At 36.0% G+C, this 144,179-nt stretch overlaps 1 protein-coding gene across 9 annotated transcripts; it reads right to left on the bottom strand.

Annotated features, from left to right (window-relative positions):
• Nucleotides 1-34,428: 34,428 nt before the first annotated feature.
• On the bottom strand, nucleotides 34,429-139,726 carry MANEA (mannosidase endo-alpha). Of its 9 annotated transcripts, XM_081251448.1 has the most exons (6): nucleotides 139,582-139,726; nucleotides 127,997-128,578; nucleotides 109,776-109,885; nucleotides 81,181-81,257; nucleotides 35,486-35,611; nucleotides 34,429-34,694 (listed from the first exon to the last, which is right to left on the bottom strand). In XM_081251448.1, the coding sequence occupies exons 2-5, from the start codon at nucleotides 128,538-128,540 to the stop codon at nucleotides 35,515-35,517; spliced, it is 828 nt and encodes a 275-aa protein (XP_081107574.1). In that variant the 5' UTR covers nucleotides 128,541-128,578; nucleotides 139,582-139,726; the 3' UTR covers nucleotides 34,429-34,694; nucleotides 35,486-35,514. The 9 variants fall into 9 exon arrangements, with proteins under 9 accessions (XP_081107574.1, XP_081107573.1, XP_081107578.1 ...); XM_081251447.1 differs by lacking the exon at nucleotides 34,429-34,694 and having other exon boundaries at nucleotides 35,441-35,611; XM_081251446.1 differs by lacking the exons at nucleotides 34,429-34,694; nucleotides 35,486-35,611 and adding an exon at nucleotides 75,132-80,328.
• Between the last annotated feature and the right edge of the window lie 4,453 nt (nucleotides 139,727-144,179).

Below are 144,179 nucleotides of genomic sequence, written 5' to 3'. Positions count from 1 at the left end.
TCTAATCTCATACTTTTACATGTCCCTATCCAGTTTTCCCAGCACCTTGCTTAGCTTTTATATGTCAGTACTCATCAAACCCTGAGAAGAACTAATAGTTACAAAGGCAAGTCAGATTTAGAGGATGAGATCTGTTCTAGGTCATTTCCAGTATGTCACCTCAGATGAACTTTTCCATACTCTAGGTAAGTTCAAGGAGAGGGGTTTGGGAGATGCTTGCAGAAGAAAAAAGAACACATGGAAACACAGAAGATTTTTACTAAGACTTTAAAAAATATTAAAGTTGTTGGATATGATGGAAAGGGTAGTGGACTCAGAGTCAAGATTCCTAGAAACTAAGAGAACAGGTCTTTGTGTCCTCTTCAGAAAGTCATTTAATCTCCCAGATTTGATTCCTTCATGAGTAAAAATAAAAGGTCTAGATTAAATGATAACAGTATTATATAGTTTTCAAAAGGAGTTTCCGTATATATGTTATGATTCCATACCCACATAATTTTAGTGTATTGTTTGCAGTATGTTTGTTGGATTCTAATCTCCATCAAGTGAAAGATTGCAGAGAAGGAAAAAATATCCATATTAGGACAAAAAAAACTGAGATGACAAGCAATTATACAACTGAAGCAATTAATTACACTAAAAATTAAAAGCCTGTGCTCTGCATATTTTAGGCCCTTAGACTGAAAACAATCTGTCATCTATCTTCATTTGTCCTATCATTTTGATATTGCAGTATCCTTAGTGTTTATCATAAATTCTGATACCCAAATTTCAATGGAAAAAAATAAGAAATAACCTTTACCTTTCATCAAGCAGAAGGAGACAATACCAGACTGTCTGTAGTGTCTGGCGTACTCATATTAGGGAATGTGAACAGCCATTTAGGGCTCATTCCTCTCCAGAAGTTTCATGCTTTAAACTTGACCCTAGAGGGGGAAAAAAAAAACAGTGAAGGATTTGGGATTGTAAAGAAGCTTTAGGATAAAAAAGGAATGGAGGTGGAAGAGATGTGCCTTAGAAATGAGATCTGCTAGACAACATTTGGGACAAAGAGGCTTCAAAAGAGTGGAAAGGGGCTTTGGTCAAGCCATGAGCATTAGTGACTATGGTTTAATGAGAGCAAAGCAAAGGTTCCAGTTTCTATGCCTAAATTTTTATGCTTTTGCACTTTTGTTCTCAACTCTAATAGCAAAGAAAAAACAGATGCATTTCCCTAAACCCAGATTTACAGAGTCAGAAATTACAGTCTTAATGCCCTAATAAAATTTCTTTAAAAAATTGAACTTGTTATAAAAGATATGGAGAAATCAGAGTTCATAGTGCTACAAGCTGCTACCCCAACCAGAAATCTGAGAAATGTTAGGCATGAATTGAAAGGGAAAAACAAAAACAAAACAAAACCTCCTGAGAGAGGGAGATCTGGAGGAGCTGTGATTCCTACCTGAGTTTTTTTCTTTATAATCTTTGCTTATACTTTTAAGACCCTTAAAGAGAAGAGTCTCATATAGGAAACAAGTGAAAATGCAGCTTTGTGATAAATATATTCAAGCAAGAAGAGAGCAGAAGTTATTCAAGCAAGCTGAGCCAAGATATTAAAAAGTTCAGGAATGTGAAAGAGGTTTGGTATAGACGAATTCTTTGGGAGATAGTTAGGATTCTGCCAGGAAATATTGAAAGATGGAACATGGTGGTAAAATTGAGTAAGGCCATTTAGTAAAGGGATGTTATCACATGAAGATGTGTACACTTAATTTGAGAGTGATAAGGAGAAAGGTCAATATTTTAAAAACATAATCAAATTTTTTTTTGAAAGATAACTGGTATCAGCAAAGATGGTGGTTAGAGTGAGGTAGGGCCAGAAGGGGAGGGTTAGAAAACGACTGCAATGGAGGAAGGAAGAACTTAAGGCAGGTGGTGATAGTAAAGGAGGTTAGGGGAGAAACTGGAGAGATATTTGATAGGTAAACTTAATCAGACTTGGTAAAAGATTGAGTGTAGAGTTATAAAATTGCTAGGGACAGCTCTAAACATAGGAGCTTGGAGAACTCAGTGAATGACAATTTTATTAACTGGGCTAGGAAATGCAAGAGCTAAATTATTTGCAACTTTAGCCAGGCTGGGTCATCCTGCAGAATATCTAGGTGGAAACACTCTTCTAATAAGTTTGGAGCCCAGGAAAGGGTGACAAAAAATGTGAGGTTAACCATAGATCATCTATAGCTATCTCATACTACAAATGTTCTACCATTGTACACCCATGTCTCCTTCCTCCCTCTAATTTCTTCACCACCCAACGTTAATCAAGACCATTTGAGATCAGGTTTTTTATCTGTGAAACTGTACAGGAAAACGGCCTGCAGACAGAAAGTCTGTCAAAGTACCACCTCAAACCTATGAAGACACGTTGTATATTAGAAAAAGAAAGGAAACATACAATCTCTCCAAAATTTTAAGTTTTAGTAATCGAATTAAATTTAGTATTAATGTTAATTTAGTATTTAGTATTGTTAATGTATTTAGTATTTAGTAATGTTAATTTAGTATTAATGTTATCTGAGGTCCCACTAACTAAATATTTATGGGAAATACTTTCACTTTCAATTTTTCAAAATCCTTATTTAAAAAGTTTTCTGTCAAATACATCCACTTTAAAATATGTTAGACATCTTTTATTCAAACAATTGACACAATTTAAGGGCCATGATGGATCCTCTCATACCTTAATATAAAAAAGAAAGAAACTCAGCATGATAATTTGATCTTCTATTCAGTTGCTATAAGTGGTATCTTATTTGTATTTAACTTTGTGTGTTGTTCACCAAAATAACATGTTCAAGACCCTCTTCTGAATAATACTTTGTGAAGATAATAGGTAATGATCTTAAATGAACAGATTTCTAGGCAGTTTTGTAAAATCATAAATTTTAGACAAATTGGTAAATAATTTAAATGAGGCTAATAGTGCTCATAGGTACCTTAAGTCATTTCTTAAAATAAATACAAAGAATTAAATATAAAGGTCTACTGACTTGGTTAATGAAATTAAGGAAGTAAAATTTAAGTCTCATTTAATCGTCTTTTTGGTCTGACTAAGAATTCTCAGAAGAAACCACCAAAGTCCTTTGATGAAATGGAGAATAAGGTTTACCTAAATAAAGATAATTGTTTTATTTGATTCTTCTGTTTTCCTTACCTGATCCCCTCCAATATTCATCAGCAAAATCAACAAAAACATATTCTAAATCCATCCTCTTTTTTTTTTTCCCCCTAATCTCCAAATGCACCCTAGTCAAAGTAACAGTCATTTCTTACCTGGGGCCTTGAATCGTTTATCTTTTCTTCCACTCTTGCCCACCCCTTAAATAGATCCTCCCTTCAGAGTAATCTTTTAAAACAGAATGTCATTTATCTATTTAAAACCTTCCAAAGGCCCCCATTACACATGAAACAAAAGCTAAACACATTTACACTAAGTCCTTGGTAATCATGTGCTTGTCTGTCTCCAACCAAAATTTACCCTCTCTCCTCTAGCCTTTGTGCTCCAGCCACTCTGGGCTGATTCTGATTCCTCAAACATGCCAAGTCTGTTCCCATCTTAGGGTCCTGGCACCAGCTCTTCTATTTCAAATACTGTTTCCTTCATATTAGCATAGCTGGCTCCTTTTTTGTTCCAGCTCTCCCAGCTTAAATACAAAAGCCTTCTTACCAGCTAACCTAAAGTAATAATTCATTACTCTACCTAGACAGAATATTTTAATTCTCTTCACAGCACTTGTATTTGATCTCTCACAGAGAGTTCTCTTGCTTGTTTATTGTTCATCTTCCTCTATGTAATACTAAAGCCCAGGACTGTTCTATGCATGGGAGAGATGATTATAGTGATGGAGAACACAGTTATTGGCATCAAATGGCTGAGGTTTGAAGCTTTGATTGTAACTGCTATCCTCTGGAAAGTTATTAACGCTTGCTTTGCCTCAGTTTCTCACATGTAAGATAGGAGTAACATTAATATATATCTCATAAAGCTCTTGTGAATATCAAATGAGTTAAACAGGGATCGGTGATTTTAAGGATCTGAGAAATGCCATCCACTGTTTACCTCTGGACTTCAACACCTGGAACAGTACTCAGTACAAGTGGAAACTTAATAAATATTTTTAAGAAAGAAGCAGAAGAAAGAAGCACGTTATACCTCTATTTATATTGAAGTGATTTGTTCTCTTTTAGAAAAGATTTGTTATTTCCTTTATTTCAGTTCTAAGGTATAGGCATTTACCAAGTGGGAATTTATTTTTTAATTTATTTTTTAACTCATTATAGATGTAAATATTAGGTTGCTTGGGAGCTTCAGTGTTATTTCTTATAAAATGGAACTAACATTCCCTGACCTTTAGCACTCCATAGAAATGTAAGGCAAAAGAGAACTGAAAAACAACAATAATGTACCAGTTGTCTGCTAATTTAGCTGCCATCTCTCTGTAACCCCACAGCTGCAATATGAGGCAGTTTCAATTGTAAACTGGGAAGAATATAAATTATGGCTAATTGAAAGTGCCAGGGAGACCTGAAAGAGGACAGAATGCAGTTACCCAAATTGGATGTGGGCCAGGCCAGGACTGGTATGTCTGCTCTTAGAAATAATGTGGAGTTTTGTGTGGCTAGAACAGTTTGTTAAAATATGGCTGTTGGAAACAGCTTGTGCCTCAGTTTCCCCCAGGCTCCTCACAGCCCTGTGTTTCTAGGACTAAGTGCCCCTGGGAAAGGGGTTTGTGGTGTTTCCTTCTCACAAATGACCACATATTTGCATAGATCTAACTTTATATTACCTAAAGCCTAAGAGTGCCCCTGGTTTCCTGGTTTGGGATATCTGGTGCCCTTTGGGGATAATTTATCTCAGAAACCACAGGCTGTTAATTTGGGTTTAGGTTGGAAACTTTGCTGCTTTCTCAGTCTTGGGGATAGAATAAAACACAATCTAGTCCTCCCCTTAGGCAAGAAGATGGAATTTAACATAATATTTTTCTTTTATATATCTGGGGCTTTAATTCCATGGCATATAAAGAATACTGGTAAGATTTCTTTTTTATACTTTTACTAGGTTTGCTTTTACTCTGAGAAGTATATATATGAGTTCATTAATATATTTCAAGGGTGGAAGAAAAGTAGATTTCTTCCTAATACCTGCCTGCCTTGTGGTACTTTCATTATTCCCACTTAACACAGGGGGATACCTAGTGTTAAATTATATCATCTAATCTACATCTTTACATACGCAAATATATTTTTAAGCTAATCCTTTGCGTATAATAGTCTTTGTGGAATAACCATTATCATCTAATGTTATGTAAATATTCACATAAAAATCAGAGAGGTTACATATCAGATGTTTTTTTTTAATTTTTATTTTATATTGGATCATAGTTGATTTACAATGTGTTAGTTTCAGGTGTACAGCAAAGTGATTTAATTATACATATATATATATATATATATATATATATTCGTTTTCAGATTCTTTACCCCTAGGTTATTACAGAGTAGTGAGTAGAGTTCCCTGTGCTTTACTGAAGGTCCTTGTTGGTTATCTATTTCATATATAGTAGAATGTACATGTTAATCCAACCTCATAATTTATTCTCCCCCACCTTTCCTCTTTGGTAACCATAAGTTTATTTTCAAAGTCTGTGAGTCTATTTCTCTTTTGTAAATAAGTTCATTTGTATCATTTTTTTAGGTTCCACATAAAAGTGATATCATATGATATTTGTCTTTCTCTGTCTGACTTCACTTAATACAATGATCTCTACATCCATCCATGTTGCTGCAAATGGCATTGTTTCGTTCTTTTTTATGGCTGAGTAATAGTCCATTGTATATATGTACCACATCTTCTTTATCCATTCCTCTGTTGATGGACATTTAGGTTGCTTACATGTCTTGGTTATTGTAAATAGTGCTGCAATTAACATTGGGGTGCATGTATATTTTCGAATTATGGTTTCCTCTGGATATATGCCCCGGAGTGGGATTGCTGGATCATATGATAACTCTATTTTTATTTTTTAAGGAAACCTCCATATTGTTTTCCACAGTGGTTGTACCAAATTACATTCCCACCAACAGTGTAGGAGGGTTCCCTTTTCTCCACACCCTCTCCAGCATTTACTGTTTATAGACTTTTTGGTGTGAGATGATAGCTCACTGTAGTTTTGATTTGCATTTCACTAATATTTAGCAATGTTGAATATCTTTTCATATGCTTTTTGGTCACCTGTATGTCTTCTGTGGAGAAATGTCTATTTAGATCTTCTGCCCTTTTTTTTTTTTTTTTTGCGGTACGTGGGCCTCTCACTGCTGTGGCCTCTCCCATTGCAGAGCACAGGTTCCAGAGGGGCAGGCTCAGCGGCCATGGTTCACGGGCCTAGCCGCTCCGAAGCATGTGGGATCTTCCTGGACTGGGACACAAACCTGTGTCCCCTGAATTGGCAGGCGGACTCTCAACCACTGCGCCACCAGGGAAGCCAATCTTCTGCCCATTTTTTGATTGAGTTTTTTTTTTTTAATATTGAGTTGCATGAGCTGTTTGTATATTTTGGAGATTAATCCCTTGTCAGTTACATCATTTGCAAATATTTTCTCCCATTCTGTGGGTTGTCTTCATTTTTTTATAGTTTCCTTTGCTGTGTAAAAGCTTTTAAGTTTAATTAGGTCCCATTTGTTTATTTTTGTTTTTATTTTTGTTACTCTAGGAGATAGATCCAAAAACATATTGCTGTGATTTATGTCAAAGAGTGTTCTACCTATGTTTTTCTCTAAGAGTTTTGTAGTATCCAGTCTTACATTTAGGTCTTTAATCCATTTTGAGTTTACTTTCGTATATGGTGTTAAAGAATGTTTTAATTTCACTCTTTTACATGTAGCTGACCAGTTATCCCAGCACCACTTATTGAAGAGGCTGTCTTTACTTCATTGTATATTCTTGCCTCCTTTATCAAAGATAAGGTGACCATATGTGTGTGGGTTTATCTCTGGGCTTTCCATCCTGTTCCATTTATCTATAGTTCTGTTTTTGTGCCAGTACCATACTGTCTTGATTAATGTAGCTTTATAGTATAGTCTGAAGTCAGAGAGCGATTCCTCCAGCTTCATTTTTCTCAAGATTCTTTGAAAATTCAGGGTCTTTTGTGTCTCCATACAAATTTTGAGATTTTTTGTTCTAGATCTGCAAAAACTGCCACTGCTAATTTGATAGGGATTGAATTGAATCTTTAGATTACCTTGGGGAGTATAGTCATTTTGACAATATTGATTCTTCCAATCCACGAACATTGTATATCTCTTCATCTGTTTGTGTCATCTTCGATGTCTTTCATCAGTTTTCAAAGTATAGGTTTTTTCCTAGTATTTTATCAAATGTTAATAGTGTTTTTTTTTCACTATAAATACATTTTCAATGTTTTATTTAGAGAAAGGTATTCTGTTTTGGAAATGTGAAAATTTAAAAATACAGTGCTTTCATGTGAATAAACATTTTTATTATTGATACTACTAGCTAAATATATTCTATCATGTGGTGTCTCATAATTTTGACTAGACTCCTATTAATGGACATTTTGATTTGTTCCAATTTCACTATTATTTTAAACAATATTTTTTGTAAAAACACATATACATAAAGCTTAATGTCCATCTCAGCTCATATTCTTAGGATAAATTCCTAAAATTTTATTGCTAGGGTAAATGCTTTGCAGGGTCTTATGGATTTCTGCACATATTATGAAATTTCCTTCTAGAAAAAATTTTACAAATTTATACTCTCTTTATACAAGAGTGTGTGAGAAAGTACATTTTACAGGCTTCCTCCCATCCTAGATATTAGATCTTTTGCCAGCTTTTGCCAATAACTTTTCATTGGTTATTTGTAATTTTTCTGTTGTGAGTTTCCCATTTATCCTAATCTAATTTTTCGTTTAAAATTTGGTATTCATGTTTTCTGATTAATCTACCAGAATAAGTTAGATACTAAGAACACAGCATTTACTCTAAAAATATTTTGCAAAGTGTCTCCTGGTTGGTTATTTACTTTGTAGTCTTGCTAATTCTTTTTCATGTTTATGTAATAAAATCAGTAAAATACTTTCTTAATATTTTCATCTGATTAGGTCTAGATTACAAAGTACACTTCATTTTAATATTTAATGACTATTCATCTATTCTCTTGTGTTTTCTTAATTGTTATAATGTAGATTTAAATCTATAGTCCTAGAATTTATTTTGAGGAATTATATAAGGATTTTCTTTTTTTTAGGTTTCATTTTGATTATACTGCCTACATAAAAATGAGCTCCACCTTTTGTGTATTCTGGAAGAGTATAGGATTAGCTTTGTGTGGGTATGGGGTTTCACAATTTTTTTTTCATTTCTTCCATCACTGTTGGTCTCTTTGAGTTTCTCTACATTTGTTTGAATCTGTCTTCATATTTTATATTTTCCTAGAAAAGTATTTCTTAGAAAAATTTATATATTTACAAAATATTGAGCATTTTTCTCAATTTTTAAACCTTCTTTGTCATCTCTGATTATCTTGTTTTCATATTCAATGCATTGTATTTTTCACTTGTCTATTTTCTCAGTGGTTTCTCAACATCATCTTTTTCAAGAAATCAGATTTTTGATTTGTTAATTATAATATTTTATTTTTCCTATCTTATTTATTCCTGATTATATCGTACTAAGTCTTCATTTCCAATTTTTTAGGTTAAGTTACTGTTCTCTTTCTTGAATGAAATTCTCAGCATATTTTTGTCATTTAGTAATAAAATAATAAAAGATAAAATTTCCCAAACTTATTTTGTATGAATTATGTTTTTTCCCCCCTCTCTGTCCTGTGTTTTGTCCTGTTTATTCAAGGAGTTTAGTAAATTCTTATTACCAGTTCCTCTCTCTAATCTTTGTCCCTACCACTAAGGATATGATTGAAATTCTTAACTCAGATATTATTATATTATTTTACCATTGGACAGCTTCTCCTATGGAAATGTTTTAAATGTTAAATTTTGTTTTGTAACGATTTAAAACAAAGTAAATTTTACCTCTTTTTTTTTAAATTGGTTTTAGGAGTTTTTACCAGGCTTTCAAAGCTGTGATTTTTTTATTCGTAATGAGACACAACTTCTTTCACATGGAAAAGAAGGTGACACACGGAGAGAGGCAGAGAGAAATGAGAGCCCTGTTTGGTTCTATTCCTGGGTTCCATTTGTTTCTTAGCCCCCCTGTTGTGCTCTTTCTAAAACTGGGTTGATCAACAGAATTCTGAGAACCAATGAATGTCATTCTTTCTAGTTCATGTAGTGTTTTTGACATTTGCAATAAAAAAGCTTGTGAAGTGTCATTAATATTTTAGCAACTTTCTGTAGACTCACTTATCAACAGCAGCATACCCATGAATAATATTATGTCACCACCTAATTTCCTCAAAATCCCAATGGATTACGCTTTTCTTGCACATGGTCTTGTGGAAGAGAGGTTAATACCAATTCTGATTTTATTCTTTTAGGTAAGCTATCTGTTTTTCTGCTTGGATGTATGTAAAATTCTTCTATCTATGCATTTAAAAAATTCTCCTCAGGTCTCTAATAGCAAGTGTTTCCATTAATTGATTTTATCTAGAAAGTTTGAATCTTTCAAACTTGCATTGCCAGTTCTTTCTTGAGGAAGTGTTTTATTATATACTTGTCTATTTTTCCTATTGAAATTACTCCAGATCTTACTTCCAAAATGATGTTTATTTTTGTATCAGCTTTAACATGTTTTTTTTAAAAATGCCCCCACCCTCAGTAACTTATAAAATAAGCATCAACAGGCATCTATATCTAGCTTATATTATATGTCACTTTTGTTACTCTTTACCAATTTTTTTATTCTATGATCAAAGCTGACAGAGCAGCTCCATTTAGGAGTTTGTCAGTCTTGTGGCAGAGGGAAAAGCACAGGAGATCATAGAAACAAGCAATGCTTCCTAAAAATTCTTCTTGGAATTGAAATGTTACTACCTCCATCACGTTTTCTTGGCCTAAGCAATCCATGACCAGATCTAAAAGTAGGGAAGCATACTCTCCCTGCAGGGAGGCACTGCAAGCCATGTTGAATTGGATAGAAATGTACCATCTTCTTACAGGGCAGGAAGCATATGGTTGTAAACAATAAGAAAATTGACTACAATATCTATCTCACTGTCTTCTGTCCTCCAATTATATCAGCTTCTCTTATCACACTCATTATTTTGCTCTTTTTCTCTACATACATGAAAAACTGGTCAACTGAATTGATCCAGAGTTGTATGGGATTAATTTTACTCTTGCTATTCTTAACAGGGATCTTGTTGCACTTAATTTCCTTGTACACACTCTTCTTATCTATTTTCATCTATTTAATTTTTTCTTCATCTATTCAGTTCCTCTTTTATAGAGGCTGTATATTCTTAAAATCTGCTTTAGATAAAAGCAGTCACTTATTACCCATGTCCCCAGTCGCCCTCACACCCACATCCCCATCCCCCCAATCCAGTCCCCATCCCCTCACACCCACATCCGAATAAACCAGTCTTTGACAACAGCAGGGGATTCCAATGGAAAACAGTGCATTTCTCAGGCACTGTTTGAGGGGAACTCTCTCTCCTCTGTCTCCCTTCTAAACACTAAATTGAATTGTTTAGTTATACTTTTAACAAATCACCTTGTGTGAGCCATAAAAGGAACATAATTTCATGTGCAAATCCACTATAAACAGCATCATTTCATCTACTCATTAACAATAAGGAAACTTTGTTTCCATAACCATAAACCTCTTGTCCTGGATTGTCAGGAGGTCTTCCCTTTTACCAGGAATGAATGTATAGCACAGCTGGTCCCACCTCTGCGGACTTACTCCCAGGCATTTACTCTGCTCAGCCAGTGCCAACACAGGACTGGCCCTCAATGTTCCCCAGCCCCAGGGACTACACCATCCCTCATGGGTTTCCTAAACCCTACCCACACTTGAATACATAGTCCCTTTATTAAGCCCTCTTTCATTTACCTTAATTTTAATTTTCCATTGTTCCCTGTGGGGATTCTGCTACACCTGAAAATGTAGAGAAGGATCAGGTGTGTAACATAGACCTCTTTCCATTCCCTTTGGCAAAATAAATGCCACGTAGTTGCTCGAAAAAGCTTGTGGTGTTCTGTACCTTAACCTGGATGATATAAATGTGTGAAATTTCATTGAGCCATCTCACCTCTTCTGGGGAGAAGACTGGCAGGCAGAAGGGATACCAAGGCACAGAAGAGCAGGAGAATTCTGATTTGCCGCACTCTTGGCAAGATCCTGCCAAGATGCTGTTTATAACGTTATTTTTATTTTTGCACTTTTCTTAACCAAATTGCTGTCTGAAATACTTTTACCATTTTCCTGTAGCCACCATAAAAAGCCCTCTTGGGGAATTGATACAGGGTCAAGCATGCAGGGATAATTTAACATTTAGTTTTGTCTAAGAAATTGTGGTCCTGTGCTCTTGGGGGAAAAAAAAGCAATCACTTCTTATTTTTTGCTCTTTCCTTTGTATTTACTCATTGTTAAATGGGGTGAGATTTGTTTATACTCAATAATTGTCACCAGACAGAGTAAGTAGTCTTTCTTCTGCTTCTTTTCTCCTCTGGGTTGGTTGCAGAATCTTCCTCATAGATCAGTTGGAGACGAGGTTGATGTAAATATTCGAATCCTAAATTTCAGTGATGCATTCACCTGTTTTGTAATTATTTTTGCTTTCTATTCTTTATGGTCATCTGCTTTCCTGGCTCCTAAGATTCAGGGTTCTCATGATTTATCCCCTCCTCCTCCACGTATAACATCCTGCTTTGAGGGATGACAGCTCTACGGTTGCACTGTGCCATCAAAAGTTCTCATTGATTGTTATCAATTATTTTATCTGCTAATGTGAAGTATCTTTTTTGGTTTTAAGAAGGTAGTGTGAAAGAGTAGAAAGGAGATTAATGATATTTATAGGGCAAAGGAAACAGTATTCCTTCTCACAGAGTAGTTCCTAATGGGTAGGACCTTGGAGGAGGTTGCAGAACCTCAAGGATTGCCAGTGAGGAGCTTTGTCAGGACATGAAATTCAACTCTGTCCACCAACCAAGCCATATGCCCTCATCAGCCTAGAGGAAGTGGTGTCTTTTGACTGTTTGTACAGAAGTGTTGTAGGTGCTAACAGCAGCCCAGTTTTGTCTGTTTATGTACTTTATGTAAGTAGAATCCTAAGTATATATTCTTTGGCATCTGGCTTCTTTTTCTAAACGTTATTTTTGTGACTTCATCCATATTGTTGTATGTAGTTGTAATTCATTCTCAGTGCTATATAGTGTTTATACTATTTATTTATCTATTCTATTGTGGTACAATTGAGTAGTTTTCAATTTGGGGCATATATATATTTTTTGCTATGGGGGATATATTTACTTATTTCTGTTGGATATATTCTAAAGGTACAAATGGTAAATTATAGCACATATATATTTAGTTTTAGTAGTATGACCAAATTAGTTTCCAAAGTTTTTTTTACAAATTTACTCTCCCACCGTTCATGTCTTGGGTTTCTGGTTATTCCATATTTTTGACATTACTTACTACTTTTGTCTTCTTCATTTTAGCCATTCTGATGGGTACGTAATGGTTTTCCATTGTGGTCTAATTAGAATTTGCTTGATAATTAACAAAGCTGGGTACCATTCGACATATATATTAACCATTTGAATATCCTCTTTCATTAAGTGTATTAATGTCTTTTGCCAATTTTTCTATTGGATTGTCTGCCTTTTTCTTATTGATTAATAGGGCTTCTTTATACAGTCTTTTGTTGAATATATGTTTTGGGAAAATGTTCCTTTACTTGTAGATTGTTTTATCACGCTCTTAAATGTGTTTTTTGATAACTGAAATTCTTAATATAATACAGGTTATCAAGATTTTCTGCCTTGGGGTCCAATTTAACAAATCTCTGTGTACTCTAAGTTCATGAAGATGTCTTTTTTTAAAACTTTATTATTTAACCTTTAACTTTTATATTTTTTAAATTGAAGTAGAGTTGATTTAAATTTTGTATTAGTTTCAGCTATACAGTGTAGTGATTCAGTATTTTTATAGATTCTACTCCATGTAAATGTTATAAAATATTGGCTGTATTCTCTGTGTGTACAGTATATACTTATAGCTTATTTATTTTATATGTAGTAGTTTGTATCTCTTAATCCCAATGCCTGTCATGCCCTTCCCCCTTCCCTCTCTCCACTGGTAACCACTAGTTTATTTGCTATAGTGAGTCTGCTTCTGTTTGGTTATATTCATTTGTTTGTTTAATTGTTTAGATTCCACATAGATAATGTACAGTATATTGTCTTTGTGTGACTCATTTCACTAAGCATGATACCCTCCAGGTCCATCCATGTTGTTGCACATGGTAAAATTTCATTATTTTTTATGGCTGAGTAATATCCTATTGTGTGTGTGGGATATTACACACACACACACCAGAGCTTCTTTATTTATTTTATTTTATTTTTTTATATTTTTCTTAATTGGAGTCATATTCCATTGTGTACATGGACCACCTCTTCCCCGTGCATTCCCCTGTTGATGGACATTTTCGTAGCCCCCAAGTGTTGGCTATGGTAAATATTGCTGGAGTGCAGGATTGCCAGCCTGTGTCTTTTTTTTTCTTTTTTGCGGTACGTGGGCCTCTCACTGCCGTGGACCCTCCCATTGCAGAGCACATGCTCTGGACGCGCAGGTCCAGCAGCCATAGCTCACGGGACCAGCCGCTCCACGGCACGTGGGATCCTCCCGAACTGGGGCATGAACCCGCGTCCCCTGCACTGGCAGGCGGACTCCCAACCACTGCGCCACCAGTGAAGCCCCAGAGCTTCTTTATTCATTCGTCTGTTGATGATCACTTAAGTTGCTTCCATGTCTTAGCTATTATAAATAATTCTGCTGTGAACATTGGAGTGCATGTATCTTTTCAAATTAATGTTTTCATATTCTTTGGCTCTGTATCCAGCAGTGGAATTACTAGATAATATAGTGGTTCCATTTTTAGTTTTTTGAGGACTCACCATACTGTTTTCCATAGTGACTGCACCAATTTACATTCCCACCAACAGTGTACTAGGGTTTCCTTTTCTCCATATTCTCACCATCATGTCTTATTTGTGGTCTTTTTAGTGATAGCCATTCTGACAAGTGTGAGGTAATATCTTACTGTGGTTTTGATTTGCACTTTTCTGATGATTAGCGATGTTGAGCATTTTTTCATGTGCCTGTAGGCCATCTCTCTTCTTTGGAAAAATGTATATTCATGTCTTCTGCCCATTTTATGATAGGATATTTTTATAGTGAGTTGTATGAGCTATTTAATATATATTTTGGATAACAACCCCTTATTGAATATATTGTTTGTAAGTATTTTCTCCCATTCAGTAGGCTTTTTTTTTCATTTTTTCAATGGTTTCTTTTGCTGTACAAAAGCTTTTAAGTTTAATTAGATCCCATTTGTTTATTTTTGTTTTTGTATCCTTTGCTTTAGAAGACAGATCCAAATTGCTACAATTTATGTCAAAGAGTGTTTTACCTATATTTTCTTCTAGGAGTTTTATGGTTTTGGGGCTTACATTTGGTCTTTTTTTTTTTTAGAGTTTATTTTTGTATATCATGTGATAAAATATTATAATTTAATTATTTTACATGTAGCTGTTTAGTTTTTCCAGCACCATTTATTGAAGAGACTCTCTTTTCTTCATTGTATTTTCTTACCTCCTTTGTTGAAGATAAATTGACCATAAGAGTGTGGTTTTATTTCTGGGCTCTCTATTCTGTTCTGATGATCTATGTGTCTCTTTTTGTGCCAGTACCATTCTGTTTTGATTAATGTAGCTTTGTAGTGTTGTCTGAAAGCAGGGAGCATGATACCTCCAGCTTCATTTTGTTTTGTAAAGTTGCTTTGGCTATTCAGGGTCTTCTGTGGATCCACATAAATTTTAGCATTACTTGTAGTTCTGTGAAAAATGTCATGGATATTTTAATAGGAATTGCAATAAATCTATAGATTGCTTTGGGTAATATGTATATTTTAAGAATATTAATTCTTCCAATCCATGTTAACAGGATATCTTTCTAGTTCTTTGTCATCTTCAGTGTCCCTCATTAACGTTTTATAGTTTTCAGAGTGTATGTCTTTCACCTCCTTGGTTAATTTAATTTATTTATTTGGCTGTGTTGGGTCTTCGTTGCTGCACCTAGGCTTTCTCTAGTTGTGGCAAGTGGGGGCTACTCTTCATTGCAGTGCTCAGGCTTCTCATTGCAGTGGCTTCTCTTGTTGCGGAACACAGGCTCTAGGCACGCAGGCTTCAATAGCTGTGGTGCATGGGCGCAGTAGTTGTGGCTCACGGGCTCTAGAGTGCAGGCTCAGTAGTTGTGGCACATGGGCTTAGTTGCTCTGCGGCATGTAGGATCTTCCTGGAATGGGGATTGAAACTGTGTCCCCTGCATTGGCAGGCAGATTCTTAACCACTGCACCACCAGGGAAGTCCCTGGTTAATTTTATCCCTAGGTACTTTATTCTTGTTGATGTCATTTTTAAATGGGATTGTTATCTTTGTCTTTCCAATACTTCATTATTAATGTATAGAAAAACAACAGATTTCTGCATATTAATCTTGTATCCAGCAAATTTACTGAATTCATATATTAATTTCAATAGTGTTTTGGTGGAAACTTTAGGATTTTCTATATATAGTAACATGTCTTCTGCAAATAGTGACAGTTTTATTCTTCCCTTCTAATTTGGATGCCTTTTATTTTTCTTGCCTAATCACTAGGCTAGGACTACCAATATTGTATTAAATAGAAGTGGTGAGACTGGACATCCTTGTCTTTTCCCTGATTTTAGAGGAAAACCATTCAGCTTTTCATCATTGAGAATGATGTTAGTTGTGGGTTTGTCATAAATGGTCTTTATTACATTGCAATGTGTTCTCTCTATACCAACTTTGAGAGTTTTTTTAATCACGAATGGATGTTGAATTTTGTCAGATGCTTTTTCCATATCTATTGAAATGATCATGGAATTTGTTATCCTTCCTTTCATTTATGTAGTGATTGATTTGTGAATATTGAACTATGCTTGCATCCCTGGAATACATCCCACTCAATCATGGTTTATGATGCTTTTTATATATTGTTGAACTCAGTTTGCTATTATTTTGTTGCATTTATATTCATCAGAGATATTGGCCTGTGATTTTCTTTTTTTGTAGTGTTTTTGTCTGGTTTTGGTGTCAGGGTAATGGTAGCTTCATAAGATGAATGTGTGAGTGTTCTGTTCTCTTCAGTTTTTTGGAATAGTTTGAGAAGTATAGCTATTAGCTCTTGTATATGCTTGATGGAATACTCCTGTTAAGCTCCTGGAATGTTGTTTGCTGGGAATTTTTTGATTACTGATTCAACTGATTTGTCTGTTCAGATGGTCTGTTTCTTCCTGATTCAATCTTGGAAGATTGTATGTTTCTAAAAATTTGTCCATTTCTTCTAGGTTGTCCAAACTATTGACATATAACTCTTTGAAGTATTCTCCTATGATATTTTTTAATCTCTGTGATATTGGTGCTTATTTCTCCTCTTTAATTTCTTATTTTGTTTATTTGGGTCCTCTCTTTTTTTCTTAATGAGTCTGGCTAAAGTCTTACCAATTTTGTTTATCTTTTCAAAAAGAATCTCTTGGTTTCATTGATCTGTTCTATAATTTTTTGATATGTATTTTATTTAGTTTCTCTCTGATCTTTATTATTTCCTTCTTTCTGCTGATTTTGGGCTTTGTTCATTCTTCTTTTCCTTCCTAATTCCTTTAGATGAAGGGTTAGGTTGTTTGTTTGAGATTTCTTCTTTTTTCTTGAGGTAGGCCTGTATCACTATAAACTTCCCTCTTAGAACTGCTTTTGCTATCACACAGATATTAGAAGTTGTGTTTTCATTTTCATTTGTCTTGAGGTATTTGCTAATTTCTTCTTTGATTTATCCATTGACAATTTTTAAAAAAAATAACATGTTGTTTAATCTCCATGTGTTTGCATTTTTCCCATTTTTCATCTTGTAATTGGTTTCTAGTTTCAGCTTTTGTGGTTGTAAAAATGCTTGTTAGAATTTCTATCCTCTTAAATTTATTGAAACTTGTTTTGTGGCCTAGCATGTGATCTCTCCTGGAGAATGATACATGTGCACTTGAAAAGAATGTGTATTCTGCTGTTTTAGGGTGAAATGTCCTATATTTATCAGTGAAGTCCAACTGGTCTAATATGTTATTTAAGACTACTGTTTCCTTATTGAATTTTTTGTCTAGATCTGTCCATTGATGTAAATGTGTGTTAAAGTCTCCTATTATTGTATTGTAATTTATTTTCAATTTCTCCCTCTATGTCTGATAATATTTGCTTTATATATTTAAGTGCTCCTATATTAGGTGCATATGTGTTAATGAATTTTATATCCTCTTTTTGTATTGGTCTCTTTATCATTATAGAATGCCCTTCTTTGTCTTTCTTTATAGACTTTGTTTTAGAGTCTGTTTTGTCTGATATGAGCATTGCTACCACAGCTTTCTGGTCATTTCTATTTGCATGAAACATCTTTTTCCATCCCCTCACTTTCATTCTGGTGTGTTTTAGCTCTGACATGAGTCTTTTGTAAGCAGAAAAATAGATGGGTCTTGCTTTTTTTTAATCCAGTCAGCCACCTGAAGTCTTTTGATTGGGGCATTTAGTACATTGACATTTAAAGAAATTATTGGTAGGTACAGACTTTCCGCCATTTTGTTACTTGTTTTCAGAATGTTTTTGTAGTTCTCTGTACTTTTCTTCTTCTTTTAGATTCTTTCCTTGTCGTTTGATGCTTTTCTTTAGTGGTAAGCTTGTGCTCCTTTTCTCTTGTCTTTGTGTATCTGTTGTAGATTTTTGATATGTGGTTACAATGTGATTCATATATGTTGCCTTATGACTATATCTACTTGTTTTTAAAAGGTAGTCATTTAATTTCAAACACATTCTAAAAGGTCTACAGTTTTTACTTCACTGCCCCACATTTGTGTTTTTGATGTCGCATTTTACACCTTCATCTTATCCCTTAACTGTTTATTGTAATTATTATTGATTTACAGTGTTTTGTCTTTTAATCTTCATTCTTGCTTATTTAAGTGGTTGATCCACAGCCTTCACTACATATTTGCCTTTATTAGTGGGATTTTTCTGTTCCCATAGATTCTTACTTCTTATTGTATTCTTTTCTTTTCCACTTAGACAAAACCCTTTAACATTTTAGGGGCTGTTTAGTATTGATGAACTCTTAAGTTTTTGTTTGAGAAGTTATTTATCTTTCCTTCAATTCTGAATGATAATCTTACTGGGTAAAATATCCTATTTTATAGGTTTTTCCCTTTTAGCACTTTAAATATATCATGCCACTCCCTTCTGGCCTGCAGATTTCTGAAGGTTATGTGGTTCTTTGTTTTTCTGTTGCTGCCTTTAGAATTCTCTCTTTAACTTTTGCCATTTTAATTACAACATGTCTTGATATAGATCTATTTGGGTTCATCTTGTATGGGGCTCTCTGTGCCTCCTGTACCTGGATATCTGTTTCCTTCTTCAGGTTCAGGAAATTTTCAGCCATAATTTTATTAAATACATTTTTTATCACTTTATCTCTCTCTTCTTTTTCTGGGGTCCCTATAATGCAAATGTTAGTATACTTGATGTTACTCCAGAGGTCCCTTAAACTGTTCTCATTTTTAATTTGTTTTTCTTTTTGCTGTTCTGATTGGCTGATTTCTATTATTTCATCTTCTGGATTACTTATGTGCTCTTCTGTATCACCTCGTTGCTTGTTAATTGCTTCTAGTTTGTTTTTTATTTCAGTTATTGTTTTCTTCAGTTCTGACTGGTTCTCTTTTATATTTTCTAGTTTCTTAAAATACTCACTGTGTTCATCTATTCTTTTCCCTGTTCAGTTAGCATTCTTACTATTAATGCTTTGAACTCCTTATCTGGTAAATTATTTATCTCAGTTTTTTAGTTTTTTTCTGTTTTTCTTTTGTTTCTTGTTCTTTCACTTGAAACATATTTTTCTGTTTTCTCATTTGCTTAACTTTCTCTGTCTCTTTGAAATTAAGTGAAACAGTTACCTATCCATCTTGAAGGGGTGTCCTTGTGTGGGAGCATTCATATACAGTCTGCATGTGTCCAGTGGCTTTTGTGGAATGGCTGTATCTAAAGTGAGCATCACATCTTTCCCCAGGGTGTGCTGGCAGCTATCACCTTGGTGGGAGGTGGGCCTGGAGATGAAGGATTTAGTGCCAGAGCCAGGTGTGATCTGGGTCTTTCTCTCTGCTCAGTAGCCAACACCACTCTGTTGGGGGTGGAGTCAGGTCCCAAGTTGCTGGAGCAGAAGCCCTGAGGGTCAGGTCTGAGTTTGGTCCACTCCCTCTAAGTGTGTTCTCTCCCTGTTCTCAGCGTTCACACTTTCTCACCTGAGGGGAGTAGCACAAGAGGGCCTGGAGCAGGCACCTGGTATGGGGAGGGGCACATGCTGGGGAAGTTCTGGCATACCAGTCAGTTTTCTGGGCTGCTTCTGGTCTGCCACCCCCGTGAACACAAGTAATGGCTGCCCTCACCCTGTTCAGGGGCCATGGTAGAATCTTGCTAGCTCTGTTCCCCACAACTGCATGCTATCTTCAGCACCAGCAGCCTTTGCCCTAGTGTGGAGCTGCAGTGAGGATCAAGAGGGTCTGGAGTGGGTGCTCAGCATGGACTGAGGCATGCACTTGGGTTGTTGTGAGAAATCAGCCAGAGTCCCTGGGCAGTTTTAATCTGCTTCCTCTGCCTTTCTTCAGGAGTAAGCAAGAATGTATGTTTGCTCTTCTTTAGCAAAGTCTAGGTTCTTATAGCCCAGTTGTTAGTCCCACTGTTCTTCAAACCAGCTAACAGGACTTGTCTTCCAGGTGTTGGACCCCAGGCCTAGGGCCCCTAATATGTGGTTTGAACTGCTAGCTTCCCAAGGAGGATCTCTGAGCCTGTGTAATCTCCCTCCTCTTCTGTGCCCCTCCAAGTTCCTGACCTGCTTGTTTCTATTCCCTTCCTGCCCAACTCCATGTGGATCTTTCTTACAACCTTGTTTGTATAAGAGTCCTGCTATCTCCAGTTTGTTTCAGTGAGAACTCTTCCACGTGTAGATGTATTTTTGATGTATTCATGGGAGTAGGTGAACTCTGTGTTTTCCTATTCTGCCATGTTGATCGCCTCCATCACCTTTAACTTTTTTTTTTTTTTTTTCTTTTTGCGGTATGCGGGCCTCTCACTGCTGTGGCCTCTCCCGTTGCGGAGCACAGGCTCCGGACGCGCAGGCCCAGAGGCCATGGCTCACGGGCCCAGCCGCTCCGCGGCATATGGGATCCTCCCAGACCGGGGCACGAACCCGCATCCCCTGCATCGGCAGGCGGACTCCCAACCACTGCGCCACCAGGGAGGCCCACCTTTAACTTTTGGATCTGCATTTTTGGACTGATTATTTTTCTGTGGTAAGTGTCCAGACACACTTACTTTTCTTACAGATATCCAATTGACTCCAGCTCCATCTGTTGAAAAGTTTGTCTTTATTCCACTGTAACATCACCTTTATCATAAATTCTAGGCAAATTTTAAAGTTGAAAACCATTTTAAAAAACTGACATGATGTGCAGTTAGTGCCCACTATGAACATTCACATTTTAAATGGCTTTTTCTTCTTTTAGAGTTGTTGAAATAGTTAAAAATATTTTATTAACTTATTTATTCTTATTTATTTAATTATTCAACTCAGTGAGAAGCAGTATAATAAAATGGTTTCTGTCTCTGTCCCCCCTCATTGTGCTTTGTGATGATACCTCCTTGGTGATCTGCTGATTTTTTTTTTTTTCTTGCGGTACATGGGCCTCTCACTGTTGTGGCCTCTCCCGTTGCGGAGCACAGGCTCCAGACATGCAGGCTCAGTGGTCATGGCTTACAGGCCCAGTCGCTTTGTGACATGTGGGATCTTCCCAGACCGGGGCACGAACCCATGTCCCCTGCATTGCAGGCAGACTCTCAACCACTGCGCCACCAGGGAAGCCCTGATCTGCTAATTTTTATTATGCTTTCTTGTCATGTGAGATGACAAACATAAAAAAATAGATTTAAACTAAATGATGTGCTTCTGCACATAGCTATCTCTCCTCACTATAATTGTAATATACTCATCAGTAGACCTCCTACATATGCAGAGAAGTTTCCTTTTCCAAGTAACATTAAAATATATTTATTTTACATATAAGAAAATTGTACTGAAATGAAGAAAAATGAAGTGATTTGTCACACTACAAGTTAGACAGCCTAGAATTTAAACCCAGAAATTCAGTCTTATTTACTTAGATATTCTTATTTTTATTTTTTTTAAAATATAGAAGTGTGTACATGTCAATCCCAAACTCCCAATTTATCATTAGAGATTCTTATTTTTAAAAAACAAAGAAAAGAAGAGAAAAATCTGAATCACCTAATTATTTTGAAAACTTGTCAATTCAACAAAAATATTGCTCCTTTTCTCTTTCCCATAACATTGGGTGTCTGAATTTTGTGCTTGAGTTAATGGAAGCCCCACTACCAGTCTCCTAAGGACCCCTACTATGGTCTGAATATTTGTGTCCCCCCAAAATTCGTATGTTGAAAAGCTCAAAAATGATTATCTCAGGAGGTGGGGCCTTTAGGAGGTCCTTAAGTCATGGGGGCAGAGCTTTCATGAATGGGATTAGTGTTCACTAAAGAGAGATCCCAAGCCATGGCAAGAAGTCACTGGCTATGAACCAGGGAAAGAGCCATCACCAAAACATGATCATGCTGATGCCTTGATCTCAGATTTCCAGCCTTCAGAACTGTCAGAAATAAATTTCTGTTGTTTATAAGCTACCCAGTCTGTGGTATATTATAGCAGCTGAATAGACTAAGACAGTACCTAAACTCCTGGTTTGTCACCAAGGACCGAGGGAAGTAATAATAGAAAATGGTAACAAAAGGTCCTGCCTGTGTGGTCTCTTGCTGGTATCCAGACTGTAATGACTCTAAGCTACCATTCACTTTGCAGATTTTGCAAAATTATAAAACAATTTGTGAGGAAAAACAAATTTCTCTCTTAAGGTATACATATGTAATGGCACATTTCTAGTCTCTGTACATTTTATAGTCTTCATGTATTTTCCTTAATCTTTTTTTTTTTTTTTTTTTCGGTACACGGGCCTCTCACTGTTGTGGCCTCCCCCATTGCGGAGCACAGGCTCCGGACGCACAGGCCCAGCGGCCATGGCTCACGGGCCCAGCCTCTCCGTGGCATGTGGGATCTTCCCAGATGGGGGCACGAACCCGTATCCCCTGCATCGGCAGGCGGACTCTCAACCACTGCGCCACCAGGGAAACCCTTCCTTAATCTTTTAGTTGGACTTTATACAAATAAAAAATACAAATTAAATCTAACTGATAGCCATTCCAGATTTTATTTTTTTAATCTGGAAATCAGTATCTAATGTAGCCACCCATTTCCTTTTTGAAAATGGAAACATTTGTTCCTTTATGGGTGTCCCACACTTCTCCTTTCCTGGATAATTAAAATGAAATATTTCTGGCAGTGACTCTGAGATCACATTTGTACATTTCTACAGCTTCCTAGAATATAAATCTTCAGAGTCTCGAGACTTGGATTAATTTAACTAGAGACTGCCTCATACAATTTATATACTGTCTCAAGCAGCAATATCTTTTTTATATTGTTCTAGCTGTTTTAGTTCAAAGGTACTTTTCTTTGCCTGAAAAAAATGCAATCTGAAGAATATGTGGTTATTCTTCCTTTCATTTGTAATAATACCATTTTAACTAAGCAGTATGTCTATTCTTCTTACCTCTTTACAAATAACTTTAGAAGGCTATGCATTGTTTTCTACTGAAATAGGATGGTTTACTGGAGACAAGGAGACATGAATGCAAATTCTAATTTTGTTTCATTCATTGATTTGGGCAAGTTTCTTAAAGTCTAGAAGCTTTCTTTTCTTTATTTCTAATTCTGAAAAAAATATGTATCACACAAGATTTGTGATAGGGACTTAAATGCCATGAGATGTAAATATAAAACATTTAGTAGAGTGTTTGGCATATATATGATTGTTAATTTCATTGAGTCACAGTACTTTGTTTTCAGGTGGTCATTATCAGAGAGTGGGTAAGAGTGATTGTGTAAAATTTGTGACTCTGGGAAGCAGGCTCTGAACTAGAGTTAGGAGTGTAAAATTTTTATTATTGAGGGCAAAAGCCTTCAGACTGCAATCCAGATCTGTCGTCTGAGAACAGAAAAGAGAGTCTCACGCTGAGATAGAGATCTGTCAAATTTTTATCTGGCCAAAGGGGCTTTAGAGCATAATTACCCACTAGAGGAGACTCACAATGGGCAGAAATACCAAACCCTAGTCCCTCTGCCCCACTCATCAGGCAGGAATCTGCAGAAAGCCAGGGAAGAGTGTAGTCTTTGTTTACAAATTCAGACATTGTAATTAGACATTGTCAGTCAACTACATTTCTTGCAGCGAGATAGCAAACTCTTTCTTGAAGTGGGGGGGGGGATCCAAGCAGTACCTCTCATGTTGCCCTGTAGGGTTGTGGAGCAAGACTGCCTGTGCTCATTCAAATCTGACTCCTCCACCTGCTAACTGGTAGATTGTAAGGCAGGTACTTAACCTCTTTGTCCTTGGCTTCCTCATCTGTAAAATGAGAAAAATGACAGTAGCTACCATAGGGTTATTGTGCAGGTTAAGTTAAATAATGCATATAAAGTACTTAGAATAGCATCTGAAACAGAGCAGAGACTCAATAAATATTTACCGCTATTATTGGCATATTCTTAGATATTTTGCCTCTTTCTTGGCTTTATTCTTACCTGTATAACCCCTTCTTGCATCTTTTGTATATATTCTTTTCTAAAAAAAAAAACCCAAAAGAACAAAAAAAATATGCTTTGCTGTGAACCTAAAACTGCTCTAAAAGTAGTCTTTAAAAACTCTTCATGGATATTTCTCGTTGCTTATATTCCCTTCCTTCCTCTTATTCCCCATTGTTCATTGCTGTCACTGCAAGTAATTGCACTTATTAATATTTAATTCAATAATCCCATTTAGTATAGGTAAGAAGGGAGTCTACAGGAGATTTTCATGTCAAAACCTTGCAGGTTCAATGTACTTGTTCCACCGCATGAACAAAATAAGCTTCTCTGAGGGCAAATCATAAGCACTCTGGGCTATATCCTTCCCAGATAAAAGGGATCTATTTTATATCCATCAAAGTGGAAATAAGGTTTAGTTTAGTGGACCAGAAAAATATTACCTGTTTTGACATAAATACAACAGAACAATTCCAAAAAAAATCCAATTTTGAACAGCACTGCATGCAGGGATTAGAAAGCTTCAGAAGATTTGGGTGTTCCGAATGCTTTTTGTTGTTTGAGTTGCTCCTCTAAGATTGCAGTGCTCTTTCCATTTCTTCAAAAATGAAAATTTAATAACTATCCATTATATTCAGAGTCTCACCCATTCCAAGGATCTGAATTTTTTAGAAGAAATTTTTTGAAGAAAATACTCCTTTGGAGCAATCCGAAGGCTACCACTAGTATTTACATGTAAAGACAGAAACCATGAGCTATTAAACTATGATTGTAGAAAAGAAATTGGATTGTTCTGACCAACTTGAGAGTCATGATTTTTCTTTTTAAAATGTCATTTCTTTTTCATCATGTAATAATGACAGCATGACACATAGAAGATACGTGATGAATCTCAATACTGTTTTCATGATACTTCAATCATCTTCCTTCAAACATTGCCCTAACAGTCATTTATTCACTCAGTAAGTATGTACTGAGTAGCTATTTTGTGGCTGGCCTACTTCTAGGTACCATGGTACAGAAGTGAACAATTGAAATGACATTCACTCTCCCACTTAAAATTCTCCCTTATAATTAGAGTAGAATTCTTCCATTGTCTACAAGGCCAAATCAGCACTTCAGCTTCTGCCTGTGTCTACGAGTTTAAGTTGTAGAAGATCCTCTGAGCTTACTTTGCTGCAGACACAGTGTTCTACAGTCCTTATCTTGGTTTTTGAACATCTCAAGCTTTTTCCTACCCTAGGACATTTGCACTAGCTGTTACCTCTACATGGTATGCCTTTCCTACATATCTTATAGTTTCTTCTCATTATTTAGATCCCACCTCAAAGGGTGACCTCACAAAGTCTCTGGCCTAAAATAGCTTCTAACTCTACTCTCCAATCCGTGTTTATCACTTAACACTGTTTTATTTCTTATCCAAAATAATCATTATTGGAAATTATATTAATTGTTTTTAACTACCCATTGACTTTTTTGCAGTGTTCGTAGCTTTTTGATTTTATGACCCCATTTGACACTCACCTCCCTTACTTTTATGCCCTGTCTCCAGGATCCCATGATGTGTTTCTGGATCACTTTTTTCTTAGTTCTGTCATAGCACTGAGTACTCCCTGTGTTGTAATGATCATTGTATTGGACTGCCCCTAGCACTGACATGCAGACTGTTTGAGGGTAGGAACTACAGTTTCATATTCACAGTTGTAGGTCCTGAAGCAATGCAGAGTAGGCAGTGATTTCTCAAAAAATATTTATTGAGCAAATTAATGAATTAATTTAAAATTTTGTGTAATATTTACCACTTAATTACTATATGTTGTTTCAACTGTTTCACATAAATAAGCGGAAAAAGGCATAAGCTTAATCTCCCTTTTCAAAAAAGTCTTACGTTTCTACTCTAAAACTATTAGAATCATATATTTTTACAGCCACTTGTGATTTCTAGGGTAATGAATATCCTTCTCATTAGAGGTCTATAGGTAGGAAGCAAGTAGGAAGAACTAAGAAAGTTTGGGGTATTTTCATTTGGAACTTACGTGCTAGGTCACATCATTCCCTTAAATTGATTGTAGAGAAGACTTCTGACATTTCATAGGAAGGAACTCATTTACACATGTAAATGAGAGGATGGATGAAGGTTTATGTACTAATTTTTAAATTATTATTTGTATGTCTGCCTTATTTCTACAACCATTTTAATATATAAATGCCTTTGGTTAGCAAAGAGCAGATTGAATTTCTTCCAACAACAACAGCATTGTTGGAATTTCTTCCAACGTTGATTATAGCTCTTCAGTATCATGAAGCCCAATTATTTATTAAGTTTTCAAGGAAATGATATATACTTGCTACTTATTACACCATAATAGATAATTCTTCTTATTCAGATAGACTTATGGAATAGACGTTAGATTAGAAAAATAGAATATTTGAAGACCTAATTATATGCAGAGAACAAAACATAAATCTCTTTGATTATGGTTATTTTCATCAGAATTTTGTTTCAAAATGGAATTTAAGTTCTCAAATATTTATAAGAAAACAGAATAAAATTAATCATCAATTAATGTAGCTACACCCTGTGCCAATAGAGTAATTTCATCATATATCACTAGAATTAGCCAGAATAAAGGCACCATTGCTTGACTCATTACCTTGACATTGTACAAAAATAATAATAATAATGATAGTTGAACCTTTATATTTAAATATTCTTCCATATGTGGTTAAAATATATATCAATAATATGAACATCAGAAATGATATTAAATAAACCATTAAACTGGGCAAAGTATTAAGAAAAACACATTACATTCTCCAATATTAGAGAATATTGGATCTAGGATCATGTTTTTAAGAAATATTAAACTAATTCATCATAGAAGGACAATTTTATTTTGTTTCAGAATGTCACTTTATATAGCACATTCTTTGTTTTAAAATTATGTGCTTAAGAGTACGGTAATTTTTATGCTCTGGAAAGGATGTGAATTGCCATTGTTTTTTTTTTACTGGAGCAATCCAGGCAGTTTGAACTGAAATTAATGCAAGAGAGAAAAATCAGCACCATTCAATGGAAATTTCCATGTACCACAGTCTGTGGTGTTCTTTTTAGCAATCTAGGGTGAAATGGGCAGTATTTTTCTTTTTCAAATGTTCTTTCCATGTTGGCCTTTGATAGTGCATGAAAAGATGTACTCCAGTGACTGGCAGCCAGAATTGCTCTGTTATTCACAGTGGTTGCACCTTGCATAAGTATATATGTTGAGGTTTTTTACACACTGAAATAGTCACAGATGTTTTGACCACATTCCTCCAGTGCATAAAGTGATATGCAAATCACATGCAAATTGGTTATATATAATGTCTCAATTTGGACACTGCTGCTTTTAAACAAAGAGGAAGAAGTGCAGCCTAGAAGAGGAAAAGGAAAGGACAGAAAAGCCCTCCAAAGGTTTATGATCATATTGGAAGAAAACAACAGTGCCTACACTGTAACCATAATGCTTTTCCTAGCTCGCATTGTTAAATTGAAGACAGTCCCTCTTTTTCTCTGTGACATATGCATCTGCCCTGTGGTGAGCTCAGTTCAGCTGATGTGTCAATTTATGGTCTGAAAATGCAATAACATCTGTTGGGTGAAGTGTGGCCCTAATTAGAGAAGCATGAGAGATGAAAACTGATCTTGTACTAGGTGGTTATTATTTTCACCCTTCTACAATCCTATGCCCTAGATTTTAATGTAATTTTTAATAAATAAGTATACTATGGTCAGATCATGAAGCTAGTAAGTGACGAAGCTAGAATTTGCATCCATGGCTGTGACTCCCAAACTTGCACCCTTCTTGTTATCCTATGTTTTCTCATTAGAAACAAGTGCTTAATCTTCCTTTGAGGACATGGACACCTTCAAGTAAGCAATAAAATGGCTCTTTCTAGAATAATCAATGAGTTTTTATTCATGAAAATACGTCATACAATGTAGGGGATTCACAGTGTCCCACATTTTGGGGATGAGTATTTGATTCAAAATGAGACTTTCTCATAAGAAGTCAAAATGGAGGCTTTATTTCTTTTCTGTAGGCCATGAATTTTTTTTTAAATAGTGTTGTATTCAAAAAGGAAGAGGCAGATAAATAAGGTTGATCTTAAGGGACTAAATAGTATTATAAACTCAAGTTCAGCAACAACAGAAAAACAAGAGCAATCATTGTGCTCCTTTGTGATTAGAACAGATTGTTTAATATACCTCCTCCCTTCAAAGACCTGCATTTTATAATAATCACCTTCTATTCAGCTAGAATGGTAATATTTTACTTTTCTACTTGTGTTACTGTTATTTTAATATTGATTTTTTTCTCCTTTAGTAACTGTAACCGCAAAATAATGATTTAAATATGGATACATTTAGACAATACAGTGTACATGATTGAGAAAATTTTAAATACCTTAATTTAAGACACATAGTGTCACCATGATTTTCATGCCACCATGATTTTCATATCAGCTCATCCTTTTGTTAGTACCATTTTAATCTACATTTCTGGATCTGGGAAACTCAACCTGTCTGATTCTGTGTGCATAATCTCAGATCCAAAGCCTTAGCTATTTTCCCAGTTCATTTAATTTTTAGCTTTTGTTTGAATTCAACAATGTGATTATTGAAACAATTAGGAGAAAATCATAATGAACAAACTTCCAAAACATAAAATTCGGGGGAGGACCTACAAGATGGTGGAGGAGTAAGACATGGAGATCACTTTCCTACCCACAAATACATCTACATGTGGAACAACTCCTACAGAACACCTACTGAACGCTGATAGAAGACCTCAGACTTCCCAAAAGGCAAGAAACTCCCGATGTACCTGGGTAGGGCAAAAGAAAAAACAGAGACAAAAGAATAGGGATGGGGGCTTCCCTGGTTGGCGCAGTGGTTGAGAGTCCACCTGCCGATGCAGGGGACACGGGTTCGTGCCCCGGTCTGGGGAGATCCCGCATGCCGTAGAGCGGCTGGGCCCGTGAGCCATGGCCTCTGGGCCTGCGCATCCGGAGCCTGTGCTCCGCAACGGGAGAGGCCACAACGGTGAGGCCCGCATACCTCAAAAATAATAATAATAATAATAATAATAATAATAATAATAATAATAATAGGGATGGGTCTTGGGCTCCTGGGAGAGAGCTGTGAAGGAGGAAAAGTTTCCACACACTAGGAAGCCCCTTCCCTGGCAGAGACGGGGGTGACAGGAGGGAAGCTTTGGAGCCATGGAGGAGAGCACAGCAACAGGGCTGCAGAGGGCAAAGTGGAGAGATTCCCGCACAGAGGATCGGTGCCGACCAGCACTCACCAGCCTGAGAGGTTCGTCTGCTCACCTGCCTGGGCAGGTGGGGGCTGAGAGCTAAGGCTCGGGCTTCGGAGGTCAGACCTCAGGGAGAGGACTGGGGTTGGCTGCATAAACACAGCCTGAGGGGGGCTAGTGCGCCACAGCTACCCGGGAGGGAATCCAAGAAAGAGTCTGGAACTGCATAAGAGGTAAAAGCCCACTGTTTTGGGGTGCATGAGGAGAGGGGATTCAGAGCACCGCCTAAACAAGCTTCAGAGATGGCGCAAGCCGTGGCTATCAACGCAGACACCAGAGACCAGCATGAAATGCTAAGGCTGCTATTGCAGCCACCAAGAAGCCTGTGTGCAAGCACAGGTCAGTATCCACACCTCCCCTCCCGGGAGCCTGTTCAGACTGCCACTGCCAGGGTCCCGTGATCCAGGGACAACTTCCCCGGGAGAATACACAGCACACCTCAGGCTGTTGCAACGGCCTGAGGCGATATATGTATACCTATAGCTGATTCACTTTGTTATACAGCATCAACTAACACAACAATGTAAAGCAATTATACTCCAATAAAGATGTTAAAGAAACAAACATAAAATTCTAAGAGTCTATAAAATCCACTGTGCCATTGACCAAATTTCAGAAGCTATCAAATAAACTTAGTTCATTTTGACATAGTTTATTTCTTCCTCAGAGGAATATGGGAGTCTTTTTTCTGCCATGAGTAGTTTTTAAAAATGTAAAAATTCCCTTTTCAAAGATAGATCATCCCCTTCCCATCCTACAGTCTTTGAACTAAGTGTCACATCAGTGACAGCATGCATACCTTCTCTTGGAAACGTAGCAAAATTTACAGCTTTTTCCCCCAGCACAGGTAGAACACTGGAGGTGATAATGAAGGAGAAGTATGGAAATTTGGAAACCTTGTAAGGATCAATAACAAATGAACATGAAATTTTTAAGTTACAAATTACTATTTACATATAAATGTTGCCATTCTTCTTCTTTTTCTTATTACCTGCTGCTGCTATTCCTCCTCCTCCTCCTCCTCCTCCTCCTACTACTACTACTACCACCACAGTTAATATTTGGATTATGTAAAGCCTTAAACGTTCTTTTGTCCATGACAGGAGGGTTAGTAAGTGGGCCTTGTGTTACAGACATTAATACTGAATTCTGTCTCAACGTTCAATATCTGTGTAATTTAGGGCAAATTATTTTAATTATCTTTGCCTCAGGTTCTTTATCTGTGAAATGGGAATAAAAATTTTATCTGAGTAAATTCCACTTCTGGTCACGATGGAGTAACTTGTACCAGACTTTCCTTCCGATGTAAAGAACTAGATAAATGTGTATGAACAACCTCCATGAGACAACTGTTTTCACATATTAGGCAATAGCCGAAATGGAATGGTTTGCCCTTAAAGAAGGGGAAAACCCTGCTGAGCCCTATAGTTGTCTCAGTTTTCTGCCTGGATGCATGTTCCAGACTATGGAACAGGGGGAGGGAATCTATGTAAGGATGGCATTTTTGCTCAGTTGATGAGTTTGCAAGCAGAGATCGAGGAAGCTAAGGTAGCTGGAATTTGCAGTGTAGAACTGTAGGAGAGGGAGCAACACAGAGTGTCAGAATTTACAGAGGGAGTTCCACTGAGTCTCTGTGAAAATGTCACATGTGATAAGACTCTGTGAGGATATGCAAAGGACAGTTACTGGGACAGGACAGCTTCCAGGAACTATTCACTGAAAAATTACCAGATGAAATTTTTCAAGGGTGAAATATATAGAGGTATTTTGTTGAACATCCTCAATATTCAGTAGAGAATTCACTATATAGTAGATAGTCTTTAAGCAATCTAGCTCACATCCCTCCCTTCTTCCTTCTTGTTCCCTTTTTGTTTTCTAAAGTTGGATGTGAGATAAGGATAAACTTTTACAGAAATGAAGTGGAGATGTGACCCTCCTCTTACATGAGGAAAAAGAGGGGAGAGAGAATAAACACAAAAAAGATACACCCTTACATGCGCACACACATACACAAAGGGAAAGAAACACTTTATAAAAGCAAGAGCTCTGTATCGCTTTAATACTCACTACAAAAGCTCCTACCCTTTAGCACCATGGTCTATTAATGTTTTCAGCTGTGACTCCCATCAGTGCTTCTTTTCCTTGGAAGTAGAATATAGAGGACTCGAATTCAGTGAGAAAGATCAAAGTTTTCCATTAATAACCATGACCTAAACTCCAGTGATGGCACGTGGAAAGGGAAGGAAATGAACTGAGAGATGCTGCAGAGGAATAAATAAAGACTGGAGAGGCAAGGATTAAAAAGAAAGAAAATGGTGACATCATTAATAGGACATGGGACATGGATATAATATGCAGGGATACAAAAAGTAGGCAATAATTTGAACATGTGGAAACAAGTTTAATTTTGTATGTGCTGAATCGGAAGTGCTGGTATAGCACTGAGGTGGAGCTGTGCAGATGATCACAGAAAAAGATGTTTCATGTGAGCTGCAACATGATTTTATATCTATATATATAATTTAAATATGTAGATATCTGCTTGGAGGTGCCTGTAGACACCTTAGGAAGTAATTAATGAAGAAGTCAACATTGAAGGAAATACAAAGTTTAGGATAAAATTGTGAGGCAAATCTAACATCTCATTTGAGTGAAATGGATGAAAAGCCAGCAAAAAAAAATGAAGAGTGGTAAGAGAGCAGTGAGATTCCCAAGGTTCAGTGGGTATATTAGCTTGCTAGGGCTATGTGATACTGTGATTTATAGTAAGAAATGTGTATTTGGTCTTTGACCCATTCCTGGCACAGAGCCCCCAAAACCCTTGTAATTTCCTAAGTGGTGATAGAGATAAATGTGTCTTTTGGTATGATTATGAGGTGACTATTGGAATACACCTAAGGAAGGGGGTTGGTTGTCAGGAGAACCAACCAAGTGATTAGAGGATTGGAACTTTAAGCTCCACCCCCTGACCTGGGGATGGGGTGGGGTGCGGGGTGCTGCTGGAGATTGAATTTAACAATCAGTGGCCAATGATTTCATGACTATTGCCTATGTAATGAACCTTCATAAAATCCCCAAAGGAGAGATTTTGGAGAGCTAGCTGCTTGATGAACACATGGAGCTTCAGAGAGTGGTGCCTTCAGAGAGGGTATGAAACTTCAGGCCCTCTTCCTGTACGTTGCCCTCTGCATCTCTTTCATCTGGCTGTTTGTGAGTTACATCCTTTCATAATAAACTGATGACCTAGTAAGTAAAATGTTTCTCTGAGTTCTGTGGGCCATTCCAGCAGATTAATCAAACACCAGGAGGAGGTCCCAGAAATCTCCAGTCTCTAAGTGGATCAGAAGTAACAAGCTGGGTTTGCCTCTGGCATCTGAAGTGAGGAGGGAGGCAGTCTTGTAGGCCTGAGCCCTTAACCTGTAGAATATGGTGTTATCTCTGGGTAGAGAGTGTCAGAATTAAGTTGAGTCATACACCCTGATGGTGTCAGATGGTGGTGGTGTGGGGAAACCCCTCCACATTGCAATTGGATGCAACATTCTTAGAATGACATAACAAAATACATAGGCTGAGTGGCTTAAACAACAGAAACGTATTTTCTCACTGTTCTGGAGGCTGGAAGTCCAAGATCATGACGTCAGCAGGTTTGGATTGTTCTGAGGCCCCTCTCTTGGTTTGCAGGTGGCTGCCTTTTCACTGTGTCCCTCAGGGTCTTTTCTCTGTGCACAAGGATCTCTAGGGTCTCTGTGTGTGTCCTCAAATCTTCTTATAAGAACATTGTGGATTAAGACTACCCTAATAGCCTCATTTTAACTTAATCACCTCTTTAATGGTACCTATCTCCAAATATAGCCACATATTGAGGTACTTGGGGTTTAGGGCTCAATATATGAATTTTGAGGGGACACAATTTGACATAACGGGAGAAAGAAAACCATTTAAAGCAAAGCATAATGAAACATATCTACAATTAATTTTAGAGCAATCAGAGAGAAAGTGATTTTAAAACATAAGTTATGGAATTCATAAAATTGTTTATTAGTGTAACAGAGATAGCAGACTGAATGTGAAGGGTTTAGATTGAGCAGTTGAATGGGAGAAGAAGACATGTACGAAGTCATTTGAGAGTATTACAAGACTGAAAGGATTATTTTTTTCTTTTTGAGTGCAAAGGTCAGAGTGTTCTAAGTTGAGTGGGAGAAGGTGCTAATGCAAAGACAAAATAGATATGGCTGATGGAAAAATCTGTGAAGGCCATTTTAAGGAAAAGGCTTAGGAAGAAAAGGGGATAAGGAGACTTAGTTTGCAGGGTTTCTTTTTTTTTTTTTTTAAGTTGTAGGAAGGAGAAATTGAGTAAGTTCATGCCAGTTGGTCTCAGCATTTATTGTAACGTAGGTTTCTAGGCCATTTTCAAAACATGAAAAGAGTTTGTCCTGTGACTGGCTTATTTCACTTAGCAACTTGTAGGAGGTATCTAAATTGGTCAAACACATAGATGAGAGTAGAATGGTGGTGTCAGTGGCTGGAGAGAGCCAGAAACTGGGAGTTGCTTTCAGTGGGTACAAAGTTTCAGTTTTGTAAGATGATTACTCTAGAGACCTGCTGTACAACACTGTGCCTATGGTTACAACAGTGTATTGTACACTTAAAATTGTGTTAAGAGGGTAGATCTGGTGGTAAGTGTTCTTACTACAAAAAATAAGCAGTGCAGCTCCAGCTTAGTGGTAAAGCAAATGAATGAGAAGAGGAGTGATGTGGGGAACAGAAAAGAGGTAAAAGTAATGCTGATGTGGAGAAGGTTAAATAGGAAGAAATGAATGGGAGGTTGAAAACAGGAAAATTGTATTCAGAGCAGTGTTTGGTGGAATGCTGGAAAAATAATAAGGATAGAATGTTCTTGTGTTTCAGAAGAAACAATGCTAATAACATTACGAATTTCAAAGATTTTCTTTTTTTATACATTTATTTAATTAATTTATTTATTTTTGGCTGTGTCGGGTGTTCCGTTGCTGTGCACGAGCTTTCTCTATTTGCGGTGAGCGGGGGCTACTCTTTGTTTCTGTACAAGGGATTCTCATTACGGTGGCTTCTCTCGTTGCAGAGCACAGGCTCCTAGGCACGTGGGCTTCAGTAGTTGCAGCACACAGGCTCAGTAGTTATGGTGCAAGGGCTTAGTTGCTCCGGGGCATGTGGGATCTTCCTGGACCAGGGCTCGAACCCGTGTCCCCCGAATTGGCAGGCAAATTCTTAACCACCGCGTCATCAGAGAAGCTCCCTCAAACATTTGATAAATAAAAGAAAGTAGATTAATTTCACTGAAAAATGAGTGAGAGAGGAACTAATATCAAACAGCTGACATTAATAGACATAATCACCTATTTTTTTTTCCTGTCTCTCTAGTGCCCCTGCTCACATAATAAACAATAGTAGGAGCTAAGGGGTTATTTTAATTCTATCACAATGCCTCATCTTTGAATGATCTGAGTGGTTTTCATTATAAACTTTTGATGTAAATTTTCATAGGCTGAACATACACAGCCTTAGGGAAGTTAATTTGTTTCTAAGGAATCCTTTAATAGCTATTACAAAAACTAAGAAAAAAAGGACCTAAAGGAAAAGATTAAAGCTGATTTAACTATGTCTCAGAAAATGCAAGCTAACTGAAAATACAAAATGCCTCAATGCATGGAAATTTTTGTCATAAAAATAAATTATCTTAGGGGATATGCATTCAGAGAGTGGTAAATAATGCTATTCACTCATAAGAATATACCTTAAACTGGAAAATAAATTACAGACATCTCCCATGAAGAAAGATAGCCTCTTTGTTCCTGCAGTATAGGCACACTAAATGATAGAAAATCACAATACAGTCAGCAAGTCTGAAAACTCACAAGGTCATGTCTACATAATAAGAGTAGTAGGATCTAGGTTCAAAAATTATATTGTGCCCATGTTGCCTATTCTCACTCTATTACAAAATAATGTAACTGAAACAGATACACAGATTTTTATCTGTGGTTTCCTGGAATTAAAAGGGTTTGGTACCTAATCACACTCACAAGTAGATAAATTCAGCAGAAACACTTATTCACTTCCACTGCAGTTCAGAGGCATAAGAGCATGTCAACCCTGATTTCTCTCTCTTGATCTGTTTTCCCTCAGCGGCCTCTAGTCCCATGAGGAAGCTGAAAGAAAGAAAACTCAATTTACCCAATTCAGTAATCTTAACTTGAGTTAATAATGTTAAACCACTCTTTAAGTAATTCATCTCTTCGGAATACAAATATATTTTTTTCAGATTTCTATCTCTTCCCTTTCGAGAGAGGGCAGTGACTTAGGCAATCTCTTGTCAGCAAAAGAGATTCAGGCTGAGACCCACATGGAGTCCTTTGTGTCCTCCAGGATCTTGGCCTTGGAGGGCCTTGGACTCGTCAGCTCTCTGGTCTGGTGAGGTGTGACTGACAATATTTAGCTCCCTGTGTGTCATGTGCTGGCAGCCACTGCTGAAGACTCTGGCTGCAGATATTTGTCCTGGGTCTTCACGTTCCTATCTGCAGTAGCTCCATCATGGACCTGCAGGTTTTACAAACTACCTACTGTCCCTCTTATCACATCTGCCTCCCTCACAGGGGATGCAGAGACTCCCAGAGCCTCGGACAAGTAAAGGCCTAGAGGAATGAACATGAATATCTACCTGCCTCTGGCCACCACCTCGGAGCCACATTTACACCACATTGGATCCAGAGAATTTTCCCAGGGGTTTGCAGCCTCAGTGACACAGTTCCCATGGAATTATGCCACTTGCCACAGTGTTTCCCAGCTCTAACCTACAAGTGTGGATGTTTCTCAAAACGCTTAGCTTAAAGTTTTGGTACTGAGTGGGAATAGAAGAAAGAAGTTTTGACCCTGAAACTACTTTATCTTATCTACCTTAGGAGAATAAGGCTTATGACCTAATCATCAGAGGCAGATGGAATGTATTCTCTGCAATATGAAAGGAAATCTATGGCTGGAGTCTATAAGGTTTATTTCTTCATGTACTAAAAGAATTTAGAAGATTCGTATCTCTTTAAAAAAAAGCTTAGATATCTAGATAATTGTTTTTCATCAAAATACTATTTTAAACATCACAAACTGAGTATAGCCATTAATTCTTTTATTCTCTTTGCATTCCTGCTATGTCAACTGTTAGTCTCCACATACAAATCCAAAGGGATACCTTGCTTCTGACAGACTAGTGAGACAATCCTGAACACATTACAGAAAAAGAAAAAAAATGCCTTAAAATATGTCAGAATATTAGATTCATTACATTGAAAAAGGAAACTGTAGGATTAGGGTGGAATTTATTTGAATTTGGAATCTATTATCTACCAATTTCTTCTGGACTTTCCACTAAATTCTTTTGAATTAAGAAAACCAAGCAAGCAGGGCTCACATCTTATCACTTCCCTATTATCTATGCATTTCTCAGGTCAAATCTGGAATTGAGTCTCTATGTAACATGAGTTATTCTTGAGAACATGTGACTCTGGGATGATACACTAATGATACAATGAAAATAAACAAATTTTAACACTCAGTTTTTTGATGTGCAGAAGGATTTTATTAAATTCCATCTATTAATTGTCTACATTTCTTTGATACTGTTCTTATAGAAATTTAGTCTCCTTAGTTTCTCATACGTCTATATCTTCTTTTTCCATCACCTTCACCCTAAACTTGGCGCTTAAAACCTATACTGGCCATACATGTTTTTCAGTCTGTTCAGTATGATTTCTGTATTAGTTATCAATAGCTTTATCACGTTTACCACATGCTATTTGTCAGAAGCAGATTATTAAGTCCAGCCCACACTTAAGGGGGAAGGGAGGATTAAACTCTACCTCTTTTTTTTTTTATAAATTTATTTATTTATTTTTGGCTGTGTTGGGTCTTCGTTTCTGTGCGAGGGCTTTCTCTAGTTGCGCGAGCGGGGGCGACTCTTCATCGCGGTGCGCGGGCCTCTCACTGTCTCGGCCTTCTCTTGTTGCGGAGCACAGACTCCAGACGCACAGGCTCAGTAGTTGTGGCTCATGGGCTCTGGAGTGCAGGCTCAGTAGCTGTGGTGCACGGGCTTAGTTGCTCTGTGGCATGTGGGATCTTCCCAGACCAGGGCTCGAACCCGTGTCCCCTGCATTGGCAGGCAGATTCTCAACCACTGGGCCACCAGGGAAGCCCTAAACTCTACCTCTTGAAGGGAAGAAAATCACATAATTTGTGGTTATATTGTAAACCACACCTTCCTACAGGGAACTACTCTTCTGCCATAATAATGTATCTGACTTTCATAGTCCTGTCCAGAACCCAGGGGTTAACATGTGATTGGACCAAGCCGATGACCTTCATGCACTGGACAATGGTGGTCCATTCCAGGGTCGACTACTGAAGATCTTTCGCTCTTCAACCCAAGAGGTACATCCACTCTTATCTGTCATAATCCCTGTATAAGTACACTCTCTGCTCTCCCGAATCTATATATTTGTTCACCAGATTTTCTCTGCTTGAAATACATTTCTAAACAATTTCCCCATCTTACTACATCTTCTTAATTTTTGTATATAAAATCCTGATACATCTTTGAGTTCTAGCTCAAACGCTACCTCATGTGAAAGTTTTCTGTATTAAGAATATCTCGCTCCATTTTCCCATGCTGTTACATTCTCTTAGCCTACCTTTTACTTCAGTCATTGCCTTAGCAACCAGCTTCACACAGGTATGACCTGATAGCACCTTCCCTTAGCTGTAACAGTTATCTTTTACTTTCTGTCCCAAGCTTCTCTGATGCAGGACATCTATGGGAACCAATCTGGCCACTTACTCATGTGTAATCTGGAAATATTAGGGAGTTAATGTCCCAGTAGACAACTATTGATCAGTGGAGAGAGAAGAGCTATTATTAAGTTCTGATCTTTTTTGTCCCTCAGGCAGGGAGTTCTGGGGCACAACCTTCATGGCTCCACAAAAGGTCCAGGTAGAATCAAGCCAAGTTTTTGCCAGTGGTGACCAATTCAAGAATGTAGTCTGGCTTTAGCTTTTCCTCCCTAACATTTCACTCAGCCTCATCTGCCACTCCTCTTCCCTGGGATTATTTCTGCCCACTTGCAACAGTTGCAGCCTCTGTTTCCAGGTGGATACCTTGAGTTTGACATTCTCCCTGACAATCGATAGAAAACAATCACTTCTTTCTTCTCTGTCAGAGTAGGCCTTTTATGTTGCTCATATTATGTCTCTTTGTACTTGTCTGTAAGATTCTTTAAAGTGGAAACTGTGCAATTCATCTGCATAGCCGTGATGCCTACCCCAGGGTTTTCTACATCATAGGCTTTCAATCATTTCTTGAATGAAGACATAACTTTTAAATTCCTTAAAGGTAGATGACATAGCGGAATACATATGCCTGTTGTCTGCAAAACCAGATAAGTATCTTCCTTGTGAAATGTGCCCATAAACATTTGGTCAATGATACAAATCAAATTCAGATTATTTAAAATTAAATTCTCAAAGGAGATGCAAACTGCCAATCTGATTTTTTGGAGGCCTCTCTTCTGGAAGATTATAGCCATAGATTTATGGGTAACTTTCAGGAATTTTATGGACTTATGAAGTCCAAGCATCTTGGGAGGATCACCTGAGGCTGTATCTATATGACATCAGGAAAATAATAACTTAGCAAATAATCAGATTAATATAAAATGAAAAATATAATGTTAAAATAGAAAGCAGTCCCATCATTTCTCTTTGTCTTTATTTTATAATGTTCTGCAGTAATGAGGGAGACTTCCTTGTAAAACATCCTATTTATCTATTGGTTGATCATTCCCTAAATTTCCACAAAGTTAGCAGTTTTCATTTTAAAGGATTATAAGGTATACTGTAGCTTTGTAGTATAGTCTGAAGTCAGGGAGCCTGATTCCTCCAGCTCCGTTTTTCATTCTCAAGATTGCTTTGGCTATTCGGGATGGCACGTATATACAATGGAATATTATTCAGCCATAAAAAGAAATGAAATTGAGTTATTTGTAGTGAGGTGGATGGACCTAGAGTCTGTCATACAGAGTGAAGTAAGTCAGAAAGAGAAAGACAAATACTGTATGCTAACACATATATATGGAATCTAAGAAAAAATGTCATGAAGAACCTAGGGGTAAGACAGGAATAAAGACACAGACCTACTAGAGAATGGACTTGAGGATATGGGGAGGGGGAAGGGTAAGCTGTGACAAAGTGAGAGAGTGGCATGGACATATGTACACTACCAAACATAAAATAGATAGCTAGTGGGAAACAGCCACATAGCACAGGGAGATCAGCTCCATGCTTTGTGACCACCTAGAGGGGTGGGATAGGGAGGGTGGGAGGGAGACATAAGAGGGAGGAGATACGGGGATATATGTATATGTATAACTGATTCACTTTGTTATAAAGCAGAAACTAACATACCATTGTAAAGCAATTATACTCCAATAAAGATGTAAAAAAAAAAAAAAAACTTCCAATACAATGTTGAGAAGGATTGGTGAGAGGGGACATCTTTGTCTTGTACCTGATCTTAGAGGGAAAGCTCAAGTTTCTCACACTACGTATGATGCTTTTTGTTTCTAATTTTTCTCTGTTATGCTTTCTGTTACAAAGTTGGAACTACAGCTCATTAAACATTTTCAAATGTTGTAATAAAAAAAGGATTATAAGGTATAGTTGTTCTCCCAATTCCCACTTGACTTTGTTAAAATTAATTTCCCACACATAGCAACTAAAATATTTCTAAATGTACATCAAATCATATCATCACCCTGCTTAAAGCAGGGGATGCTGGAACAAATCCACCTCCTTATCTTGACCTAAACAACCCTGCGTGTTCTGACCCTTACTTGCCTATCCCACTTTCATACCATACTCAGTCTTGGTTACTGTGCTAGTCACAAGTCCTTTGTTCTCTAACATTCCACCTCTTTCTCATTTAGGGGTCTCCACCCTACTTCCCTCTATCTGGAGTGCTCTTCTATCTTTTTGTATGTCTGAGTCCTTATCACCTTCAGTTTCAGCTCAGTGTTACCCCCTTAGAATAATTCTTCCCTGACAACCACATCTAAAAAAACCAGACTTGACCACTTTTTTCACAGCACCTTTTACATGCTGACATTAAATTATATGTTCATTTGTTTACTATCAGCTTTCCTTGTCTCTCTCTGACCCGACCAGGTCCATGTGAGCTAAGATCTTGTCTTCTGCATGCATTACTATATCCCTACTGACCTGACCATAGCAGGTGGTATTCAATAAATCTCTGTTAAATGAATGAATGAGAAGAAGTCTAGCATGGTAGGAAAAGCATGGGGCTTTGGAGACAGACTGACTCACTTTGAATATCAGCCTGTCTGCCTACTAGCTATCTACCATGGGCAACTTACTTGACCTCGCTGTGCCTCAGTAAAATGCAAATGATAAAAGGACCAGTCTCATAAAATTGTTATAAATGTTAAATGCTAAAAAAAAGAGATTAAATGCTTAGAACACAGTCCAGCATAATAAGCACTCAATAAGCATTAGTTATTATCAGGCAGGATGATTTTTCAGAAATGGAAAAAGAGCAAGATAGTCTTATTTAATGAGAAGAAAGCTGCCTGAATCTCTACCACTCATTTTTAAAGTGAGGGACTCTAGTATTTGGAGGGGAGAGAGGAGGAGAGGAGAGTCACAATAGATATTCTTTGCTCTCTTATGTAGAAAGAGAAATTTAAAAACTTCTCCTTCATTTTGGTCCCTGAAAAAACTGGCCATGATCATGTGGTGACTTAGAAATTGCTAAGAAAAATGTCTAGGAGGCAGAGATTGACCTTCATGGAATACGGCACCATAATGATGTGAAAGGTTCTCCGAAAGAAAGGGCAAGGTGGATAAATGCCAGAATTTCCTAACATTAACTCATGGAAAGATTGGGTCGTTTTTCAAAAGAGGCTTTGTACAGATGAAAAACACAATTTTAAACCAGAAGCAATGGATAAGCTAAACAGCAAGTGTTGAACAGCAAGATGAAATGAGTACTAGAAAATGACAGATTCTATGAATCTGAGTTATAGTGTATACATTTTGAAATTCCACACACACACATACATACTCATTTAAAATTGTTGTGAATAGCATTTAAAAAAATACTGTGAAGAAATTCACCAAGTTATGCCATGTCTGACACCAAGGAAATGGTCCTCAAACTTGTGTGGACAAAAGAATCACATGGTGATATTACACAATTACAGTCCTGGAGTCTTTAAAGCCAAAGAGTCTGATTCAGTAGGGTTGAGTAGGCCTAGAATCTGCATTTTAAAATCTTGTTCAATGATTAATTATATGACAAGCTGTATGAGGACTAAATTTAAATAACACTATATGTCCTAAAGATTTGTCAAACTGGTAGTTATGACAAATCAAGAAGGAGCCTTCATAGGGTCATTCCACAGGAGAGTAAGACTCCTAGATTTTAGACTGTATGGAAAGAAGGGAATGAATCATTGAAAATACAAATGCCATTAGTTATGATCTGAAAACCTTGTAAGCAACATTTGTTTTATTAGCTGTTAACCAGAAAAAGTTGAAACATTTTAGAGAATGCAAGCTCTGTATAATCAAAAAGTTTAGGGAAAAGGAATCTTACAAAGAAAAGAAGACATTTCATATATTTTATTCTTCCATTCTCCCTAATTAATTCATTTCCAAATAGCTTAAATTATATCAAGTCAAATACCAGGCTGTCCCAACTGCTGACAAGCACCTTAATTTTATACCAATAAATGCACATAATCAAGGGAAATACGTTCCTATAGGAGCCTCAAGTGGCTTGAGCCAATTTGACTTTTAAAAAAGAATACTCTTCCCATTGTGTGATTCCATCTACATGTTAAGTTCAGTGCCGAGCACAAGAAATCTATGTTTTAGAGCTCAGGATTGTCCTTGCCCTTGGTGGTGGGGCAATAGTGCCTGAGGATGGGGTCTGGGAGGATGAGGGGGGGTTTGGTGGCACTGATAGTGATCTGGGAGCTGGATGTACAAAAGTTTAAATTCACTGAGCTATAATACTTAGGACATGTACTTTTCTAAAATAATTTTTTTAAAATTTTAGAATAGCTTTAGATTTACAGAAAGACTGTGGAGGTCACACAGAGATTTCCCACATACTTCACATCCAGTTTCCCCTATTATTAAGACCTTACATTTGCCACAGTTTACTCAGATTTCCTTAGTTTTTACTTGTTGCCCTTTTTCTGTTCCAGGACTCCATCTAGGATTCCACATTACATTTAGATGTCATGTTTCCTTAGCTGTGACCGTTTCTCAGAGTTTTCTTAGTTTTGATAACCTTGACAGTTTTGAAGAATACTGGTCAGGTATTTTTCAGAAGATCCATCAACTAGGATTTGTCTGATATTTTTCTCATGATTAGACTGGGTCATGGGTTACAGGGAGGAAGTGCCAGCATCACATCATATCAAGAGTATATACCATCAACATGACATGTCGCTAGATGTTGACCTTCATCACCTTCCTAAGATGCTGATTGTCAGGTTTCTCCTCTGAAAAGTTCCTTTTTTTCTCTCCCTTTCTATACTGTGCTCTGTGAAAGGAAGTCGCTGTGTGCAGCCCACACTTAATAAGTGGGAAGTTATTCACTACCCATCTGAGGTTGAAATACCTACATAAATTATTTAGAATTCTTCTGCACAGGAGATTTGGCCATGTTCCTCTGTTTATTCTATCATTTAGTTATATCAACAAGAACTCATAAATGTATTATACTTTGAATTAAATATAATGTTACTTTATTATGTTGCTCAAATTGTTCCAACTTCGGCCTTTGCGAGCCATTTTAGTTGGTTTTTGTGCCTTTTTGGCACACTCTTACACTGTCTTTTTGTTTTTGCTGCATTTGTTCATTTGCTTGCTTGTTTTGGTAAGCATTTCTTTCCTTTCTGGCACTGCAAAATGCCCCAGCTTAATCTTATCTACTTTCTGCCCTTAGCCCAGAATTAGACATTCTCTTAAGGAGCAACTGGTTCTTTGTATAGGACAATGGTAACACCAAGGTCTGGGCGATGTGGTTATAGCTACTAGCATGTTGTTGATTCTAAGCCCTCTCAGCTGACAGACCAAGAAAATACATGGATGTGTATACTAAGCCTGTGTATGTACATATAGCTATGCTTCTGTATGTCATCACCTATATCTATATTAAGCTGAATATGAATTTACACAGATGTAGCAAACTTGAATCCATTACTCCATGGATTCTTCTAGCATCTTCCCCTTATCTGTAATCTCCCACTCGAACAATGAGAAACCTGGTTCCCACTATATGCCATTCATTAATTTAATTGTTCAATTCCAGTATACAGTTGGCCCTCCATATCCACGGGATTCACACCCATGAATTCAAAATATTCAAAATATTTCTCAGGTGAAAATACTTGAAAAAAGATTCCAGAAAGTTCCAAAAACCCAAAACTTGAAATTGCCACGTGCCAGCAACTATTTATATAGCATTTACATTGTATTTATACCTATTTCCATAGTGTTTACATTTTATTAAGTATTACAAGTAATACAGAGATGACTTAAAGTATACAGGAGGTTGTCCATAGGTTATATGCAAATAGTATGCCATTTTATATAAGGGACTAAAGTATTCACAGATTTTGGTATCCGTAGGGGTTCTTGGAACCAAGTTCCCCATGGACAAGGAGGGACAACTGTACATGTAAAGCATTATGAGGATTGTTAACAAGTTCTGCTGTGTGAAACAATTTTATCAACTAGGGAACAGTGCTTATAAGCAATTTCTTTCACCTTTAGTCATACAGCCTCCCCTCATTTCCAGAATTACTTCAATCAGCACCTTTTCCTCCATCCCCTTCAGTGAGGTTGTTTGATAGATTTAGATAATTTTGGCCACACACTGCATTCTATCCCGTGGTATCCTTTTAAATGTTTTAAATGATTTTTTTAAAAATTTGCATACATACAGGTTCACTCTATGCTGTAAAGTTCTGTGGGTTCTAACAAATATATAGTTTCATTTATCCATCATTACAGTATCATAGTGAACAGTTTTGCCTTCTCAAAATTCCCATTCTCTGTACTTCAAAGATTCATCCTTCCCCTGCTACCCCTGAACCCCCTGGAAGTCACTGATCTGCTTATTGTCTCTATAGTTTTGCCCTTTCCAGAATGTCATGTAATGGGAAGCATATGTATGTAGACTTTTCAGACTGGCTTCTTTCATTTAGCAATATGCATTTGAGATGAATCCATGTGTTTGTATGGCTTGATCCTTCATTGCTTTTTTAAATTGTTGAATAGTATTCCATTGTATGGATGTAAAACAGCTTGTCTAACCATTTACCTATTAAGGGACATCTTGGTTACTTCCAATCTTTGGTAATTAAGATTGAAGCTGCTATAAAAAAATGTGTGTGTGGGTTTTTGTGTGGACATATGTTTTTAAGTCATTTGGGTAAATATCTAAGAGCTTGATGGCTGAATCACATGTTAAGATTATGTTCAGCTTTGTAAGAAACTGCCAAACTGTTTTCCAAAGTAGCTGTATCATTTTGCATTCCCTCCAGTAATGTTGTTTAATGTTCTCACCAGCATTTGTAAATGTCTCTGTTTGGATTTTAGTGATTCTCATATGTATATAGTGGTATCTCATTGTAGTTTTTTTTTTTTTTTTTTTTTTTTTTGCGGTACGCTGGCCTCTCACTGTTGTGGCCTCTCCCGCTGCGGAGCACAGGCTCCAGAGGCGCAGGTCCAGCGGCCATGGCTCACGGGCCCAGCTGCTCCGCAGCATGTGGGATCTTCCCGGACCGGGGCATGAACCCGTGTCCCCTGCATTGGCAGGTGGACTCTCAACCACTGCACCACCAGGGAAGCCCTCATTGTAGTTTTAATTTGCATTTCCCTAATGACATATGATATTGAGCATCTTCTCATATACTTACTTGCTATCACTATATCTTCTTTGATGAGGTATTTGTTCAGCTCTTGTGCCCATTATTTACTGATTTAACTTATTTTTGTATTTTAACAATTCTCTGTGTATTTTGGATATGTCCTTTATCATATATGTGTTTTACAAATATTTTCTTACAGACTGTGTCTTGTTTTCCATTTTCTTAATATGATGTTTTGTGGAAAAGTTTTTAATTTTATTAAAGACCAACTTACCAATTTTTTTCTTTTATAGGTTGATTTCTTTTTGTGAGAATGCATAATGGAGAGGAAGGGCGGAAGTTGGGGGTAGGTTGCACATGGCATACTCTCGAATTCTTAGGTGCCATAATGTTTGAGGCTCAATCCTGTAACATGGATTTTATGCTAAAGGAAAGACAAAATAACTTGATTTGATTATATAAACTAAAGTTACTTTGTTCTTATGCAAATTTTACTTCAGCAGTTGATACCAGGAGATTGCTGACGGCCAGATTGATAGATGGCTCCTTGGAAACCATAGCACAGTTATAAGAAAGGCAGGCGGGTGGGCATGGCTGACATTTTAAAAACTAGATTCATTATACAGCTAATTCTAAAGTTGAAGTACTCTCCCTTGGACTGGACTTCAGTTTTTGTTAATTAAAAACCCATTTATCTAAATTGTATTAGGTTTCCCTCAAACCTGAACATGAACACCTGCAAGTGATATTGATATGGTTCTAAAGCCCAGGCTGCATAGGAATTGGCGAGTTATTTTTCATTGTCAGAAATGCCCTTAATCCAGATCTCTCTATGAAGAAAATAAGTACATAATAGAGTAAAAAATAAAGCCCAACATTGTTCTCTGAGCATATGGATAATTTTTAGGGGCAATGAAACGTCACTGTATTGATAAATCCTTATTGTAAATTATTTTTCAGTAGATATTTGGAAGCAGTAAAATAATATGATAAATGAAAGTTCTGATGCCAGAGTACATGGGCTTCTATCCCAGCTCCAAAACTAACTGGATAGCGATCTTGCACAAGTTATTTAATCTCAGTTTCTTAATCTGTATGTAATCATAGTGGGTCTAATGTCAGCTATGCTCACAAGGACATACCTCACTGGTTTAATTTAGCACTGCTTTGGCCAGGAGTGAAGTTTTTTTCTTCAGCTGTATTTCTATCAGGATGCTCAAATTTCCTACTATGTCTTCAAGGGGGAGCTTATAAATTTCGAACTGTGGAAAACCAGGTTGGTGGGGGATTCATGACCCACTGCAGTTCCATCTTGGATGACTCTCCAAACCATCCAGTCTCTCCTTTAGGTTTTAGATGTCATATCATTTTTTCCTCTCATTTCGACAGGCCTATTTTATTTATTTATTTTTTAATTTAATTTTTATTTTATATTATAGTTGATTTACAATATTGTGTTAGTTTCAGGTGTATAGCAAAATGATTCAGTTATACATATACATATATCTATTCTTTTTCCCATATAGGTTATTATAGAATATTGAGTAGAGTTCCCTGTGCTATATAATAGGTCCTTGCTGATTATCTACTTTATATATAGTAGTGTGTATATGTTAATCCCAAACTCCTAATTTATCAACACATTTCCCTTTTGGTAACCATAAGTTTGTTTCCAAAGTCTGTGAGTCTGTTTCTGTGTTGTAAATAAGTTCATTTGTATCATATTTTTTTAGATTCCACATATAAGTGATATAATATGATACTTGTCTTTGTCTGACTTACTTCACTTAGTATGATCATCTCTAGGTCCATCCATGTTGCTACAAACAGCATTATTTCATTTTTTATGGCTGAGTAATATTCCATTGTATATATGTACCACATCTTCTTTATCCATTCATCAGTCGATGGACATTTAGGTTGCTTCCATGTCTTGGCTATTGCAAATAGTGCTGCAGTGAACATTGGGGTGCATGTACTTTTCAAATTATGGTTTTCTCTGGATATATGCCCAGTAGTGGAATTGCTGGATCATATGGTAGTTCTATTTTTAGTTTTTTAAGGAACCTCCATACTGTTCTCCATAGTGGCTACCAATTTACATTCCCACCAACAGTATAGAAGGGTTCCCTTTTCTCTACATGCTCCCCAGAATTTATTGTTTACAGAATTTTGATGATGGTCATTCTGACTGGTGTGAGCTGATAGCTCATTGTAGTTTTGATTTGCATTTCTCTAATAATTAGCAGTGTTGAGCATTTTTCCATGTGCTTTTTGGCCATCTGTATGTCTTCTTTGGAGAAATGTCTATTTCGATCTGCCCATTTTTTTATTGGATTGTTTGTTTTTTTGATATTGAGCTGCATGAGCTGTTTGTATATTTTGCAGTTTAATCCTTTGTCATTGCTTTGTTTGAAAATATTTTCTCCCATCCTGCATCTTTTCATTTTGTTTATGGTTTCCTTTGCTGTGCAGAAGCTTTTAATTTGGTCCCATTTGTTTATTTTTGTTTTTATTTTCATTACTCTAGAAGGTGGATCAAAAAAGATATTGCTGCAATGTATGTCAAAGAGTGTTCTGCTTGTGTTTTCCTTTAAGAGTTTTATAGTGTCCAGTCTTACATTTAGGTCTCTAATCCATTTTGAGTTTATTTTGTGTATGGTGTTAGAGAATGTTCTAATTTCATTCTTTGACATGTAGCTGTCCAGTTTTCCCAGCACCACTTATTGATGACACTGTCTTTTCTCCATTGTACATTCTTGCCTCCTTTGTCATAGATTAACTGACCATAGGTTCATGGGTTTATTTCTGGGCTTTCTATCATGTTCCATTGATCTATATTTCTGTTTTTGTACCAGTACCACACTGTTTTGCTTACTGTAGCTTTGTAGTGTAGTCTGAAGTTAGGGAGCCTGATTTCTCCAACTTTGTTTTTCTTTCTCAGGATTGCTTTGGCTTTTCAGGGTCTTTTGTGTTTCCATACAAATTTTAAGATTTAAAGCCTGTCTCTGAAAAGAAAATCATTTTCTTCCCCTTAGGTTTGCTGTTTCTTTCAATCTTTCTTTTTCCTTTAGTGCAAGATAGATGGAGGGAAAATAGCCCTTGGGATACAAGTGCAAGAAAAGAGGGATAGAGAATTAGAGAATTAACTAGATTAATTAATACTTCAGGATATAATTCCATCATACATATAATACCATAAGCCCAGTGCCTGGCATTAGTAAGAGGGTAGAAACAGACTTATGTTATTTTCTAATCATAATCACCAGTATTATGATGACTGTCTTAGTTAGACCTGCTATAACAAAATACCACAGATTGGGTAGCTTATAAACAATAGAAGTTTTTTTCTAGAGTTCTGGAAACTGGAAGTTGGAGATAAAAGAGCCAGCATGGTTGGTGAGGGTGCTCTTTTGGATCACAGACTCTCATGTGTCCTCACGTGGCAGAAGTAGCAAGGGAGCTCGCTGAGGATTCTTATGAGAGCACTATCCCCTTAACAAGAGTTCCACCAGCATGACCCAAGCACCTCCCAAAGACCCCACCTCCTAATACCCTCATCTTTGGGCATTAGGTTTTCAACATATGAATTTGCGGAGACACAAACATTCAGACCATAGAAATGACTCAGAAAGTTTCACTAATTTGGAGTTTAGAAAAGATTACAAATAAAAATTTCTGACTAGAGAGGCAAGAAAAAAATAAAAGGGAAAGCCATTTTAACCACTTGAAATAGCAACAAATAATAGAGACCTAAAGAAAGAGTGGGGCTTCCCTGGTGGCGCAGTGGTTGGGAGTCCGCCTGCCGATGCAGGGGATGCGGGTTCGTGCCCCGGTCCGGGAGGATCCCACATGCCGCGGAGCTGCTGGGCCCGTGGGCCATGGCTGCTGAGCCTGTGCGTCCGGAGCGTGTGCTCCACAGCGGGAGGGGCCACGGCAGTGGGAGGCCCGCGTACCACAAAAAAAAAAAAAAAAAAAGAAAGAGTGAACCAAGAGGTGAAGAAAAGGAATCAGAATTTTCCTGAATGCTTTCTTTGACTGGCTCATACTTCACTCTCAATAGCAGCATCTTGATCTCAGATCTAGGACAGAAAAAATCAGTCCTGTTCAGGAGCCAATATATTTTTTGGCAAGTGCCAACAGAATGTTTTTTAATGAACAGCATGACTCTCTTTCATCAGTCTCGACTCTATGTGTTGATCTCTTCACAGCCTCAGTGCTCCAGATGGGGCCAAGACAAGGCTACTGCAGGAACCAAGCTGGGTGACCTCTAACTTGTTTCCTCTTCTGTTCAGCAGAAATGATTACCAAGTCACTTGGGGTAAACAAATTTAATAAATAGGCAGAAAACTCTCACACTATTAGCTAATGTTTATTAACCAAAAGAATAATGTATTTAAGATGTATTTAAGGATTTAATCAATTTGAGAAGACGCTTTCTATTTCTTAAGCCATATTTGGGTCAGTTTTACATGTTGCATCCAGAAGCTAGAGTTTTTCCTTTTATTAAAACAAGCCATCAAGCCCACTTCTTTTCTTTCCATTTCTTTGAAATTCTAGGATATTTTCTGAAGCTACTCTGAGACTACAGTGACCTAATCATAATTTTTAAAATTTATTTTCTCTAAACATGCAGATGTTTAGCACTGAACCTTAGCTTGATTTTTTTTACATAATAGTCTATTTGCTTATGCTTTACATGTTAAGTATTATACTGCTATTCTCTTTCCTATAATTAAAGTTAGCACTTCATTATAAAATCCTATTTTTTAAGTTTTATGGCATGACAGTAAATATTCCCTGAAGCTAATACTAACCTACCCAATTATTTGCATTTTCTTTTTATATATTGAGATATACATGTGTATGTGTTTCCGTATTTGCGTGTGTGTGTGTGTATTTTCGCTAAGCTCAGGAATGGTAAAAAGTTTGGAAAGTTTTGTATTTTTGTTTTGTTTTCATTTCTTAGCCTCAAGTTGAAGTTTACTCCAGTTTTACAATGATTGAACAGTTTCATTAACACTTGTTTTGTCATTGCTACAAGTAGTTTGGGTTACATATATTTGAAGCTACATTTTCTGTATCAAAACCTTTGATGTTAAATCATCTCTACTATGTCATGATTTGTGTGAGTTCTGAATATTCCAACTATTTCTGAGTGGCCTTCTTGCAATGGAAATGGACCTTACCAGAACTTTGCTAAGGGCTAACACCAGTATTGGCTCAACCAATCTTACTAACTTTAGAGACTCAAGGGGAACTTCAAAGCACAGATATTATTTACTCTCTAAAACATAAACCATGTCTAGTTTCTCTTCCAAATCCATCTTTACTAACTTTGAAGAAAATATTCTAAAAAGCAGTTGTGACAATATGGATTGGTTGTCAAGAGACCTGAGTTCTACCTGGCAGTCTGTCCAGGTATAAGTCTCTTAGCTTTTCTGGTATTTGGTTTATAATATAAGGGTTTGCATGAGATCACTTACAGGGTCTTCTTTTAAAATTCTGAGATTCTGAGAGCTGAAATTTCAATGTCAAAAGACCCATGTCCAAATCCCAAATCTACTCTGACAGACTACCTATTGGCTATTAACCTCCTTCGGGTTAGGCTTTCCATCTGTGAAACAAGGGAAAGTATCTGATATCCATAGGCTTTTCCAGGTCACGTTAAGGATTATAGATTACTAGATTCATATATAGTAGCAGCAAAATAAAGAATAAAACTGCACATGATGACACATTGAATATATGCATTATGTTCTGCTCCTTCCTAAAATCCCATTAAATGATACCAAAATAATGTTTATAAGGTAGGAAATGACAGAAACAATGAGAATGGGCAACAAAATTTGGAAGCTGGAAAGCAGAGGCACAAGGAGGGACTGACTTGGTACACCCAAGAAAACTGAACCCAAAGCCAACAGTGGGGCAAGCAGAGGAACAATTATATTTATACCATGGAAACTTAAAAAGTCTCCAGAATTTAATAGTTGACTTTGGAAACAGGGTGAAAATAGGGCTATACAAAGCTGACTGAAAATCTCTTCAGGTACTGGTAGACCTCTGCATACCTTCCCACTTTTGCAACCGGGCAATGACTCTTCCTCTATCCAGATAGTGATTGAAGTTCTAAGTTTTTGGATTGGGTCAAACTGAGGGTTTCTGGACTGGGGGACAGCAGACCAAGGTGAAAGTTGGGATCCATATAGAAAAGAGGGAGGAAGTAAAAATGTACAGACTGATTGTTGAGTCCTCCAACTTTCTTCACACTTGGCCCCTAGAATGCTAGCAGCTAGGCAGGTGGTTGAAAGAATCTTTTCCAAGTAGCCTGGATCATAGGAGAAACCAAATCATACTGACAGGAAGTTTCTCAATAAATGGTCCAGATGAACATCTCACATTAAAAATACACTCAATATATCCTACTCAGATGTTCCTATCAGGTTTTTATTGCCCATTCTGTAATATGAGTGGACAGCCAAGGGTAATCTGACATTTAAGGAGTGCATTTAATATGAAGGACAAGGCCAAAAAGGAACATAAAAACTGAGTGAAAAAATAGCTTGGAGAAAACAAAGACTAGACAATGAGGAAAAAAATCAAGATAACTTCTTCATGCTCAACTCTATAAACATTAAAAAAAATGAAAAAAAAAAGCAAGGTGACAAAGAATGACCAAAAAGATTTGGAAAGATGAGGAGGAAGTGTAGGGATGGAAGAATGTGAAGGAGGAAAAGGAGGGGCATAGAGGAAGAAGGAGAGAGGAGACTACTCTCTGGGTAACGTAGTAAATGGAGCCAAATTTCAATCAACCAATGCCCAGAAAGAAAACTTTCTGTGTTAATTGACCATTTCACTTCTTTCATTAATACGAAGAAATCAAAAAACAGTATAACGAAGTAGGTACATTTCAGGCTCAAGGAATATTCAAGGAAACTCCTAAAGTAAGAACTGATAACGAACTTTTATTTAAAGACCTGTTTTTGTCATGGTCATTTGGACTCATGGTCTCAATTTGCCACTCAATTTTGCTAGCAGAATTCTGGCTACAGTGAAACAATCATGCTGAATTCTTTCTTCTTTGCTTGTTTGGAACTGATCCAGAAGAAGACCCCAAACAACCCTTTTGTATATCTAGAGGTCCTCTGGGGGACTTGCAGCGGCAATCCTAGAGGCTAGAGCTACACCTACATTGGGGAAACCACCGATTTACCCCTTGCCCTTTCTAGAACTCTGTGGTGAAGGGTGTGTTGGAGGTGTGAAGCAGCAAGGATCTTGGCAGATCTGTCTGAGACAACAGTGCGGTCATCAGATGGAGAGAAGAGGCTCACTTTGTGGTCTGGGACCCCATTGGGGAGCTTCTGACTGCGCTCCTGAAAGGAAATTCATGTGTACATGGATCCATGTGTTTGATCTTCCTCCTTGGGGCATCGTTATCCAGGAGAAATAGGAGCCAGGCCCAACTCATCACTTTCTGTCCTTTCTACAGAACAGGGCCCTGCTCAGTGTGTGCCATCCACAGGCTCAGGTGCCCACTTTTCTCTCTGCTTTGTCAGTGACCAGTTTCCATGTTTTAGCCCAGCGCTTGACCAGACTCAGGAGCCCTCAACTGGGGGAGGAGACCATGCTGTGTAAAGTAGCCCCTCTGCTTTGTGAACTAGATTTGACAGCCAGTAGAAGAGGCAGGACACAGCTCTTCTAATATATTTTGTGGAAAAAGAAATCAATATGCTTCCTGTGTTTGTTTCTCTGGCACTGCTTTTTGATGAGCTTGCAGGAGAGTAATTATTCATCTTTCGAACACCAATTTTGATTGATGAGATTTTATCTTCTACTTTTAGGTGTGGAAATACTATTTAATCATACAGTCACCCCTAATATCCCTTCTTGTTCCAGTATTCCCTACTTACTTGATAAAGGTGGAAGAGATTGTCACACTTCAATGGAGGATGCTTCATAAGCTGAAAGTGCTAGTTTGAGAAAGCTGACAGTTGAGAAACCACGCTCTGTTTCCATGGAAATGACTTGCAGTTTTAAGAAAAACTCTTAGGTTTTAATCTCAAACACAAGAAGCACAGAACTACACATTCTAAATGGAGAAGAGGAATGGAAGAAATGCTAATTTGAAGGCACAGAGTGATTGTTTTCTGCAAATTTAAAACTTTATCCTAAAGTTATATTTGTGTGTGTATAGTTTACCAATAGTGTGCACAAATTTGATTTTGTCAGCGGTCCAGGCGCATTGAAAATGAAGCATTTTTAGTAAGAGGCTCTCATCTTCATTTTTAGGGAGAATTTGAGAAAGCCATTTAAAAGGAAGAGTATGATGAAGGGAAAGTTTTGTGATTATGTACAATGGGTTATGAAAGTTTGGCATAGACTCATCTCTGTGGAAGCATGACACTATTCCTAGGTACTAAATGGCAAATTGTGTGTTAAACCTATGAGGACGGGCAGGTGTGTGAGAAGTATGTTAAACAAATAAAGACTCAGAATAAGTGAGTAGAAGTCTTTTGTAATATTTACAATGAAAAATAAATGGGAGGAAAAGGAAAAGCTTTGTGACAATTTCAAAAACATTCATGGGTGCATTGGCATATATAAAGAGGAAGTTGGAAGGAGGTAAGAGGTATTGCCAGTCAGGACCAAGAAAAAGTCTTTAAAAAGTTTTGAAAAATCTTTTTGATCTTTTCACCTTCTGGGGAAGGTCGAAGCTAACTAGAGGATTACTGATTAGGGAATGAATCTTACAAAATGTTCTAACCAATTATTTTTCTTCAGTGAAAATCCTGGAGAAGAAAAGGATCAATTGATGAGAATTTCTTAAAAGCCTGGATAAATAGCACTATGAAATTTAAATGAAGGGTTATTTTAAATGAATCATGGTGGTCAGGGACAAGGAGAATGGAGACAAAACCCCCTATTGCCCAGAAGGAAAAAAATGAACCTATCAGAAATGTGATAAGGTCATTTATACATAAATAACTACAAATAAATTATAGCACATAGGTGATGAAACTATTGTATAACAGCAAATTCTTCATCAAGATACAAACATTTTAATGGAAAATTGCCTTTTCTGTAACTCAACCAGTGGTGATATTTTGATATTTTCATTTTCATTTTTTGCTGCTGTGCTCATGCTTCATCTCTCCCCGGTGAACTTGTCTGCATTGTGAAACAGCAGTGAGTAAAAAGCAAAGGACCCACTAGGACACGGAACTTACATTCCAGAAAGGATGACAGACTCTAAATACAGCTATGGAACCTTGTCTCTTGGTGAAAGAGCCTTGAAGGAAAATGAAGCAGTGCAAGGGAGGAGAAAGTGATATGGCTGCTATTTTACATAGTATTCTTGGGGAAGGAATTTTGAGGAATTTCTAAGGAAACTCCATACTTTTCTCCATGGCGGCTCTACCAACTTACACCCCCCCCACACACGTAGTGTAAGAGGTTCCCTTTTCTCCACGTTCCCTCTAGCATGTGTTGTTTGTAGACTTTAAATGATGGCCATTGTGACTGTTGGAAGGTGATAGATAACCTCGTTGTAGTTGTGATTGGCATTTCTCTAATAATTAGCAATGTTTTTATGTTCCTTTTTGGACAGAGGGGGTGCATGAAATGTACCTGTGGAAACTGGTGTCTTGAAACTCGACCCTGTTTTGACTTCGTTTGCAATTACCCACCCCAGGACATTTCTTGAGGCCTTGTGAATATGAAGTGCCCATAAGTACCGGTTTTAAGCTTGTCATTATGGGATGTGGCCAAAGGGCAGCAAGATTTCTTCATGCCCAGATTTGGCTCCTGGAGCAACCAGATCCTTAGCCGAAGTGGTGTTCCTGGGTTGGAAATTAGGGTGGAATATGCCAGCACAGACATCCAAACGTTTGTGTCTCATTACTTACCCCCTGTTACACTTCACCACCCCCAGACGCATCCCAACACCTGCAACACCTCGATCCTGAGGGTCCTGTTGGACATAGGTGGGGCGGTGACTCTGAGGAAAAAGGCTGGAGGTGGGAAGCCCACCACCAGGAGACGGGGACCCCAGGGGACTTTTCAAAGCTCTTCCAGCCCAGGGGGTCCACCATCCTTGGGTGTACTCGGCCTGCTTTAGCCATAGGAGGGCCCGCCTGGATCTGGAGATTGTGGTGCCATCCACAGGGGAAGAGGCACTCCAGGTCCAAGGGGGTCTCGTGTGCTGGCACATCCTCCCCAGCTTCCTCAGCCCCACGACGGTCCAGCCTTGGGACCCAGCCTGCTCAGGCTCCAGGGATGTGACCACAGCCTAGGTCCCCGAGGCCTGAGGAGAATATAGAAGGCATTTCTTTTCTTTTCTTTTTTAATTCAATTTTCATTTTATATGGGAGTATAGTTTATTTTCAATGTTGTGTTTGTTTTAGGTGTACAGCAATGTGATTCGGTTACACATATACATATATCCATTCTTTTTTGGATTCCTTTCCCATATAGGTTATGACAGTGTTGAGTCGCGTTTCCTGTGCTCTACAGTGGGTCCTGGTTGATTATCTGTTATATATATATATAACATATATATTTATATGTTATATATATAACATATATATATATAGAACATATATTATCTGTTATATATATAACATATATATATATAGAACATATATTATCTGTTATATATATATATATATATATATATGTTAGTATGTATATGTTAATCCCAAACTCCTAATTTACCCCTCCCCGCCACCTTTCCCCTTTGGTAACCATAAGTGTGTTTTCTATGTCTGTTGGTCTGTTTTGGTTTTGGAAATACATTCATTTGCATCCATTTTTAAACTTTACACATCCGTGGTATCAGATGATATTTGTCTTTTAAAATGAGGGTAGCAGTGAGCCTTTCAGATATCTTGTGGAGCATCATTCAAGGAAGGGGAAACAGCAGGGACCAAGGAAGGAGGAACCTGAGGCATGCACCAACTTACATTCCCACCAACAGTGTACAGCAGTGTAGAGAGTGCTCCAGAGACAGCGAGAGGTCTGTGTGGCTGGGGTGGAGTGCACAAGGGAAGAGTGAAGGAAGAATGGTCAGGGCAGAAGGGAGGGCTAGATCATGCAGGCTTACATGCCTACCGTGTATTACTTTGGATTTTATTCCTAGTGTTGAAAGGAGCTACTGGATGGTTTTAAGAAATAAAATATCATAATGTACTTTAACATGTTATAAAGGATCACTCAGTCAGCTACAAAGGGGTGGATAAGCTGTAAGTTTCCAAAAAAAAAAAAAAAAAGGTGTGAGAAGGTACTGCCAGGGAAGAAAAAGATGGTGGCTAGAGCCAAAATGGTCTTAGTGAATGGAATGAGAAAGTTTGATGTTGAGAACACATTTTGAAGATAGAATTTGCAGATTCCCTGCAAAGGAATGAGTGTGGGATGGGAAATAAAGAGAGGAATCAAGATTGATTCCAAGGATTTTGGCATGAGGAACAGGAAGTATGCTGATGTCACTTCCTGGGAAAGCAAATGTTTGCAGGATGCAGAAAAGTAAGAGTTCAGTTTTTTTAAAGTTAAACTTGAGTTACCTGTTAGAAATCCAAGTGAAGATTAGATATATGAGCCTAGAGTTCAGATGAAAAGTCAGGGCTATAGATATAGTTTGGGAAGTGATACGCATATCCATGAGACTTAGAGCCACGGAACTAGACAAGGTTGCCTAGGAAGGGGATGTGGATAGAGAAGAGAATATGTGCAAGGACAAAGCTCAGAGCATTGTAAGATTTAGTGGTTAAGAAAGGCAGAAGGATACAGCAAGGTGTTGAAAAGGAACAGTCATTGTTAGAAGGAAAACCGGAAGTGGGGGATATCACCAAAACTAGAAGAAAGTGCTTCAAGGAGGAGGAAAATCAACTGTGTCACTGAAGAGGGTTTGAATAAGATGGAGACTGGGAATTACATCTGAAATTTGTCAATTCGGAGGTCATTAGGGACCCAAATAGGGGCACTTTTAGTGGAGTGGGAGGAAAGAAAGACAAATTGGATCCAAAAGAGAATAGCAGGAGAAGTAGGTAAGAGAGTATAAACAACTCTTCTGAAATATTTCCTGTATCAGGGAACAAGGGTCTGTAACTAATGAGAGATGAAGTCCAGGGAAGTTTTTGTTGTGGTTTTATGATGAGAGTATCATACATGGACTTCTTTGCAAATGTGAACTATCCAATAGAAAGGGAAAAAAATTAATGATGGTGAGGGAAAAATAATTACAGGAGAAAAGTCTTTGAGATGGAGAGAGAGAATTGAATCAAATGCACAAGTCAGGAGATCTTAGGAGCATGGTAAGTTCATCCATTTTAATAGGAGAGTCAGCTGAATAATCAAGAAAGAAAGGTAGCTAGATTGGAATACTTGCTGATAGATGTAGAAATTCTCTTCTGATGGCCTCTATTTCCTCAGTGAATTCCAGAGGCCACAGAAAAAGAGTTGGGAATTCAAGTGTGTATTAGCTGCATATTGTTGGATAACATCAGAATGTAGCAGCTTAAAGCAATGATTTGTCATCTCCTAATTTCTGTGGGTCAGGAGTCTAAACATGGTTAATCTGGCCCTCTGAAAGGTTGCAATCAAGGTGTCAGCCAAAGCTATGTTCTTAAGACTTGACCGGGGAAGGATTCCCTTCCAAACTCATGTGATTGTTGGCAGAATTCAGACTTACAGACTGATGGATTCAGAGCCTTAGTTTCTTGCTGGCTCTTAGCTGGAGGTCACCCTCAGTTCTTTGCCACATATTCCAAATGAGGCAGCTTGCTTCATCAAAACCAGCAAGAGAGAGCGTCTTCTAGCAAAACAGACACTACAGTCTTGTATATCATAAGCACAGATGTGATGTCTAGGTCTAGTTGTTTTTGTAGTATTCTATTGGTTAGAATCAACTCACAGGCCCCACCCACACTCAAGGGGAAAAGATTACACAAGAACTTGAGTACCAGGAGGCTGGGAAAACTAGGGTTGTCTTAGAGTCTGTCAACTACAGGAAAGAATGGGAGCTTGAATAAGAAAAGTTCAGTGCCATATGGAGCTAAATTGAGAAAGGATATAGGGTTTGGATTTCTTATCAGGGGGACTAACATAAACAGGAATATAGGACACAGTGTTAGTGGTAATGATGTTTTCTTATGGAGAGATGGATGATTAAGTTGAAATGTAGACCCTTCTTGGATTTGGTTTAACATAAAGTGGGGTGATTGGAGCATGGGAAGTCATAGTCATAGTGAAAGTAAGCCAAGCTCTGTCATCCTCCTCACAGTTCAGTTGAGAGGGAGTGGTACAGGAGCTATGGGAAGGTGTTCTTTCCAGCAGCAGTTAGCTTTCAGTATGGCATTATAACACAATTAAATACACAAGGTCTAAAGTTATACAGGTCTGGGTTTAAGTCCTTGTCCTATCCCTAGTTATCTTTGCAACCCTAAGTAGGTTACTGTGTATCACTTATTTCAACTAATAGCATACAACTCCAGGAGGTATGTGCTACTATTATTTGCATTTTATGGATGAGGAAACTAAAAATGGAGCTAAAGATAGCTCCCTTACCCCACAGGATGTTCTGAAGGTTAATGAGACAACAAAGTTGAAGTACAACCATAGATACTCAGAAAATTTTAGCCAGAAATGCCATCCTTATCTATGATAAATTGACATGCTGTAATCAAAATATATGTAGGGAGTGATGCAATTTCAACTATTATCTTATTTAGAGTTTGTAATTCATGAAAATATGTAATAGACCATTCATAGCCCATAAAGTTCAAGGCAGATTATAAAATGTAAAATGTAAAAATTATTTTGGTGTTTACAATTTAAGAATTGAAAAGAAAATTTTAAAAGATACGTCATCCTACTTTTTTATTGAAGCATAGTTGATTTACAGTGTTGTGTTAATTTCTGCTGTGCAGCAAAGTGATTTAGTTATACACATATATACATTATTTTTTATATTCTTTTCCATTATGGTTTATCACAGGATATTGAATATAGTTCCCTGTGCTCTACAGTGGGACCTTGTTGTTTATCCATTCTATATATAATAGTTTGCATCGGCTAACCCCAAACTCCCAATCCATCCCTCCCCTCCTCCCCCTCCCCCATGGCAACCACAACTCTGTTCTGTCTGTGAGTCTGTTTCTATTTTGTAGATAATCTCATTTGTAATTTTTTTTTAGATTCCACATATAAGTGATATCATATGATATTTGTCTTCCTCTTGCTGACTTAACTTCACTCTGTATGATAATCTCTAGGTCTATGCATGTTGCTGTAAATGGCATTATTACATTCTTTTTTATGGCTGAGTAGTAGTCCATTGTCTATGTACCACATCTTCTTTAACCATTCATCTGTCAATGGACATTTAGGTTGCTTCCACATCTCGGCTATTGTGAATAGTGCTGCTATGAACATAGGGGTGCAGGTATATTTTTGAATTATAGTTTTGTCCAGATATATGCCTGGGAGTGGTACTGCTAGATCATATGGCAACTCTATTTTTAGTTTTTTAAGGAACCTCCATACTGTTTTCCATAGTAGCTGCACCAACTTAAATTCCCACCAACAGTATATGAGGGTTCCCTTTTCTCCACAACCTCTGCAGCATTTGTTATTTGTAGACTTTTTAAGGATGGCCATTCTAACCTGTGTGAGGTGGTACCTCATTGTAGTTCTGACAGCCTCCTACTTTGGATCCTGATAGTTCTGTCCATAAGAAATCTGATCTGGAGAAATGTCATTTGTAACACTAAGTTTTTTTTTTTTTTTTTTTTTCCCTTAATAAAGGAAGGAAGGAAACTAGGGAGGGAAGAAGAGGAAAGAAGGGGAAAAAGCATAAAGCAAGGAAAGAATGAAGAGAAAGAAAGTAAAAGATAAAAAGAGAAAGTTTTTAGAGTTTGAAAATGCATTTAAGCTTATTTCCAAAGTACTTATCAATTGTTTTAGTGAAAGTGCCACTAAAGAATTGTTAGCTCACTTGAAGCTAGTTAGGTAAAATAGGTTTTTCATATTCATAGTAGATAATAACTTATTTCCTAAAGCACAGTAATTACCCTTAAGAAGGCATGATGCTTCTAAATAGTGAATAAAAACATATTTTCTAGAGTTCTTGGAAATTTGTGCACAATAAAGAAGAAATATTTCAGCTTATAAATGCTTGGATTTATGCCTACAGAAGTTAAAAATTCAAAAAGACTGAAGTGTTACAGGGCATCATTAAAGAAAATCAGTATTTTCTCAGCTATCTTAATAAGGTATGATGCCAAAATGCTAAACAACAAAAGAACGGTGTCAATTAGTGAGAGATATCTTAATTAAAGAAAAATTTTGGGTGTTTCATTAATGATAAAGAGATGACTTCAGTGATTCAGTGAGGTGTTTCCCTTGTTTGCCCGTGCATTGAGATCCATCTATATGGCACTATAATCACGTCTGCAGAAAAGCAGATATTATTTGAATAAAATGAATATTTTATAAGGGATATTTATGAGAGGAAAAGTTTAAGAAGCTGTAGCATATAGAAAAAATCTATATCAATTGGTGTCAGATGTTACTAGATTTTGTGAGCAAATCTGAAGTTCTCTTAAAACTGTCAGCTCTTATAGGACTATTCATCCATCCTCAAAAATATTTACTATTCCCCATAGAAATTAATATATATTTTTTGTAAAAATACTCTACTTCTACTCAGAAATAAAGCATTTGAATAGCATCACATTAATGTGTCTCAAAAAAAATTTTTTTTTGCCTAAGTTGTATTCATGGAGAGGCCATCTACTAACCCATCCAAGAAGTTGTCACCAATACTATCTGATTCAATGTTTCAGCCACAGTAGGGGAAATACTTGATTCCCAGAAGAAATTGTACATAACTGTACGTACTCAGCAATCACTGCTCCACTCAGGAGTTAGCAGCCCACAGGTAGTAGACTTACAGTCTTATAAAATAAGATTTTATAAAAATAAACTTAGAGTTATTTTTATCTTCTTAAGCCACATTTCTGTTTTACCCATTGGTCTATAGTATATTGTTAATCTTAATTAAACCAAAGTTAGATGATTTCAGGCCTCAAATTATACCCCTTTGTAAGGAAATCCAATCCACAATAAATAAATTGTGTATTAGTTTGAGTTCTCAGAACACATGGCAAACATTTCAAAACCTACGTATAATAAAACTTGTTTTCCTAAAAAAAAAAAAAAAGAAGAAAGGCATAGTGTGGAATTCAGCTGATGATTCAATTATCAGATGTAAACTTGGGCAAGGTATTGATTTCTTCCTCAATTAGGAAACTGGTGACAATACTAGAATCTATTTCATAATGTATGTAATTAAGATAATGCTTGGCACACAGTGAGAACTCAGATATTCAGTGAGGTGTTTCCCTTGTTTGCCTGTATGTTGAGCCCTTAGACTTTAAACCTTAAGAGTGACTCCTCTGTAACCCTTCAGAGACGATTGACTTTTTCTTCCTAATGCCTTCTTCATATCTACCTCAATTTTGAAACTTATAACACTATATGCAGTTGTATTAAGCAGGACTCTCTCAGCTCCATGAAATAAATCCAACTAAAATTAACTTTATTGAAAAGGTTTACTGGCTAATGGAGTGGAGGCAAAAGACTGGCATGGTTCAGACTTCATGGTTTGAAGTTTCAAAATATACCATCAAGGCTCTGTTTCTTAACCTCTTGCTGTTTCCTTCCATGTGTTGCCTTTTTTTTTTTTTTTTTTTTTGTCAGACAGAAGCTTTCCATGTTAGACAAAATATATCTATGAAGTGTTCCAAGTCTATATTATTAGAGCTCAGCTGAGCTTGGTTCACATGCCTAGCCCTGGAGCAAAGGGAGGAAAGTCATTTGCTGGTTGATACCATATGTCCAACCCCAAAATACAGAGGTTAATAATGCCATGAGGGGCATACGGGGTGGATCTTTAAATATAAAGCATAGAATTTTTATCAGTGAGCGTTAAGGGACACTGGGCAATCAGAAACAACCGATATCTTGTGAAGAAATTATTCTTTTGCTTTTAATCTGTGAACTCCTTGTACATGGATATATTGCATTTAAATAATTTCCTCATTATCTAAAAGTAAGCATACTATATGTGTCTGTTAAATGGAAATAGGGGGTGTAATCTAAAATAAAATAGAGTAGTCAAAGAAGGCCTCACTGGGAAGATGATATTTGAGTAAAGACCTCAAGAAGGTGAGGAGCCACCATGATATATGTATCAAAGCTAAGAAGTAACATGGATTACTTCTGACTTCATTCAGATTTCAGCAGTTGTTCCCTTGATGTCCTTTTACCATTCCAGGATCCAGTCCCAGATACCATTTGCATTTCGTTTCTATGTTGTCTTAGTCTCCCCTGGTCTAAGACAGTTTCTCAGTCTTCCCTTGTTTCATGTCCTTGAGAGTTTTGTGGAGTTTTGTTTAGGTATTTTCCAGAATGCCCCTCAATTAGAGTGCATCTGATGTGTTTTCTCATGACTAGACAGGGGTTATATAGTTGGAAAGAATACCACAGAGGGAGCATGCTTTTGGAAGTCGGAAGAAAACAGATACTGTTTGCTCATAGGAATGATTCACTAGAAAGGGGTAGATTTAATGATGTAGGAGTGAAAAAGGACCATTGTCAGAGGAATGTCTTTGAGCAAACAAGAGGAAATAGGGTTTAGAACTCAGAGGGAGAGATTAGCCTTAGATGAAAACAAGGACAGTTTACACATAGTTAAAAGAAGGGCTGACAGAGCTTATGAGCGTAGATGATACATGCAAGAGAGTGCAGTGTTAGAAGATAGGGCATGTTTTCTTTTGATTGTGTATTAGTTTTCTACTGTTGTGTAACAGATGCTCACAAATTTAGCAACTTAAGACAACGTATATTTCATTATCTCACAGTTTTCATGAGTTAGGATACCTGGCATGGCTTAACCTGCTTCTCTGCTCAGGGTCTCACAGGGCTATAATCGAGGTGTCAGCTGGTGCTGAAGACACATAAAGTTCAGAGTCCTCTTCTCAGCTCACATGGTTGTTGGGGAATTTCATTTCCTAGAAGCGTTAGACTTACAGTGGTTTGCTTCTTCAGGCCAGCAAGAAAATATCTCTGTCTTCTATCTCTAACCTCTTGACCTCTCTTAAAGGGCTCACCCGAATAGGTTAGTCCACTGAGGATTGCTACCTTTCCATTAACTTAAAGTCAACTGATTAGGATTCTCAATTACATCCTCAAAAATCCCTTCACCTTTGCCATTTAATAATCGCAGGAATGAGAGCCCATTAACTTTGCCTTATTCTGTTAGAGGTACCTTATAGATCTGGCCCATACACAAGGGAAAGGGATTCTCTAAGGGCATGGCTCACTGGGCATCATCTTCAATGGCTCCTACTTTCTTAGTTAAGTAGGAAGCAAAATCACAAATTGTTTGGACAGAAGAGAAGGTAGTGGAAGTTTGAGGATATGGGAAAGGATGAAATGTATCTAAGAATGAGTGTACATTTTGACTCTGAACAATCTCTTCAAGATTTGTAGGGTTTCTCCAGCGTGTGGTCTCCTAGGATAACTGCTCAACCCAATTCTCACACTGTAGACAATTATTAGATATTCCAAAAGATATTTGTGGGGCTTTGTCACAAATAGTAAGAATTAATTCTGCTGTCCTTCTTAAGATTTATTGATCTATGAGAAATTATGATTAATGAAGAAATGAGGTTAATAGTCAACTCATGATCTTCTAAATCTGAATATTGATTGAAAAGCATGTTGATATTTACTTTTTAAAAATTTGTGGTTCATGCTCTGTTTTAATAGCTGTGTTAAGTTTAGCAAAATATTTAGTGGAAAAAGCACAGGGATTATGCAAATAACTTAGAAGTTATGACTCAAGTATTATACTGTGAGAATAAATGCCTGATTAAAAGTCTGTTAAACTGGGACACGTCTAGAATTTCTGCCATTAATATGTTAAATCAACACAAGAGTCTATTATGTAAGCAATGGGGTTTTTGTTTGTTTGTTTAGTGTTTTTGTTTGCTTTACAGAACTTCCCTAAAATTGACTTTGTATAAAAGGCTCATTAGGGCTTCCCTGGTGGTGCAGTGGTTGAGAGTCCGCCTGCCGATGCAGGGGACACGGGTTCGTGCCCCCGTCTGGGAGGATCCCACGTGCCGCGGAGTGGCTGGGTCCGTGAGCCATGGCCGCTGAGCCTGCACGTCTGGAGCCTGTGCTCGGCAGCGGGAGAGGCCACAACAGTGAGAGGCCTGCGTACCGCAAAAAAAAAAAAAAAAAAAAAAAAGGCTCATTAAAAATAATAACTTATGAAATAGAGCTACAGCTGTATTTTTTCTTTTTTTAACATCTTTATTGCAGTATAATTGCTTTACAGTGGTATGTTAATTTCTGCTGTATAACAAAGTGAATCAGCTATACAGATACATACATCCCCATATCTCCTCCCTCTTGCGTTTCCCTCCCACCACTCTAGGTGGACACAAACTACCAAGGTGATCTCCCTATCAGCTTCCCAATAGCTACCTATTTTACTTTTTAACCCATTCTTTTTTTTTTTTTTTTGTCTTACTGGAGAGTCTTTTTTTTTCATTTTATTCTTATTTTTTAAAACATCTTTATTAGAGTATAATTGCTTTACAATGGTGTGTTAGTTTCTGCTTTATAACAAAGTGAATCAGCTATACATATATCCCCATATTGTCTCCCTCTTCCGTCTGCCTCCCACCCTCCCTATCCCACCCCTCTAGGTGGGATAGGGAGGGTGGGAGCACTGAGCTGATCTCCATGTGCTATGTGGTTGCTTCCCACTAGCTATCTATTTTATATTTGTTAGTTATATATAAGTCCATGCCACTCTCTCACTTCGTCCCAGCTTACCCTTCACCCTCCCCATGCCCTCAAGTCCATTCTCTACATCTGCATCTTTATTCCTATCCTGCCTCTAGGTTATTCAGAACCTTTTTTCTTTTTTAATTCCATATATATGTGTTAGCATACGATATTTTTCTCTTTCTGACTTACTTCACACTGTATGACAGTCTCTAGGTCCATACACCTCACTACAAATAACTCAATTTCGTTTCCTGTTATGGCTGAGTAATATTCCATTGTATATATGTGCCACATCTTCTTTATCCATTCAACTGTCGGTGGACACTTAGGTTGATTCCATGTCCTGGCTTTTGTAAATAGAGCTGCAATGAACATTGTGGTACATGACTCTTTTCAAATTATGATTTTCTCAGGGTATATGCCCAGTAGTGGGATTGCTGGATCATATGGTAGTTCTATTTTTAGATTTTGAAGGAACCTCCATACTGTTCTCTATAGTGGCTGTATCAAGTTACATTCCCACCAACAGTGCAAGAGGGTTCCCTTTTCTCCACACCCTCTCCAGCATTTATTGTTTGTAGACTGTTTGATGATGGCCATTCTGACCAACGGATGTGAGGTGATACCTCATTATAGTTTTGATTTGAATTTCTCTAATGATTAGTGATGTTGAGCATCCTTTCATGTGTTTGTTGGCAATCTGTATATCTTCTTTGGAGAAATGTCTATTTAGGTCTTCTTCCCATTTTTGGATTTGGTTGTTTGTTTTTTTGATATTGAGCTGCATGAGCTGCTTGTAAATTTTGGAGATTAATCCTTTGTCAGTTGCTTCATTTGCATTTTTTCCCAATCTGAGGGTTGCCTTTTCATCTTGTTTATGGTTTCCTTTCTGTGAAAAAGCTTTTAAACTTCATTAGGTCCCATTTGCTTATTTTTGTTTTTATTTCCATTTCTCTAAGACGTGAGTCTATAAGGATCTTGCTGTGATTTATGTCATAGAGTATTCTGCCTATGTTTTCCTCTAAGAGTTTGATAGTGTCTGGCCTTACATTTAGGTCTTTAATCCATGTTGAGTTTACTTTTGTGTATGGTATTAGGGAGTGTTCTAATTTCATTCTTTTACATGTAGCTGTCCAGTTTTCCCAGCACCAATTATTGAAGAGGCTGTCATTTCTCCATTGTATGTTCTTGCCTCCTTTATCAAAAATAAGGTGACCATATGTGTGTGGGTTTATCTATGGGCTTTCTATCCTGTTCCATTGATCTATATTTCTGTTTTTGTGCCAGTACCATACTGTCTTGATTACTGTAGCTTTGAGGTATAGTCTGAAGTCTGGGAGCCTGATTCCTCCAGCTCCGTTTTTCTTTGTCAAGATTGCTTTGGCTATTTGGGGTCTTTTGTGTTTCCATACAAATTGTGAAATGTTTTGTACTAGTTCTGTGAGAAATGCCAGTGGTAGTTTGATAGGGATTGCATTGAATCTGTAGGTTGCTTTGGGTAGTATAGTCATTTTCACAATGTTGATTCTTCCAATCCAAGAACATGGTATATCTCTCCATCTGTTTGTATCACCTTTAATTTCTTTCATCAGTGTCTTATAGTTTTCTGCTAAAAGGTCTTTTGTCTCCTTAGGTAGGTTTATTCCTAGGTATTTTATTATTTTTGTTGCAATGGTAAATGGGAGTGTTTCCTTAATTTCCCTTTATGATTTTTCAGCATTTGTGTATAGGAATGCAAGAGATTTCTGTGAATTAATTTTTTATCCTGCTACTTTACCAAATTAATTGATTAGTTCTAGTCATTCTCTGGTAGCATCTTTAGGATCCTCTGTGTATAGTATGATGTCATCTGAAAACAGTGACAGCTTTACTTCTTCTTTTCCGATTTGGATTCCCTTTATTTCTTTTTCTTCTCTGATTGCTGTGGCTAAAACTCCCGCAACTATATTGAATAATACTGGTGAGAGAAGACATCATTGTCTTGTTCTTGATCTTAGAGGAAATGGTTTCCATTTTTCACCATTGAGAACAATGTTGGTTGTGGGTTTGTCCTGTATGGCCTTTATTATGTTGAGGTAAGTTCCCTCTATGCCTCCTTTCTGGAAGGTTTTTATCAGAAATGGGTGTTCAATTTTTTCAAAAGATTTTCTTCATGTATTGAGATGATCATATGTTTTTCTCCTTCAGTTTGTTAATATGGCATATCATATTGATTGTTTTGCATATACTGAAGAATCCTTGCATTCCTGGGATAAACCCCACATGAACATGGGGTATGATCCCTTTAATGTGCTGTTGGATTCTGTTTGCTAGTATTTTTTTGAGGAGTTTTGCATCTATGTTCATCAGTGATATTGGCCTGTAGTTTTCTTTCTTTGTGACATCTTTGTCTGGTTTTGGTATCATGGTGATGGTGGCCTTGTAGAATGAGTTTGGGAGTGTTCCTCCCTCTGCTATATCTTGGAAGAGTTTGAGATGGATAGGTGTTATCTCTTCTCTAAGTGTCCGTCTTCTCTAAATAATTGATAGAATAGCCATTGAAGCCATCTGGACCTGGGCTTTTGTTTGTTGGAAGATTTTTAATCACAGTCTCAATTTCGGTGCTTGTGATTGGTCTGTTTATATTTCTATTTCTTCCTGGTTCAGTCTCAGAAGGTTGTGTTTTTCTAAGAATTTGTCCATTTCTTCCAGGTTGTCCATTTTATTGGCATAGAGTTGCTTGTAGTAACCTCTCATGATCCTTTGTATTTCTGCAGTGTCAGTTGTTACTTCTCCTTTTCCATTTCTAATTCTATTGATTTGAGTCTTCTCCCTTTTTTTCTTGATGAGTCTGGCTAATGGTTTGTCAATTTTGTTTATCTTCTCAAAGAAGCAGATTTTAATTGATCTTTTCTATTGTTTCTTTCATTTCTTTTCCATTTATTTCTGATCTGTTCTTTATGATTTCTTTCCTTCTGCTAATTTTGGGGTTTTTTTTTTTCTTCTTTCTCTAATTGCTTTAGGTGTAAGGTTTGGTTGTTTATTTGAGATTTTTCTTGTTTCTTGAGGTAGGATTGTATTGCTGTAAACTTCCCTCTTAGAACTGCTTTTGCTGCATCCCATAGGTTTTAGGTCATTGTGGTTTCATTGTCATTTATTTCTAGGTATTTTTTGATTTCCTCTTTGATTTCTTCAGTGATCTCTTGGTTATTAAGTAGTGTATTGTTTAGCCTCCATGTGTTTGTATTTTTTACAGTATTTATTTTCCTATAATTGATATCTAGTCTCATAGCAGCGTGGTCAGAAAAGATACTTGATATTTCAGTTTTCTTAAATTTACCAAGACTTGATTTGTGACCCAATATATGATCTATCTGGAGAATGTTCCATGAGCACTTAAGAAGAAAGTGTATTCTGTTGATTTTGGATGGAATGCCCTATAAATATCAATTAAGTCCGTCTTATTTAATATGTCATTTAAAGCTTGTGTTTCCTTATTTATTTTCATTTTGGATAATCTGTCCTTTGGTGAAAGTGGGGTGTTTACATCCCCGACTATGATTGTGTTACTGTCGATTTCCCCTTTTATGGCAGTTATCATTTGCCTTATGTATTGAGGTGCTCCTATGTTGGGTGCAAATATATTTACAATTGTTATATCTTCTTCTTGGATTGATCCCTTGATCATTGTGTAGTGTTCTTCTTTGTCTCTCGTAATAGTCTTTATTTTGAAGTCTATTTTGTCTGATATGAGAATCGCTACTCCAGCTTTCATTTGATTTCCATTTGCAAGGAATATCTTTTTCCATTCCCTCACTTTCAGTCTGTATGTGTGCCTAGGTCTGAAGTGGGTCTCTTGTAGGCAGCATATATATGGGTCTTATTTTTGTATACATTCAGCCCATCTATGTCTTTTGGTTGGAGCAATTAATCCATTTACATTTAAGGTAATTATTGATATGTATGTTCCTATTACAGTTTTCTTAATTTTGAGGGATTTGTTATTGTAGGTTTTTTCCTTCTCTTACGTTTTCTGCCTAGAGAAGTTCTTTTAGCATTTGTTGTAAAGCTGGTTTGGTGTTGCTGAATTCTCATAGCTTTTGCTTGTCTGTAAAGGTTTTAATTTCTCCATCGAATCTGAATGAGATCCTTGCTGGCTAGAGTAATCTTGGTTGTAGGTTTTTCCCTTTCATCAGTTTAAATATGTCCTGCCACTCCCTTCTGGCTTGTAGAGTTTCTGATGAAAGATCAGCTGGTAACCTTATGGGGATTTCCTTGTATATTATTTGCTGCTTTTCCCTTGCTGCTTTTAAATTTTTTCTTTGTATTTAATTTTTGATAGCTTGATTAGCATGTGTCTTGGTGTTTTTCTCCTTAGATTTATCCTGTATGGGACTCTGTGCACTTTCTGGACTTGATTATTTCCTTTCCCATATTATAGAAGATTTCAACTATAATCTCTTCAAATATTTTCTGTCCGTTTCTTTTTCTCTTCTTCTTCTGTGACCCCTATAATTTGAACATTGGTGTGTTTAATGTTGTCCCAGAGGTCTCTATGACTGTCTTCAAGTGCTTTCATTTTTTCTTTATTCTGCTCTGCAGTAGTAGTTATTTCCACTATTTTATCTTCCAGGTCACTTATCCGTTCTTCTGCCTCAGATATTCTGCTATTGATTCCTTCTAGAGAATTTTTAATTTCATTTATTGTGTTATTCATCAGTTTTTTTGCTCTTTAGTTCTTCTAGGTCCTTGTTAATAGTTTCTTGTATTTTCTCCATTCTATTTCCAAGATTTGGGATCATCTTTACTACCATTATTCTGCATTCTTTTTCAGGTAGACTGCCTATTTCTTCTTCATTTTTTTTTGGTCTGGTGGGTTTTTACCTTGCTCATTCATCTGCTATTTCTCTGTCTTCTCATTTTGCTTAATTTACTCTGTTTGGGGTCTCCTTTTCACAGGGTGCAAGTTCGTAGTTCCCGTTGTTTTTGTTGTCTTCCCCCAGTGGTTGAGGTTGGTTCAGTGGCTTGTGTAGGCTTCCTATTGGAGGGGACTGGTGCCTGTGTTCTGGTGGATGAGGCTGGATCTTGTCTTTCTGTTGGGTAGGACCGCATCTGATGGTGTGTTTTGGGGTGTCTGTGAACTTAGTATGGTTTTAGGTAGACTCTCTGCTAATGGGTGTGGTTGTGTTCCTGTCTTGCTAGTTGTTTTGCATAGGGTGTCCAGCATTGTAGCTTGCTGGTCATTGAGTGGAGCTGGGTCTTATCATTGAGATGGAAATCTCTGGGAGATCCTTCACCATTTGATATTATGGGGAGCCGGGTGGTCTTTTGTGGACCAATGTCCTGAACTCACTCTCTCACCTCAGAGAGTCAGGCCTGACACCTGGATGGGGCACCAAGACCCTGTCAGCCACACGGCCAGGTACATGGGGAGTTTCTTGCCTTTTGGGAAGTCTGAGGTCTTCTGCCAGCATTCAGAAGGTGTTCTGTAGGAGTTATTCTGCATGTAGATGTATTTCTGATGTGTTTGTGGGGAGGAAGGTGATCTCCACGTCTTACTCCTCCACCATCTTGAAGGTCTCCTACAGCTGCATTTTTAATGTTAGTTAATGCAGATAAAATGAAATTATATATGCCAGTATTATTTGGCTACAACCATGAAATTATGGAAGATGTCTACAGTTTTCTTGCAAGTAGCCCAATGGGGAATAGGATAACAATAAGAAATGTTCATGAACAGAAATCTTGTGTAGCACATTGTTTTGTATATGCAGAGCTTCATATGAATCTATCTTCAGTTCAACAAATGTTTAATTCACACCTGCTGTGTGCCGGGCACTGGGAATATAAAGGTGGAGAAGACACACTCACTAATTAGGGCCAGGCTTCAAAGTTCCAGGGAATGCTGCATTTCAGTAAATTTAGTGTTGGATCTATGACTGTATTTTTTTTAAAGAAATTTCTGTATTATGTTCTCTTTTCTATGTGTATTTTATATTCTTAAAAGAAATTAAAACAAAGATATTTCCTACCCTCAATGTGCTTATAGTAGAAAGAAAGACACTCGTATGAAACTTATCTCAAAACAAAGTAGCAGGTGCTAGAATAGAAGTGTACTTTGCCTAATCTGTATGAGTGTAGGAAAAACCTTGGGTGTAGGGAAATATTACCACGTAAGTTGACACTATAGTAGAATGGCATAGTTTTCTCAGCTCTATGTCTACTCAACTGTGGGACACTGGCAATTTCGGTACATATAGTTTTCTTAACTATAAAATAAACAAAAGCTACCTCAGAATGTTGGATGAGTATTCCATGAAATAACATGGACAGCACTTAACAGTGTTTGATACACATTAGATTCTTGTTAGAAATATTTATATTTCCTTTTTTTCCTTTACTTTTCTGTCCTATTCTCATCCTCTTTCCAGTAGGAGTAAACTAAGTGAGGAACAATGGGAAAGACATCACTTGAAAAAAAAAACCCCACAAGAACCCAAGTCTTATGAGGTTATAAGTTTTGCTTATCCCTCTGAAGTATAATCTGAGGGATAATATTACTGTAGCAGAAATTCTGAGGAAAAAAAAAGAGAGAAGACTGTCATTGTAGGTATAGGACAGTAATGGGACGTCTTGTATACCTTGTGAAGAAGTTTGTGCTTTCTTTTGTAGTCAGGCAATTGGGAGTCACATAATTTGAAGCAAGAGAATGGGCTAGACTCTGAGTCTAGAGGTTGATTTGAGTTAGACAATACTGTAGGTATATAAACTCATTGAGAAGATATAATAGGCCAAGTGAAAAATGATGATGTCCTGGATATGATCAGGAACAGTACACAGAGAATTGCATAAATATTTAGGTAATAGCTAGGGAAAAAAGGAAGTGGTACTTAATGGTTGATGGGATTTAGAGCATGAGAAAGTGTGATAAGGCAAAGAATGACCTTAGGTTTCTGGTTGTGTGGCATGAATGACAGTGTCATGAATGGAGAGAATAAGGAGGGAAGACGAAAAAGTCTACTACTAGTGGAAGAGGAATTGTTGGTCATATGGTAAAGATAATGATTAACTTAACAAGAAAATGCCAAATGGTTTTTTAAAGTAGGTGAAATGTTTTATACTAACACCAGAAAAGTATGAGAGCTTTAGCACTGTCAGTCCTTTTAATTTTAGCCATTTGTATCAGTGTGTAGTAATACCACATTGTGGGTTTTTAAAAATATTAATATACAGAAAATTCATTTGTTATTTTGGGTATGCTGGTGGGGGAGTTGTATAGCTTTGAATTTTGGCAGATGTACAGACTCAGGTAATCACTACCTCAGTCAGGATACAGAATAGTTCCCTCACTCCTAAACCTTAGTGGCTACTAATCTGTCTGTAGTTGTCTTTTCCAGAATGTCATATAAATAGAATCATAAAGTACATAATCCTTGGAGGCTGACATCTTTTACTTAACATAATGCATTTGAGATTCATCCATGTGGTTGTATGTATCAGTGTTTTGTTACTAATTATTGCCAAGCAATACTGTATGAATGTACCAGGTTAATTTATCCTTTTACCCACTGAAGGACATTTGGGCTGTTCCTCTTCTGAGTATAAAAATGACAGTAATGGCCAACATTTGTTGAACATTAACCATGTTTCAGGGCTGTTTTAGGCACTTTATTTGTATTAACATATTTAATATTCACAAAAATGTGATCTGAAAGGAAAAGATTAGAGTAATAAAATATAGTGTGGATGACAAATGTTAATTTTAAGGTTGGTATAATCTTATAGAATTCTTCCCCCCCACCCCCGGCAGATTTTTGTCTTAATTATAGAAATGGAGACTTTTTTTTTTCTTTTGATGCTGTTAATAACATTAATATAAAAATAATTTTAGTGCTGATTAGCAATCTGAGCCATCATCCAATCCAATCCCCTCCTTTTAAAGATACGGAAACTGGACAGGTCAGTTTATAATAAACGTTTTGGTTTATTTTTTGTTAATGAATGGTGAGCTATGGTTAATATACTACCAATTCAGCAAATAATCTTTTTCTATATAAAATTCTGAGTTATATAGTTAATTTCATTTTTCTTTCTGGAACTAATCTATATTTGACTCAGTTGCCTTTCATTTTCATTATTTATGAGAAAAGGTCTGTGATGGATATAGCTGATTAGACATAAGGAATCCCAAAATGTAAACTGCATCATCTAAAACATAATGCTTTATAAGTTAAAAAATGTAAGTATCTTGAAAGAAGCTAGCACCTGATTTAAGTGTATATCCCCTTCACCACTACACTCATTATTAAGATATATACAATGGAATATTACTCAGCCATAAAAAGATTAATATCTTTATTGTATTATATTATTAGTATCTTCTTTATGAGACTCCTCAGAAGAAATTCCTCTCTTAATAGCAAAGCAGCTATACTTTTCTTGAGAAATTAATTTCTATCTTATACTATGGACAATGCACAACGTGTACATGATGAGATGTTGTTTTTCATACCGGCTACTCAAAGCTTGGATTTAAATTTGTGACCACCAGTATAGCAGTGTATTTACCACATTATTCAGTTTTTATTTAATGCTGGCCTCAATAAGTGTATTTTTATTCTTGCTCTCCTTTTAAGACTATATTGTTACATGTTATGTATTCTAACAAATCACTAACATCCTTTTTGAAACAAAGCAGATAAGAAAGGCAGGTGAGTTGAGACTAAGAAAGAAAGGAAGGCTGAATAGTGGGCAGGTAGGCAGAGGCAGGCAGGCAGGCAGCAAAAGGATAGAAACTAGGTTGCAGGAGTGGAGACCAGAATTAAACACAATTACCTACAGTTTTTTTTCTACCTACTTGCCAGGCTTCAAAAATGGATCCATATCTAAAAAGCCACAGAATAAAAAGCATTCCAAGTCCCTCTCAGTGAGTATTAATTCACATCAGCTATTCAAAAGTAAAATTAGGAGGAATAATAGAGAAGATTGGCTGAGAGATATGCACCTAACTCACTTTTTGGTGCTTTAATTTCTGATGAGATAAGACCTGGGGAAAGCTATCACATCATCAGAGCCACATGGATTCAGTTTCACTGACTTGTGTTTTATTGTTTTATACTTGGAATATATCCAATAATCATCACAATAACTAGTCATATGAAATTCCCTTGAGTGTTATAAATCATTCAGGACATTTTTCATAATCCAGTTTTACATTCTTTACATCAGCAGTCACAAACTAATGACCAATGAACTAGAGCCAACCAGCGAATATTTTAAAAATCTTTTGCAGTATCTGCCAGAATGTTATAATTAGAAAAATTTACAAACACGCAGGCATACATACTTCCTCGTTTTAGGGACCCACAGCTACAGAAGGGGCAACACTGACAGGAGCTGTTAGCAACTACTCTTATTAGATGACAGTTGTCCACAGTCGCTATGACTCTATAGGGTTTAAACCTGATGCATTTACTTATATTGCCTGACAGTCTCCTATAGGTTTCTGCATTTTTGACCCTAGGTATAATGCCTATTTGAGAAATGTATTTTAAAGTGTATTGACAAGGCAAAGTTTGCCTTGAATAGGAAAGGAGGTGCTTCTTTTCTGGCAACAAGAGCCATATAACATCTTGCATTAACTACTCAGAAGCTCTCAATACCAAATGTGTAGTCAACCATATATGCTAGTATCATATATGTACGTTCCTTTTTGAAATTCTGTCATTCGTTTATATATATTAATTTTGTAACAGTTTCTTATGAAAAATATGTCAAATCCTTTTTGCAAAGAATCAGCATGCACATATTCTTATAGGAAGAAACACTACCTAAATTTTATTTAAGAATGACTCAAGTAAAAAAATGAAATGAGAAAATAATGTGCATTAATGGAATATTTTATTTGAGGATTAAATTAAGCCTTTAGCTACAAACACTCATGAGGAAAAATAAAACAGAATTTCAGCTCAACTACTGTTCATATAATGACTGTCACTAAATACTGTTCTTACAAGATACCTAAAAAGCCAAGAGCATAATTTTCAAGAATGTACTTTAAATATAACAATGCAGCAAATTTTCAAGTAAGAATTTAGCTATCAGATTTGCAGTTGACTTTTTACATGAAGCCAGATTGGACTGCACAATTTTAATGTAATGGCTTAATAGTCTGCCATATGGATAATATGTTTGGGTAATTAATGATATATAGAATGGCAGTACTCAAATATAAATTTAGTGTGTATAAACTAAAAAAAGTGTGTCTGCTATTCTTAGGTGACTGTGTTCAAATGTATACATTTCTAAAAGGTACTGCATGTATTACAACTGGATTTCTTCTAAGTATTTTTCTCTTTTGCATATGATATTTTCAAGATCTGTATAAAAGTCACATTGTTAGATACTATAATCAAATTAACATGGTGATATATAGTGCTTTGAAAATGGCTTTTATAAAACAGACTGAAAAATACTTTTATGCATGGACATAATTAATGTATTTTAAATGCTACTGAGTAGCAGAAGACTGCCACTTTGTGTTGTTTATAATGATTGTTGTTTTGACTTTCTAAAAGAATAGGTTAAAAATCTAAAGTAGAAGATATCTGTATATGTATGGCTGATTCATTCTGTTGTGCAGCAGAGGCTAACACAACATTGTAAAGCAACCATACTCCAATAAAAATTAATAAAAAAAATCTAAAGTAAAAACACAAAAGTATGACAATACAATCATATACTATAAGTTGAATTGTATACAGAATTATCACTACCATGGTATATCATTATTTTGTTTCATGAAATAATTATTTCAATGAGATAGACTCTAAAAGGCTTTTTAACTTTATGGTTAAATTTAAGGTTATATAAATGAGAAATTTGAACTTTAATATATAAGATGCTTTAAATGAAGTTTAGAACATACAATATAAAAAGTGCCACTATGTTTTGACTTCAGTAAATTTTAGATCTATGACTCTTTGCTTATTAGGTCTTAAATTATTTTGTCTTTTGATATAATAAATGGTAATTATAACAACAAAATCTATTAACATTGAAAAATGTTCCCCCCTTCATTGACAGTTGGAATATAATAGCACTACTGCTAAGTTCTTTGACTTGACTAAGGATGACTCTGTAAGTAAGCCAAAGTAGTACCTGCATTCTGAGGGATAATAATCCTGTATTAAGAATACTACAACATTTAGCCTTTATGTGGATATATAACAGTCAGTATATAATTTAAATTTAAAGTACTTTTAAATTTACAGTACTTTTTTTGAAAAAAAGGAATAACTGAGCCAAAAAACTTTTTGGCTCAATTTTTCCCTTTGAAATTTTAAATATTTTAAAAAATAACTTAAATTTTGCTGGTTGTAAATAAAGTATTGCTTCTACACTATGGGACATGAGAGTGTTCGACCTTAATTCAAAATTTAGATAAAGACTTTTAAGGACTGCTTCTGTAGGCACTATAGAGGTTAGGAGCAGTCACTGTGTTTAAATTGAATAACTGTGATCAGTTTCAAAAAGGGCTTGGTTATGAGCTTGGTAGGTTCTCTAGTGGCTTGTTACTTCTGCTGTTTGAGGGTAAGATCAATTTTCTAAAGGATGTTGGAGCTCATATATGATTATGCCCAAAGAATAAAAAAATAAGAAACCATCTTCCAAATTTAAAATTCATATTTTTGTGTGTATAACACAAATTCACAGATTTTAAAAGTACAGTTAAAAGGTATCTACTTTTTAAATGCTGTATATTTCAAATAGAGAAGATATATAGAGTGGCAACTGAATACTACTTTTGAACTGTTAATCAGAAATTAAATAAAACATTTCATTAAAAAAACAGATTTTTATATCTAAGATACAATTTATTCCCTGTATGCTTTTATTAGGTGAAAGTTAACTACTTCATGTAACAAAATAGTCATTTTTAAATTACTATTAAAACAAAAAAGTTGATCAACATTACAGCAGTTTTTGACAACATCAGTCCCTAAAGAGAGTAGTAAGAGAAAGATTTGGTTTCTATACAGTCAAAACAACTAGACTGATTAAACCATAAAATAATTCATTTTGATTCATGCATTACCTATATTACACTGTTTTTTCTTTAACAGTTACTTTAGTTTATTGAATTAAATAAAAGCAAAGAATTGATTTCTTGTGATTATGCAATCTAAACTTGTTATAAGTCAAATGGTAAAGGCAGCTGTAATGAATACCTGAGGAAGATTTTGAAAGCATTCTTCCCTAAGAATAACAAAATTATTAGAGATAATTCCTTCTAATAACTGTTTTTTTAAGAACAGGAGAAAAGAAACATGATATTCAAATAGTTATACATCAGTAAACTATCATTAGAGCTGATTCCAAACATTCTTCCCTTGAGAATTAATTAACTTTCTGCAATGAAGACAGAATCTATTTTATCTTACTTTGAAACCGACTGTCAGTGGCTGGTTGGGGTAGTGCGTTAGAACAAAGCTCAGAGGGAAATTCTGCAGTCCTAGATGATCTATCTATATGTCTGCAATGGGAGCAGGAGAGAAATGGTGGTGTCCGTGTTGAGGATTTGCTGACCTTGTTTTTATACACTTTTTCTCTTAATCTCAGAACTATTTCATAAAATTGTCTGTCATTATGGGTTCAAACATAAGCAATGACAAAAATTGCTGTGTGTTAGAGATCTAACTAAACTTTAATAAAATATGGTATGTTATAAATATTAAGTATACCATATTTAGAGTTTATCGCTAAGATAACATATAGTGGCTAACTGGATGTAAGAAAAAAAATCCACAGGTTATATCTGTATGAGTGTTCCTATGAAGATACTTAGTTGTAACATTATAGTGATTTATTCTTATAATTTCCTCTACAAGGTGAATTACTAATTACTATTATACTGGTTTCCCATGGTCTGAACATTCTGAGAAATGGCAGATTCTCAGTTATAAATAAGTTTAACATTAATCATGCTTCTTTTCAAAGACATGACAGTTAACTTCAAAAGCACTGCTTAAAATTAAATTTCATTGTCTAATGAGTTATTTTATGATAAATTCCACTGCTAATTTGTTTCTGAATGAATGTCCATATATTCAGAATGTTTATATGTATTGTTTAGTATTTCCCTATTGCTTACATTTAATAAATTAAATATCTAAAAAAAATGTAATAGCATATATATTAGATTTTTTACCATAGTTCTAGTTACAAATATTAACTATAATAGAGTGTATTTTATTCTCTAGTTTTTAAAGTTAAGAGATTCATTTTTACAGATGATTAATTTGTCACAATATGACAATTGATCACAACTCTTTAACCTGTTAGGTAACATAAAAGTATAATGTTTTTAGATAGGGATGTTATATTATAGACAATAAAGTCTTAAATATTTCCATCATTAAGTGTTATACCTAATAAAAAGTCAAACTTAGTAATGAACTTTCATTTCCATATCCTTAAAATCTGAAATGGTAAGTAAATTTTCTCTATTAGTGTTAGTAGGAACAGCTTAAAATCTTGAAGTCAATCCAATGATAGTATTAACTTTTTCTTATCTAACAGTTGGTCTCTGATTAACATTAAATTAAAAATATGAATAATAAAATAAGTTAAAGATTGACAAGGTATCCTAAAATAACATTTGAGGCACTGTATTTTCATAATTGTAGAGCAGCTATTTTTTTTTAATAACTGAGAAGCAATCCTTAACCTTTATGAAAAGATTTTCCTTCTAAAGCCTGAAATTCAGCATTATAATGCAGAAACATTAGACATGCAAAACACCTAGCAAGCTCTAGGAAACCAAAAATCTGCAAATGATGATACATATTGTGCTATAGAAAGCAGACCTTCCTAACACAATATGGTTCACAGTAAGGCTTAAGGCATATGATTTTTTTCTGAAGAATTGTTATTGGAGAGTTATCCAGAGTCTGAATGCTAATATGATGAAGTTGACTGGATCATTAAAAAAATGAAAAAGGAACCATGTACATTATCTTTTAGGTCTTTGTTCTTCAATAGACATAACAAATATATACACAGTCCTTTTTCTTTGGGCCCAGAATACAAGTAGGATTTAATTGTGTGCTAACTAGTCTATATAACACAAGCAATTACCTATTGCGAAACACAAAAATAGCTATAAAGCAGGATTTCAATTCCAGTCAGAAATTCACCAAATTATGCCACAAGGAATGTTATTTGCACAACTTTTCTCAGTGCAACATTGCCATTGTGAAAGGTGGCAATGATAATATTACTACCTTTAAAAATGTACAAATTATTTTTATTAGAGATAATAGTACATACTGACTTTGACAGTTTTCTTTCCAAAACTCAAAACAAAAGGAATGTATTGAAATTTGGTGATTTCTATAATTATTAAACTTTAATCAATGCATTAAGAAACAGGTAGCTGGTGATTGAATGCATAAGTTGCTCTTTCTTTACTGTATTTTTCAGACCACTTACGAGTTAGATCTAGATAAAGACTTGGTTTATGAGGCCGGTAATCCAGGTACACAGTATTACTGGTTCTTTTGGGAACAGCTTTTTCAATCTGAGTTCCTTCATGCCACTCATTAAAAGAGGTGATGGAAATTATACTGGGGTGGGCTTGGAGTGCAGCACTCAGAGCATCCTCATAATATTTCCCATTGACTCGGTTGCGAGTGTTTTGAGTGTTCCACGGACGGATGCTGGTATCTATGTATCCTGGGCCCACACTTGGGATGAACATTAGGTCGAACTGATCACAAAAAAATTTTAGCTTAGCCCAGTTCTCATAGGATGAGCCATAAGTAAAGCCATTTGTGGCAAAATACGTATAAATTCCATCAAAACCACCTCGAAGAATTTCATATCTATGTTTTTTTTCTACTAGAAGTGCAATAAACAATGCATCATAAGGAGAGTTGCGAATGCTCTGAGACCCTGAGCTGGTTAACAGATTGGCCCATTTTTCAGCTGTTGTGATATAGGAATCATAGACATAAAACAGTGGAAGAGCACTGCCGTTCTTAGTCTTGTACCTGTAAAAGGCAGGATGATTTCCATATCTAGAATACAAACATATATGAAAGCAGAAAGCAAAATGAATATTCATAACTCATTTGAATTAGACAATAATTGTTTATGTATTGAAAATGAAGGTAATCAGTGCAGTTTAAGCACATTGTTCACCTTTGGGGAATTAGCTATATAAGTGTAAACATTAAAAATGCATTTTTAATTTTACACATTGAAAAATGAGATACTGGATACATTAAGACATTAACAAACAAGATATACTGAGGTTTAGAAATGATGACTAACACAATAAAAAGCCCATTTTCTACATGAAAATACTGTGGGGTTTTTTTTGGTATAAGTGATAAATGTCCCACTGTTGCTGACATGTTTTTTATAAGAGTATGGCATCTGTCACAGACTATTATCAGTAAACCCTTAAACAAAATGAAACTGTATTAATAAATTCTTTCCTTGTAATCATACTAAATGAAAATATTAGATGTGGATCTACCATATCTAATAGCAATTCAAAATTGCAAAAGCAATTCACATTCCATACTCTGAACTTTCTTTTAAAAAGACAACTCTATATTCATAAGATTTGCAGAATACTAATTTAAATGTCAGATGACAGAAATCATAGTCTAATATACACATAAAACAGTAAAAACAGGAACCTGTAACTATTCATACAGAAAGTGAATTATAAGGAAATTCAGAAATGTTCTTTAAAATGATTGCAGTATTCATTACAAAATTAGTTTAAACTAATTTTAATATGTCATACTGTAAGTCATTCAAATCTCTCAAATATAAACATACAGTAATTATCATTGGATCATATAACAGTAATTATCATTGGATCACATAACAGTAATTATAGGACTGAATAAACTCACTTGTCTATAATGTATCTGACATTTTGGTACATGTTTTTATCATCTCGATTCTTATATGGTTCAATATGAAAAGTGACCTAAAACAAAAAATATTAGAGAAAAAATTATGATTTAAAAATAAAAAAGAAATCATATCCCATATTTTTAATAAACTGACTTAATAACCTTAAGATGAATGCTTTTTTATTAAAGTATAGTTGATTTACAATGTTGTATTACTGCTGTACAGTGAAGTGATTCAGTTATACATATATACACATTATTTTTTTATATTCATATTCTTTTCCATTATGGTTTATCATAGGATATTGAATATAGTTCCCTGTGCTATACAGTAATACTTTGTTGTTTATCCATTCTGTATATAAAAGCTTACATCTACCAACCCCCTCTCCTGGCAACTACCAGTCTGTACTCTATGTCTGTGATTCTGTTTCATAGATAGGTTCATTTGTGTCGTATTTTAGATTCCACATGTAAGTGATATCATACGATATTTGTCTTTCTCTTTCTGACTTCATTTAGTATGATCATCTCTAGTTGCATCCACGTTGCTGCAACTGGCATCATTTCATTCTTTTTTTTAATGGCTGAGTAGTATTCCATTGTATATATGTACCACATCTTTATCCATTCGTCTGTTGATAGACATTTAGGTTGCTTCCATGTTGTGACTATTGTGAATAGTGCTGCTATGAACATTGGGGTGCATGTATCTTTTTGAATTAGTTTTGTTTGCATATATGCCCAGGAATGGGACTGCTGGATCATATGGTAATTCTATTTTTAGTTTTCTATGGAAACTCCATAGTGTTTTCAACAGTGGCTGCACCAACTTACATTCCCACCAACAGTGTAGGAGGGTTCCCTTTTCTCCACACCCTCTCCAGCATTTGTTATTTGTAGCCTTTTTAATGATGGGCATTCTGACAGGTGTGAAGTGGTACCTCATTGTAGTTTTGATTTGCATTTCTCTAATAATTAGCGATGCTGAGCATCTTTTCATGTGCCTACTGGCCATCTGTATATCTTCTTTGGAGAAATGTCTATTTAGGTCTTCTGCCCATTTTTGGATTGGGTTGTTTTTTTGTTGTTGTTGAGTTGTATGAGCTGTGTATTTTGGAAATTAAGCACTTGTCGGTTGCATTGTTTGCAAATATGATCTCCCATTCTTTAGGTTGTCTTTATTTTTTTCCATAAATTTATTTATTTATGGCTGCATTGGGTCTTTGTTGCTGTGTGCGGGCTTTCTCTAGTTGCAGCAAGCAGGGGCTACTCTTCATTGCGGTGCGCGGGCTTCTCATTGTGGTGACTTCTCTTGTTGTGGAGCATGGACTTCAGTAGTTGTGGCTTGCAGGCTCTAGAGCACAGACTCAGTAGTGGTGCACAGGCTTAGTTGCTCCACATCATGTGGGATCTTCCTGGACCAGGGTTTGAACCCATGTCCCCTGCCTTGGCAGGTGGATTCCTAACCACTGTGCAACCAGGGAAGTCCTGTCTTTTCATTTTGTTTATGGTTTCCTTTGCTGTGCAAAAATGACAGATTCTCCTATACCATTAAAATAGCATTTTACAAAATAATCTACAGTTAATAATATGTACTCTTAATCTACATTTAATAATATGTACTCTTAATCTACATTTAATATGTACTCTTATTCAAATAATTTATAACAAAATTACTTTAAAAAATCAAAAACTAGTACTATAATGGACAGTAGTTTTCAGAATGCTTGTTATTGATGTGGTTTATATATTTCTACCATGATAGCAGAAAGCAGTAACCAAAAAAAGTTAGTTATATATAAATCAAGAAAAACTAATTATGTCTACCAAAACCATTTTGTATGTCATTTATAACTAGTGGAGAAGATTAAGGGAGATATCATGTGTACTGTCTACTTAAGATCTGCAAAAACAACTGAGAATTTTCACTTTTATTACTAATTTTACTGACTTACCATTAAAATACTTTATGGCAATATAATAAACTAAAATATTGTCAATAAGAGTTCGGTTTCTATGAAGCATGTATGGAATTAGAGACTTCTATGCTACTGCAATATAAAATGCCTTTGTTTTCAACCACCTAATTAAAGTGAAATATATTTTACATTCATCAGTGCTACTAGTTTTCACATAATTAATTATAAAGTCAGACAGCATTTAGTGAAACTATAATTCTCTACTTTTAACAAGATTTCAGTAATATTATACAAAGAAAGTTTTTATTAGTAAGGTCAATTTCGTTTGTGCAGTATATTGTAAGTATGGCTAGGGCAGTTAAATTTTTGCAGTAGCTCTGGTATGTATGTGCTTTTTAACTTCAATTGAAAGAAAAGTGGCAAGGGTATAGGTATTTTCATACTCTTATATAATGTAACCTTGGGTAATCTCCCTTTAGCTGTAACATTTCCTAAGTAAGTTTCCATTTTATACATAAAGGACACCAAATTTAAGCAAATATCCTATATTATAATGAATTTGCTTTTAAAGTTGCAAACTCTACATGGCTTCCTTTTTTGTAAAGTGCAGATCAATACATTTATAGTAATTCAAAAAGCCACTATTTTATACAATACTTAATAAGTTAGAAATATGAGGGAAAATATTAATTGCAATAATATTACCTTGTAGGCTTAGTGAATAAATAATTTGATGTATCACCATTCCACTGTTCCATTTGGAAAAATCTATTAGACCAATATACTACAATGACTTTAAAAATGATAGAATGCTATATACAAAATCAAATGTTTGCATTATCTTTAGATCAGGAAGTAAGAGTCCTATAAATGTTCCCTCATTTCATGCTTCTAATTTTGACCATGCACCCAAAGTGAACTTCCTAAAGTGAAAATCTGATGATCCTGGAGAGTGATATTAGCAACATGATGACATAAAATGTTCCTACTATTTAGTCCTTTAAAAATCAACAAATTGGACATTCATACATGAGCAAAAGTGCCTTTGTGGTGTTCTGGGACCTAGTGTCTTATTCCAAGGAACACAGGAGTTGCCTCACTCACCACAAAGATGGTAAGAGACAAACGTCTGTTTGAGCTGGGGAACCAGAGGAGCCAGACAAACTGCCTAGATCCCTTTTGTTCTTGCCAGGCAAAAATTGTGTCAGTAAAGACCCAGGCAGGCACTCACATAGAAGAGAACTTGCAGAAGTCTAGTCCTCCCAATGGGAGACCCCAGCACATAACTGGAGACAAAAAAAAAAAAAAAGCTAGTTTGGTTGCAACAGAAGGCAGTAGAGAAGCTTTCCTGGCACCATGCCTCTGCCCAAAGAAACACTGAAAGGGGAAAAGGAAAGCAGTGAGTGAGTGCCCAGCTATCCCAGCTAGACTAGAAGTGGCTGGAAAAATCATTTCTCCACCAGCAACTGAAGTACTAAGATGGGAGCTTTATAACCAGGGGTAGGGAGGATATTAGGAAAGATGCAAATTAGAACTTCAGCTGGTGGGAAAGGGATTGTTCTTAGCAGAAGTCCACCTAGGAGCCACTGGGATCACCCTACTGGATCTGCAGGTGCCCCCAATGTACCCAGTGCTAAACCCACACTTTCCCCCCACTCTATGTTTGCTCCTTGTGTGGGCTCCCAAGTGCCACTGCAAGAGAAAGCTCCAGTAGACTGAGAGCATGCTCAGAAACCATGAACTTGAGCTATAGCAACCTTTTGGAAAACAAGAGAGGTTTCCAATAGTCAGCCTGGTGAACTGTAAGAAACAGAGAGGGCATAAATGTTTAAAAACTCACCCAAAAGAGGGAACAAGAGGACTGGAGCAGGTATAAATTCACAAAAACAGTAAAAACTCAGATAATATCAACACTACAGAATATAACATACCATCTGAAGGCAACAAGAAAAGAGTTAAGAAGATATCTACTACTTCATATGCAAAAACAACAATGCAAATCTAAAGGGATTATGAAACATCAAGGAAACGTGGCATCACATAAAAATTATCTATTTCTAGCAATCAATCAAATTCAAAGGCACAGAATATTGCAACCTATCTGATAAAGAGTTGAAAATAGATGTTATAAAGAAACTCAACAGGTTACAAGAAAACTCAGAAAGACAATTCAATACAATCAGGAATAAAATATGTGAACAAAATGGCCCTTTATTAAAGAGAAAGAAATTTTAAAAAAGAACCAAACAAAAATTCTGGAGCTGGATAGCATGCAATGCAGAGAATATGTAGCAAGGCAGAGCATATGAAGATGAAATAACAAAAAAGAGAAGAGGGAACTTAGAAAAAGAGCAAAGAAAGCCTACATGATCTATGGATATCCATATATCCATCCATATATCCTGACAAATGTCAGGATAATCAGAATTCCAGGCAGAGAAGGAAGGGGCAGGAAGTTAACTTAAAGAATAATAGCTGAGAACTTCCAAAATCTGAGAAAAGATTTGGACATACAAGTCCACAAAGCTAGTAGATCAGCCTAGTGTCTCAATGCAAAAAGATATTCTCCAAGACATTAAAGGCAGGCAAGGAAAAAAAAAGAAGAGAACTTACAAAGGACTGCCAATAGGCTATCAGCAGATTTCTCTGTAGGAATTCAATAGGCCAGAGGACAGTGGAATGACATACTTGAAGAGTTGAAAGATAAAAATGGCCAGCCAAGACTACTTTATCTAGCAAAGTTATCCTTTAGATATGAAGAAGTAAAGCCTCTCCCAAACAAAATCTGAGGGAGTTCACCACTATTAGATCTACCTTGCAAGAAATGCTGAAAGGAGTTCTTCAAGCTGAAATGAAAACATACAAAAGTACAAAATACTCTGGTAAAGATGAGAAATATACAGCCAGACTTAGAAAACTATAATTCTGTAGGACGATGGTGTGTTAACTACTCAACTATAGTATAAAGGTTAAATTAGAGTAGGAAAAATAACTATACCTACTATAAGTAAATAAATATACAATAAAAAAGAGGTAAACTGTGGCATCAATATGAAAAAGGGAGGAGCTAAAAAATGGATACCTGAGGGGGTTAAAGATAAGTTTCTATAAACCTAAAATGGACTGTTTTATCTAAGAGATGTTTTATGGAACCCCCCCTTGATAAACACAAAGCACAAATCTAGAGCAGATGCACAAAAGAGGGGGGGAAGAGCATACCACCATGAAAAATAACCAATTTACAAATGTAGGCAGAAAGAGAGAAAAAGAAATAATGGAAATACAAAACCAGACTGCAGTTGATAAGATTACATATTAATAATTGCTCTGAATGTAAATGGATTGAATTCACCAATGAAAAGGCACATAGTGACTGGATGGATAAAGAAACAACACCAAACTGTATGGTGTTCTTAAGAGATCCAATTAAACTTTAAGGATGCACACAGACTCAAAGTGAAGGGGCAGAAAATATATTACATGCAGGTAGAAACTGCAGTGGAACATAAATTTCAGAATGTAAATTTAAACAGGGCTGAAAAATTAAATGACCAAGTAGAAGCTAACTTTTTATGGAAATGTTTCCATGTGCTGTGACAATTATTTTTGTGTTTCTTCTGGTTATTTTCCTCCATATCAACAGATCTTTACAATTCACTGTACTTAAGATGATTACTATTAATTTTCTTTACAAAATTGTGTCTCAGCGATTGTCAAATATTTTTGTTTCTTTGTACTTATACTTTATAATTTTATTGACGTAAATATATCTCTGTTCTAGTAGAAAAAATAAATGGTTCTGGTGATGAGGGTGATGTAGGAAGATCCTGAACTTACCTCCTCCCATAGACACACCAAATCTACAGCTAAATATGGAACAATCTCCTCCAAAAAGAACCTGGTGGAGTGACCCCATCACATCTGGCAAACGAGAGGGAAACCACATCAAAGCAGGTAGGAAAGGCTGAGATACGATCTCACCATAAACCCCATCCCAGCAGTGACATACAATCAGGAGAGAACTCAAAACCCAGACTCTCCCTGAAGAACAAATAGTTTGTATCCCACATCTGACATACCAGTTTCTAAGACCAGCCCCTGAAAGATGAGTCCCCAAAATATCTGGCTTTGAATAGCCAAAGGGATGTAGCTCTTAAAGAGCTTGCATGCAGACTCATCCATCCCAGGGACCAGTGCAGAAGCAGCCCTTCAAAAAGCACCCAAATTTTACGTAAAAGAAACTCATTTGCTAATTTTAAAAGCATTGGTCTGAGAGGCAAGGGTCTGCTGGGATATTCTATGGGGAAAGAGGCTGGCAAGTTCTATCTTCCTGTTCACCCTCTGACTGCTAAAGCCAGCAGGTGCCATTTTTTTTTTACTTTCTTTTCCTTTTTATCTTTTTCTTCTTTCAGCAGGTGCTGTCCCTGTACTCCCCATCTGCCCCACTCCATGTAGTGGGTGTCACCGTTGAGCTCTCCCTCTGTCAATGCTCCAGAGCACCAGTATTTCCCAGAAGGGAGCTTCTACATGTCTGGTGACCTAGATTTTGCAGCTGTCACAAAGGGACACCTGTTGATCACATGGACTTGGAGGCCAGGGGAGCTTGTGTCCTGGGTCCCATGGGACTGAACAACAGACAGTTTTTGGTAGAGTACCACTCCTACAGGATTGCACAGATATCCAACTGAAACATACCCACAGTCTTTCTGAGAAACAGGCCTATTTCCTTCTACAGCAGCTTTGGCCTGTGGGGCAGGCTTCTGGTTTTGCACACTTATAGGAGCCTATAGAGGTACTCTCAGGGAATGGAGACAGTGGGCACAATCTTTGCACTCTCTCTCTCTGCCTTGCTCCAGATCACTGTTCTCTTCAGAAAAGGAGTTATATTCTTATATCCTTGACTGGTGCCCTGATTTTTGTAGCTTGCCAGGGGATGCCTCTATATCACTTGGCTCTGGTGGTCAGGGGGAGCTCCAGGTTTGGCACAGTTCCAGAGTCTACAGAGGTGCTCAGGGTATGGAGGTCAGAGAATGCCATCTTTTTGCTCTCCCTCTATCTCGCTATAGCTCACTGGTATCTCCCAGAAAAGAAAAGATACTTAACTGGAGCCCCAAGTTTTATGACTGCCACCCAGCAAACACCCCCAGATCACCTGGCTTTGGTGGCCAACTGGGCTTACACTGTGGTCCTACAGGACTGAATATATTTGCACTTGGTAAAATCTGCTGGCTGAGGGTCTAAATTCTAATCAGCCTGAATCTAGATGCTACCTGAAATCCTCTCCTTAAGGACAGTGACTGGTCTCAGCACATCTTCAACTACTAGAAGCTATTAAAAATAAAATAGGCTGCTTAGACAACTACAAAGGTTTGAGACAACCAAGAGCTAGGGAAGAGCTGAATGATAAAGTTCATCTCATATGCAAGGCCAATGCTTTAAGACAGAGAGAGGTGAATGTATCATCAAATGCATAGAAACCAACACAGAGAGTCAAGCAAAATGAAGAAATAGAGGAGTATATTCCAAATGAAAGAACAAGATAAAACCTCAGGGGAAAGAGCCCTTAAAGAAACAGATAAGTAAGTAACCTGTTAAGAGTTGAAAGTAATGGTAATAAAAATGCTAACCAAATTCAAGGAGAGAACGGTTGAACACAGTGAAAACGTCAACAAAGAGAAAATGTAACAAAGAGGTCACAGAGCTGAAAAATACACTAGCGAGGTTCAACAGCAGACTAGAAGAAGACAGGGCAAGAGGCACTCACCTAATCCGAGCAGCAAAAAGAATGAAAAACAGTGAAGATAAATTAAGGGACTTCTGGGACACTTGCGTGAAAGTTAGTTTGCTAGATGTTGTCCTATAAGTAGTAGAGAGAGAGAAAGGGGTAGTAAACTTATTGGGAGAAGTAGTGACTAAAAAATTCCCCAACCTGAGGAAGAAAACACATCCAGATCAAGGAAGCCCAGAGACTGACAAATAAAATGAACCCAAAGAGAACCACGCCTAGACATATTACACTTAAAATGTCAAAATTAAACATAAGAACCCACACATATATAGTCAAGTAATCTATGATAAAGGAGCCAAAATATACAATGGGTAAAGGACAGCCTCTTCAATAAATGGTGTTAGGAAAACTGGATCACTACCTTACATCATATAGAAAAAATAACCAAAAGTGGATTAACTTGAATGTAAGACTGGAAACCATAAAACTAGAAGAAAATGTAGGCAGTAAGCTCACTGACGTAGGTCTTGGCTGCAATTTTTTGGATTTGACAACAAAACCAAAGGCAACAAAAGCAAAAATAAACAAGTGGGACTACATCAAACTAAAAAGTTTCTGTACAGCAAAGGAAAATATCAACAAATAGAAGCAACGGAAGGAAATATTTGCATATCATGTATCTGATAAGGGGTTATTATCCAAAATATATAAAGTCCTCCAACTCAGTAGCAGAAAGCAAAAAAAAAAAAAAAAAAAACAACACAACCTATTAAAAAATGGGCAAAGGTTCTGAAAGGATATTTTTCCAAAGAAGACATACAGAGGGCCAACAAACACACAAAAAGACACTCAAAATCACTACTCATCAGGGAAATGCAAACTAAAACCACAATAAGATACCACTGCATGCATATCAGAATGACTATTATCAAAAAGAAATAAAAAGTGTTGGCATGCATGTAGAGAAAAGGAGACCCTTGTGCACTAGTTTTGGGAATGTAAATTGGTACAGCCACTATGGAAAACAGTAGGGAGTTACTTAAAAAGTTAAAAATCGAACTATCATATGGTCAGGCAATTCCATTACTGGGTATTTGTTTGAGGAAGACAAAAACACTACATCGAAAAGACACATGCACTCTCATGGTCACTGCAGCATTATTTACATAGCCAAGATAAGAAAGGAAACAACCCAATGTCCATCAACGTATGAACAGATTAAAAAAATGATATGTATGTATATAACACATATCCCACCATAAAAATGAATGAAATTTTGCCATTTGCAACAACATGAATTAACCTTGAGGGCATTATGCTAACTGAAGTAAGTCAGAGAAATACAAATACCATACGATCTCAATTATATGTGGAAAAGACAAAACAACAAAAAAACCAAGCTCATAGATACAGAGAACAGATTGGTGGTTGCCAGAGCATGGAGGTGGAATGTGGGCAAAACATACAAACTTCCAGTTAAAAGATAAATATAGCATGGAGATGTAATGTACTGAATAATGGCTTTAATTCATAATACTGTATTGCATATTTGAAAGTCCTTGAGAGAGTAGATCTTAAAAGTTCTCATCACAAGAAAAATTTTGGAAACATATATGGTGATGGATGTGAACTAGACTCATTGTGGTTAACCATTTCACAGTATACTTAAATGTCATACCTTTACCTTGTACACCTGAAACTAATATAATGTTACATGTCAATTATATTTTAATTTTTAAAGTAATATCATCTCAAATGAAAATGGAAACATAACACACAATCCTATAGTGTTGCAAAAGCAGTTCTGAGAGTGAAAAATGCATATATTAAGAAATGAAAAAGATCACAAATAAACAACCTAACTTTGCACCTCAAGGAGCTAGAAAAGTAGTAAACTAGGCCCAAAGTTAGCAGAAGGAAGGGAATAATAAAGATCCTAGAAGAAATAAATGAAATAGAGACCAGAAAAATAAAAGATCAAGAGGTAGTTTCTCAGAAAAAGAAAAAAAAAAGGAAAAGCCTCAAGCATAACTAAGAAAACAAAAGAGAAGACTGAAATAAAGTCAGACATGAAAGAGAGGAAATTACAACTGACACTACAGAAATATGTTATGATAAGAGACTACTATGAACAATTATAAGCCAAAAAATTAGATAACCTAGAAGAAATGGATATTTTCCTAGAATCATTTAACCATCCAAGACTGAACCAGGAAATGGAAAGTATGAACAGACCAATAACATTTAAGGAGATTGAATCAGTAATCAAAAGCATCCCAACCCTGAAAACCCCAAGACCAGATGGCTTCACTGGTGAATTCTACCAAATATTTCAAGAAGAATTAATGCCAATCTTTTTTCACTTTTCTAAAAAACTGGAGAGGAGGGAATACTCCTGAACTCATTCTATATGCCAGTATTACCCTGATACCAAAGCCAGAAAAGAACCCTACAGGAATAGAAAACTATAGACCAATATCCCTATAAAACATAGATGTAAAAATTCTCAACAAAATACTAGCAAATTCAAGAATTTATTAAAAGGATTATGTACCATGACCAAGTTGGATTTATTACTGGGATTCAAGGATGGTTCAACATATGCAAATCAATAAATGATACAGCACATTAACAGAATGAAAGATTAAAATCATATGATCATCTCAATAAATGCAGAAACAGCATCTGACAAAACAGAGCATTTTTTCTTGATTAAAAACTCTTAACAGATTGTGTATAGAAGAAACACACCTAATTATATTGAAAGCAATATACACTAAACCCACAGCTAATATTGTACTCAGTGAAGAAAAAGTGAAAGTTTTTCCTCTAAGATCAGGAACAAGGTGCTCACTTTTACTACTCTTATTCAACCTAGTACTTAAGTATCCTATCTAGAACAATCAGGCCAAAGAAATAAAAGGCATCCAAATAGTAAAGGAAGTCACTATTGTCATATGATATGATCCAATATATTGAAAATCCCAAAGACTCAACATTGCAGGACATAAAATCAGTACACAGAAATCAGCTGCATTTCTATTACACTAAAACTGAAACATCTGAAAAATGTAAAAAAAAATCGCATTCACAGTAGCTTCAAAAACAATAAAATACCTAGTAATAGATTTAACCAAGGAAGTGAAAGACCTGTACGATGAAAGCTACAAGACTTTGAAGAAATCAAAGACGACACAATATAATGGAAAGACATGCCATATTCATGAATTGGAAGAGTTAATATTGTTAAAATTAACTGCCCAAAGCCAAATATAGATTCAACACAATCTCTATCAAAATCCAATGGCATTTTTCACAGAAATAGAAAAAACAATCCTCAGACTTGTATGGAACCACAAAAGACCTTGAATAGCCAAAGTAATCTTGAGACAAAAGAACACAGCTGGAGGCATCACACTCCATTTTCAAACTATATTACAAATCTATTGTAATCAAAACTGTGGTATTGACATAAAAACAGACACAGAGATCAATGAAATGAAGTAGAGAGCCCAGAAATAAACCAACACAGATGGTCAATTACTCTATGACACAGGAACAAACAATATATAATGAGTAAAGGACATTCTCTTCAATAAATGTTGTTGGGAAAACTGGATAACCACATGGAGAAAAAGAAAACTGGACCCCTACCCTTACCCCACTCACAAAAATTGCCTTGAAATAGATTAAAGATTTAAACATAAGACCTGAAACTGCAAAACTCTTAGAAGAAAACAGCTCCATGACATTGCTCTTATTAATGATATTTTGCATATGACACCCAAAGCACAAACAACAAAATTTTAAAAAAGTGGAACTAGATCAAACTCCAAAGCTTCTGCAATGCTAATGAAACAACTAACAAAATGAAAAGGCAACTACAGAATGGTAGAAAATATTTGCAAACCATGTGTTGGATAGGGGTTAATGTCCAAAATTTATAAAGAACTCATACAACTCACTTTTTAAAAATCTGATTAAAAAATGGGCAAAGGACCTGTAGAGACATTGTTTTCCAAAGACGACAACAAAATGGCCAACAGTTACATGAAAAGGGGCTCAACATCACTAATCATAAGGGAAATGCAAATCAAAACTAAAATGACATAAGTCATAATAACAGATGTGAGGTGCTATCAAAAAGATAAGAAATAAGTGTTGGGCAAGGATATGGAGAAAAGGGAACCCCTTTTCTTGCCTTGGGTAGTTCCTTCAAAGAAATGAAATCACCTGCACCCCCATGTTCATTGCAGCATTATTTACAATAGCCAATACATGAAAACAATGTTAAGAGTCTTCTATGGATAAATGGATAAAGAAAATGTGGCGCATACACACAGACACACACAATGGAAAGCTATTCAGTCATGAGAATAAAGGAAATGCTGCCATTTCTTTACAACATGGATGGACCTTGAGGTCATTATGCCAAGTGAGATGGATCAGAAAACAAAAAGATAAATATTGTATGGTATCTCTTATAGTGGAATCCAAAATAAAATGAATTTGAAGAAAGAGAAAGGAATGGTGGTTACCAAAGGCTAGGAGGTAGGGAAATGAAAGAGATGTTGTTAAAGAATATATACTTGCAACTAGTAAATAATTAAGTTATGGAGATCTAGAGCTAATCTAACAGTGATTATAAACAACAAAACTGTATTACATTAAACTTGCTAATCAACTGTATCTTAACTGTACCCATCACTAGAAGAAATGGTAATTATGTATCATGATAGAGGTAAGCTATCAATGACAGTAATATTGCAATATAAATGTATCCAATCAATGTTATATACCTTAAACTTACATAATTTTATGTCAATTATACTTCAATAAAATGAAAACTTAAGCAAAAATCTCATGATGCTTTTCTCCTTCTCAAAGTCCTCCACTCACTCCTTCACTCCTGCACACCCTCCATTCCCCACTACAATTATACTGAGGTAGATCTTCCTACCTACCATCTTCCTATGTGGTGCCATCATACTCCTCCTGCAAATACTTGTGTTTGTCTCTGACCTCCAGTAGATTGCAAGGTCTCAAGTGCATAGAAAATATCTTATCCTTCTTAGTACTACCAGCATCTCCAACAGTACCTGCCACATAGCAGACCCTGAATGCATGAATGCATGCAGGAGTGAATGAATGATTTCCATGCAATATGTAATAGTCAAATTAAACTCTAGGTCTGCCATTTATATACCCCATTTAGGTAATATTCACCAAAAATTCATATTATTAATTTAAGAACAATAAGACAAAAAGGAAAAAAAAGAGCTCATAGGCAGTAAAACATTTTTTCAAATGGAGCTGAAAAATCATTTAGAAAAGAACCACAGACATACTACATGCAAATTTCACACAGTCGAAAATCTACAGAAGCCTGAAAAGCAGGTATTATGATGACTCTAGAGCAATAGGCCAAATAAATAATGGATGGTGAAATCAATACTACGAGAAATGTGATTTATATATAAAATAGAAAAAACTTGTTCTTTTAAAATGATACAAAACTGATTAAAATGCAAGAATACCACCAGTGACTGAGTTAGTTCTTTCCCTTAAAATCCTGATTTTCTTTAACCTAGATGGATGCTTTAATTCAGTCAGGTTTGATGTGATGATGTTTTACAGTAATCCACAATCTGAGTGGCTTTCAAAGACAAACACCTGTTTATTGCACACAGGTCTATGGACTGGCTATGCTGGCTCTGCTCGACAGTGGATCAAGTTCAATTCTGCTCCACATGTCTGTCAATCTGGGTCCTAGACAGAAGGCGCACCTGGGGCATGCTGTTCTCATGGAAGAGGAACACAACCATTGAAGCACATATAATACTTCTGCTTAGACATGGTTTTCCTACAGTCTTCATACATGACATTTTCTTACATCTCATTAGTCAAAGCAAGCCATGAGACCAAGCCCGACAACAATGGGGCATGAGGTATACTTGCTCTTTCCGTAGAGGGGAAGGAAAACAGGAATATTTGCTAAAAGTGATATAATCTATCAAAACATATCTATCATGTCTCACACAAAAAATTATTTCTCTGCTGTGTTATTAATGATATAGTGGTAAATATCCAGCTCTGATATTTATACTCTCTAAAAAACCAGCCTACACAATGACAGTCAAAAGTGCTACAGTGTTTGCTCTAGTGTTTGCACCAGTGGTCTGGTGAAAACTACACCTGAGAGTCACCAGGGCCATTTGCTGGCATACCCATGGTTATGATGGGACTGAGAGCAGTGCCAGCAACAGTGTACTTTGTGAGCCCGCACAAAAGGCAAAAGGTGACATAACAGAGCACACTCACAGGTGAACATCTCCAGAGGAGGAATACTCAGAGGCTTCTCTCCCAGTGGAAGTGCTTCAATCCCACATATCTCTCACTGCAGATCAGAAACACAGCTAAGAAACAGATCTTTGGGCCTCTACTTCAACAACTAAGGAGCATATCATGCCCCTGACAGGGCAGTGACAACCGCAGAGCAAAGGGGAGGCCCCACTCAATATCCACCTCACACACCAGGGGGCAGACATCAGAAGCAAGAGGAGCTATGATCCTGCAGCATGCATAAAGGAGACCACAAACACAGTAAGTTAGCCAAAATGAGATGACAGAGGAATCTGCTGCAGACAAAGGAGCAAGATAAAAACCTACAAGAACTAAATGAATAAATAATGAAAAAGAATCAGAATAATGATAGTAAAGATGATCCGAGATGTCAGAAAAAGAATGGAGGCATGGATTGAGAAGATGCAAGAGATGATTAACAAAGACGTAGAAGAACTAAAGAACAAACAGAGATGAACAATACAATAACTGAAATGAAAAATACTCTAGAAGGAATCAGTAACAGAATAACTGAGGCAGAAGAATGGATAAATGAGCTGGAAGACAGAATGGTGGAAATCACTGCCGTGGAACAGAATAAAGAAAAAAGAATGAAAATAAATGAAGACTGTCTCAGAGACTTCTGGGACAACATTAAACATACCAACATTCGAATTATAAGGGTCCCAGAAGAAGAAAGGAGAGAGAAAGGGCCTGAGAAAATATTTGATGAGATAACAGTCTCAAACTTCCCTAACATGGTAAAGGAAATAGTCACCTAGTCCAGGAAGTGCAGAGAGTCCCATACAGGATAAACACAAGGAGGAACACACCGAGACACATGTTAATCAAACTAACAAAAATTAAATACAAAGAAAAAATATTAAAAGCAACAAGGGAAAAACAACAAAAAACATACAAGGGAATCCACAGGTTATCAGCTGATTTTTTAGCAGAAACTTTGCAGGCAAGAAGGGAGGGGCATGATATACTTAAAGTAATAAAAGGGAAAAACCTACAACAAAGAATACTCTACCTAGCAAGTCTCTCATTTAGACTTGACGGAGAAATCAAAAGCTTTACAGACAAGCAAAAGCTAAGAGGATTTAGTACCACCAAACCAGCTTTATGACAAATGCCAAAGGAACTTCTCTAGGCAGGAAACACAAGAGAAGAGAAAACAAGAGGAAGGGAAGAAAAAAGACCTACAAAAACAAACCCAAAATAATTCATAAAATGATAATAGGAACATACATATCAATAATTACCTTAAATGTAAATGGATTAAATGCTCCAACCAAAAGACAGAGACTGGCTGAATGGATTCAAAAACAAGACCCATATATATGCTGTCTATAAGAGAACCACTTCAGACCTAGGGACACATACAAACTGAAAGTGAGGGGATGGAAAATAATATTCCATGCAAATGGAAATCAAAAGAAAGCTGGAGTGGCAATACTCAATCAGACAAAATAGACTTTAAAATAAAGACTGTTACAAGAAACAAGGAAGGTCACTACATAATGATCAAGGGACCAGTATATGAAGAAGATATAACAATTGTAAATATATATGCAGCCAACGTCGGAGCACCTCAATATATAAAGCAAATGCTGAGAGCCATAAAAGGGGAAATAATAGTGGGGGACTTTAACACCCCACTTACAACAATGGACTGATAAACCAGACAGAAAATTAATAAGGCAACACGAGCTATAAAGGACACATTAGTCAAAATAGACTTAATTGATATTTATAGGGAATTCCATCGGAAAGCAGCAGAATACACTTTCTTCTCAAGTGCACATGGAACATTCTCCAGGATAGATCACATCTTGGGTCACAAATCAAGCCTCAACAAATTTAAGAAAATTGAAATCATATCAAGCATCTTTTCTGACCACAATGCTATGAGATTAGAAATCAATTACAGGAAAAAACTGTAAAATACACATGGAGGCTAAACAATGTTATTAAACAACCAAAAGGTCACTGAAGAAATGAAAGAGGAAATCAAGAATACCTAGAGACAAATGAGAAAAAAAACACGCTGATCCAAAAACTATGGGATGCAGCAAAAGCAGTTCTAAGAGGGAAGTTTACAGCAATGCAATCTTACCTCAAGAAACAAGAAAAATCTCAAATAACCTATAGTTATACCTAAAACAACTAGAGAAAGAAGAAGAAAACCCAGACTTAGTAGAAGGAAAGAAAAAACAGCAGAAATAAATGAAATAGAAACAAAGAAAATAGTAAAGATCAATGAAACTAAAAGCTGGTTCTTTGGGAGGATAAACAAAATTAATAAACCTTTAGGCAGACTCATCAAGAAATAAAGGGAGAGGACTTGAATCAATAAAATTAGAAACAAAAAAGGAGAAGTTACAATGGACAAAACGGGTATACAAAGGATCATAAGAGACTACTACAGTCAACTATATGCCAATAAAATGTAAAACCCTGAAGAAATGGACAAATTCCTAGAAAGGTACAACCTTCCAAGACTGAACCAGGAAGAAATAGAAAATATGAACAGACCAATCACAAGTACTGAAATTGAAAGTGGATTAAAAAACTCCCCCAAAACAGAAGTCCAGGACCAGATGGCTTCACTGGTGAATTCTATCAAACATTTAGAGAAGAACTGACACCTACCCTTATGAAACTCTTCCAAAAAATTGCAGAGGAAGGAACACTTCCAAGCTCATTCTATGAGGCCAACATCACCCTGATACCGAAACCAGACAAAGATAGCACAAAAAAAGGAAATTACAGGCCAACATCACTGATGAACATAGAAACAAAAGTTCTCAACAAAATACTAGCAAACCGAATCCAACAACACATTAAAAGGATCATACATCCTGATCAAGTGGGATTTATCCCAGGGAGGCAAGGATTCTTCAATACAGTATATGCAAATCAATCAATGTGATACAGCACATTAACAAATTGAAGACTAAAAACCATATGATCATCTCAATAGATGCAGAAAAAGCTTCTGACAAAGTTCAACACATTTATGATAAAAACTCTCCAGAAAGTGGGCATAGAGAGAATCTACCTCAACATAATAAAGGCCTATCTGACAAACCTACAGCAAACATCATACTCAATGATGAAGATCTGAAACATTTCCTCTAATATCAGGTACAAGACAAGGATGTCTACTCTCACCACTTTTATTCAACATACTATTGGAAGTCCTAGTCATGGCTGTCAGAGAAGAAAAAAATAAAAAATAAAAGGAATCCAAATTGGAAAAGAACAAGTAAAACTGTCAATGTTTGCAGATGACATGATACTATACACTGAGATTCCTAAAGATGCTACCAGAAAACCACTAGAGCTCATCAAGGAAATTGGTAAAGTTGAAGGATACAAAATCAATACATGGAAATCTCCTGCATTCCTATATGCTAACAAAGAAAGATCAGAAAGAGATATTAAGGAAACAATCCCATTTACCATTGCATCAAAAAGAATGAAATACCTAGGAATAAACCTACCTAAGGAGGCAAAAGACCTGAACTCAGAAAACTGTAAGATGCTGATAAAAGAAATCAAAGATGACACAAACAGATGGAGAGATATATCATGTTCTTGGATCGGAGAACCAATATTGTGAAAATGACTACACTACTCAAAGCAATCTACATATTCAATGCAATCCCTATCAAATTACCAAGGGCATTTTTCATAGAATTAGAACAAAAAAATTTTACAGTTTGTATGGGAACACAAAAGACCCCAAAGAGCACAAGCAATCTTGAGAAAGAAGAGCGGAGCTGGAGGATGAGGCTCCCTGACTTCAGACTAAGTACAAAGCTACAGTAACCAAAACAGTATGGTACTGGCACAAAAACAGAAATACAAATCAACGGATTATGATACAAAGTCCAGAGATAAACCCACACACCTATGGCCACCTAATCTATGACAAAGGAGGCAAGAATATACAATGAAGAAAAGACAGTCTCTTCAATAAGTGATGCTAGGAAAACTGGACAGGTACATGTAAAAGAATGAAATTACAACACTCCATAACACCATACACAAAAATATACTCAAAATGGATTAAAGACCTAAATGTAAGACTGGACACTATAAAACACTTAGAGGAAAACACAGGCAGAACACTCTGACATACATCTCAGCAATATCTTTTTTGATCCACCTCCTAGAGTAATGAAAATAAAAACAAAAATAAACAAATGGGACCTAATGAAACTTCAAAGCTTTTGCACAGCAAAGGAAACTATAAACAAAACAAAAAGACAACCCTCAGGATGGGAAAAAAACATTTGCAAATGAAGCAACTGACAAGGGATTAATCCCCAAAACATACAAACAGCTCATGCAGCTCAATAACAAAAAAACAAACAACCCAATGAAAAAATGGGCAGAAGATCTAAATAGACATTTCTCTAAAGAAGACATACAGATGAACAAAAAAGACATGAAAAGATGCTCAACATCACTAATTATTAGAGAAATGTAAATCAAAACTACAATGCGGTATCACCTCACACTGGTCAGAATGGCCATCATCAGAAATCTACAAACAATAAATGCTGGGTAGGGTGTGGAGAAAAGGGAACCCTCCTGCACTGTTGGTGGGAATGTAAATTGGTACAGCCACTACGGAGAACAGTATGGAGATTCTTTAAAAAACTAAAAATAGAGCTACCATATGACCCAGCAATCCCACTACTGGGCATATACCCGGAGAAAACTGTAATTAGAGAGGATGCATGCATCTCGATGTTCACTGCAGCATTATTTACAATAGCCAGGAAATGTAAGCAATCCAAATGTCCATCAACAGAGGAATGGATAAAGAAGATGTGGTACATATATACAATGGAATATTACTCAGCCATAAAAAGGAATGAAATAATGCCATTTGCAGAGACATGGATGGACCTAGAGATTGTCATACAGAGTGAAGTAAGTCAGAAAGAGAAAGACAAATATCGTATAATAGCGCTTATATGTGGAATCTAGAAAAATGGTATAGATGAACTTATTTGCAAAGCAGAAATAAAGTCACAGATGTAGAAAACAAACTTATGGTTACCAAGGGGAAGGTGGGGGGTGGGATAAATTGGGAGATTAGGATTGAAATATATACACTACTGTATATAAAATAGATAAGTAACAAGAACCTACTGTATAGCACAGGGAATTCTACTCAATGCTCTGTGGTGATCTAAATGGGAAGGAAATCTAAAACAGAGTGGATATATGTATTTGTATAACTGATTCACTTTACTGTACAGCAGAAACTAACTCAACATTGTAAAGCAACTATACTCCAATAAAAATTAATAGAAAAATAAACAAAATAAAAGAAACCCTTTATCAAGTTAAAGAACATTTTTTATTAAGAGTTTTATTAGTAATGAGCTTTTATTTCCTCAGAAGTTTAGTATCAAGATGATCATGTTTTATCTCCTTTAAATAATCAATTAAGTTTTATTTACTTAACACTTACATAGTGTTTACCATGTGCCAGACTCTAAAGGCTTTACATATATTACCTCATGTAATCTTTATAACCATTCTGTAAGGTAGATTTTGTTACTTTTTCCATTGAGAGATGAGGAAACTGAGGCATAAGAGTTAAATACACAGCTACTAAGTGCTTGAGCCAGGATTGAATGTGGGAGATTTGGATTCAGATTTCATACTCTTGAACCCCCTCTTAGATTCTTGCTAATAAACACTTCTCATATGTTTTCTTTAGGAATTTTGCATATATTTTCATTAATGAGATCACTGTATGAATCTCTTTTTTGTGCTATCCTTCTTTAGTGTTTGAATCAGAACTGTGTTATCATTATAGAATAAAGTTGCAATTCTTCTCTGGTAGCCAGTCTCCAAGATGGCCACGAATGCTCCCCACCTCCTGATATTCATAACCTGTGCAGTTGCCTCCCACATTGTACCAGGGTTGGTTTACCAGCAGATAAACCAATAGAATAGGGCATAAGTGACAGTCACTTCCTAAATTAGGTCAAAACACTGCACCTTCTTTTTTTTTTTTTTTTTTTCTTTTTGCGGTATGCGGGCCTCTCACTCTTGTGGCCTCTCCCGTTGCGGAGCACAGGCTCCGGACGCGCAGGCCCAGCGGCCATGGCTCACGGGCCCAGCCGCTCCGCGGCATATGGGATCCTCCCAGACCGGGGCACGAACCCGTATCCCCTGCATCGGCAGGCGGACTCTCAACCACTGCGCCACCAGGGAGGCCCAACACTGCACCTTCTATACTGAACTCTCTCTTTCTCAAATCATTCATTATGGGGAAGCCAGCTGCCATGTATTAAGGAGACAGTCCTGTGGAGAGGCTGCCCATAAACTAAGTCCTGTATATCTGAAACTGTAAATCAACCATACTTAAATTAAAAAAAAAAAAAAAAAAAAAGAAGTACTAAGTCCCATTCCAACAGCTAAAAGAAACTGAGGTCTGTCAACCACCACATAAGAATGCTTAGAAGTGGATCCTCTAGGCTTCCAATGACCATAGTACCAGCCAACAACTTGATTATAACCTTCTGAGAAATCTTGAACCAGACTCACCAGGCTAAACCACTTCCAGATTCCTGACCTTTAGAACTTGCATGAGATATAAAATGTTTGTTGTGTTAAACTGCCAAGTTTTGGGGTAATATGTTATACAGCAATAGATAATGAGTAAACTTTCCACTGTATTTCACTATCACAAAAATCAACCAGTTCTCAAAGGTTGAACAGAACTGACAGGTAAGATCTGGTGGTTTGAGAAAGACATACACTCAATAAAACTTCAGAATTTTTTTCTAGGATATAAGTCAATTTAGATTTTTTAAACTTCTCTCTGCACAAAAAATAAAACTTTTTTGTATTTTCCAAGAATGCTGCCTATGTTTTATATATTTTAAATATGGTGATATAAAACCTTAAATGTTCTTCTATCCCTATAGATCTATTCCCTTTCAGTTTTTGATATTATGTCTTCTCTATGTTTTTCTTTTTTAATCTTGCCAGTGGTTTGTCTATTTTTTTCTTCCCCACAGTGGAAAAATAATTTATCCAGGCTACTGATTTTGAAGGTTTTGTATTTTATTTAATTAATTGCTTACTTCATCCTTATTAATCCCTCCTTCTAATTTTAGTTCATTTCATTATCCATGTCCTACTGGTATTGATAATCTCAGTGCTATTTATTTTTAATCATCCTAAATTTTCACTTTTGATCTTAAAAGAAGTGTTATTTTTAGTTATAATATTATAATTAAAATTTTAGACAATTTTTTACTTTTTAAATGTTTATTTTGGCCTTATTTTTAATGTTCAGTTATACTGAATATGGTCAGAGAATACAGACCATATGGTTATATTTTTTGTGAATTTATTAATATTAATGTTGCTAACTACCACGTAACCAATTTTTGAAAAGTATCCTTGGATTTTAAAAACAATTCTTATTCTCTTGCTATTCATTATAAAATTTCCTTTGTGGTGCTATTCAAAATCCTTTTCATCATTACTTCTATTTGTTTCCATGATTCATTAATTTCTGAAAGAAATAAATAAATTTTATACTGTGAGAAATTTTCCCACATTTGTAACACGCCTTACTATCTGGGTAGAATATACTTGGTCTTACAATTGTCTTCAGACTTTCACCTGCAATTTTTATGTACCTGGGCGTGTATGTGTTTGTGTGTGTATGTGTTATACAAGGTTTAAATAAAATACAGATTTTGACAAATTTTTAAGCAGCAGTTTGTTTTCTAACTACTTTAGAAATATTTAAATTCATATGGTTAACAAAACTTGTTTTTAGTAAATCTTTGACATTCAAGATACCTAGACATGTTAATCTCACTAATTACTGCATTATCTTCATAAAAACACTGCAATTTTCTTTCTTTTCTGCTAAAATAAACAGTAAGTATATGAATATAAAACATATACAGAATAATAGTATGGAAACTTTAATAAGCTATGATCTAGATGAGGTTTGGAAGTCAGAAATTTTTTTATGAAAAAATGTATTATTAAAAAAGATTCTAAGTCATTTTCACTTGTTTTAATTAAAACTACTCCAAAAATTGTAATTACTATGCTCATGTCCAAAAGAATAGCTCACCAGTATTTTATTTTATTATCAATAATAGATAGTAAAATAGAATACCTTTAGAGGTTCTAATTCAAGATGGCAATGTAGGGGGAGCCTTAACTTACCTCCTCCCAGGGACACACCAAATCTACAGCTATATAAGGAACAATTTTCTCTGAAATAAACTCCTACATACTGGGTAAACAAAAAAAGACTGATGTTGAAATGGGTAGGAGAGGCTGAGACACAATCTAACCATAAACTCCACTCCTGGCATGGAGACCCATAATCAGGAGGGAACCCACAACTCTGAGCTTCTTCCTGAGGAGCACAGGATTTGAAATCTACATCTGGCACCCCAACTTTTAAGACCTGCACCTGAGAGACAAGCACCCAAAACATTTACCTTTGAAAGTTAACAGGGCTGTTGTCCATGAGACACACAAGGCTATAGTGAACTGAGAAACATACTTAAAAGGCTCATGAGGATTCACTATGCCTACACTCCAGGGCCCAGCTCAAAGGCAGCCAATTAAAATGCCTAGTCTTTCTGTAAAAGAGACTTATATGCTTATCTTAAAGCTTCGGCTTAAGTGGCAGGCACTTAATTTAAGGCATACCTAGAAGCTTACTGAATACTCTCCAAAGACCAAGGAGCCTCCCGCATCTAACTCCAGGTCACCTTATCTTCCAGAAAGAAGCTTGTATATACATCTGATGGCCTGATTTTTGCGGCTGCTGCTAAGTAAGGGGGCACTACCTCGATCACCTGGCTCTGGTGGCCAGAGTGGTGGACATTTATGAGTCCCATTGGACTGAAACAAATAAAGAGTTCGTAACCAGCAACAACCCACAGGACAAAGCAGAGAGGCAACAGACAGGCAACCAATCTTTCTGTGAAAGAGGACTAATATCCTATTTTCATAGCCTTGGCCTGAGGGGAAGACATCAAACTAAACATACATCTAGGGGCCAACTGCAATCTTGTGCAGAGACCAGGGAAAGAAGTGGGCACCTACTTCGCAAACACCCTCCGCCCAGCCCCAGGTAGTGTGAATCTTTGAGAAAGGAGCCCACATTTGGTGCACCAGCTTTTGTGGTTGCTGCCCACAAGAAATAACCCTTGATAGCCTGGTTCTGGTGGCTAGTGGGTATTGTGTTCATGGGTCTAATGAGATGGCACAAAGGAAGAAATGGTTCTTAACTATCATGCAGGGCTTAGTACAGAGGAAGCAGAATGAAATGTCCATCTCCCAGGCTTCCATGGAAAGAGGTATATATGTATAACTTAAAAGCTGCTGCCCGGGGCTTCCCTGGTGGCGCAGTGGTTGAGAGTCTGCCTGCCGATGCAGGGGACACGGGTTGGTGCCCTGGTCCAGGAAGATCCCACATGCCTCAGAGCGGCTAGGCCCGTGAGCCATGGCCGCTGGGCCTGCGTGTCCAGAGCCTGTGCTCCGCAACGGGAGAGGCCACAACAGTGAGAGGCCCGCGTACCGCAAAAAAAAAAAAAAAAACAAAGCTGCTGCCCAAAGTCTGGCTTCCAATCAGCCTGAATTTAGGTGCTGACTGAGATCCCCCCTTTTAGGACACCGGCAGGTCTTGGGAAATCCTCAACGGCTGGGAGCCACTAAGAACCAAGTAGGTTGTTTGGACAATCACAAGGATACGAGAGACAGCCAAGAAATAGGACAGGGTTAAACATTAAGGTTCATCTCCTACATGAGGCAATGCCTTCAAGACTGGGAGAAGAGGTTGTTTCATCTAATACATAGAAACCAACACAAAATGTCAGGGAAACTGAAGAAACAAAGGAATATGTTCTGAATAAAAGGACAAGATAAAAACTTCAGGAAAATACTTAATGAAAAAGAGATAAATGATTTACATGACAAAAAATTCAAAATAAATAATAAATATGCTCACCAACGTCAGAACAAAACATGAAAGAAGTGAGAATTTCAACAAACAGAAAATAAAGGAAAGTACCCTACAGAAATGATGAAGTTGAAGAATACAACAACTGTACTGACAAATATGAGGGTTCAAAAGCAGACTAAGAGCAAAACAAAAGATCAGTGAACTCAAAGACAGGGCAGTTTAACTCCACCAACTAGAGCAGCAAAAAGAAAAAGGAATAAAAAAGAGCGAAGATAGTTTAAGGAATTTATTGGAAAACATCAAGAAGACCATTATTCGCATCAGGTTCCTGGAATGAGGAGAGAAAAAGGGCAGAAAATTTATGTGAAGAAATAATGGCTGAACACTTCCCTAATCAGGGGAAGGAAACAGCATCCAGATTTATTTATATATATATAATATAAATAAATCGTCAAAAGTTAAGGGCAAGGACAGACTGTATGAAGAAGCAAGAGAAAAACAACTTCTTATATACAAGGGAATCCCCAAAAGACTATTAACATATTTTCCAGCAGAAAAAATGTAGAAGGGTGTGGCATGATATATTTAAAGCTCTGAAAAAATTAAACTGCCAACCAAGAATACTCTACATGGCAAAGTTATCCTTCAGAATTGAAGGAGATATAAAGAGTTTTCCAGAAAAATAAAACATAGAGTAAAGACCAATAGCCCAGTCCTATAAGAAATATTAAAGGGACTTTTTAAGCTGAAACAAAAGGGTGCTCGTCAGTAACAGGAAAAAAATACAAATATATAAATCTCACTGGTAAAAATTAACATACAGTAAAATTTAGAAAAACCTAATGTTGTAAACATGATAGATTAATCACTTATACAAGGCACTAGTATGAAGGTTAAAAGACAAACAGTAAAAATAACTATAACTGCAATAATTTGATAGTGAATATGCAAGATAAGATGATGTAAATGGTGACTTCAAAAATATAAAATGGGGGTGAGTAAAAATGTAGAGCTTTAGACTGTTACCAAATTTGTTATTGACTTAAAACAGACTATTATAAATTGTTTTATGTAAGCATTATGGTAACTACTGAGCAAAAACCTAGATTAAGTACACAAAAGATAAAGAGAATGGAATCTAAGACTGCCACTACAGAAAATCATCAAATCAAAAAGTAGGAGATCAAGAGAAGCAGAGAGGAAAAAAGAAATTACAAAACGGCTATAAAACAGTAAACAAAATGGCAATAACTCCATACCTATCAATAATTGAGTGTACATGGACAAATTCTGGGAAAACAAACAAACAAGCAAGCAAAAAACCTGGAGAGTAGCTAAACAGATTTTTAAAAAGTCATCTATATCTTACCCACAAGAGTCTCACTTAGATGTACAAACACACACAGTCTGAAAACGAAGGGATGGAAAAATATATCCCGTGCTCTTGGAAACCAAAAGAAAGCTGGGGTGGCAATATTTACATAAGACAAAGAAGAACATAAAACAAAGACTGTAATAAGAGACAAAGAACAAAGTAGGTCATTACATAATGATAAAGGGATCAATACAGTAAGAGGATATGACATTTGTAAATATTTATGCACCCAACATAGGAGCATCCAAATATAAAAGCAAATATTAACAGACCTAGAGGGTAAAACAGACATACAATAATAATAAGGGACTTTAATACTCCACTGACATCACAAATGAATATATTCTTAGAAACATACAACCTTCCAAGGTTGAATCATGAAGAAACAAAATCTGAACAGACTGATTACTAGAAAGGAGATAATCAGTAATCAAAAACCTCCAACAAACAAAATCCAGAATCAGACAGCTTCACTGTTGAATTCTACCAAATATTCAAAGAAGAATTAATACCAATCTTCTCAAATTCTTCCAAAAATTAGAAGAGAAGGGAACACGTCCAAACTCATTTGATGGGACAAGCATTACCCTGACACCAAAACCAGTCAAGACACCACAGTAAAGAAAATTACAGGCCAATATCCCTGATGAACAGAAATGCAAAACTCCTCAACAAAATATTAATAAGCTGAATTCAACAACACAACAAAAGTATCATACACTCTGATCAAGTGGAATTTGTTCCAGGGGTGCAAGGATGGTTTAACACCCTCAAATCAATCAATGTGATACACAACATTCACAAAATAAAGGATAAAAGTCATGTGATCATCTCAAAAAAGCAGAAAAAAGCATTCAACAAAATTTAACACCCATTCATGATACAAACTCTCAACAAAGTGAGTATAGAGAAAAAGTACTTCAACAAAATAATGGCCATATATCACAAGCCTCCAGCTAAAATCATACTCAAGGGAGAAGAGTCGACTGTTTTTCCTCCATGATCAGCAACAACTCAAGGATACCCACTCTCACCACTTTTATTCAATAAAGTATTGGAACTCCCAGCCAGAGCAATAATGCAACAACAATAACAAATGAAAGGCATCCAATTCAGAAAAGGAGGAGTAAAACCGTCTCTATTTGCAGATGACATTGTGTGACATACAGAAAACTCTAAAGATTTTATCAAAAAACTGTTAAAATAAACAAATTCAATAAGCTTGCAGGATACAAAATCAATATACACAAATCACTTGCATTTCTATTCACTAATAATGAACTCAGAAAGATAAATTAAGGAACAATCCTATTTATTGTACAACTGCATCAAAAAGAATAAGATACCTAGAAATAAGCTTAACCAAGAACATGAAAGATCTGTACACTGAAAATTATAAGATGTTAATAAATGACATTAAAGAAACAGAAATAAATGTTAAGATAGCCCACACTCATGGATTGGAAGAATTAATTTTGTTAAAATGTCCATACTACCAAAAGCAATCTATAGATTCAATGCAATCTCAAAGTCATTTTTCACAGAAATAAAACAAACAATCCTAAAATTAGTATGGAACCACAAAAGACCCTAAAGCCAAAGCAATACTGAGAAAAAAGAACAATGTTGGAGGCATCACACGCCCTGATTTCAAACTATATTACAAAGCTATAGTAATCAGAACATAAAAACAGACACAGATCACTGGAACAGAATAGAAAGCCCAGAAATAAGCCCAGGCACCTATGGTCAATTAATACAAAGGAGCTAAGAATATACAATGGGGAAAGGACAGTCTTTTTAATGAATGGTGTTGGAAAAACTGAGCAGCCACATTCAAAAGAATGAAACTAAACCACCATCTTACACCATACACAAAAATTACCTAAAAATGGATTAAATTCTTAAGCATAAGACCTGAAACCATAAAACTCTTAGAAGAAAATAAAGGTAGTAAGCTCCTTGAAATTAGTGTTGGTAATGATGTTTTGGATTTGACACCAAAACTAAAACAACAAAAGCAAAAATAAACAAGTGGCACTACATCAAAAAAGCTTCTGTACAGCAAAGGAAACCACTAACAAATGAAAAGGTAACGTAATAGATGGGAGAAAATATCTGCAAATCATGTATCTGACAAGGGGTTAATATGCAAAGTATATAAAGGACTCCTACAAAATATTAGCAAAAAACCAATCTGATTGAAAAATGGGCATAAGTTCTGAATAGACATTTTTCCTAGGAACACATACAGATGGCCAACAGGTACTTGAAAAGGTGCTCAACATCACTAATCATCAGGGAAATGCCAATCAAATCCACAATGAGATATTACCTCATACCTGTTTGAATGGCTATTAACAGAAAGACAAGAAATAAGAAGTGTTAGCATGTGGAGAAAAGGAAACCCTTGTGCACTTTTGCTGGAAATATAAATTGATGCAGCCATTATGAAAATAGTATGGAGTTTCTTAAAATAATTTAAAATAGAATTATATTTTCCTGCAATTCCCCCTCTGGGTACTTATCCAAAGGAAGCAAAAACACTAACTTGAAAAGATGACTGATGTTCACTGCATCATTATTTACGATACCCAGGAAATGGAAACAACATAAGTATCCATAACGATGAATGAATAAAAAATGGTGGATACACACACACACACAAGAATATTACTCAGCCAACAAACAAAAAACAAAACAAAACAGGAAATGTTGCTACTCGTGACAACATGAACAGACCTTGAAGGCATTATGCTAAGTGAAGTAAGTCTGTCAGAGAAAGACAAATACTGTATGATCTCACTTATATATGGAATGAAAAACAAAACAAAGCAACACCAAAAAATCCCACAAAAAGAAAACATAAAACAACCAATTCATAGATACAGAGAACAGATCTGTAGTTGCCTGAGACAGGGGGTGGGTGAAGTGGGTGAAGATAGTTAAAAGGCAGAAACTTCCAGTTATAAAATAAGTAAGCCTCCAGGATGTAAAGTACAGCTTGATAACTACAGTTAATAATACTGTATCATATATTTAAAAGATGCTAAAAGAATAGAACTTAAAAATTCTCATCATAGGAAAAAAAATTGTAACTACGTGTGGTGATGGAAGTTAACTAGACTGTGATAATCATTTCACAATATATACATATATCAAATCATTATGTTGAAAACAAACTAATCTAATATTATATGTCAATTACATCTCAATAAAATAAATTAAATTAAATACCTTCAGATTATATTTATGAGCTTTATCCAAAATAGTTGGTACCAAGTTATCAGTAGGTTCTCCATTCTCATCATTTGAGTCAGGTGGGTACCAAGATAGGGCTAGTACACCTAATAGAAACAACCAAAAAGAAAAGAAAAATAAACACAGGAACAGAAATGAGGTATTGTTAAAAAAATAAAGGTATTGGTAAAAAATACAGGTATTGTTAAAAAAAAATATGGCAGAATAACAATCAAATTGTTAACAATAAAAAGAAACATATTCTCAAATAATGTTGTTCTGTTACTTTACTTAGATACCACTTATGTTTATTTGATTACTTTGCATACTCAATACTTTAAACTTTTTATCAGGCATCGATATCTTTTAATTAATTAGTAGATTTTACTTTCTAGAATAAGTTTTAGATTTACAGAAAAATTGTACAGAAAGTAGAGTTTCTATCTTCTCCTCTCCTACTCACCATCCCCCCATGCCACACAGTTTCTGTTAGTATTAACATCTTACATTAGTGTGGTAAATTTGTTAAAACTGATGAACCAATGTAGGTATATCATTAACTAAAGTCCAGAGTTTACATTAGGGTTCCCTCTTTGTATTGTACAGTTCTATGGCTTTTGACAAATGTATAGTGTCATGAACCAACTATTACAGTAACACACACGATAGTTTTATAGCCCTCAAAACCCTTTGTACTCCACTTATTAATCCTTCCTCCATCTCCTTCCTCAATCCCCCAGAAAATAACTGATCCTTTTACTATCTCTATATACTTTGCCTTTTCCAGAATGTTATGTAGGTGGAATCATAAAGTAACATTTTCAGACATTTCTTATACTCTGAAATATGTATTTAAGTTTCATGTCTTTTTAAGACTTGACAACTCATTCTTTTTATTGCTGAATAATGTTCCATTGTATCAGTGTGCAACAGTTTGTCCACTTACCTACTGAAGACATCTTGGTTTCTTACAATTTTTGGCAATAATAAATAAAGCTGCTATAAACATTTATGTGCAGATATTTGTGTGGATCAATATCACTTAACAGAAGTTTCAAGAAATTGTCTAAATTACAGTGTATCCCTGTAGTACCTACTTACTTTTGAACTGATAAACTACAAAAAGAAAGTTTTAGAAACAGTAAGCCTGAAAAGAAATTACTAACTGGAGAGGGAAATCTTTGAAATCAACTAATCCAAAGCCTCATTACATATATAAAGAAGCAAGAAGCCATTAAAAGTATGGTACTAATTTCTAAATCATTTAACAGACTCTTTCAGACAAGGAGGAAAATGCAATGTTATCAAAAGACAAGCATGTAGAAATACAGAAAAGGCAAGGTTAGAAACTGGCAGAGAATTACATTTTAAGACTTAAATTTGTGTTAACTATGTCATGTACAAACAGCAGTCCATCTAAAGACAAAACAGAACTTCTAGGTTAAGTTAACGGAAGAAAAAAAGAACAAATATCTGTCCCCTATACAATCTGAAAATAAAAAAAGCAACAAGAACACAAAGAGATAGAAAAAAGAATCTATAATATATGGGGCTTCGGTGGAGATTTTGGCTACCTAAGAAAGCAGTCATATGGAAAAACAATGTTGATGAGAAAAGTGTCTGAAGACAACTGATCAAGCTGCCTACTTCTCCAGCTTATAAGAAGAACATCACCAATGAAAAGTGACAATAAAGATTTTCTCAACATGGGACCTATGAAAAAATCCTGCAAAAAAAAAATGGTGAAAAAGAACATGGGAAAACATTATAAAGGAGAAACATACAAAAGAAAGATTATGCCATAGAGCTCAGGAAAATTATGAACATGGCATGCTTCGATGAAATTAAAAACAAGATTCCTGTTTCTAATAGTAGTTTAGGTTACTTAGACCAACATTCCCAACAAAAACAAATTATTAAATAAGATATGGGAACAAAAAACTTCCAAAAGCCAAAGAGCTGAAGAGAGTAAAGAATTACCTGTCTAAAATAAAGTGAAAATGTGAAGTCAGAGAAGTAACTGAGAAAGGAAGTCAGTCTGCCCTAAGCATAATTAGGAGAAGTAAACCAGCCCTCAAAATCAGTGGATTAAATCCCAGGTGGACAATGCTTGGGAAGTCCTCTAGCTTGAAAGGGAATTTAAGGTGGGTAATATTTTCTACTGTACAGCACAGATATAGAATATTTTCTATATCTACAAGCACAGATATAGAATATTTTCATTATCACAGAAAGTTCTATTGTACAGCATTGCCAGTATTCTGATTTTCTAAACACCTTATCAACTGGTTCTTATTCAATGATTTTTTTCTTCCTCCCTATCCTTGCTGAAGGTGTACTCTGTAAGGCTTGGGGAGAATGTTCCCTGTTCTTCCTTATCCTCTTATTGTGTTTCAGTCAATTATCACTTCCACATGTTGAATTATACCCCCATATTGTGCTCTACAATCCAATTTATCTTTGTACAGTGTCTTCTGGGCTGTGTCACTCATGAGCTTTGAATAAGTAATGGCCTGGGAACCAAGCCAATGATGGTCCTACTCCTGAGGAGAACTGGCCCATTTAAATGTTAATGAATCCTTCACAGTAACCCAAAAGGTTTCTCTAAAATATGTCAACCAAGTATCATTTATAAATAAAATATTTTACTGTGTATTTCTACCACTCCAACTGCTAAGGGAAAAGGGATACTCTTTAAAGTCCATTCTTAGAATATTAGCATATTAAATGCAGACCACTTCATAATGATCACATCCTCCCTCCACAGCACTTACCACAGGATCCTCAATATAACTGATACCCAACAATATTTTTGTTAAGCTAAATGCTTCTAAACAGGGTAATAGTTAAAAACACAGGTAGGAAATCAGACAGACCTGGAGAATCCAGTCCCAATTCTGCCATTTGATAGATGTTTAACTTTAGGTAAGTTGGTCTACTTAAGTTTTCACATTTGTAAAATGGGAATAAATTCAGTTCATAACCTAAAAGGCTGTTTTAAATGTATACATGAGAGAATGAACTATGAAGAGTAAGACCTCCCCCAAAGAGTGATTAAAAAAAACATTTAGGACTTCCCTGGTGGCACAGTGGTTGGGAATCCCCCTGCCGATGCAGGGGACACGAGTTCGAGACCTGGTCTGGGAGGATCCCACATGCCGTGGAGCGACTTAGCCCATGAGCCACAACTACTGAAGCCCGCACACCTAGAGCCCGTGCTCCACAACAAGAGAAGCCACCGCAATGAGAAGCCCACGCACCGCAAAGAAGAGTAGCCCCTTCTCGCCGCAACTAGAGAAAGCCCATATGCAGCAATGAAGACCCAACACAGCCAAAAATAATAAATAAATAAATTTAAAAAAAACATTTAATAACAAGAAGACAGTAAAACAGTATGTAAATTTGTTACCTCAACAGAGATTGTGATAGCTTCTTTTACATATAGGGAACTTAGTGCTTCTTTCAAACATCTCAAACATTCTTTCAAACTAAAGATTTAATAGAAAGAAAGAAAGCCCATTTCCAGGCATAAACACAATTACGCAGGATGACAATTTCAAAAAAAATTATAAGACATAAAAAAGCAAGAAAACTAATGCACATTCAAAGCAATCAATAGAGCCAGACTCAGATCTGAAATAGATGTTAAAATCACTAAACAAGGAATTTAAAATTACTATTATGATTAAATGTTAAAAGATCTAATGGGAAAGATAGTCAACATGTAAGGTCAGGTGGAAAATATTAGCAGAGAGATGAAAACTAAAAGAATCGAATAGAAATGCTGGAAATGAAAAAAACATTAAAAGAGATGAAGAATGCCTTCAACAGACTCATGAACAGACACAGCAGAGCTGAGGAAAGTCAGGTAATTAAGCATGTCACAAGAAATTATCATAACAGAAATGTAATTAGAAAAAATGATTGGGGGCAAAAAACAATAAACAATGCATCCAACACCTCTGGGATAAATATCAAAGTTCTAACATACATGTAATTGAAAGCTCAGAAGTAAAAGGTATATAGAGAGAAATAACAGCTAAGAATTTTGCAAAGTTAATGACACAAAGCAAGAAATTCAAGAAGCTCAGAGAACATGGAAAAGGCTAAATACCAAAAAACAACTAAAGATATATTAAAACTGCTAAAAATCAAAAACCAAGAAAAAACATTGCATAGAAAGTCAGAGAAAAAAGACAGATACATACAGGAAAATTAAGATATAAAAAGATGTTTAAAAATTACAGCATACTTCTCATCAGAAGCCATGAAAGAAGACAATCGCATAACATTTTTAAAGTTCCAAAAGAAAACAAATAAAATACCCCCAAATCTGTCCATTGAGAATTCTGTAGCAGATGAAGTATCATTCAGATAAAAGATACAAACAAAATGTAGAAAAACTTCATTGCAAGCAGATCAGTACTACAAGAAATGGTAAAGGAAATTTTTGAGGGAGAATGAATATGATACCAAACATCCACTTGGATTTACTCTAAGAAATGAGAAACATTGGAAATGTTTGCCAAGCTCTGGTCTATAATAGGAGTACTGTATAGTGCCTTTTCTAATAGAAGAATTATGACAACATTAGCAAAAAGTATGGGAAGGAAAAACTGGGAATATACTGTGGTGAGGTCCTTATACTACATATGAAGCATGTATTATTTGCAAGTAGACTCATTACATATAAAGGTATATTTTATAAACCTTAGGTTATCAACTAAGAAAGAAAAATAAATAAATACTAAGCAAACAGTAGACATTAAACGTAATCATAAAAAGTACGAAATTCCTAAAAATCTTATATGTTCTGGTATAATGTTATAAGTCATAATTCTAGTTATTTTAAAATGTATATCTCAGAAATAACTAAATTTCCTTGTCAATTGCATTATTATGAACTTTCATCAAAAAAAAATAGGAAGAGACTGAAAAGATAGTAGATTTCAATCAATCCAAGTATATAAATAAATCATATTAGGTGCAAACAGTCTAATCATACTGATTTAAAGACAGAATTTTCAGATTGGATTTTAAAAAAGCAAGACCTAACCATATGTTTTGTCCAAGAAAACCACTTTAAGTATAAAGACAAAAATAAGTTAAAGGTAAAAGAATGAAAAAGGATATACGAGGCAAAGAGAGCTGTAGTTGTTATGGCAATGTGAGACAACGCAGACTTCAAAACAAAGAATATTATCAGCAATAAAGAGGGATTATTTCATAAGAAAGGACTCAGTTATCCCCAAAGATATAATAGTTCTAAATGTTTATGTACTTAAAAAAAGACCTTCAAAATATGTGAAGCAAAAACTGACAAACCTGAAAGGAGAAATAGATGAATCCACAATTCTACTTGGAGACTTCAAAACTGCTTTATCAGTAACTGATAAAACAAGCAGAAAATCAGAAAGGATAAAGAAGATCTGAACAATACTATCAAGAACTTGAACTAACTGACATTTACAAGGTAGCCCATTCAACAGCAGCAGAACACACATTCTTTTTCCAGAGAATCAATGAAACCAAAAGTTGGTTCACTGAAAGAGTCAACAATAATAATCAAACTCTATAAATATTGACAGGAAAAAAAAGGAGAAAAGAAGCAGAAATCTTTTGGCAACATCTATGTAGATACCATATACTTTAAAAGCATAAGAAAAATAATACACACAGCTCTTTGCCCAAAAAACTAACAGATGAAATGGACCAGTTCTTTCAAACATAAAAGTACCCAAAGTCACTCTAGAATAAATAGATAACATGAATAGTCCTACGTCTATTAATGAAATATTGTAGTTAAAAAATAATAATAATGAGGGCTTCCCTGGTGGCGCAGTGGTTGAGAGTCTACCTGCCAATGCAGGGGACGTGGGTTCATGCCCATGTCCGGGAGGATCCCACATTCCACGGAGCAGCTGGGCCCGTGAGCCATGGCTGCTGAGCCTGCACGTCCGGAGCCTGTGCTCCGCAGTGGGAGAGGCCACAGCAGTGAGAGGCCTGCGTACCCCCCCAAAAAAAATAAAAATAAAAATAATGAAATCACCAGCCCAAGAGGATTTCGCAGGTGAATTCTATCAAATAGTTAAGAAAAAAAATACCAACTCTACTTAATCTCTTCCAGAAAATGAAAGAGGGAAGACTTCTTGACTAATTTTATGATGTCATAACCTACTCTAATGACAAAAGACAAAGACATCAAGAAATGAAAAACCACAGACAAACATCTCATATGAAAAAGGACACAAAATCCTTTAAAAAAGATGAGCAAACAGGATTTAGCAATATAGAAGCAGGATAATAAATCATCACCAAATGGGGTTTATTCTAGGAATAAAAAATGAGATGCAACATTTGAAAATCAATCCATATAAGTAACTATATTAAACACTAAAGATTAAACAGTCAATGGATCAAAGAAAAAATCACAAGGGAAATTGGAAAACACTTAAGAGATGAATAAAACAAAAACATGACATACCAAAACTTATGGGATGTGGCCAAAGTGATGCTAAAGGGTTAACAAACAGCTGTAAATGCTACAAACAAGGAAAATCTCAAATAAACAACTTTACAACTTAAGGAACTAGAAAAAGAACAAACTAATTCTAAAGCTAGCAGAGGAAGGAGATAATAAAAGATTAGCTCAGATATAAATGAAACACAAAACAGAAAAACAATAGAGAATATCAATGAAACCAAAATTTGTTTTTTGGAAGAGATCACAAAATCAACAAACCTTTAGCTGGATGAACTAAGAGGAAAAGAGAGAATATACAAATTACTAAAATCAACGATGAAAATGAGGATATTACTACTGATTCTACAGAAGCAAAATGATAACTAAAGAGTACTAGGAACAATTTTACCAGCAAACTTGATAGCCTAGATGAAATGGACAAATTCCTAGAAGCCCAAAACATACCCAGACTGAATTATGAAGAAATAAACAATTTGAATAGACTTATCACTATTAAGGAAATTGAATCAATAAACAAACATCTCCTGATCATAAAAAAAGCCCTAGACCAGATGGCTTCATGGGTGAATTCTACCAAATATTTAAAGAAGAACTGAAGCAATCCTTTTCAAACTGTTCCAAAAACCAAAGAGGAGAGAATATTTTCCAACTCATTCTATAAGGTCAGCATTACCTTAATACCAAAGCCAGACAAAGCCACAAGAAAACTACAAACTACTATCCCTTATGAATACTGATGCAAAACTCCTCAACAAAATATTAGCAAATTGAATTTAGCAGCATACTAAAAGGGTTACACATCATGACTAGGTAGGGTTTATTCCTGGAATGTTAGGATGATACAACAAATGGAAATTGATCAATGTAATATACCACATTAAAAGAATGAAGGGAAAAATAAATGGTCATCTCAATTGATGCAGAAAAAGCATCTGACAAAACTCAACACTCTTTCCTAAAAGCACTCAAGAACTAGGAATAGAAAAAAAAAATACCACAACATAACAAAAGCTTTAGATGAAACAGCTACAGTGAACAGCATACTCAACAGTGAAAGACTAAAAGCTTTTCCTCTAAGATCAAGAACAAGGCAAGGATGTCTACTTTCACCACTTCCATTTAACACAGTACTGGAAGTTCTAGACAGCAATTAGGAAAAAAAAAAGAAATAAAAGGCATCCAAATTGGAAAGAAAGAAGTAAAATTTTCTCTGTTTGCAGATGACTTGATCTTATATGTAGAAAACTCTAAAGACTCCACATACACAAAATAATTAGAATAAGTGAATTAATCATAATTGCAGAATACAAAATTAACACACAGAAATTAGTTTCATTTCTATACAATAACAATAAACAATCTGAAAAGAAAATTTCAAAAACAATTCAAACACAATAGCATCAAAAAGGAAAATATACTTATGAAGTAACTTAGGGAGGCGAAAGACTTGTACAATGAAAACTACAAAATATTGCTAAAAGAAATTAAAGACAACACGAAAAATGCAAGCATGTCCCATGTTCATGGACTGAAAGAATTAATTTTGTTAAAATGTCACGACTATTCAAAGTGGTCTACAGATTCAATGTGATCCCTATCAAAATCTCAATGACATTTTTTGCATAAATAGAAAAACCCATCCTGAAATTCATATGGAATTTCATGTGATCCTGAAGAGCCAAAACAATCTTGAAAAAGGACAAAATTGGAGGATTCATACCTCTTGATTTCAAAACTTATTACAAAGCAACAGTAATCAACATAGTGTGGTACTGGTATAAAGACAAACATATAGACTAATGGAATAGAATAAAGACCAGAAATATACCCTTGCATATATGTTCAAATCTTTTTTAACAGAGATGTCAAGACCACTCAATGGGGCAAGGACAGTCTTTTTAACAAACGGTGCTGGGAAAACTGGATGTTCACATGCAAAAGAATTAAGTTGGACCCTTATTTAACACCATACACAAAAATTAACTCAAAATGGACCACAGATCTTAACGTAAGACCTAAAACTATAAGACTCTTAGAAGAAAACATAGGGGAAAAGCTTCCTGACATCAGATTTGGTAATGATTATTTGGATATGACACCAAAAGCACAGGTAACCAAATAAAGAATAAATAAACTGGACTTAATGAAGATTAAAAATTTTTGTGCATCAAAAGACACTATCAACAGAGTGAAAATGCAACCTAAAGGATGGGAGAAAATATCTGCAAATCATTTATCCGACAAGGGATTAATACATCCAGAGTATAAGAGAACTCTTAAAACTCAACAATAAAAAAAATAAACCACCAGACTAAAAATGAGCAAAGGACTTAAATAGAAATTTCTCCAAAGAAAATATTCAAGGACCAATGAGCACATGAAAAGATGTTCAACATCACTAATCATTAGGGAGATGCAAATCAAAATTATAATGAGATACTACCTCAAACCCATAAGGCTCGCTCCTATTAAAAAAAAACAAAAAAAACAGAAAACAATTGTTGGCAAGGATGTGGAAAGACTGAAATCCTCGTGCACTGTTGCTAAGTATGTAAAAAGGTACAGTTGCTGTGGAACACAGTAGAGCAGTTCCTCAAAAAATTAAAAACAGGATTACCAAATAATCTAGTAATTCCAATCTAAGTATATAACTAAAAAAACTGAAGTTGAAGTCTGGTTATTAAAGAGACACTTATATTTGTACACATGTTCATAGTAGCATTATTCACATGCCTAAAATGTGGGAGCAACTCAAGTGTCCATCAACAGATGAATATATAAGCAAAATGTGTTATCTACATACAATGGAATATTATTCAATCTTTAAAAAGAATGAAATTCTGCAATATGCTACAACATGGATGAACCCATATGATGCTAAGTGAAATAAAACAGTCACAAAGATAAACACTATATGATTCTACTTATATGAGGTGCTTAGATATAAAATAATAGAGACAGGAAGTATAATGATTGTTGCCAAAGGTGGGGTGAAGGAAATAAGGAGTTATCATTTAATAGGTAAAGTTTCAGTTATGAACATGAGTTATGAAGATGGATGGGGGTAATGATTTACAGTGTTATGTATGTATTTAATATCACTGAACTGTACACTTAAATATAGTTAAAATGGTAAATTTTATGTGTATTTTACCAGAATAAAAAGAATTTGAAAAAAAAATTAAGATCTTATCAATGGGTACAGAAAGAAAGCATTTGATAAAACTCAGCATGGTAAAACTCTCAGCACTAGTAATAGAAGTGAACTTCTTTGACTTGATAAATGACATTTAAAAAAACCCTGGAACTCATATAATACTTCATGAAGAAAGACTTCTTTTCCCCTAAGATCAAAATCAAGTATATCTTCTTCTCTCACCACTTATATCCACATAACATCCGAAGTCCAAACCAGTGCAATAAGGCAAGAAAAAGAAACAAAGGTATACAGATTAGAAAGGAAGATACAAACATGTCTTTATTTGCATTCTATTGTCTATAAACACAAAGAATCCACAAAAATGCTCCTAAAGTTAATAAGCTGAGTTTATCAAAATCACAAGATACAAGATATAGATATAAATATATAGTATTTCTATACACTTTTGATGGGCAAAAAAAATAAAAATTTAAGAAACAGTATCATTTATAATAGCACCCCCCAAAAAATACTTAAAATAAATGTAAAAATATATGTACAGAATCTGTACACTGAAAATTATAAAAATCTAAAGAAAGTTAAAAAAATTTAAAGTTCTGTATAAATGGAAAAATACATCACGTTTATGGAATGGAATATTTAACTTGTTATTGTTCAACAGTGGTAACTTATTATTTTAAAAATGTCAACTTTCCTCGAATTGATCTATACATTCAAGGCAATCCCACTCTAAATTCCACCAGGATATTTTAAAGATATGGACTAGTTGATATGGATAGGCAAAGGAATTAAAGAGCCAATGCAATTTTGAAAGAGAACAAAGAGGAATCATACTACCTGACTTCAGGAAGCTAAAGCAATCAAGACAGGGTGGTACTGATGAAAGGATAGACATACTAAATCAACAGATCAGAATAGAGTCCTAAAATAAACCCAAACAAATATACATAGTCATTGGATTTTTGATAAAAGTAGAAGAACATGTCAATGGCGATAGTACAGTCTTCTTAACAAATGAAGTGAGAGATGCCCATATTACATTCTTAGCAGAAAGAGAGGCATGTCCATTTCCCAGAGATGAAAGCTACATACTACAGTCTCTATGGAACTACAAAAGACAACGTGCTTTCAAGAAAAAAATTACAAGGCATATGTAAAAACAAGAAAAATCCAGCACACTCCCAAGAGATAAAGCAATCAGTAGAACTAAACTCAGTTATCTATAGCAATATGAAACTATCACCAATCTGCATTTATAAATATGCATTTTAAACTTAATACAATTACTCTAAAAGGAAAATTTATGACTTTGTGTTAGATGTTAATTTAAACATCAAATATCTAATTCATCTTACTGTAAGTTCTATTTCTTCTACTTTTATGTACAAATTTTAAAGGCAGGAGATACAGAGGTAATTGTGGCCTTGTAAAAACTGATAATTTCCACCTTCAGAAAATATTCTAATATTAGTTTCCATCTAGTGCTTTTGAAGTACCAATAAAGGAAACAAAGGGAAGCCCATGACTTATTCTTCTTCTTGTCCCTAGAATCTAACATAAGGTTGGGACATGGTAGAAACTCAGTAAGTATTTAGTGCTAAACTGAAGGAAAGGAAAGATAATTTTAAAGACATAGAATGAATTATGTTTTGCTAAGTGTATTAGTTTTCTATTACTACCACAATGAATTAACACAAATTTAATGGCTTAACACAATGAAAATTTATCATCTTACAGTTTTATAGGTCAGAATTTGACATGGGTCTCACTAGGCTAATATCAAGGGGTTGCACTGAACTACATTCCTTTCTAGAGGCTCCAAGGAAGAAGCTGTTTCCTTGCTGTTCTGAGCTTGTGGAAGACACCACATTGTTCGGCTCATGACTTTTCTAACCCCATTTCAAAAGCAGGCAGAGCAAGCTGAGTCCTTTTAAGATCACTTATCTCTGACTCTCTCTTTTCCCTCTTCTACTTTTAGGGACTCCAATGATTGGATTAGTCCCACCTCAAGGTGAACTGATTAGCAACCTTAATTATGCATCTGTATCCTTAATTCCTTTTGCCTTGTAAGACAATATATTCAGAGATTCTGGGCATTAGAATGTGTACACCTTTGGGGCCATTATTCTGAATACCCCACTATGTTTTTTGAAAATTTTATAAAAAAAAAAAAAAAAGAAAGGTACTCATCTGTGATACTTTAAAGACTTAAAAAGGGTACATATCTATCAGTGGCTTCTATCTGCTAACTGACACATTATTATAATATAATGGTTGGAATTTAAATATAACATTAATACTTCATTTTAATTCCATCATTCTTTTCTAGGAAAAAAGAAGTTTAAACTGCTAATATTTATACACATAACACTTTAATTGTAAAGCAAATAATTAAACAGCTTGTACTGTGAGATACGAAAGTATCATTACCTCACAGAGCAATTCAATAAAAATTAAAATGAGGCCATTTATATCAAAGGAAAAATATGAATGTTAATGAAGTCAAAGCACATTCAACCATATAGCAATTTAAATAGCCTTCATTGACTGTCTTCTTCAATTAAAAAAATGCCAGGGTCAGCATGATAGTTCCATGGACCAAAAAAGTGTTTTGTGTTCACTATTTTTATAGTTAAATTATTCTTTGCCTAATAATGGTAAGTATAATAGGAAGTGACATCAGCAACATGGTGGCATAAGATGGTCCTCCTTTATAACCCCCTTTTTAATTAGATATCCTTACATAAATGAATCACTTCTGTGGGTATTTTGGGACCTAGCACCTCACTCCAAGGGACATGTGAGGAATCTCCCCCAACAGTGTAGCAAGAAACAGACAAACCTCTCTAAGGGCTGCCAAACCAGCAGGGCCAGCAAATCTGCCTAGACCCCCACTGGCTGCTATCAGGCAAAAATTGAGTGAGTGCTATCCCTGGCAGGCACTCATGCATGAAAGAAAACTTGCAGAAGTCCAGCCTTCACAAAAGGACTTGAATTTGGTCACAGAGAAGGAATTATGAGAAACTTTACTGGTGCTGCCCCTCCCCCAAGGAAACACTGAACAAGGCTGATTTATCCAGTGAAGTTCATGGGAAAAAGAAAGCAGTGGGTAACAAGCTACCCCAGCTGGGCAGGATATGGCTGGAGAAACCCATTTCTCTTCACCAGCACCTGGAGTACTAAGGTGGGAGCTTTACAACTGAGGGAAGGGAGGAGGATGGCAAAGAGGAGAAAAGAATTTCGAACAGTATTAAAGCGGCAGCACTCCAGCCATGAGCCTGTTGGAACACCACCCACTGAGATTGCTCAACTAGGTCTGTGGGCACTCTCAGTACACCTCAGTGCTGTCACCCACACCTCCTCCCACTTTGCTGCCGGCTCCTTGTGCTCACTCCAGAGGGAACCTCCGGAAGTGTGTGCTGGTAAACAGGGAGCCCACTAAGAAAACAAGCTACCACAGTCAGTGGTTTCTCACATCAAGTGAGAAACCACAAATTTGAGCTATAGTGGCCACATTCTGAGAAACAAAAGAGGTTTCCAACAGCCAACCTGGTGAAGTGTTAAAAGCCAAGTAGACATAAAAGCTTAGAAGTCTGCCCACAGGGGATAAGAGGTATACTGGAGCAGATACAGCTTCACAGGGGAAAAAAGTCACATATCAACACTATAAAGATAGTATGTCATATGCAGAGGGCACGAGCAGAGTTAAGGAGGTATCTACTACTTCAAATGTGACAGCATCAAACCGTATCCACAAAAACTATAAATAAAACCAAGGAAATACAGCATCACAAAAAGAAAACAGTATTTTCCAGCAACTAAGCTACAAGGTGCAGAATATATGATCTAACTAATAAAGAATTCAAATTAGCTGTTCTGAAGGAACTCAACAAGTTACAAGAAAACTCAGAAAGACAATTCAATGAAATCAGGAATAAAATGACTTCTTTATTTCCTTTTCTTTATTAAAGAGAAGGAAATTATTAAAATTATTATAAAGAACCAAACAAAATTCTGAAACTGAAAATTCAATAAATGACCTGAAGTATTATGCAATACAGAAAATCTGCAGCAGGCCTGACTATATGGAAGAAAAAAAAAATGTAACTTGGAGGATAGGAATTTTGAAATGACAGAAGAGGGAATTTAGATTAAAAAAAGAGCAAAGAAAGCCTACGTGATCTATGAATATCCATCAAAAAGGCAAATCTCAGAATAATCAGGGTTCCAGACAGAGAAGGGGGAGGGGAGGGAGTTAATTTAAAGAAATAATAGCTGAGAACTTCCAAAATCTGAGGAAATACTTGGGATATACAAGTCTACAAAGCTAATAGACAATCCTATTATCTCAATGGAAAAAGACATTCTCTGAGACTTTAAAGGCAGGCAGGGAAAAAATCAAAAAAGAATTAAATCTACAATGGACTGCCATTAGGCTATCAGCAGATTTCTTTGCAGAAACTCTTCAGGCCAGGGGACAGCAGAATGACATATTTGAAGAGCTGAAAGATAAAAATGGTCAGCCAAGAATGCTTTATCTAGCAAAATTATCCTTCACATATGAAGGAGAAGTAAAGTAAAGGCTTTCCCAGACAAACAAAATTTAAGGGAGTTCACCACGACTACATTTGCCTTGCAAGAAATGCTTAAAGGAGTTCTTCAAGTTGAAATGAAAACAGGCTAATCAGCCAAATGAAAACATACAAAATTACACAATACACTGGCCAAACTGAGAAATATACAGTCAGACTTAGAAAACTATAACTCTGTAGTAGTATGGTGTGTTAACTATTCAACTATAGTATAAAGGCTAAATGAAAGAGTAGGAAAAGTAACTATAGCTGCTATAAGTTGTTAATAAATATACAACAAAAAAGAGGTAAATTGTGACAGCAATAATACAAAGGGAGGAGCAAAATGGTAGACACATTAGGGAGTAAAAATAAGTTGCTTTCAGCCTGAATTGGACTTTTTTATGTGTAAGATGTTTTACACATAACCCCCTTGGTAACAATAAAACAAAAATCTGGAGGAGATCCACAAAAGACAAAAAAGGGGGAAAAAGAGCATACCACCATGGAAAATAACCAATATACAAATGCAGGCAGAAAGAGAAAAATAATGGAAATACAAAACCAAAATGCAATTAATAAAGTGGCATTAATAAGTCCTCACATATTAATAATTACTCTAAATGTAAATGGATTGAATTCACCAATCAAAAGGCACATAAGCGGCTGGATGGATGAAAAACAAGACCCAACTGTATGGTGCCAACAAGAAAACTTTAAGGATGCACATAAACTCAAAGTGAAAGGATGAAAAGATATTCCATGCAAGTGGAAACCAAAAGGAAGCTGGGACAGCTATACTTATAGCAATCAAAATAGCTGGAAAATCTACAAATGTATGGAAACTAAACAACAAACTCATGAACAACCAATGGGTGAACGAAGAAATCAAAATGGTAATCAAAGATTATCTTAAAACAAATGAAAATAAAAACACATCATATGTAAACCTATGGGATGCTGCAAAAGCAGATCTGAGAGGAAAGTTTACAGTGATAAATGCAGACACTAAGAAATGGGAAAAATTGCAAAGAAACAATGTAACTTTACACCTTGAGGAATCAATACATGACAAGAGAACCAAGAACAGCCTATGGGGAAAGGACAGTCTCTTCAACAAGTGATGCTGGGAAAACTAGATAGCCATACGTAGAAAAGAAAGTTGGGCCTATCCTACACTACTCACAAAAGTCACCTTGAAAAGGATCAAAGAGTAAACATAAGACCTAATATAAAACACCCTGATGTAAACATAGGATGGAAGATCTTTGATATTGGTCTTGGCACTGATATTTTACATAAGACACCGAAAGCACAAACAGCAAAAGAAAAAATCAGCAAGTGGAACTATATCAATCTTAAAAGCTTCTACAAAGCAAAAGCAACAATAGCACAATTAAAAGGCACTGACAGAATGGGAGAAATTATTTGCAAACCATGTAATGAATAAGGGATTAATATCCATCATTTACAAAAAATTCATATAACTCAGTAACAAAAACCAAACAAACAAGCAAACAATCCAATTTTAAAATGGGCAGAGGAACCGAAGAGGCATTTTTCCAAGGAAGACATGCAAATGGCCAACAGATACATGAAAAAATTACGAATCACCTGGAAAATACAAATCAAAACCACAGTGAGGAGACCCTGGGAGGCCTCACGCCAAGGAGTGCTTCCCAGAACTTCTGCTGCCAATGTCCCTGTCCCCACGGTGAGCCACAGCCAACCCCCGCCTCTGCAGGAGACCCTCCAACACTAGCAGCCTTGTGGCTGACAGGGTCTTGGTGCTCCAGCTGGGTGTCAGGCCTGTGCCTCTGAGATGGGAGAGCCAAGTTCAGGACATTGGTCCACAGGAAACCTCCCACCTACACGTAAAATCAAAAGGTGAAAGCTCTCCCAGAGATCTCCATCTCAACGATAAGACCCAGCTCCACTTAACGACCAGCAAACTACAGTGCTGGACACCCTATGCCAAACAACTAGCAAGATAGGAACACAACCACATCCATTAGCAGAGAGGCTGACTAAAATCATAATAAGGTCACAGACATCCCAAAACACACCACCGGACGTGGACCTGCCCACCAGAAAGACAAAATCCAGCCTCATCCACCAGAACACAGGCACTACTCCCCTGCACCAGGAAGCCTACACAACCCACGGAATCAGCCTTAGCCACTGGGGGCAGACACAAAAAACAGGAACTACGAACCTGCAGCCTGTGAAAAGGAGACCCCAAACACTGTAAGTGAAGCAAAATGAGAAGACAGAGAAACATGCAGCAGATGAAGGAGCAAGATAAAAACCCACCACACCTAACAAATGAAGAGGAAATAGGCACTCTACCTGAAAAAGAATTCAGAATAATGATAGTAAAGATGATCCAAAACCTTGGAAATAGAATGGAGAAAATACAAGAATCGTTTAACACGGACCTAAAAGAACTAAAGAGCAAACAAACAATGATGAACAACACAATAAATAAAATTAAAAATTCTCTAGAAGGAATCAATAGCAGAATAATTAAGGCAGAAGAATGGATAAGTGACCTGGAAGATAAAATAGTAGAAATAACTACTGCAGAGCAGAATAAAGAAAAAAAGAATGAAAAGAATTGAAGGCAGTCTTAGAGATCTCTGGGACAACATTAAATGCACCAACATTCGAATTATAGGGGTCCCAGAAGAAGAAAAGAAAAAGAAAGGAATTGAGAAAATATTTGAAGAGATTATAGTTGAAAACTTCCCTAATATGGAAAAGGAAACAGTCAATCAAGCCCAGGAAGCACAGAGGATCCCATACAGGATAAATCCAAGGAGAAACATGCCAAGACACATATTAATCAAACTAGCAAAAATTAAATACAAAGAAAAAATATTAAAAGCAGCAAGGGAAAAACAACAAATAACATACAAGGGAAACCCCATAAGCTTAACAGCTGATCTTTCAGCAGAAACTCTGCAAGCCAGAAGGGAATGGCAGGACATATTTAAAGTGATGACAGGGAAAAACCTACAACCAAGATTACTCTACCCAGCAAGGATCTCATTCAGATTTGACAGAGATATTAAAACCTTTACAGACAAGCAAAAGCTAAGAGAATTCAGCACCACCAAACCAGCTTTACAACAATTGCTAAAGGAACTTCTCTAGGCAGGAAACACAAGAAAAGGAAAAGACCTACAATAATACAAAATCTTAGGATTCAGGTTATTAGAGGTGGACTTTAAATAAATGGGATTAAAAAATTCAAGGAGTTAAAAAAGAAGATGGAAAATTTTAGCAGAGAACTGATATCTCTAAGAAGAGTCAAATGGAAATTGGATTTCATGAATATTTTTTTTTTGCGGTACATGGGCCTCTCACTGTTCTGGCCTCTCCCACTGTGGAGCACAGGCTCCGGATGCGCAGGCTCAGTGGCCATGGTTCATGGGCCCAGCTGCTCCACGACACGTGGGATCCTCCTGGACCGGGGCACGAACCCGTGTCCCCTGCATCGGCAGGCAGACTCAACCACTGTGCCACCAGGGAAGCCCTGGATGATTCTATTTTTATATAATAATAGAACATTTACAACTACTACTCTACAGTGATAAAAACAAGATACATAGTTTCCTGGAATGTAGGGAGGGCTGAATAAGGGAAGCTACAGAATATTTTACTTCACGATTGGGGTGATATTTAAACAGATGTACATCAAAGTGAGAGAATTCATTGCAGCTTATGTCAATCATAATTTAATAAAATTCAGAAGGAGTATTAATTTAGAAATGAATAAAAATATTATATCCAGAGATGTTAGTGTTAACATGTTAAAAGATGCTTAACAACAGTTTAATTTACGGTATGTAAGCTTAAAATTATAATTAACAACAATGTGAAGACTAATTAGTAATTAATGTTCTACAAAAAATTATTTATACACACAAACTCTCATACATATACATACACACTTACATACATACACACACATATCTAAACACACATGTAAAATAATTACCAATTGAAGCTGAGTACATTTGTTTCATGTGAGTTTCAATGACAGAAGGATCCCGAGAGCTGTAACTTCCCAACTCAGGGTAAAAGCTGGAGCCAATGTCATCTGGGGGGTTGTGTTTCCCTTGTGGATATTTCTTGGCTATTCTAAGGTCCCAATGAGAGAGGATTGGATGGTTCCAATGTATATATTTACCATCAAATTGTGGATTTCCATACCAGCTGTAATAAAATACATGTAAATAATAATTCCGAGGTGGCAGTTCTTCCAGGTAAGGTTCAGAGGCTTTGGAAGTTTTCACAGTGATTTCAACACTTTTTAAATTCTTGACGTTTGTTTCACTGTCGATTTTGTCACTCTTTTGGGAATCAAAAGTTTTTACCAAATGAGGAGCTTGTTGCCGAATTTCTGGAAGAAGGTCAAGTCCAAAAGGATCTCCAAAAGCAGCTTTATGTGGTCTCAGCATTTTTAAACCCATCATCAGAGAGAAAATAAATAGAATAAAAAGTGACAAAGTGATGCAAGTCCTTCTTCGAAACTTTGCCATGATGTCATACTTTAAATTCCAAAATGGTAAATGTTTAGCTGTAATTTATTGAAAACCGGTAATTAATAAGTGGTATTAACAATATTTTCCAATATATTCAAAAGGAAAACTAAAATCCATAAAGTGTTACACTGCAAAATTTTAAAGTGCATTATGACATTAACTATATAATCAAATATTAATATATACAAAAGAATCTACATATGGCTAGACTGAACAGCAGTATGTCTTTGGAAATATCACAATTACATTTTTGTCAGACAAGGATTTTAAGAATTTAAGAAAATGAATATATTCTTCATCATTTGGACAGATTTTACATATACTGGCTATAGAAAGGAAACACTCTATATAGAGAGACTAAAATTTTCTAAATATAAATATAAAATGAAAAGTCCATAGTTAAAAAGGAAATATTTATGAGTATATTAAAGACCTAGTCATTAAATGGAATTTCAAAAACTTATTCTTTGACTACCTCACTTCTAATGACCTGTTCTTCCACCGCATTTCACCAAGTCAGGTGTCATACTCATAATCTTGATCTCGTCATTTTCAATCAAAATAGTTATTTCATTTTTTTCCATTTTCCACACATAACCTTCCATGTTTGAGCCTCTCTACTTTAGTACTCCCACTCAGTCAATTCCTTTACCTTTTTGAGATGTCTAATCCACTGATTCTACCACTTTTTCACTATCACTTTTTTTTTTTTTTTTGCGGTACGCAGGCCTCTCACTGCTGTGGCCTCTCCCGTTGCGGAGCACAGGCTCCGGATTCGCAGGCCCAGCGGCCATGGCTCACGGGCCCAGCCACTCCACAGCATGTGGGATCCTCCCGGACCGGGGCAAGAACCCGTGTCCCCTGCATCGACAGGCAGACTCCCAACCACTGCACCACCAGGGAAGCCCAGTATCACTTTTTTTCTTCACGTTTTGTCTCTAGTGAAGCAGTTTTTAGGCCATAGTCCAGCACTGAAATTCCTCATTTGCCAAACAGTAGGCCCTCCATATCCACAGGTTGTTTGAATCCACAGATGAGGAAGCCACAGATACAGAGGGCAAACTGTACTATGCCACTTTACATAAGGAATTTGAGCATCCACAGATTTTGGTATCCACGCGGGTCCTGGAACCAATCCCAGCCCTCATGGATACTAAAGGACAACTGTACCCTTAACTTCCTTTACTTCTCTCCTTTCTTAATACTTATCTGGTAGAACCTCAAATAAATGATGCCTGGCTTGACCTTGATCCAGAATTACATAATGATATTGGAGAAAAACACACACCATGCTGACTTTTCACTCTGAATTTATGACCATAAATTTTGGACATTCAAGATGGCTTAACAAGCCTATTACTATACCCCAGTACCTTCACTTTTCTAACCTCAAAAGAATTATTTCATTCCTTCTCATTTTTCATCAAACGTGCTACTACATCACCAATTTCCTTTATTCTCTTCAGATAGTCATGTCTTATACTTTGTAGAGAAAACAGAATCAATCACATAAGAAATCCTTTATCTTCCTATTAAGAAATTAACCTAGTAACATCTACTGTTTTATGTCAGCAAATATTTCCAATTTTAACTTTAGTATTGTTTCACTGCTTTGCTTTCCTTCTTCAAGAAGTGCTATTACTTTTATTGAATCTTTGCTGAATTTTTACAACTGCACCTTCTCTTTTTCACCTCTTTCTTCATTTAATTTTGATTTTTAAGTGTCTTGTTACCCTCTATTTCTCATATGGCATTATCTGTTATGTTTGTCTTCTAGTCTTCAGATAGGAATATGAATTTTGTCGATTTTAATTATCTTAATATTCTCTCATTTCTGAGTTTTCATAATTGTAATTGACTTGTTCATTCATATCTCACATAATTACTTTGTTTACTTCTATTTAAATATTAGGTTACAGTTGTTATGTATTTATGAACATGGTTCTCTGGCATGCTTCAAGTATTTACAAGTTTAACTTTTTTGCCCATAGTGACTTTGCATGGAATTTGACTGAAATTCTTTTTTTGTTGTTGCTAAATATTACATGAAATAATTTTTCCTTAATGTTTGAAATGAATGTTCAATCATGATAATTTTTCTAGCTTCACAACTCTAGCAATCATTCTTCTGTTGTTTTTGTGAAGTTTTAACATGGCCTTGAATTTTTTTCCGAGATCAGTTGGGGTTTACTCCATTCCCACATTTACCTGGAATTTTTTATTTCCCTCACTTTTATTTTGTTCCTACTCTGCTCAATTTGAAAGTTATTTCCAGAAGTTACTCTTCAATATGAGGCTTTGTCCTGAAAATGAGCTTCAGCTACTTAGATTTATTTTTTAAATGTATAAATAAATAAATTTATATCTTTTTGTTATTGATTTCTAGTGTGAGTCAACTGAAAACATTCCCAGTGTGATTTCAATCCTTTGAAATATGTTGAGACTCGCTTTAAGGCTCAACCTATGAACAATTTTGTTAAGTATCCCATATGCACCAGAAAGGAATATATATTCTGCAGCTAGTGGTTACTGAATTCTACATATGTCTACCAAACCAAATACACTAAGCATGTGGGTTATATTTTTCATATTCTCACTCATCTTTCTTCTACTTGTGTTAAAAATCCCCCACCATCATTATGCCATGTCTATAACTGCTTACATTATATAATTGTCACTGATGTTATTATGTGGAGACAAATTTAGGAGTTATATTTTCCTGAAGTATTAAATCTTGTTTTATAATGAAATGTTCCTTCCCTTCTCTACTGATGGGTTTTGACTTAAATTCCACTCTAATATTAATATAGCTATAACATATTTTATTGGGTTCATGTTGGCACAAAATACATTTTTATCACCTCATTGTCACCTTAAATGACTAGGGTTTTTTTGAAATATGACATTGCTTTATTGTTATTGTTGGTTTTAATCTAATCTGATAGTCTCTGTCCAATAATTATAGTATCAGCACATTTACAATTCTACAAATGTGGATACTATAGCTTTAAATCTACTTCCTACTTTTATCCTTAAATCTACCCTTACCCTTCTACTTGCTTTCCTTTTGGATTCCTTCTTACCAGCCCTATTTTCTCTCTTATCTTCTTTTTAATTGTTTCATTCTTCCCTATTTCCTTGCTAATCATACAATCTCTTTGCTATTAATTTAGTTATCTTAGTGATTACAAGCATGTACTCTCACTTGTCAAAATCCAGTATGAATTAGAACTTTACTGTTTCTTAAACAATGAAAGCACTCTTAGAAGATTTTGTTTCCTTTATCCCTGCCCCAACTTTCGGCTCCTATTTTGGTATATTTTATTTTTTTACGTATACCTTATACCCCTCCAGATATTATATTGTCCTGTACAGTCAATGTTCATTATATTTACCCTTTCCTTTGTTCTTCACTTGCTCCATCTCCATATTTCCATTTAAAATAATCTCCCTTAGGATGAAGAAATAATTCCCTTTAATAGGGTCTTTGGTGTTGGTCTGCTGATACTCTTTTCATATTACTTTGTTTGAAAGTATCTTTATTTTGCCTTCACTTGGACTTTTTATGTATACACTTCTATATTCGTAATTATTTTCTTTCAGCACAACCCTTATCTTCTGTCTTTGATTGTTTATGATGAAAATCCAACTATTATTCTTTCTCTTTATTCCTTTAAGGATAACGTATTTTCTTTTTCTCTGGTTACCTTTAATATTTTTTCTCTTCATCTTTGGTTTTCAGCTGTTTTCCTATGGAATATATAGGAGTACGGTTCTCTTAACTTTTATCTTGCTTGAGGTTCAAAGTGCCTCTTCAATCTCTGGGTTGGTATCTTTCCTTAGTTTTGTATTGATTATCTCTTCAAATATTGCTTTTGCTCAATTATTGCTCTCTTGCTCTCTCATCTCTCATTATGGAATATATTACACACATCAGAATTTTATGTCCCATGTGTTTCTTCAATATTTTTTAAAATTTTCCTCCTTTTGTCTCTCCATGGTTGTCTGAATATTTACTTCTGAACTATTTTCAGTTTCCTGATTCTCTTCAGCAGTGATTCATTAATTTCAGTTATAATTTTAGTCATAGAATTTCCATTTGACTCTTCCTGGAGATATCAGTTCTCTGCTAAAATTTTCCATCTTCTTTTTTAACTCCTTGAATTTTTTAATCCCATTTATTTAAAGTCCACCTCTAATAACATGAATCTGAAATCTGAGGATTCTGTTTCTATTGCCTGTTTGTTTTTTTCCTCTCAATATCTGTACAGTAACTCTTTTTTTTATAGGCTAGGTTATTTTTTTACTGAATACCAGACATCACATATGAACATTTTCAGAGACAATGTGAGGCTCTATATATTATTTTCCTTCAGAGAAGGCTTATTTTTGCTTCTTGAAGACTTCTAGGGTAGAGGGAGATTATCTAAATATAATCAGAGATTGAAATCTTCAAAACTAGGTATAAGTCCTTCCGAAGATTTGGTGTATTTGATTCATCTTTACTCCTTTATACCCATGGGTTCTGAAATCAAAGTCACAGGTATTTATCAAGATCCCTCCTCTAGGATGGGCTTTGGAAGGGCCCTGAATTCCAATTTTTGGTCCCCAAAGAGCCATGAAACTACCAAAAGCTCTGTTCATTTTCTCAGCTGCCACTTTCTATTTATATTCTCAGCTTCTCTGCAGCTACTTTTGAATCAGAGGTTTTAAATAACCCCCCCTATTTTCTACCCTAATCTCTCAAAGAAAAATTAAGTTTTAGGGCTAGAATCATTCAAATACTTATATAATCCCACCTGAATTCCCTTATATCCTTAGTATAGTGAAAGGCTTTCTATATCTATGACTCAAAACTCAGATGCAATAAATAAAAAACAGATTAATTTAACTACATTAATTTTTAAATATATACATCAAAAGCACTATAAAATAAAGTGAAAGGACAACTGACAAACTGAATGAAAATATTTGCAAGATCTTCTGTGTCACTCAAAACTAGAAAAATGTAAATTAAAACCTCACAAAGGTATCATTTCTTATCTATGAGATTGACAAAAAATAAAAAGTATCAAACTACATACTGTTGGCAAGACAGTGAGGAGCACTCCTATGCATTGCTAGTGAATGCAAATTTGTACAACATTTTTTGGGAATTGGCAATATCTAACAAAATTACACATCCATTTTCCTTTTGACTCAGCAATCCTACTTCATGGAATTTACCTTGAAAATACACAACCAATAGTAAGTACATAAGTTCATATACAGCACTGTTTGCAATTGTAAAATGTTGAGTATTCAGAAAAAAATGAGGAAGAGCTCTTTGAGATGACGGAAAGTGATTTTCTGGATATACTGGCTAAATGAAAAAAGCAAAATGCAAGTAAGAAAAAATACATTTTCTCAAGTGACCAAAAGAAACACAGAAAAACAAGAATCTAATAAGGTTGATTATCTACAGAGTTAGAAACTGGGTGGAAAATAAGGGGAGATGAAAATGGGGTAGAAGGGTGGGGAATGGAAGTAACTCTTCTCTGAGTATAACATTTTATGCAGTTTTGTCTTTTTGAGCCACATTATATTTCACATATTCAAAACAAACGAAAAATATTTAATGTTAAACTCCAGTTAGTAAGTGGGTTATTTTTTGCTATGAAACAGGTTAGCAATTCTTAAAATACTTAATGTGTATTGTAAAAATAAGCAATATATGCTGTGAAATGGGGCCCAGGTTTTTCACTGACAAAAAAAAAAAGTGAGTTACAAATGTAGGAAGTGGGAGGCTAAAACAAAACTTGTGTTGTCAGATTGCAATTGGCAGTATCAGTATGGATGTACGGCTTTTAAAAGATCAATAAATAGGAGTGTGTGTGTGGGTAGGTGGGTGTGTACACATATAAATACATGCAATTTATTTCCTAGCTCTGTCCACTGAGGGAGTATAGAACCAAAGAAATCCTGGCAGCAATAAACACATCTGATGACAAGACTCTGAATTGTATGTAGCCCTGTCTACTTGATAGAACCAGGTTGATTCCAAGAACGTGGCTGAGAAAGTACAAGATGAGCTTGGGACATCTTGCCAGAAAATCAAGAAGTAGTCAAAAACAATAGAGACATGTCCATAGGACACAGGAGTCAGCTTGAAGGGGCAACTACTGACTAAATCTGGGACAATTTCAGTATCAAAATAATGACGAAGAATAATAAATTATAGACATTAAAATAAGAATTCATGAATCTATACTGACATTTTTAAAATGTAAAAATAAATGGAATAAAGAAGACATTTTAGAATACCAACTAATAAATTTAGATGGAATAATGGAATTGGACTGTCACTATTTGGCTACTACCATAACTGTATCAAGGAAGAATCATTAATGAATATTAAATGAGGGGTTAAAAGAAGCAGGGTTTATGAGAAACAGGATATCTACATATTGGCAAAGCATCTCCCCCCACCAAAAGATATCCAATTAACTACAAAGAGAGACATAGTAACTTAACAGTGCAGAACCTAGCAGACACCACCTTAAACAAGTGATCAAAATTAACTTCAGCAGTTAATTTTAAATAAGTAGATATCTTGGTCTACAGAGTGGATGCTCTAAGAAGAACACAGAATCACTGCTGTGGTATTTCTGTCAGTATTAATCCGGATCTAATCACAAAGATACATCAGATAACATATTAAGATACTCACATACACACATATGTACCTACATATATATATGTATACATATATGCATATATATGCATATGTACACATATTACATATAATATGTATGTAAAATTATATACAATGTAATATATGAGTGTGTATGTGTGTGTGTGTAATGATAAAGCAAATGTGGCAAAATATTACCATTTGGTGAAGTTGCAGGAAAAATATACAGGGATTGTCAAGTTGTTTGTATTATTTTTGAATCTTTTCTTTAAGTTAAAATTATTTGAAAATGGAAAAAAAAAAAAAAAAAGACTATCACCAGCAAACTGGAGGACATGAACTCTTAACATAATACCTGCTTATTTCAGGGAAGGACCAACTCATACTGTCCTTAAGCTTTGCACTGCAGGACTCCAGGGACTGATATTCCTATGTATAGAATGTGACAGCGTTATGCATAGGAATAAAGGATGAGACAACCATTTTGACCTGCTTCTATGATTTGTTGTCCTAAAATTTCCAAGTTGTCAAGATAAAAACAAATCCTTCCCTTTACTTAAAGAAGGTAAGAATTTTGACAAGCCATTAGGTAGGAAAAAAAATTATGGATATAGTATGATCTCAACTACAGAGAGGAAGGAAGTGTACTTAAACATGTATAATGATTACCTCTGGGTAATCATTTACTCAGTGATATTTTCTTATGATGTCTTCTAAAATTAGAACATAATATTTCATAAGGAAGAAAAGTTTGTTTGGAGTAGGTATTTTATGAGGAAATAATCAATGGTAATGAATATTGACAAATCATAGAGAATGGGAGGAATGACTACTAGATTCAGAAATCAGTAAGACATTGATTTTTGAAATGTTGATCAGCTGAATGGGTGAATGCATGGAAGAGTCAGGATACATAATGGAAAGAATATTGATTTTGAAATCTGAAGATCTAAGCTCAAATCAGCTATGTTGACCTAATTGTGTGACCCTGAGTTTTTTTTAATCGTCTTAAAAGAAAAAAATTAACTGTTCTGTTTTCCGACAAAGTTGTTCTGTAAATCATGCAAGATAACATATGTGAAATAAAATGTAAAAGGGTAATGTTTTAATCAAATGTAAATACTGATCGGATTTAAAAAAAAAAGAAAAGTGAAGAAATATATGAAACAAATAGTTCTGAGACATTTTTCTATTTGTTAGATTAATTTCTCAGAGCTATGGATGAACACAAAACACAAAATAACTATTTATAAAAGCTGCATTTCCCCCCCTTTTGCCTCTAAATCTAATTTCTCTTTTCCTTTTATTTAATTCATTCACTTAAAATGTTTATCACATCATTATAGGTGTTCCACTGGCTCTACCCCAACCTCCTGATCTCAGTGAACAATAAGGCATCTCAACCTAAATAAAGGCAGCAAACCACTGTGATTAAAAGCATGGGCTCTGCAGTTCAAATGCCTGGGTTCAAATTCTAGCTGTGCTTTTTTTTAGCCATTTCACCTATACAAGTGGCTTGATCTTTTCCCTGCTTCTTTTCTCATCTTCATGAGTTATTACCTCACTCAGAGGATTTTTGTGAAGATGAAATAAGTTAATGTTATAAAACCCTTAGAATCATTTCTGGCCTAGTGTAACACTGAATAAATATGAACAACTATTTATTCTCATGATGATTATTATTAAAGATGGGTGTCTGGCAAGCAATCAATAACACATAGTTTACTCTCTCTAAATACCTATTCTCCATACAGCTAACTTCTGAAATACTACTCTAATCCTTCAAGACAAGGCTGAACTGTTGCCTCTTCTTGATACCTCTCCCAATGATTCCAGGGTGAAAAGTACTCACTTTCCCACACAGTCTATTATTACACCATTACCTACTTTTTAAATTGGCTTTTTTAATGTATTGCTTCATGCTATTTAATGTGTTATACCCCCTACTAGATTGTTCCATAAGGTCCAGAAATGGAGTCCTTACCTTTACACTCTAGTAGAACCCAATATGTCTTACATTTAGTCAGTGGCCATTAAGTGTTCAGCTTAAAGAATTTAATTTCTGGCCCTTTTGTTTTTGACATTGGTATTTATTTGGGCAGTATGTGTATAAACAGATTCTACTGACTATACATATAGTTGACATGTTCAGTCTATACTAAACATATTATATAGGAAGAATCATAGATAGATCTAATAATTTCAAAAATCCATTTTAATAAAAATTATCATGTCCAACTTAGCAAAATGATGAGACTTGAGATGCCTAGCAGGTCTAACGATTTTTAGTAGAAAAGGAGTGGTAGAACTACTTATTTGGTTTCAACAAAAGAAAGAAGTTTCAGAAGTCACCTCAGAGAAAAAAATTCCAAGTTAATTGCAATGTAAAGGTTCCCAAAGTAGTAATGTACTCAATACTCAAGGTACTCGGTAATGAAAATCTAGTATCTGCAAAGGGCAGTTTACATGACATAATAATACATAGAAATAATACGTTCTTTTGAAACTCTATGGCTTCTATTTTTGTGTTTGGTGATTTGGAGGTCTTTTCATCTTTGAAATGATTGTTTTTGACTTGGAGGTCTAGTGAGATATAAGAGATTCAGAATTAGTGTGATATCAATTATGATTTCAAAAAGGATTAAATCCTACCCTGTTACTCAGAAAAGCCAAAAAGATTTCACTTTTAATTTATTATTATACAGATTTCTGATTGCTTTTTTCTTTTTCTAGCTGTTTCCTAATATTATTTTCTAAGAAGCCATTGTAGAAAAATATAACTAACACTAGAAGACACACTTGGAACTTTCAAAATACGTTTCTGTACCACGAGTTCCTTGCTTAGGTCGGTTTTAATGTAAACACCTGTACCCTTTCGTTAACAGAAATTCAGTTAAGCATAATCTCTTCTTTCCATTTGAATCTTCCCAACAACCTATGATGTAGAACTTCTTTTTAATACCATTTTACAGATGACTGAACTAAGGTATAAAGCATTTGGTAACTTTTTCCAAGTCTCTGGGCTAACAAATGGCTAAGTAACCTGTCTGAGGTTAAGCAACTAGCAAGGAGCAGAGAAGTATGGCTCTAGAATTCAAGCTCTTGTCCTCACCTTATTCCACCTTCCTACAACATTTTAGACAAATCAAGTTTAGAGAATATAACACCATAAATTTTGTGACAGATGAAAACTGCTGACATGTGGTCATGTTTTCATTTAAAGATTATGGATTTAGAAAACAACAGTTATCTGCCACCTACTCATAAACTGTAGTCCAAATTTAATCTGAAGAAAGCTTATTATCTTATCATACACTTAGTATTCATTGTGTGACTAAAAGCCAACAGCTCTGGTAATGTTTTATGCATAAAGCCTGAAAATCCACAAGATTCACTACACAACACTATTTTTTCATGGTTTACATATAGCTCAACATGAAGGGAGTAACACATTGTCTTGAAAACGATGTGCAAACAACGTAACTTAATATTACCAATACCTAGATTTTATTTTGTATTTTTCTTGCAAACTATTGTCTAAATACTTTACCATAATCAACCCATTCCAGTCCTATTTGCCTTTTTAAGGTCATATAATTAATATTTTCCTCCCTTGTTTTATGTTTTTAAGCACTTCCGCATTTTCCCTTAACTCTTATCCGCAGGGTCTTGCAACATTGAAACGAAAACAAACTATCCTAACTGCCTAAATTTCAATTTGCTCCTTTAGAAAATGGGAAAACACACTATTCCAGCAGAGCTGCACCCTGCGATTTAGCAAATGAGAACAGTCGAAGATGATAGTGCCAAACGTGTGAACAGGTGAATGGAAAACCCATTTCTGCCTCGGCCTCCCCACCCTCGCTTTCCTCTCCGGACTGCCGGGAGGCTGGAGACCGGAGCCCGCCACCTTCCTGCTATAGCCGAAGCCCGGTAGGCCTCGACCTTTCCACTTGCCCCCAAGGCTCAAGGCCGAGTTTGGGGACAAAAGGGAAAGGCTCTGAAAGGCTTCCGTCACTCCCGAAATACCCAGCTTGCTGGGGAGGGATGGGAAAACCGAGGCGACAGGAGGTTCCGCTCCAAAGAAGTGGCAGAGACGACGCCAGCAGGGTAGAGATAAAGTAGTATATAGAAGGCAATAAAACTAACCCAGACAAAATAAGGGGTAAGAGTGACAGAGTAGGGTGTCCAAAGGTCCCAAAGCTCGCAGCTTAAAGCCGCCAGTGGCCGGCCGGAGGGGCGCAAGGTCAAATGCCGTCTGCAGGCGAGCAGATTGGCTGGGGGATGAGCGCGCAGGCGCTGGGGGGTGGCCCCGGTGCCGGCCAAAACCTCATCTGCAGGGCCCAGAATCCTCCAGCCACTCACCAGGGTCTAGGAATTCAGCCACCAGTAGAGACTCGGCCGCCTGAGACGTTGAAGCTGGGAGTACAGAGACCCCACGGCGGCCCTGCTACGAGCCCAAGCAACCCTGCCTCCCGAAGACCGCGCGCAGAGCTTTCCGGGAGCCCCGAGGGGCGGGACCGGGATGGGGCGGGGCTCACTGAGTGGGCGGGTCTCTGGTTTCCCGGCAGAAGCCCCTGGGGTCTGTGAGGGACGGGAAGGGGTGTGGGTGAGAGAAGGGTTAGCATTTTCTGGGCGTCTCGTAGGAATGGAGCAAAGGGGCAGAGTAGAGTTGGGCTGGACTCGCATACTCTTTTCCCAGCTAGAGATGACTCATTCCTCTCCTAGAAACTGGTCTTCTAAGGTTCTGCTGGGAAGCTTTCACTAATAAAGGACAACTGTATTTGATGTGAGGTGTCCAAAAGTTGCTTTCAACTGGAGGACACTGGCTGTTTTCAAATTCTTTAAATTAAGGAACCGCTTGCTCTTTAAAAAAAAATGAAACTTTACTTGGAAGCTAAAAAGTAAACAGAGATGACATTTTTAATTTGCAAACATATTTATAAAATCACGTTTGTGTTGGAATACTTATAGAAATAATTGAGAACAATGAGGCAGCTGCGAAGAGCAAGAACTTTTGAAATAGGGGTTACAGCTGAAGGTTTTTCACCTTACATCAGCCTCAGAAGCCAAGAGAGTTCTCAATTTTGTTTGGTTACATAGTAACAAGGAAATCCTCACAGCCTAGAAGTTGCTGATGCGAACGATTTTGTAAGGGCTCTCCTTAAAATCTCACTGGATTTTTTAAACAAATTTTAATTGTGAAATATACATATGTGAATGTATCCCGTATATGCACATTTTAAAGAATAATAATAAAAGGAATACCCAGGTACCCACTACATACCTGAAGATTCAGAAAAGTACCAGCATTTTTGAAGCCTTTTAAGAGGCCTCTTTAAAAGTATCTCCTTCCCTCCCAGCCAGAAATAATTATTATTCTAAGTTTTATATTACTCCTTTACTTGATTTTTTGAAAATAGTTATATATGTATAAGCCCCTAAATATATAGCTATACTGGTGTTGTATTTTTATGTAAGTTATACTACATCATTTCCTCTAACTTCTTTTTTCACTGCACATTGAGGTTTTGAGATTCAACTACACACGAATCCATTTCACATGGACTAGGCTGGCACATTATTATATCCGTAACACCCACGCTATTGTTAGATTTTAAAACTTTTGCCTGGTGGTAGCATCTGATTGATCTTTTAATTTGCATTTTCCCCCTTGCTAATAGGATTGTGCATCTTTATATGCTTAGTGGCTATTTGGGTTTCTGTGAAATGCCTGTTCTCAATTTTGGCTCATTTTGTTGGCTTGATTGTTTTTGAAAATTAATTTGTTGATAATCTTTATATATTTTTAAAGCTTAAGTACTTCTCTCTTGTCAGTTATATGTGTTACGAATAGCTTCTCTTAGTTTGTGGATTGTCTTTCAACTTTTTACAGTATCTTTTGTTGATTAAAAGCTGTATATTTTAAGGTACTGCTAATTGAATTTAACAATATTTTAGATTATAATTTTGTGCTTTTTGCTTTCTTGTTTACAAGGGTCTTCCCAACCAGAGGCCATAAGCTATTCTCTTTTATTTTCTTCTAAAAGTTTTAACGCTTAATTACTAAATATTTTAGACACAGCAAAGTACAGATAATATAATGAACAACCATGAACTCAACTCTATGTATCCAAACATTTTGCGAGTCCCTTTTCCTTACGTTTCTTCTCTAAAATTTCCTTAGCTATTCTTGTCTCTTTACTTTTTCATATAAACTTTAAGATGAGTCAGCCAAGATCCATAAGAAACCCTATTTGGATTTAATTGGAATGGAATTGGCAGAGGTCTACTGAGGTGTCATGTAGATACTGACTGAATTGTGTCCCCAGACTTTCCCAGACTTACTGGTTTAGAGACGCTAGTGAGTGGTGGTTCTGCCCAGTGCTTTCCATCCTTGTTCACATTTTGTCAAACAGAGAAAATAATATTTTCATGAAACATTGAGGCAAACAGCCTACTCGCAGTGAACATGGTGGATCTGTGACTCTGACTATCCCAGACCCTATGTGGTAAATCCTAGGGTTCAAGAGAGTGATATATTGGCATACGTGTAACACATTAGTGGCACCCTAGATGAGAAGCTCTTCCCTAGCTAATTCATTTCACTTCACCACAACACACCACTATATAGAGTCTTCAGGAAACTGGGGCTCTAGCAGTTATGCTGGGAGATGACTGAAAACCACAATGTATGCCACTGTGGCTTGTGGACAGTTTGGGAAACCACCCATTTGTGGTGTCCATCTATGAGTGAGGACTAGGTTTGGACAATCTCATCAGTGCTCTATATAAGCAAGCCCCTGTTTGTCTTCCGTGCACTAGTGTTATTTCCCAGCTCTGCATCATGTAGTTTTGTTTTACAACTTAGTGCATGTCTTTCTAGTTCTTTTCTTCTCTTGCAGTAATAGGGGATTTGGAAAACGGTGAGATATCAGTGTCATTTTGGTCATGAAAGATGCATTTTGTCATGTTCCTTTTCTGATTGGCTAGTGAGTTTATACCACTTCAGGCTTTAAACTCCCTATTCTATTTGATTACAGTTTCAAGAGGAATATTAGAATTGTAGCAATAGAATTTGAATGCAGGCCTGTGTTTTCCAGGAAGAAGGGTTTTCTGAGAGTCCAAGTTGATATGTGCCTAGGGACAGCTGGGTCAAGCGGTAACTAGCAAGGCAGATTTTGGTGGACCAGCCTTTCTGTTATCATATATGGATTTTCAACCCCCTCTTTTCTGTACTATATTTTTTCACAGTAAATTTATAATTAACCATAACTAGCAAATAGGTATGTGTTCTTAAAATAGAGAATATAGCCCTCAGGACCCACACTCTCTTACTTTCATTCTTCTAGTATTCTATGACATTGGAAACATTACTCAATTTCTATTTCTATCAATTTTTAAAACTGATAAATGGGTGACAATAATTTGCCCTAGAGAGAGAGAGTTATCTAAATGGTCAAATTAAAAGCTGAAAGGAGTTTGTGTCCTGAAATTCCCTGCTGCACTGGAAAAGACTAGTGTCTCCTTGACAACATAGATTTTGCCATTTTTATCTTTATGTGTCCGGAGCCAACAAAAATTGTTGTCATGTAACCAGAATTCAACAAACAATTTTTGGGGGTGATAATAGAGTGAAAAATTAGGTTACTTAGTCATTATTATTTAACCCTACTTCCCGATATGTTTGTGCTAGTCCCCAAACTGTCCTACTGTCTGTCTCCTTAATACAGTTGTCCCTCAGTATCTGCAGGGGATTCATTGGTTCCAGAACCAACATCCCATACTAAAATCTGTGGATGCTCAAGAACCTTATATAAAATGGCATACTATTTGCATATAACCCAGGAACATCCTCCCTTATACTTTAAATCATGTCTAGATTATTTATAATACCTAATTCAATGTAAACACTATAAAAATAGTTGTAAATACAATGTAAGTGCTATCTAAATAGTTGTTGGAGTGCAGCAAATTCAAGTTTTGCTTTTTGGAACTTTCTGGAACTTTAATTATTTTAAAATAATTTTTTATCTGAGTTTGAATTTGCAGATGTGGAACCTGCAGATACAGAGGGCCAGCTGTATTTCAAGTCTTTTTTTCCCCCTCCAGTCTTGGAAGTTTTATTAGAGTCTCCTAGGCAATCATGCCATTTTCTCTCCACTCACCTGAGATGTCTTCTCAGTTCCTGTCCACATCCTCTCCACTCCCATCAGTCAGAGTTATTTTTTGCAGGGAACAGAAACTGAATCTGGAAGCTAAAACACAGATAGGCTTTATGTGAAAAGCTATAGAGTATAGCATGAAGGTGAAGGCTAGTCCTTTAGGCAATGGCAATGGATAGGAACCCAGAAGGGCTGGGAGTTGGGAGCACAGCTTCATACAACAGTACAGATTAGGACACTGATACTTTCAGGGATGTACTGAACCCTCAAAGTTGTTGATACCACCATGAATAATTAATCAATTCTGCCTGCATTATTTGGCTCATTTCTTCAAGATTCAAATTTTGGGCTGGAATAATCTGCTTAGCTAAGCCCGGTTTATATGTGTGTATCTCCTTAGCTTCCCCAGGTGATGATATTAGAAGGTGGGGCCACGAGAGCACAGCTCTCATGAATGGGATTAGTGCCTTCATAAAAGAGGCTTCAGAGAGATCACTTGCCCATTTCTGCCATGAGGATAAAACTAGAAGTCTAAGACCCAGAAGAGGACCCTCACCTCACCATACTGGCACCTTAATCTTGGACTTCCAGCCTCCAGAACTGTGAAAAATAGATGATGTTTATAAGCCATCTGGTCTATGGTATTTGGTTATAGCATCCCTGGACAAACTAAGACAGCAACTAGACTGGCCAAATGTCTTGACAAAGGCTCTTTTCATTCTCTGATTCAAGCACTTGCCCGGATCACGGCACTCCTGAGTGATGGAGATGGGAGAGGGTTCCAGTGTCATACCTTCC

Source organism: Mesoplodon bidens (assembly GCF_964165515.1).
Source record: "Mesoplodon bidens genome assembly, chromosome: 12".
Lineage (NCBI taxonomy): Eukaryota > Metazoa > Chordata > Mammalia > Artiodactyla > Ziphiidae > Mesoplodon > Mesoplodon bidens.
This window is presented reverse-complemented; position numbering and strand designations above follow the sequence as displayed.

Bases quoted from the DNA above. Each gene is read 5' to 3' on its own strand.
- MANEA (XM_081251446.1), bottom strand. From the start codon at position 128,540: ATGGCAAAGTTTCGAAGAAGGACTTGCATCACTTTGTCACTTTTTATT. The intron at 81,258-109,775 runs GTATTTAATTTA...TTTTTGTTTTAG, and splicing joins CTCATAAATATAATCTGAAG to GTCACTTTTCATATTGAACC. The intron at 80,329-81,180 runs GTGAGTTTATTC...TTTGTATTCTAG, and splicing joins GTCAGATACATTATAGACAA to ATATGGAAATCATCCTGCCT.